The sequence below is a fragment of the Tyto alba genome, unplaced genomic scaffold, assembly GCF_018691265.1.
Source record: "Tyto alba isolate M040663 unplaced genomic scaffold, T.alba_DEE_v4.0 Super-Scaffold_14, whole genome shotgun sequence".
Taxonomy (NCBI): domain Eukaryota; kingdom Metazoa; phylum Chordata; class Aves; order Strigiformes; family Tytonidae; genus Tyto; species Tyto alba.
The window spans coordinates 54,400,543-54,506,247 of record NW_024881276.1 but is presented as its reverse complement, the minus strand read 5'-3'; the positions used below and the strand labels follow the sequence as shown (position 1 = coordinate 54,506,247).

Sequence of the window (105,705 nt, the reverse complement as noted above, 5' to 3'; positions counted from 1 at the left end):
GCGTGTGTCTGGTGAGATGGGAAACGAAGCAGACGCCTGTCTCTGAACGGCTGGGAAGGGCGACGTGGGACGCTCCAGCCGACACCTGTATCTTGGCAGTTGCGTTCATTTTTGTTTGTTTGCGGCCCCGCAGCTTGCGGGTATGTTGCTCAGTGATGCACTCCCCTCCTCCCCCCTTCCCACTTTCTTCACCGGTGAAGTTGTGTCGCCCCATGCTAGCACCAAGTGCATGTTAACGTGCCATTCATGAAGATTTCATTGGTGACATCCATTGTGTCGAGAGTTAGTCTTTGTCTGCACACCTTTCTCACGCCACTGACTGTTCACCGCTTGGGCAGATCTCTCGTGTACTGCTGCTTGCCCCACTTTTGGTCAAAGTATATCCAAGCCCCACCAGCTCTTCTTAGCTCCAGGTGCATCCAGACCGTGCCCCCAAGCCACCTGTCTGAGCAACCCCATTTCGAAAGTCCAAACTCACAGCATGGACAAAGTCACCGTCAATAGCCACATGGTCTCCAGGCGGAGCAGAAGCTGCACATCTGGAAGGAATTTGGGGGAGCAACAGCGAGTCCTGATGATTCAAGGGTGTTTGGGGAAGAGGATCGGGAAGTTGGAGGAGCTACTTTTAGAGTCCTTCACAGCCCAGCCGCCAGGTGATGTTTCAGCTCAAGCTTCGGGCAGTGCTTTATAGCTTCACCCCTCCCTGATGAGGGAATCTGTGGGCACAGGGAAACAGCTCTTCTCCTCCCAACCCCTCTCAGACCTCTGCTTCCTCTCCTCCAAGCACACTGACCCACAGCCCAAATCCTCACTGTGCTTGATGTGATATAGCAACTGACAAACAAGGATGGCTAACCAAGACAGACCTGCAGAGGAGATGATAGCAGGGGTGAGCAGTTCTCTCTCTTTTCTGGTGGTGCACAATCTTACCGCTTCTCTGACTCAAGTACACGAAAATTCTCGAGTTGGGGATGCTGGGAACAAGCTGTCCCATGGAAAGAGCAGAACTTCAGGCAGGGAAGTGATGGAGAAACTGGATGGTGATTTCCAAGATGTGATGCTGGTGGAAAAGGGTAGGGATGAGTGCTGCCCGTTGTTCATGCGCAGAACTCCCAGGTTCACCTGTGAGGAGACTGTGGCCTCTCATCGCTAATCTTAGAGCGGCTTCATTTCCAGTGGGATGCCGAGAAGATTTTTTTTTTTTTAACTGCATGACTCCTGCTGACTAAGAGCTGTGTCACACCATTAAACCTCTTTCTCTTTTCCTTTTTGTAACTTGCTAGAACCATGTTCAGGCAGCTCCTACAGCCCCCCCCCCCCCCCCCAAATTTTGCTTGACAGTTGGCTCCCATTTGGGCAATATGTGGTGTTTGCTTGTTGATTCACTCACCATAACAGGAAAGCAGAAGTCAGCTTGGCTAGGATATGTTGGTATGGTCCTCTGTATCTCTGTGGCTTGGGCGATGTGTGTGAGGCAAGGAGACCAGACAAGGCAGGGCTTGGGAAAGAGGAGCAGCAATCCTAATTAGCCCAGGCAGGTGGCAAGCAAAGGGTCCTTCACTTGGTGCAGGCTCAGGTTAGCCGGCGCCACGACAGCTCAACCTCCCTGCAAGCCTTGTAGAAGTGCCCAGGCAGCCGAGGAGGAAGGGGCAGCGCAAGTCAGGAGGGCACGGCTGCAGCGCGGGCAGGGGGGGACGCGCGCACAGCAGGGCTCCTTGGGCAGCGCGGCTGGGGAAGGGGCAGAGATCACATCCCAGAAGGGCCGTTCCCAGGTAGCGCAGGACCTTCCCTCCCTGCCTGTGCTCCCGGTGCATCAGGCGCTCGCCCCCCGCCCCTGCCCCTCCTTGCCCCGGGGCGTGCAGACCACGCTGCGACGGGGAGCGAGGCGGTGTGACACCGCGGTGGCTCCGGCCGCGCCCCGGGAACAGGCGTGTGGACGTTTCTAGACGTTAACGTATGGGCCGCGGATGGAGACGAGGAGCGAGACCACCTCGGAGCCAGCCAGCGAGGAGAGCGCCTCCCAAGCGGGGCTGTCCTCCTCCGAAGGGATGACGTTTGCTCCCCGTTTCGGCCACGCACGGGCACACGCGCACACCCCCCTCCCCGCCACCTCCACCCACCGCTGCAGTAGCCCCGATGGCTACCACACAGGCGCTCTCCTTTCCCGCGCCCGCCGGCACACCCGCTCCTCCGCTCGCCCCCGGCGACGGCTCCGCCGGCCCGCACGGCCACCCGGTGTGCCCAGGAGAAAGCGCGCGTGTGCGTGCAGGGGCACGCGTGTGTGCCAGGAGAGGGAGGAGGGGGCAAAGAGCAGGCACCTGCCTCCGCGCTGCCGCTGTCACCTCCCCAAAACCTTTCAACTTTCCCAGCTGGAGCCAAGTTTCGTCCTCTAGACCTTGAGAATGAAGGCCAGTCCCTTCTTCTTGCTGCACGGTGGGGTGGTTAGAACTCTCCTCATTAACAGTGTTATATACATATAAATATATATATATATCTATATCTTTATATATATTTTTCCCCAGCACTGTAGACATGAGCTGAACTTCTCTTTAACGAAACGAGAAAACGGCCGTTTTATTTTTTGCCATTGGTTTGTTTTTGGAACTAGCTCTGTGAAAGAAAATTTTAAAAGCGCAAGTATGTGTGTAAAACAACCGATCAAAAAAACCAAAAAAAAAAAACAAAAAAACAAAAAGCAAAAAACAAAACAACCCAACAAATGAATGAACAAAACCCAGTGATGAAAAAAAAAAAGAAAAAAAGGAAGCTTTTTATTTTTTCTTTTCTCAATGTATTTAACTTCTGTTATCTCGTTTCTGTTTCTTTACATGTATGAATGCTCTGCTCTTCTGTGATCTTAAAAAAATACAAAAAAATACAAAAATTAAATAAACGTGAAAAGGAGGTGATGTTTCTTCATTCCCCCTCCCTTCCTTGCAGGCCCTAGCTTGTCTCCTCTCTGATCGTGCCTAGTGATGGCTTCCCAGCCCACCCGCCCAGGGGACACGGGCCGGGCTGCCCCTTCCCCCACCTTCCTCGTTGGGGCGAGGTGGTGCAGGGTGCAAGCAGGGCAGGGACAAGTGACATGGGGCTGAGGGTGCTGGGTCCCCCCTAGCAGACCAGCCCCTCCTGGGGTGCAGCGCCTGGGGGTGAAGGGAGCAGACTGGCAGTAAATACGTGTGAATTGGGGCTGCCACGAGGAGAGGAGGGGCGCAGAGGCTGTCTGCAGCTCGGTGGAGTGGGCGAAACTGCAGTGCCCGACCCTGAAGCCAGTGCTTGCCTTCAGGTCTTGCAAATAATTTTTTTTTTTTTTTTATAAATGAACTAGCATAATTATGTGTGTGCCTGCACGTGTGTGTGCGTGCAGGTACAGGTCAGGATCGGGGTTGCAGTCTCAGGAAGGGAAGAGCAAGGAAGCAGGTGGAAGGGGGTGGGCTGGGGCTGAGTGTCACAGGCAAGCACGGGAGAGGAGCACCAAAAGACAGAGCAGGATGATGGAGATGGAGGAGGAGGCCGGTAGGGAAGAAGGCAGGAGATGCTGGCCAAGAAAATAGAGCGGGACGCAGCACTGGAGAGGCCAGGTTTTATGTCAAGGAGGGAGAGGGGAGACAGGGGAATGGAGCAAGGGAAGCCAGGACAAGGGGGAGACTGGCACGAGTCTTGTATCAAGGGCACAAGCAGGCGTGAAAGGACGAGGTTAGAAGAAAGAGAACAGAAGGGAGGGGGTAGCAGAGAAGCCAGGGCGTGTTTACAGGAAAACACAGCCAAAGGGGCAACGAAACCACGAAGTGGGACCCAAGGAGTCTGGCGAAAGGAGGAAGCAGCACCTGGGATATCTCAGCACGGTAAGTATGAGGGATGGAGAGCCCAGGACACAGACAGCCAGATCACTCCAGTGGCGAGATGTGTCCAGCACCTCAGTGCCACCCCGGGGGTCGCAGCCTTGTGACACCTCCCTTGTCCTGCTGGGAGAACTCATATTTCCTGGCAGGTCCCGGGGACTCAGCCCAATGGGCTACTGCCCAGGGCAGGGGCGGGAGGGGGATCCAGGCCCTGGCTGTGAGGCTGAGAGCTGGGGGGGGGGTTGCAGCCCCGGGGCCGGGGGTGGGGGGGACGGAGCAGCGTGGGCCCACGCCTGGGGAAGGGCAACCCCCACGCCAGCATCTGGCCACACGAGCCCGGGCTCAGCCCGCACGGTGCGAGAGCCTGGCTGCAGCTCTCAGAGCAAGGTGGTCTCGCCCTCGCGCACTGCTGGAGCGTGAAAAGACAGGGCTTCTTATTTCTAGGTCTGCTCTGCCCAGCAACTGTGTGTGATGCCTTTGTTGCCTCTGTTTCACCTTCCATCTTTGCCTCTACTGCCTGTTTACTGTTTGCTGGGGCAGAGACTTGAGACTTACCTATTCCATGAAAAGGTTTATCTGGTTTTGTTTCTGGAACGTAACACACAGGACAACGAAAGCCTGGTTTTCAGTAGAGTATGGACTTGTTTCTTTAACTGCATTAAATTAAATAAAACCTGCTGTCAGAAGCTCAGCACAAACAGCATGCTAAGCAGGAGTACGTCAGTGAGCGTGAGGCGTAAGCAGGACTGTGAACGTGAGTGTGGCTACCACTTAGTACGCCTTTGCTATTCAACAACAAGGAGAAGCAATGGATTACGAACCCTCCTCCACCACTGTCACTCTCTTTCATGGCACTGGGAGAGCCGGGGGATCACGGGATGGCAGGGGGGGCACAGGCAGAGCTGGTGAGGGCTGGAGTATCAGTGTGCTGTATGGATATGAAGGTTGGTACTGAGCTTTATCGGCCAGTCGCTGGGGTGGAAACAAGCCACGCTTCTGGCGCTGTACGTGGATGTCACCAGCGCTACCAGGGCTCCACCTCAGCGTCCGCTCTGAGCACGCCTGGAAAAGCTGCCTGTGCCTTTTCACCTTCACCGCCTTAAAGCAGAGACTGAAAAGAAGGCAAGCAAAACCCTGGCAAGCACAACCTCTCTTTTCATTAACATTTTAAATGGTTATTTTTAATGGTACATTTAACTAACGCTAACTTATCCATAGGAAGAGAATTTGGCTGTTAACACTGGCATCTGCTTAACAAACTGAAGCTTTGCATTTGGTGAGGCGGGAGCTAACACCAATAGTATTACTTGCTAACAGCAGACTCATTATCATTAATTGCCGTGTTTACTACCACAAAGAGCTTTCTGTATCTGTAATAGCAGTTATTAGATGTACCCCATTCTCACTGGAAAAGGTACATAGGAAATTATTAGCAGTGATGCAGGCCTACCTGTAGATGAGGATATAAATTCTTGGCACTTACCATAATTCAAAACTTCCAGAAGAGTAAGAAAAGTGATGAGGTGTTCCAGGGACTGTGTTCTTCATCTTTCCTCACCAGAGAACTATGTTCAAACAGGGCTAAATTGCAATTGGAAATTAGTTTAAGGGTTATGGTGCTCAAAGGCCACAGGAAAATGTGCATCCGTAAAAATATCTTGCAATACAGCCAAGACTGGCTTCTGTTATCCAAAGCAGACTTTGTCAGAACAGGCAAAGATCTGGGTTTAGGGAGATAAACTGTGATGGGTAAAACACCTGATCAGATTTTCCACAGCTTTGCACTGGTTGGCACTATTAAAATTGACAGGACTTGTCACTTGTGCCCATTAGCAGCTGGAATCCCAAAGCAGTGTATTTGTCTTAGAGACACCGTATTTTGATGCTTGGGATGTAAAATAGGGATTTTTTTTTTTTTTCATAAAATTTCTCAAAATGCGACACTTCACGCTGGCTTATAAATCAGGATGCAAATGTCACAACTTATCACAAAATCCAGACCCAAGCATCCCAGAAGCACGGGGGCATCTTTGAGTGGCTGTGATATGGGATACCTATGAGAGCTGGAAATTGCAATAACTTGCTTCCAGAGAGATACTGGTACCTAACACCATGTTACTGGTCTGTTGTCCATGTTACATCTCTGTCCACACATGGAAGGTGTGGTGTCTGTAAAAACTTGGGAGCACGCTGAAGAGTAAGAGCTTTACGCAATGCTTTCTGATGATTAATACTTTCATAGTATATGGTTTGTAGAATATTTACTACTTCCTCTTTGAAAGTACTGTCTTTCCAGTCTAGCTTAAAAATGGTGCAATGACCAGAAAGCTAGAAGAATGAATGTTTGAACCATTTTTCAGAGAGAGGAAGGTGCTAATTGAAATGTAGAATAGAGTGGTCGTACATTCTAGTAACCTTGGTAATAACTCCGATTTTAGCTTTTTAAAAGTATTACAATCAAAATGCAAAACACTGAGCAGGAATAATGGTAGTCTGCCAGATGAGAGCTGCTCCAAAATTGTTACAGTGTTGGAGGGCAGCAAGGCAGCCTTTAGGCTTGGTTTGGAAGTCACACCTCTGCACTGATCTGCTGTTTCCCCTTCCTTGGGTGCTAATATTTTTATCCAGCTCTGTGCCTGGGACTCGAGGGTTGCTCGTGGTGAGAGGCTGCAGTACAAGCAATGGTGGAGTTTGTGGAAGTCATTGGTAGAAGTGGACAGTCCCACCATCTTCTCCCAACTCAACACATGGATCTAGGTTTTTCACCTCCTGGAGCCCAGCCTCTAAGACTGTTTCTTTAGCTTGCAACCCACATTCCAACAGCTGCAGGAATCACTCCAAGGCCCAAGCCCCTTGAGGATGCTGCCCAGACAGAGGGTTGGTGGGGATGCATGAGGCTCTTGACACGAGTGTGGGAATCCTGGAGGGGCTCAGGCCCTCGCAGTGTACCTGGCTTCCAGTCCTGTCTCTGCATTCAGCCCTGTGTGATCACATGTAGCTCTAATAGTTGTGCAGGCTTGTTTCCTGTAGCTACCTGAATTGAGTCGGATTTTAATTTTGCCCTGTTGTTCTGTTGGGTTCCCCTCCCAGCACTGAAGCCATGCACTTTGTCTAGCATTGAAATTTTCATGTGGAATAATGGTCTAATCCCCACTGCAGGCAAATGGCAGAGTCAGGATCGAAAGAGGCATGCTGTTATGAGGGAGGTAATTTTGCTTTCAGGCCGAGGGATATGGCAGCATAGATAGCAAGGATCTTGCAGCAAAGAGCTTGCAGGCGTACTTCTTGCAATTCATCCCTCCCCAGTCCTTGGGCAGGTGAACACACGATGAGTGAGCAAGCTGAAACGGCCATGGGGAGAAGCGCTGACTGAAGCGCAGCTTCCCCCATCCCCTCCCACCCAGCCGTATGCCAACACCAAACTCTCATTCTCTCAGTGTCATGCAGGGGCAGAGGAACCACCCGGGATCCCAGCAGAGAAGCAGGAGGTCCTATTCAGGGCTGATGGAGGGAGCCCTTCCTCCACCTGGCTGTCTGGCAGCCATCACCCTTCCACTGGCATCCAGCAGGCAGCACACAGAGCATTCCTAGGGGTGCCAGAGCCTGCAGCAAGTAGCAGCATAAGCCAGGTCATACAAGGAGGCAGCTGGGTGTAAAGGTGGCACAACCATTCTTACTGGAGGAGCTCTGCCCCGGGGACATATGGCTCATTTAAGTGGCTTCAGCTGGCGCAAGGTGTGGAAAACACAGGCACTGTGCATTCGGTCAGAGCACCCGTGAGCTGATGGCGAGCTTGAGGTAAGACTGAGCATCCTCTCTGCAATGTGGTTTGGGAAGCCTGCTGAAATAAAGGCTGCTGTGCTTGCCTGTGGGTCCATCACCCATTTGCAGAGCAGCCTGAGAACCTCTCTGGTCACGGAGAACCTCTCCCAGATCATCTCACTGGCTGCTGACTTCACTGGTTTCCTTAGCAGAGCCAAGACAACCCCCTTCCCACCACCAGCGCTTGTGTGTTGGTTGTCTGTCTTGAGAAGGAAGGAGTGGGCTCACCACATCTTTTAGTGAGTGCTACTTTACCCAGCCGGAGGTCTTCCTTCCACCACAGAGCCTTGCGTGCCTTCAGCACAGTCTCCTGCCACCGGTCAAAGCTCTTCCCTATGACACAGAAACTAAGATGTCCAGAGATTCATTGCTGAAGGCAGCTGCTAGGGGTAGCCCCAGCCGCCCCTCTGGTACCCCAACGCGGCGTGGGGCCTCTCTTGCTGAGGCTGTTCCCAGCCACGGCACACGCTGGGGATGAGCACAGTGCCGTGCTCTTGGAGCAAGTCGCTCTTGCTGGTAGCGGTGCGGTCGCCCTTCTGCAAGGTTTTCCCCGGGGTGGCGGTTGGCACAGTAGAGCTGCTGACAGGCACCAGGGCAAGCCTCCCACGCTGCAGGATGGGGCTTGCAGCTGACACGGCCCTGGTACCTGTCAGCACAAGCCGTACTGCGTGCTCCGTTAGCGGGACGCAAATGTGCTTCTCACGCCTGAGCCCCGCCAGACCTTTTGCTGCCAAGCGATCTGGCAGCAAGCGGCTGCGGGAGGGATGGGTGTGCAGGCGTGGCCTTGGGCTGCTCTCTCCTCTAGGATGATGCAGGGGGGGGGCATCTCTCTAGGGAGCTGCACCTCTTGGTGTTGCTTGGGGACACAAGGGCTGCGGAGAAGACGTGGGGGGATTTGTGCTGCTGGCTGCGTGCTGCAGAGAAGGATTTACCTCCCCGGGGACCGCAACTGAGCTCTCTTTGTAAGGAGCTGGCAGCCGAGAGCCAGCTCCTGGCTCCAAGTGAACCCTGTATCAGCATGAAGGCAAGGACCACAAGCTCAGAGGGCATTTGCAATGCTGGCCAAAGCCTTCTTGCTCTGCTCTTCTTACCCCTGTTAGCTAACTGAAATGGAAATAAGGAAAGAGACCAAACATCTCTGGGAAGGAGCTGTAACACTTGCAAATACGGCTTTGCAACTGCTCTAAAGCACCTCCTTGGCCTCCTGCCCCAGGCAGCTACCCCAGGCAGCGATGTGTCCTCAGGCAGTGGAGGGATGGGGTATCCTGAGGCAGCCAGATCAGACTAACAGGAGCCAATTGCAACTGAGTGATAGCAGAGTTAACAAACCAAGAGGCACTAAGGACAGTGACTGCAGAAAGGTAAAAAAAAAAAAAGACAATGGAGGCACTTTGTACCTCTAATGATGTCTTCGATGTGGCAAATGAGGGAAAATTAGCACCAGACAGGCAAATGGAAAGTCATTTTGAGAGGCACTGAATGAGACAAAATTTCGGTGAGAAGCTCAGGAGATTAATTCAGTAGCAATGAAACTATCTCCCAAGGAACCCGCACACTCCCTTGCTCGCTGTCTGTACCCTCAGAGCTCTCCCTCCCTGCCCTTTAGTGATCTCCCTTGCTCTTATATAAATACTAGAGCTAAGAAAACATTTGTTCAGAGCAGCAGAGTGAATTTTCTTTGATGCTATCCTCTCTTCCACCTTCTAAAATTTGTATCTGCAACAAGCAGTTTCTGTCTGCAGCAAAGGTGAGCAGGAGTAGGAAGTCATCACTACTCCAGTGGCCAAGAGCTGATGTTGTGCTCAGCTTCACGCAGCAGTCTGAGAAACTGGGATGGCCTGATCACGGTTAGGGTCAGGGTGGTTTTGGCTTGGGGCACAAGGACAGCAGCTGTATAAGATGGTTTTTGCTTGTATACCAGAGGGAATAGTCCCCTTCCTCAGCCGGTTGGGAAATTTCACTTAATGAATTGCTGAACTCTGTCCCTGTCCATCTCCGAAACACTGGCAGTGCCGTTGCGTTCTCCTGCTCTGTCTCTGTGACATGTGGTGGTTTTTTTAGCCTTGTACCCTCTTGCCCGAGGAGACATAAGCTGGCCAAGGGTGAGAAGAGGTGCATATCATGGGAAGGGAGCCCGTGCACCGCTCTGCGCATTCTTCTGCGCCTGGTACTCACTCCAGGTCACCCATGACTGAGGAACAAGGCTTGATAGCCAGGCCTGGGTCTGCATGTTCAGCCATTCAGAGCAATGCAGTAATTCAGGGAGTGGGAAGCCTTCTGCATGGCACTAGGCTGGGACTCTTGATGTGGTAGTGGTTGCTGCCCAATGCTTACAGACAGCAGGGATTCATACCATAGATAGACTAGTACCTGCCTAAAGTCTTTACTGACGCCTGCAGAGCTAACTGTGCCAGACTGGATTCATTGCACTAGCTGTCCTAGGTTTGAGTGAGTGGTGGGATTTTTTGGTAGCAGGGGAGGGGGCTATAGGGGTGGCCCCCTGTGAAAAGCTTCTGGAAGCTCCCTTGGCTCCAAGTCAGACCCACCTCTGGCCAAGGCCGAGCCCATCAGCTGCGCCTCTGCGATAACGTATTTAAGAAGGGACGTGGTGAGGAGGAGTGGGACTGGTGAGGAGGAGTTGCGGCAGCTGCGTGAACACCAAGGTCAGATACCCACGTGGTGAAAATCAGCGTTGATATACTGACACCAACCAGTGTGCTGTGCTGGCTAGAGAGTTCCTCTCCTACGTCTGAGTTATTGTAGGTAGAACCTATCAAACAGGAAAGATTCACCCACGTCACATAGAGATGGGACTCCATGCTTGACAGGTACCGCAGAGGCAAAGGACAGGTAAAATAGGTGGCATCTACTCTGGAACCTTGAAGTCATGCTGTCTCATAATGGCAATCTTCCCCTAGAAATTTAATTCACTGGACAGCCCGTTAACCTGAGCTGCCCTTCATACAGGGCTGTGATTGCCCTGCACGCACCCTGTGCCTGCAGCAGGGCTGCTGACGCTGGGCTCGCTGGTCCCTCTGCTGCTGGCTGCACATTTACTTCTCTCCAGTGCCAGCAAACGACCGTGGGTAAACCCCCCAGAGGCACGGGCGGTGGGACCCTGCCGAGCAGGGCAGAACGGCAGAACCCGGGTCTCACCCAGGAGCTGGAGCATGCTGACAGGTGCCAGGCTGCTCTAATAATTTCCTTGTAATGAGCAAATCATCTAAAATCAAAGCCAGCCTCCGGGCACTTTATGAACAGATAAAAGAAGTGTGTGGCTACATAGAGAAGTGTTCGATGGGTGTTGAGCTCCCTTGTTTTCTATTCTTATTCTCGTTTCTCTGATATTCGAATCTCCTTTCCACCTTTATTGGTGTTAATCTCCTCGCAGGGTTACTGTTTGTCTCTTCCATTTCTGTTTCTAGTGCATGATTTTGTTGAGCAAGCACGAGCCATTTGGCCCACATTGATTATTTATGAAGGGGGGAACCTTTTATCTCAGCTGCTTAGTTACTTAACGGTGGTGTAGAAAGAGGCTGTCCAGAAGTAACTGCACGTCTTGCAGGTGCTGGGAGACAGGGAAGGAGGTGGAGGTGCTGCAGTTTCCGATAGGAAGGGAGTAGGGAAGGGAGACAAATGAGGCTGAACTCACTGTAAAAGGTGATTTATCTGTAACACCACCAGAAAGCAGGAGTAAAATGATACCCTTGGGATTTGATAGCGCTTTGCATTCACCTTGCAGAGGTGATAAGAAAATATCAGTGAGGCCCATTATTATAATTTCTAACAAGAAGGGACGGAATTTTCAGGGAAGAGCGCAGCGAGAACATTGCACCTTTGCTTGTGATGGGCTGGGAGCTCGACCCTCACCGTGCGCAGGCAGATGCTCTGCAGTTGCCTGGGTGCTGGCTGTACAGCCTGACTGTGCGAGCGAGGGCAGAGCTGAAGAGAACAAAGGATTTCTAGTTCAAGCCAGGCTGAGTGGGAGAGGCGTTGCGACCCTCCGGTGAGACTGCATACCGTGATTTCTGCAAAAACAGGCATGTCGCGCACTTGTAATGGGTCACTGGGACCTGGTCAGGTGGAAACAGAAAATTAGTTTCCCTCCCCAGCCCCCCCACCCTTTCCTAGCCCAGCCTTTTGTATTTTCTCTCTTTTCGTTACCTATCTGCTCACATTGCCCTCTACTAGTCCAGACAATGGGAAAAGAAACACAGCTGACCAAGTGTGTTCACAAAGAGCTTTGCAGAGGGACACCCATATGAAATAACTCGCTGTTGAGCTGTGGATACATTCTTGGGATCCAACACACAAATACATGGCTGGCAGACTGGAAAGGTGTTGTCCCTTTCCTATACACACAAGTATGCAGGAAGTCAAATCCATTGCATGGTGAAAACTGCTCTAGAGCAAAACAAATAGATCAACACTAAAGGACAGGAGCTGAACTGTTTTATGAATGGAGATGCTATTAGAGTGCACTGCAAACAGGATAATGGAATATCAACTCAAATTTCACTTTGCTGTTACTACTAAATCAGAATCCTACACAGAGTTTAATATAGTTCTCCTAAAAATTTCTTGTCGCTTCTGCTCTTCCCTTCATCCAGTGACAGCTGAACCTGTCAGATTCCAATCTGTCCCACAGCTTACGAAAAAAATGGTTCATGGAAAAAATATTTTATGGGAACATAAATTTAAATGCTGCTCCAGCATCAGTGCCTTTCAGCCAGAAAATGTTACAGGAGCTGCCTTTGAGATGACCAGCCAGAATACAGTAAGGTCGATGTGAGGAAAGGAGGAGGGCAGTCTGCCTCCTCCTCTTGCTGCATGGCTTCGGGGTGTGCCATGACATCCTCTGGTGGGACGAAAATGGGACAGGGGCAGGGTGTATCTGGGAGGCACCCGCAGTCAGCCAAGGAAGTACACATATGCACCGTGGTTCTGGAGCCTGGTTTAGCAAAGGCCGGACCCCAAGGGTCTCCACCATCATTTAGAGGTATGGCTTTCACCACCACAAGCAGGGCAGCAGGGATCGCTGCCGAGGGAGGCTGATGTCTCCGTGGCGGGGACGTGGCGCCTCTCCCCCAGCATGAGCTACCAGAGCCAGCTGAGAGAGGAGAAGGTACAACTCTGGGGGTCCCTCTCCATGGAGCCAACACTCAGATGCACGCACCGTGAGCAGGTTCTGCTTTTCGACCAGCCACCGAGCCGAGGCTTTCCATGAGGCTTGCTGAACAAAAGGCAAATCTAATTTTCCCCTCTAGCAGTCGCAACAGCAGCAGAAAGCGGGGCTGATCGGTTTTGAGCAGCACAGGGATGCTTTGCTGTGGCTGCCAGGCAGGCTGCACGGCTCTCTGGCTGCCCCATCTCCGAACCCTGCAGCACTACTGGGGTGCTGCCGCCCCCGACTCCCCTCTCCCCCTGCACGGTGCAAGGGGTGCACCCCCCGTCACTGATGCAGTGGTGCTTTGCCTTCCTTATCCCAAGGCCTCCGAAAATCCACATGCCACGTGGCAAAGGCTGCCCAGCTGAGGTGGCCGTCGCTGTACTGCCGGTTCAAGGACAGTGGCACTGAAACCCGGCTGTTAACGAAAGCGTAAGGGGAGGCTGCCTGCCCCGGTTGGCAAGCGGAGGCCCGTGCCCACGTGCAGTGCCAAGGCTCTGTGCACAGCTCAGCTGGCGCACGGCGGTTACTGATGAGCAGCTGAGTGAGATGAAAAGGTGTTTCTCGTTTAAAATTTGATCTGATGAGCTTAATAAAGATGAACTAAAAGAAAGCCCTAGCGTACATGTGCAGACTTTTCTGTGACTACAGCAGGCTTATTCAGAGCTGCAAGGACGGGAAGTGCTATTTGGGGAGAGACAGAGGTAGGCAGCGCGCTGCACGGGTGTGTGCTCTCCCGAGGCATTTCACTTAGCAGAGCATTCACCTACAGCGACAGTCCCAAGAAGCCTTTTCCCTGCTGGGTGTTTTGCTGACAGAGGCATTCCCCAGGGATCATCCCTGGAGACGCTTTTACTCTTAGACGACAGCTGTCTTCATGGCATGTATTTTTAACAAGGCGTAAAGGTATGTTTTATTCCCATCCTCTTCCCCGCAGAATAAATACTTTGGAGCAGAGTAGTTATTGATCTGATCTTCACGAATTCCCGAGAGACGAGCTCGGTTGTGTGCTCTGCCGCAGCCTCTTCCCGCGCCCCTGGGCAAGCGGCAGAGCCCTGCTGCACAACCAGGTATAGCGAAATGTCTTGAGGGTCTAAGTCTTCACAGCCCTCTGTTGTAATAATCATCCTTTGCACGGCGCTCCAGGGCCTGCGAGGATAACATTGTTAGAGTACTGACAGCTCCTGGGTACAGCACGATAGAGATGCTGTGATGCTAAGGCTGGCAGACTTCTGAGGTCCGGAGGCACCACCAGCGATGTGAGACAGCCCTTTAGTCTTGGCATTCCCAACACCAGATTTGAACAGCTAGAGCTGGCCAGTCATTTGGGCACCCGGACGCTGCCGGAGCATCTCCTTTGCTTGTGATGGCAACCAACAGCCAAGTGCCTGTGTGAGCAGTGGCCTGTTCATATGAAGGGTCTAGAATAGCTAATAAATTGGGATGTGGGTTTGGCAAAATGGTTTCTGGTCATTTTAGCATTTTTCTGTACCAAGAGAAGAAAAGTCACACCTCTGGTGTGTAAACCTGGAGGGGTAAACCTGTGTTTGTGAGCTTCCCCCTTGCTTCAGATCAAAATGCTGATTTGATCATATCTCTGTTTCAGGGCACATCTGACACCAGAATTTGTATTTTAAGTGAAGAGAGACTGCTTGCCATCTGACAGCAAGCACAGTAGAGACAGAAAGGCATTCCCTGGTTCTGGGCTCTGTGATCCCCCAAGCTCCACCAGAAAGCAATAAACTAGAGAAGTGTGACCTTAATGGTCTTAAATGCTTCCAGTCTGTGTGATATTGTGATAGGATCATCATGTGGGTTTTGCTAGTTCAATGCCACAGGGTAGTAAATAAAGACAGCTACAGTTGTGTGAATAGTCCAAACCTTGTCAAGCTGACAGAGGCAGATGGTAACTACAGAGGGATGAGGGGGAGTCTGAATCTTTCTTCTGCCTGTGCTTAGCACCTCGGTGAAGTCACCTAAGAAGTTATACAAGGGCTTGTTTGCTGTGGGGCTGATAGAAAGTGCACTGATAGGCACAATCGGGATCTTTGCAGATGCCCACAGCCTCAGTCCATCAGATCCTTCAGAAAAGTTCTGATGAGCCACGAACAGTGCTCTTTCTTACCTCACTTTGCTACTTCAGAGAGTGCCTTCTTTTCTTACCTCTGCAGTGTGTTTTCTGACTGCCTCAGCTAACCCAAGCCATTCTTCATTTCTTTTGCAGGTGCCTACCTGCTGAGCACCTATATGTGTCAGGGTGCAGCCCATGGAAAGCAAAACTTTATAGTTTCATACTTCTCGGTACTTAGATTTTTAGTTTTGTCTTTTCTACAGGGAGAGTTAATTACCAGACTATGGACCTGGCACGCTCAAACCTCTCATCTGGCTTGTTTAAAACTGGGATCCTCCACATCTCTATCCTGTGTGGAGAGAATGCTGCAAAGATGTGCACAAAAATAGCCAAGTCTCACCCCGAGATGCTCTCTGTGCCTGCTCGTGCACTGCTGCTGCTTTCCAACCTTCTCTCTCCCTGTCTGGAAATAAATAAATAACCAGAAAACCCTACAGCTCAGATGTAAGGACTCAAGCTGTTGATTATGAGCAGTGTTTGTCAGCAGAGGACAAACATGCAGACTCATTCATAGAGATGCTGTGTGGCGCTGCCATGGAGGAGTCTGTGGGTGTATGATGAATGCTTAGTAATTAAGCTGATTCTGGACATGTTGATTACCGTTTCAGGGAGATGCGGAACATCCTGCAAAAACTTACATAAACATCTGATTCCCTGGGCACACACGCACACGCGTGCGTGTGTGTGTATGGAAGGGGAAGCAGGCTGACAAGTGTTTTGAGAGTAAGAATAAGTAGGTGCTGTTGCATCAGTGACTTTGTTCTGGGTTTTAATCCAGTAGGGAGCAACCACAGGAATTTGTACACTTATAATCCCGGTTTCTGTCTCTGTCAGCCAGAGTGAGCAACTCATTAGCATGATGAATTTGCTCTTTTGGTTCATCCAAGTACTAAAGCAGAGAGAAGCCAAGTGGACTTGGGATCCCCTTGCTGAGCACCTCTTGCCCTTTTTGCTACGATAGCACTGCCATAGGAACAATCTGTCTTCTCAGGGCACTATCCAGGTCCTACTGTAGCCCACAGAGTCCTTGGTAAAAATTTAGGACTTTAAGTTGCAAACATTAGGAATGTGGCTGCTGCAAAAGAGGTTTGAATCTGGAGCAGCGGGTTGCACCTCTCCCCAGCTCCAAAATCTCAGAGATATTTGGTTCTGGGACTTCGGTGGGGACATATCAATTGGTTAGACTATTAGAGCCCCGGTTTAGTACCTAACAAGTTTAGAAAATGTCAAACTGGAGAGGCAGAAAACAAGAAAATGGAAATGAATATACCTGAGAAGGATTGATTTTATATCCCAGTGGGATGCGCCAGAAGTACAGATGCTCTTGTTTTGTGTAAGGCGGGGATGATGCAGATGATGCTCTGAGGTCCCAATCTTTTGGGACATGTCAGACAGCAGAGTGCAATGGTGCTATTTATTACACCCTTTCACCACACTTGCCATCAGGGTCCTTGCTGTGTCAGGAACTGCAGACAGGGCATCCAAAAACCAGCACACTTCCGCACTGTTTCATTGAAGCTCTGGATATTCCCTGTATCCTAGCATAGCATTAATGCTGAGGCAAGGAGGAAACTAATTGCCTCCAGGCATTTTTCATCAGCCTCTGCAATTCTAACAGAGCTCCTGGCCTTGCAGATTATGAAGACGGGCAGGGAGACAGACGTGGGGTGTATGCCTGTGACAGGGGGCAGCAACTCCAGATAGCGCTCTCTGCTTAATTGGTTTCCTTCCTTTCCCACTGTATTAATCACCTCCGTGTGCATGCTGCCCAGGGCTCATTTTGAGTCTTTTTGTGGGCCTGGTGAGAGACACAGGGAGCAGCCTGGGAGTGGGTCACTTCCCAGTAGCCCCTGGTCAGAGCCACAGGTCTCTTTATCTGTCTCCCTGGCTCCACGGCAGCATGCTTTCCACCCAGTCCCTCTTCGATGCTCTCTAATGGAGGAGGAGGTGAGCATGAAATGGGCTGCTAAAACCTATGAATATTTCAGAGGAAAAAGTCAAGGGACTCCATTAAATCCTCTTCAGTCTCTGCAAATGGAGCTGGGGGGCGGGTGTGCCGGTTAATGAGAAACTCCAGCAGCGTTCAGGCGATGTCAGGAATGCACCCAGCAACTTCCAGGCTGGTGTGACCGCACGATGCTTTCCAAAGCCTCCCTTTTGCACCACCCCCACAGAGCCATCCAGCACTGCTGCCATCCTCTCCTTCTCCAGAGAAGCCCAAACAACTCTGTCACCAGCCGTGTCTTCTGCTGCTGCAGCCTGCCCCTACATACCCGCCCAGTTAGTCACCACCCAGCTCACCCCAGTTGCCTTCAGAGGTACGTCTTCCCACCATCACACTCGTAGGATGCCAGGCTCCCCCCAAGCTGTCCACCAGCCCCTTCGCTGCCTTTTAACCCAGCATCCCCCTATAGCAACCCATCACTTACCACCACGCTGTTAACCAGCGCTCCTCCCAGCTCACCTGCCGTCTTCCCCCAGCCCCTTACCAAGCCCCTGCCCTCATCACAGCCTCCTTGAGAGGGATTTTACCCCCCACCCCCCATCAGCAAACAGCTAGAGCGGCGGCAGCTTTCAGAGCAACAGCCAGACAGAGCCTGACAGCCCCATATGTTTCGGCAGAGACAGTTCCTCCCTCTAATGGGCCCAGAGGAGCGTGGCTTTCAAAGGATTCAGCGTGGAAGTGACAGGCTGGAAAGCCTTATTAATGGGGCTCTCCGCCGGCGTGGGGCTGGGGGGCAGAGAGTGCCAGCAGCCCAGCAGCCCGGCCGCCCCGCCGCGCCGAGGCAGAGCCAGCCCTCCCCAGTCACCCCAGCCCGCTCCGCGGAGGGGGGCCAGCCTTCCTCGCCCTCCCCTCAGACATAAGATGGGGTGGTGACGCCCCCCAGGGTCTTCGGCTTTTTCTGAGGGACTAGTCAGTGTGTGAAGTCTATGCGCCTTGCCTCGCAAGCCCCGACTCCCAGACGTGTCCTGTGGGGTGTCTGGCACCAGGTTTGGCGGTCATGAGTAGAGAGGAGACTGGAGGAGGCAACCCACGTCTGTAGGTTTTCTCTGTCTGCTACTACTGAGAAGCAGTGGGGTCAGGAAGCCACAGTGCCAGCGTTCAGAAACTGCTCACCCCTTTGCCAGGTGCTGGCATTCAACCGGCAGTTGTCTTTCGGTCTTTGAGTGGCCTCTAGAGAAGGTGACCCATCATCACGCACAGGGCTGCTCCTCATGGATTTCTTCTCTGTGGCTTCCAGGAACATTGGTTCTCCACATCCAAAGCCACCAGTGTCTCCCCTGTTAAACACCAGCATCCCTTCAGGCCACCGTTAAATCTGGAAGTTTCTTAGCTTTTGCTGCGTTGTCCCTAAATCACTCAGGTCTGCCTCAAAATTAAAGAGACCCAAGAAGGAAAGCCTCAGGCCCTGGGTGAGCTCAAGGAAAAAACTCTGCCCCACACCACCCACAGTGAAATCCTCCCTGCACTTGAACATGAGCTGCTGCGCAGACAGGAGTTGAAGGAGGCTCATTGAAACTTAAACCACAGACTAACTAAGCAAAGATAAATGGCCAAGGATGGGCACACCCAGTGTAGAGGGGGAAAATTCAACCTTCTCCATTAGAGAGAGACCTCACCAGCGGTTTTCAGTTCACCTCGATTAACCCTTCCTTGTTATCCAACCAGCGATGACCTGCACCACCCTTCCTCTCCCCCACCAGATAATGAGTCTTGGCCCTCCCTTGGTTTAGCATCCACCCATTGCTCCTGAAGCGCTAATTACATTTTACTCATAACTTGTTTAATCACCTACCATAATTAAATTAAGCATGAAGCAGTGCCTTTCTACCTGTACCCAGCTTGTAGTTTGGGTTGTAGGCTGTTGCATTTACAGAGACTGAAGGACTCCAAGCCTGTTTCTGCAGATATGGCAGTCTGTCTCATACAAGCTACCACCTCTCTGCAAACCCTGCCTCTCATCTACAGTCAGGGGTGCTGCGTTGAGAGAAATGGGCTTTTACTTCCTTGCCTTTCATGTTCACTGTTCCATGCCAAGCTAAATGAATATTATTTCCTTTTTAATAAACAAAAGTGGCCCTACACAGAGAAAAAATAATTTCATTTTTAATAAGAAAAAGTGATCTTAGGTACAGAAGTGCATAATTTCCTTTGTCTGGCTTTCTCTGCTCATCTTCAGAGGGCAGTAGCCGCTGTCAGACTGCATGCCAGCTCTGCATACAATGGTAAAACAGGGAAAAGTGTAGCAGATTAGGAGACTATAAAAGTCTATTATAGGGTGCTTCATGCTGCCTGCTGGGTAAAGGATAGCACACTTAGAAATCTGAGCGATAGTATGAGAGACACCGGCCTTTTGCTGGTGCCCTCAGTAAGGCAATGAAGGTGGCAAGTTTGCTGTGAAGCTGTTGGCATTGTCAAAATCCAGGAAAAGCTGACAGTCCTGTTGCGGTTTCACCAAGGAGAGGAGGTTCCCCCCAGCCCAGCGTGGGCTAAACTGGGGGACCACCATGGGAATCGGAAGCCCATCACTCACTGACGTCTCACAGAAGCTAGGGAAGGGCTATCGGTGCGATCCATGAATGCAAGCAGCGATCTGAAGGGAGTTCACTGGGGCAGAGAAACAGTGGGGGGGGGGGGGGGGGGGGGGGCAAATGCCCACAATGAATCACGGGTCATTTTGTACGATTCAGGCGGAAAGTTGCTTTCCAGCTCACAGTGGCATGAGCATGACGCTGGAAATCACGCACAGCGAGCTTTGTGTGCCTGGTTAGAAAGTCTCTGGTGGACATCTACGTTAGGCTGAGTGTTTCAGCTGACACACATGCCGTGGCACAACCATTCAGCCTCCCGCCCCCCATCTGCTGTGTAGAAGATAAAACAGCGCAAGGCAGCCTTGCTACCCCAAGACAACCCTTTACTTGGCGGCAGGTCCTTGGCTGCCCCTTTACACAGGTGTTTTGCCCCACTGAAGCAAAGCCAATCTGCCAGGGTTGAGCCCTGCAGCCTAGCGATGTGGCTAATTGAAGCCACTTGATTTTGAATGCTAAATATTTGTTTGCACACAAGCTGGAGTCCACGCCTTTTTTGGAGAAGCCACGGGGCAACTGATGATTACATGCAAGAATACAGACATCTAATTGTGTCATTTTCATTTGTAAATTGGCACTTTGTCCAGAACCCATGTGAGGTGCTGAGGTCTGCTCTGTTTCCCAGGCAGCTCCTTGGAGCCTCATCAGGAATTTTCCTGGGCCCTTGCTAAGCCAGCTGCTGTGTTTCAGAGATGAGCTGCAAGTGATTTCTAAATAGTGGTTGCAAAGCTTCCTGGGATGAATAGATGTGATAAAAAATGCTTGATTTCAGCTCTGCTCTTGAGCTGCTGACAGATACAGCACAGCATTAAGTCAGCAGCCCAGCACAGCTTGGGCAGCAATTGCTGCTACGTTCATATTTCATTGTACTCGGCACAAAGTTGATACTGGGGGAAATAACTTGGCGGGATGTCTTAGGTGCTGAAATATATATTCCTATCTCAAAAACTTCTGGAGTTTCCCAGTGAACTACTAAAAATTTAAATCCAGTGAGGAATTTGATACCTTTAGATACATTTGTACAAGGTTGCCTGATCCTCTAAAAAAATTTATTCTATTTTGTACTCACTTTTCCTTAAACTTGCCTAGTGCTTTGCTGAACGGTGACCCATGTCACCATTTCTAGACCCAGTCAGATTCCCTTATTTGGAACATCCCAGGCCCAGCATTTTGCCATGGACATTTTGCAGGTATGTGGTGCCAAAGCACAGCTTTTCTGGGTTCAGCCTGGTGTCAGGCCTTTCCTGGGTCGAGAGCATCTGCGGTGATGTCTGTTTCTTATTATATAAATACCTAGTACTTTTGCATGGGGAGACCACATCTTGCATCAGGGCCATATCTTCTACCTCAATAGATATTTAACAACAGGAAAAACAGACCAGGATTTTTACTTCACCCTTTCATTTTAGCATAGTGTTTTACCCAGACAGAGTAAGTAGAAAGTATTTCTTTCCACAGTAAAAGGACTTGACTGTGAAGGTCAAGGGAGAATGGAATGAGATTTTTCACAGAAGTGTTGAAATACTATACAAGGGAGAAATTTCTATTCCAGGAGCAAATAATTGCACACAACTACACATATCTATAAGTGAGAGACTTTATTTGAACCAATTTTTCAAATACAGACATCTGTATTATTCTCACTTCTCGGGAATGTTTTCTGCTCATTTTTGAAGCTTGCAACCTTAGGACAATATTCAGGACATATGTGTACATTAGATCTCTGCAGATGGACACATTCATAATGCACAAGTACAATGAGTGAGAGACTCTTTCCAGATCCTCACACAAGAGCATCGGAAATGGGCCGCTCTAATCGTCAAGTTCTGCTCTTATTAGCTTCCAGACACGTCACAGTTCTTGATACTCTCTAGGCTGTAGCCGCCTTCTTCAGGCCCCAATTTACTACTGTGTTACTTCAGCTGTATGCCAGTGTAACTCCACAAAATAGGGCTTAGGTGATGCACAGGGATGTGTTTCGTTCATTGGGAACAGGCATGAGCAGAAAAACCAAGCTATTGGATGAACGGTTCACCTAGGATTTTCTTTTGTGAGAGTAGTCTAGGTCTCAGGCTGGGATTTTTGATTTTTTTTTGGAAGTGACCAGTGGTTCTGGGTGTGTAATACATGAATCTTGATGTTCAGAGTATACAGGGGACCCGCGGATGGAGCCCCAGTGAGGTGTCTTTCAAGTTGGGCACTCCAGACGTGAGCCACTGGGGTCACTAGCCTGTTCTGCAAATCTCAACCTTCAACTCTTCTTCCAAGTATTGCTCAACAGAGGAATGTAGTAATAAAGCATTGTAGGTAAGAATGCAGGCTCGCACATGACCTGAGATCAACACCCTGAAAAATGGATAGAGGGTAGTGCTTTCAGGACCACCTAAATGACTCATCATCTTCAGTTCCATTTTGGAAAATGACTGGAGAATTTTAGGCCCGGGACCCCGAATTCGCTGCAGAGAGGAGTTTGGACATCCTTCAGCAGCTGGGCCTTAGGAGCTTACGTCTCTCTGAAAGCCAGTGAAATGTGTGCTCTCAAGTGCCCATGTCACTTAGGTTATTCTGAAAACTGTACCCTATATACATATGGGTAGATAAGGGGCAGACTTTCACAGGCACAAGTGGCAGTTAGACATGTAACTCCCATTGATTTTTTTTCCCCCTCGGGGACCTGGAAAATCCCCCCCCGAGGAGTTGAATCCTCCTCTCGCATTATTTTCACACCAGATTAACACCACTGGTTCCAGTGGAGCGACTCCTGAGTTACCCCGGTGTGAGCGAGAGGAGAACCAGTCCTGAGGTGCTCTAAATATCCAGTGAAAGTGCTAATGTGGCAATGCGGAAAAGCAGGGAATCTGAGCACAGGCCTGGAAGAGGACCCCCACCACTACCCCCCGCGCTGCTGAGCTGCAGGTGACCACCAAACGGACTTCTTAGCCAAGAGGGGCCACAGAAACATTCATTCAGACCCTTCCCTCTACCTCTGCAAACCACAGCCGCTCTGTTTCCTTCCTACGACACCTGTGACAAACACCAGACCTTCAGTACAAAAAGCCTCACATGCTAGTTTGCCATTCGGAGGCCACAGAAAAAAAAAAAAAAAAAAAAAAAAAGAACTCCCACGTGGAGTTTGGTGGGAACTGCCTCTTTCTTTTTTCCTTTTCTCCTTTCTTTCTAAACCCCTCTCCCCCAGTCACGGCCATTTCTTTCATTTAGAGTAATACATTCCCCAAGTGATGGTGTTTATGTTGTCACCATAGGTGAGTTCCTTCTAGCGACGGCCTCTCACGAGGCTGCGTTAGGGTTTGGGATTGGAAAACACTAGGTCTGAAGGGATCTCAGCAGGATGCCCTTCTCCTCCCTTTGGAATGTGGCTCACGGTGGAGCTTCTTGGCTGATGCAACTATTGCAAGGGTTGTGGGGCTTTATATGCTATCAATGCAGACTGTGGATGCCACAAGCGTGGCAAAGCAGACCAAATTAATGCGAATGATCTACTGCATTGACAGGGGAGGTTAGGTTGGGATTTTTTATACTTTTCCAAGGTGTAGTCTAGATGAGGCGAAATGTCAAGAGCTGGCCTACAGCTGGTATGAGTGTTCAGTATAGATGTGGATCACCACCATATCTTACTACAGAGGCATGGGAAAAAAAAACCCTTTTGGACACTGAACTTCCACAGCACCGTACGTGAGGTCAGGCACCACATTCCCAGTGTGAATCACTCTGACATGCCCTTCTCTCTCCGTACGTAAAGTAACAACCACAGACACCTCCAGGCAAAGTTATATCCTCTTCAAGGGGAGAGGATTACATATATACTCCCTGGAGAATTGGTGTTGGTTGTTGCATCAGGAGTAGTAGAAAAGCTCCATCTACTCTGCTGGATATTCTTTGCTCCGCTTTACTTCTGGGACCTCCTGCCTCTTGTGCTGCTCTCAGCTCACTTGATATCCCGCTAGAAAAATTGTTCCTCAAATACCCCTGTTCTTTCAGTTTCCGTCCTATGCTACATCATTTATACTATTCCCTTTTAGCCTTTGAAAACCTGGCTGAAGAGGCAACTCAAGGAAATCCAAACGCTTTTCTCTGCTCTCTTCCTGTACCCTGAAGACAGCCCAGCTTCCTATACAAGTCTTGTGTATTACACATTAAACCACCGCCTGCTCAAGGCAGGGTTTGTCTGTGTGCTCTCTCTCACGCTCTCTTTGCCCTGACTCTTTGGCAGGATCAGGACACGGTACAATACGAAAGATAGGGGGGTGCTTGGTTACAGCTAGTAATTTTAAACTGGCACCAAGGGAGAGGAATTAGTATTTAAATTATTTAGGTTTGCAGTTGGTAACCACATACCCCATTCTCTTTGTGGGGGAAAAAAACAAAACGTAAAACCCAACCCTTTGTTCTCTAAGCAACATGGCAAAGTATGTTCTTACAAATGGTGACAAAACACGCGTGATGCCCCAACCATCAGCCAAGGGGGAGGCAACATGCGAAATACAAAGATAAAACATCCCTGGGGAGAGAAAAATGTTTCTGTTTTTTTTGAGGAGGGAGGAAGGCCTATGTCCAGGAAGACATGAGAGGCAGTTTTCTTTTCCTTATAAAGTTAAAAATAGTAATAGTAAAGTGGAGGCAAGATGAAACGTTTGGGGGTCTGAAGTCAGAAGAGTAGGGAGACCACGCAGTCTTTGCACAAACAGGCAAGACAGTCCTTAAGAAAACTCTTGTAAATGGTCATGACAGGAGATGAGGCTAAACAAAAACCGTGCTCTCTCCTTCCTGCCTCCTCCGAAACACCTCTCCCACAAATGCTGAGAGCTGAACCTCAGTTCTCTCGACTCGGCGCTAGAGACACGGGGCGTCTGCAACGTCCGAGCTGGGCTGGGCACCTCGTGTGCTACGAACAGCAAACATACTCTACGCCTCTCCTCCCCTACGCCTCAGCCCCCCCGTGTCCGTCAGAGCGCTCTCCCTCCCCAAACACCATCCACCCCCCTGCCGCTTCCACGGCAGGAACGGGCAGGGTGGTGAGACCTGACATACGGTCCAAGCAATGCCTGATGTCTGCGCTACATTTGCTGAATTGAGGTCAGGCTGGAAGGTGTCTCAGGGTTTACCACCCATCATGACATGGGAATATTAGCATATATATCGTTTATGAAGTATGACACAATACCTATCTGTCAGTCAGCCCATCTTTCTACCTATTTAGTCTGTCTAATCTACTTTATCTAGCTACATTTCACTATCTCTATCAATCATCTATTGCTCCATATTAGCTAATTTCTTCCTGTCTCTCTCTCATCTTTTTCACTCTAATCTTTCTTACTCTAGCTATACTCCCCTCTCTCTCCCTATCATCCATCTATCCACTCAAAAATCTTTTCCCCCCTCCTCTCTCTAATCCCTGTTTTTAAAAATCTCTGTCCAATCTCTCTCCCACTCTCTCTTTCCCTCTCTCTTTTTAAAGCTTCCCACTCTCTCTCTCTCTCTTGTTTCTACACAGCTCCAGGAAGCACATGGAAACAAATCCTGATGCATTTCGATGGCACTTCCAGTGAGCGGTCTACGTTCAAACCAATCATCTCTGAGGAGACACCGTTCATCTTTTCTCCCTATTTCCAACAAAGAGATGGAGGAGAACAAAGGAGTAGGGCAGGGAGGGCCAGCCAGCCCTCTGAAGGCCATGGGGCTGCCACTCCCAAGAATCGGCTACCAAGGGGTGTTGGGGCTGTCAGCAGACCCATCTTTTTGGTGTAACTGCTGTAAGGCCAATTTAACAGTGGCCCTGCAGCATCGTACGACAATCCTGCAGGGCGCACTGGCTGTCATTGCCAACATGGCCAGGAAACCACGCACGAGCTGGTGGAAAAGCACGTGATAGTAATCAGGGCAGTGAAAGCACGTAGTTTAAGTGTTCACTCTTGCAGCTCATAAACAGAGCGGCAGACCCCGGCGGCTGTTCAGGCTGAGGGCCGGGCGTCTGTCAGTCCTCCACCGGGACGGGCTGGGTCTGGCGGGCGTGCGGTTGGCACGCACCAGGGGACACCCCAGCGCCCCGCGGAAAGCAGTTGTGGAGGTTGACGAGGTGGTGCTCTGCCCGCAGCGCCAAGCCTGCACCACGCTCTTAGCTGGCCGCAGGGGAAGGCCATGAATGACAGCAAAAAGCTTTGGCCCTCATGAGAGCGGGGTGAACCATCCCTGGTTTTGCCAGGGAGCAGGCATGAGGTACTTCTCAAAGGGCCGTTGGCTGGCTCTTACACCACCAGACCTCGTCCTGCCCACGTGCCTCTTTATTCAATGCATTGGCCCAATTCGGAACATTTTTGGAGGGCTACACTGTGCTACTCAACAGCTTCTCCAACTCCAGCCGGATGGGGTGAGCATCACCCTGCTGCTGGGGAGAGCTCAGGCCCCAGGACCCTGTCCCCTCACGGCCCTTGGTGCACCCCCCTTGGCAGGGGTTGGACCTTCAGCATGGACCAAAGCTGGTCCCTCTGCTGGCTTATCCCTCCAAGGTCACCATACTTCTCCAAATCAGAGCCTAGAGGTCTTCTGAAGAGCCGTTTATTTTGTTTGTTCCTAAAACTAGCTTTGCTACTTTCATTATGTTAGTCGGTGCTAACACCTCACTCAAAATCCAAGCCTGCTTCCCTTAAAAATCCCCTCAGCAGTGCCAGGGTGAGCGGTTGGTCACTGACCAGTGGCTGAGGAGCACAGTGGGGCCACGCAAGAAGCGGCCCACCAAAGAGCGCAGGCCAGCAGGACGTACGGCAGCATAGAAATGCGACACGGTGGTATTAATGATCATTATTCTCATTTATTATAATTATTGTTCAGTTTGAAAAAGGAGCCTGGAGCCAAGCATTACGCTAATTGGCACATTTTTTTGTTGTTGTTGTTTTAGTTCTGAAAACAAACTGGGGTTTAGTATTATTTTTCATTCTTTTTGTTGTTGGGTTTGGTCTTTTTTTTTTTTTTTTTTTTTCTTTCGTTCATTCCATCACATTGAAAAAGGAAGAAAAGGAATTTTTTTTTTTTTTCCTCTTTTGTTTTAACTCACTCGGTAAGTCTGGACTCCTCGGATGAACGTAACATTGCACACACACACACTTGGAGAAGAGAGAGAGGAGAGAGAGAGAGAGAGAGCGCGCTCGCGGTGGGCAGACAGACACACGCACGCGCCAGGTCAAAGAACTCTGATACAGTGCAAGAATTTTCCCAAAATGATTGGATCATCATTACCAAAAAACTCGCCATAACAACACCAAGAAACAAAGAAATGTTTAAGCCACACTGTTTGACTGGGATTTTTCCTGCTTTTTTTTTTTTTTTTTCTTTAAATGTTTGCCACACAGAGAGAAAAAGGGTTTAAGTGGGAATGGGAGAGGGACGGACAGGCTCACAGATGTGAGCAGGAAGGGGAGAGATTGAGATTGGGGTGGGAAGGAAGGATAGAGGATAGGGGGAGGGAGGGAGGGGCAATGGGGAGTCATTTCTTAATGTTCAGGCATTTTCTTGGTCCGCCTTGCTCTCTTCTTCTTTCACCTCTTCCTGCTGGGCACTTTCAGTAGGTTTGGTTTCTTCTACAGCATCTAGTGGGGAAAGAGATGGTCCAGGGTTAGTCAGCCATGATCTAGAGCATCCTGCATGTGCACACAGCCATCGCACGACGGACTGCCACAGCTTCAGGCTTCTCTCTCCCCAAAGTGACCCAGGTCTCAAAGTCCCTGGCATTTCTGCAGCATGGAAAGAACGTGCCAGAGTTCAGACCAGCAAGAAAGAGTGTAGCTCTCGCAAAACACCTCCAGCCCTGTCAGAAAGCACGTGCAACTGGAAGGAGCTGCCTAGCTCTCTGCTGACATGGTAGACAATCACCATTCATCTCCCCCCACTGATTAGGCTCTTGGCTTATCAGATAGATCGAACACCCTTTTATTGAACCCACTGACTGTACCAACCACTGCTGAATTGTTGAGCCTAATTACTGCTACAGATCTTCCCAGCCAAGAATGGAAGCAGTCGTGAAGAGAAAACTCTACACGCACTTGAAACCTGTGAGATCTAGAGGGAAACATTTTATAACCTGTAACTCGGGCTTCTCTTTTACTGAATAGAGATTTAGAGAAATGTCTCTAGCCTTCAAGAACAGGAGCCTTCATCTGGGAAGCTGTTGCATCTCTCCAGTTTTCTGGGCTCTACTTTCAAAGGCAGAGCTGCCCCAGGGGGACGCAATGAGTGTAACTGGAGGCTGGGGCTGCCTGCCAATGAGACACCTTGTTCTAGCACAGCGTTCACATGAGAAGTTAAAATGAATGCTAGGAGCAATCCCACAATGAACTAGACAGAGGATCAGAACTGAGGGACAAGGCAAATGAAAGGAGTGCTCTTCAAGCTGGGGTAATCTTACTGCTGGTTCATCCAGCCCAAGACTGGGCTCCCTTCATTGCAACAGGATGGAATTAATTGTCTCTGAGTTCCTGCTGATCAGCTCTCATCATCTTTAGAGGTACATGTTCCTGAGACTTTCAGAAACCCCACTAAAGTCTACGCACTGTGTGGATTGCATTTTACAGAAGGTGATGGTTCACCCAGAGCTGCAGGGCTGTAAGGTAGAATAGTGCACAAGGGTCTTAGTGCACTGTAGTGGCTGCTCTGCTTCATCACCATCTCCCCCCATTCCTCACTGACTCCCCCTCCCACACACACATACCCACAGACCATGGAGAGGCCAAGCAAGAGGCATCGCTCCACACTTGGGATAAAGAGCAGGGAAATGAAACAAGTACTGAAGGGCTGGGTGGTGTGGGACAGACCACAAGGTTGGTATGTCACATACCTCAATGCTGGCAGTCAACATACCTCCGTAGCATCACTGTATCTCCGATGGTCATTCAGAGAGGACTGTGGTGTCCTCTGGACAGGTCCTGGCTTCTCTGATGGGCTATCAGATTACATTATACCAGCAAATACAATGGGCCAGGGAATGCTCTCTGGCCCTGAGGCCAGCTGGCACCACACAGATCATGTCCATATGGTGAAACAATCTTACTCTCTAGAACAGGGTGGCTGTGTCTGGGAGCTGTCTGGGGCAAAGCTAGTTGGCGTATTCAGAAATCACATCACGGCCCATGCTGTCAGCTTAATACGGATGTTCACATGGCAGTGTTTAGTTTGTGAGAATTAGTATCCTCACACCCATGTTTAACATCAGTGAGAATGCTAATTGGGATGTGAAACTTTCCTTACTGACATGTTTGTGCATTTTGGCTTGGTCTATTCGATGCCATCAGATGGCAGACTTGTATTTGCTTCCAACACTGGCAGTAGGTGCTGCATTCCTGCTTCCCTCTCCCCCACAGCTCTTTCGCCTAGCTTTTAAATATGTTCCAAAGCACCACTTCCATATGGATCACCTTTAAGTGTAACTTCCTGTCTTGAATCATCTTCATTAAAGGCTCTGCTTCTGGACCTTCAAATACTTTTTGTCTTAGTAAACTCTGACTATGGATTTTCCAAAAGGAGAAACTCCGTGGGAACATCCCTATGGCCTGAGCCCCCACACCTGAAAACCCTCTGTCAACAAAAACATCTGTGGACTTTCTTTCCCTTGATACTGAACAGCTAAACACAATGCTACTCAAGGACTCCTATATACGGTACAGCTACAAACACGAACCAAAGACAAAATAGACTACTGATTAAAGTAGGATGCAAGTATCATTGCAAGGCAAAGCAGGCCAACTTGCCCTAGTTTTGTTAATTTTCCTTAATGACTTGATCACACTCCACTGGGGGAGGGAGGGGACTCCTTTTAATCCTGCTCTTCTCCAAGGCATTCATGGCAGGAAACACACTGAATTATGAAGCCAAGAGTAGAATCCCAATGAACAATCATCTACCCCTAAATTTGAGCCAAAAGACTATTGTTAGCCAGCAGCAAGGCATGCTTTGCTATAAGGCTCTGATAGATCCTAGTAAGGCAGAATTTCTGTTTTTTCTGCACATAAATGCAAGAAGAATGAAAGAACAAAAGAAGACAGGCAATGTGGCTTCAGGAACACAAGCACTGACACTGTGTTTCATTATGTTTAAAACTTTCTGTGTCTTTCTACTGAAAACATGTGCAGATTTTAGCCAGCAGTCCCTACAGCCTCCTCAGGACAGCACAACAGAAGGGCCTATAGTACAGCAAGCACAGGGACAGACACTGGGAGGTCCTGCATACCCGCTGTGATACTGAGCGCCTGGGCCAAGACATACAAACGGCTAAGTTGCACAGATGCCCCTGTTACATCAGCAGCTGAAAGTGGGGTCCAGCTCCTACAGTGGTAGGCTCTTGACAGTGGTCCTAGCAAGATGGGCAGGAAATCTGGTTGCACTCAAAGTGGGGGAGCTGGCAACCTCAGCGACATGGGGTAGCTCACAATGTTTCCCGTGATGTTCTTGCTCTTAGGATAAGCAGGCAGGTTGAAACACAATTTTTTGCCATGTTTTGTTCCCTGTTGGCTCATGACAGTGGCAAATCTAGTTTCCAGGGAGTGCCTGTGGTGCTCAGAGATCCCTGGCTGGCAGAGGAATTGTGTGGGGATGCCTCGTTACCCCTGTTGCTCTTCTCTGGGGAGCAGTTAGTAGTAGGCAGGTGACTCTGCTGAAGCAGCACAGAGACTGCACGGATTTCTGCCATGGCTGAAATAGCTTGGACTGACTCTGAGGTCATGGAGCAGCAGAAAGGATTTAAAGACACTTCACCACATATTCAGGTCAACAGAGGGGAATCATACAAACTAAACGCTGGACACCTGGCAAACTAGAGCAAATTTTCATGACTGTGGATGTCCCACTCATAAACAAGAGGTCTACCTTTTTGAATAGGAATTATCACAGAAAATTCAGCCAGCCACTCTATCTTTTTTTTTTTGCATGGTGTTGAGGCAACAAGGGGAAATACCCTATGCACTGCTACACCCTCCTAAGCTATGTCATTTCCTAACAGATTTAGCAGCCTTTCATTGATCTTTGGGATGAGGGAAAAGAAGAAACCTGGTCTTACTATACAGTAATGAACTTTAGGAAGAAGTAATATCACAAAGGATAAAAAATTCAGCACAAAAAATAAAGTTCAAGCTGTGGCACTGCTAAACCACAGCAGTGAAAAGAAAAGGATTCTCTCTGTGCAATGGGAGCAATGTGGCACAACCCTACTGACATCAGGGCCAGTTAATAACAGTTTCTGATTAACGAGGAGAGGTGAGACAGTTTATCTGTCTCACCCTTCACCAGTTTGATGCAGGCTATTTCTGCAGTATGTTCTCCGGGGTTTTCTCCAGCCTAGTTTTCAGTGTCCCAGCAAAGGAAGGCAAGGTACCCCCGGGGAGATTTGTAGATAGGTATCCTGGGGATTCCATACATCAGAGAGAATATTTCTTGCATTGCTTTTTACCCAATACTAGTCTTGATTTCCCACTTCCTTGAACTCTGGGCTATCACAACTGTTGGTTTGTAGTGGATGGTCATACGGACAGAACTACACAGCCTTGGCATTCTACATTCACTTTGAACTTTGTTGGAATAGGTGTAAAAAGTGACAATAAAAACAGGTGAGAATTCAGGGCATTTGGCCAAAATGTTCTGTCCCCTGCTTGAGGAACAAAAGCATTTTCTCCTGGGTGGCCAAATTTCCACCTGTCCAAAGCTGCCTCCCTTCTGAACATTCCAGCACTGTGAGATGATGTCCTGCAAGATCTGAGTCCCCTGTGTCCACTTGCAAGGGAGAGAACAAGCAGGCAGCAGTGAGATTTTTCTTAAGATGGACCAGGACTGGGGTAGCACCGAGATGCATGTGAAGAGATCATGAAATGGATAAGTTGAAGTGAAAGTGGATGGACATCTCACCTAACTCTAGACATCTACACAGAGATATCTCCAGCTGATCTTCTCACCCTCTGCTCCCTTTCTAATTAATGGAAATAAACATGACATTTCTAGGATTCTATTAACCTGACCTATTTAGATGCCTACTTTAGGACAAGAGGAGTTGCAGTCTGGGAACACCTACATAATTTAGCAAGCCAAGGTGGATACATCCATATTTGTCCTACAGCATTCTATCCACAAAGCAAAAAGAAGGGCCCAAGCTCACAAAAATGAGAACACAACATGTGCATGCGTGGAGGAAGCAGAACAGGAGGGGAGGCTGAGCTGTAACATGAAGCAAAAGAAGCTTGAGGAGGGGCCAAAAATTACATCTGTCCTGAAGGATAAAGCAGGAATGGCTAGATCAAAAAGCTTTTTAAACAAAACAAAACAAAACAAAACAAAACAAAACAAAACAAAACAAAACAAAACAAAACAAAACAAAACAAAACAAAACAAAACAAAACAAAACAAAACAAAACAAAACAAAACAAAACAAAACAAAACAAAAACAAAACAAAACCAACAACAACAACAACAACAAAAAACGCAAGACCAACAACAAAACCCACCTATTTTGTGCTTGCAAACATCACCCTCACAGTTAATGCACATCAGCCATGACTTGCACTGTTCCTGGTTATTCCAGTCCTGTGGCCCTCCCCAGACACAGCTTTGAGATTTTAGTTTGTTTTGCAGCTTTGCCTTTTGTTTCGGTCGTTTGAAATCTATGCTGCAGTCCAAATCATCCTATAGCATTGGGAAATTTTGCCAAAGAGACAGGCATCTGTGAGCTGAGCTGCCACCAATCTCACTTCAATCTAGCACCCCGGATGAGGCAGCCAAATTGAGAAACTTTTTGGGCAGCCTCGGACAAACCTTAAGCTGTGACTGCAGAATTTCTTAAGCGGTAGAGCTGTGTGGTGGGAGAGGCTGCAGTGCGTTTGCTTCGCAGCTGAAGGGCCTGTGTCAGAGGCATGCTTCACACCTACAGCTCCAACTGGTACCTGCTAGGGAACGGCCTTGCCCACAGAAAAGAAACAGTATGGAAGTGAACTACAGATCCTTGCTGAAATAGGGTTTTAGAGAGCTCCTGCCCCTCAGCATTCCATTTATTTCCTGGAAAGGGTGGGAGTCATGTCTGTGAAGACTGGTGGGGAGCAAACACCTTGAACATATGCAGCTCTGGCTGCTGTAAAGCTGAACCAGGCACGCAAGCAGCAGTTTTGCTGGATGGTGGTACTTCCAGCTGCCTTTGCCTCTGTTGTCCTCTAATGGCTGAGCGTGCAGGCTCCTCTCCAAGTCTCTCCGCTGCCCTACATTAGTGAAATTAGGTTGAGTGGATTTCCGGGTAAAACAGTGTCTCTTGGGACCTGCCCAGCTCCCGTCTGACTTGCCAGGATTAATTAAATCAGAGCAGACATCAGCTTATGACCATAGTAGCAGCAACCTCTCTGTTGATCATTTCTTTTGTGGCTGGTGGCTTGGGTTTTGTTTTCCTTTTTGTCTCTGTTCCGCTGCAGATCTTTAAATTACCACAGCCAATGCCAAGAGAAGAGAAATTGCACAAACACTCTGGGATTCTACTACAGATGAAGGGATTTTGCTTTTGCTGCTTTCCCACTGTTTTCATAATTATTGCTGATATTGATTGTGCAGCTAGAACTCTCCCATGCCTTCATACTAAAGTATTGCCCAGATCTACTCAGCTGCTGCTCTTTCTCTAGCATTTGTCGTGCTTGCTCATTCCCCCCTCTGTCCTCTGACAACTACAGCTTGGTCAGAGACGGAACTGAAAATCTGTGCCTCATCTGGTCTCCACTTTGCTCCCAAATATTAATCTGGGTTTTCCTGCCCTGTTATAAACAGACCTCGTCTGCCCCAGAGATGACTCTGTTTAGAGACATTTTTTGGAGGTTAAGGAGCACTGGAAGGCCCTGTTTAAAATCCCTGACCTGAGCCTCTCATAGATTTAATGACATTTGGATCCAGATTTGGATCCAGGCTTCACAGCTTGATTCATCTGTCCCGATCCATCTGTCCTTCTAGCCAGCCAGAAGCCAATTCCAGGCAGACGATGGTAGGTCTGAGACTGCTGAAACGAGATGCACTTCAGGTTCAGAGCTGTTGCTTATACAGTTCTCTTCCTGATCCAAGTTAGCCCATTGCAGTCAGCCCTACGATGCGTCATATGCAGTGCTAAAATCCTACGCCCTCCCCACTCGCTGCTTCTGAAAACTGGCAAACTTATGCTGGCCCAGCAAAAAACTGAAAAATGAAGGAACTGGGTATTTCAGGTGAGTGGCTAACTTGCATGATTTCTCTCAAACCCCCAGTGAACCCCTCACTTGCTACAGACGGACCCAGGGTACCACCTGGTTCCTCTGAGCCCTGGGGGTCCTGGTGGGCACATGCCACCTGGGAGATCTGCATACCCTTGGCAAACCCTGCAACAAGGTGGTGGGGAGGGATGTCCTCACTGCAAGCAGCAGGCAGGAGGTCCATGGAAGTTGCCCAGTAACCACTGGAAAGAAACAGGCAGAGAAGCCTGCTAAGGTTAAAGCAAAAAAGGTGACTACAGCCACAATACATGGTAGTTTGGGCCTCGTATTCCTGGACCACCTCATCTTTCTTTCAGTGTCATGTACGCCAACCTCAGTTGCTCTGGCAGAGAGAAAAAAACCCAGCTTCTGCCAGTCCCATGGCTGATGACTTCAGTCCAAGCGTGGACGACTATCTCTTTTTCTGATCCTGCTAAATCCTCAGTGGACAGCCAGCCCCAGTTCTGTCACCCCAGCTGCCTTTGCGCTTTGTCAGGCTGAAGGACCAGTGGCTTAGGGATTTCCTCTGCCTCTCCTCCCACCCGGTGCCTTTCTTCCCCCAGCCCCACCACGGAAACCCCACCCTGCATCGGCATCCGTGTGCGCAAGTAGATGGAAAGGGAGGGAGTGGTGGGAGAGATGCTCAGGGTGCGCAGCAGTGGGGAGGGGGTGCGAGGGGGAGTCAGGCTCACAGCTCCATTGCAAAGCATCTTTCACAGTGTCTAGACACCAGCTGCCGGGTTGCCATGGAAACTCCCCAACTTTGGCTGACGGGAGGGAGCAGAGAGGTCTCCAGAGAAATGGGAGTGGTGGAGGAAGAGGGTGGAGAGAGAAAAGGGAGGATGTTCCTTGTGAATGTGGGGTGTTAACCCTGTTACAGCTACATATGCAAATATTTTTGCTTCCTGGAGAATGGGAAAGAAGCGTCTCTTCTTTCTTCCACTGCTGTTTCCTTCCCACACACATGGACACAGCCAGGCCTGAAGGCTGAGACAAATGACATGCCTACTGCTGGCTGGTCATTTATTCCTGCTTATTACCACCACTTTTGGCCCAAATTTCCCATGTACAGTACCTATAATTGGGCAATTGCAATCCAGCTAGGGTTGGAAGAAGCCGACCATAGCGGTTAGGTTTTCAGACAACGAGATCTGCTTTAACAATGTCCCTCTCTTGGCCACCACCACTGCTATAAGCAAATGCAGCTCCAGGGAGGACGGAGTGTTCCCACCTGGCAGCAGTGTGATCTGTCACAGTGCTTCTGTGGGGATGCCTTGTTGCACCAGAAAGTGGTGGACAAGCGGGAGGCTGTGCAGTACAGCAGCCAAAGGGGAGGTAAAAGAGCCCTTTGGGGATGAAGGTGCCTCGCAGGCAGATGTTTTCCACTAGTATTGAGTGTCCTCCTGCTAAACAATATCAAAGGTGCTGCCTGCAACAGACTCCTAGCAAGGCTCCATGGTCTTTACAGCCCGGGAGCCTGAAGTGGATAAATTGGATAAAGGGGAAGCGACTTGCACAGGGTCTCCCCAGCCGTCAGCTGGGTCAGAGATGATCTGATTCCCAATCAGCTGCTCAGCTGCCCTGCTGCATCAGAAAGGCTCTCTTCAGGAGAGGTTCCAAGCTATTGGCCTCTCCAGCCCTCCAGAAATGGTGAGCCAGAATCAGAGATACCTCTGCAGACACTCAAACCACAGCTCTTCATTATGCACTGCTTGACTTTCCCGAAAGGTAATGTACTGGTCTTTCTTAGATACAATATCCAGATAGTACCAGATATATAATGTAAAATAGGATATAACTTCCATCTCACGCATTTATGATGAACCCAGGCCTTTGTGAATGTCAAGAGCTATCTCCACTGTGACCTTCCCAAATTGCTACAGGTGGCCAGCAATGTAAGTATTTATCTGGTCTTTGTCACCACAACAACGGCCTAACTCACAGTCATGGAGGTGTATTATCCTTGTGGCATCCCAGTGAAGAAAGCAAAGGTGTTTACCTGCATTTTAGAGTAAGCAAAGTATTAAGAATTGGGTTGTGGTCACACAAAAGCCTGTGGTGTACCCAGGAGGCTGAGTCACCTTGGCTCTTCATTCCAGCATCTCAACCAGCCACGCTGCACACAGCAGCGTTCATAGGCGTGATGCCTTGGTCCTGTGATTTCTGAAATTCCACAAAGTCCTCATTTCAGGCCAAAACTGGAGGTGCGGCAGTCTCAGCAATACCAGCCCTCCCCCCAACCATCACAGGAAGGTAGGTAAAGTGTTCATTACTTCACCTGAGGAAAACCTAAGAAATAACCCACAAGTTCTTCTTTACTCTTCTCCTCCCCTGCCCCTGTTGATTTCACATAGGTCCTGCAGCCTAGACAGGCTACTCTTTTTAATTCCTTAAATACCTTGTCATTAGAACAGTTTGAATATAGAAGGTTTTACTTGCTTCCAGCTGTGGAATATAACAGGTGGCAGTTGCTCTTGGCATACATGTTGGAAAACAGGATGTCCCCATCTCATGCAACAGTATTCTTTTGTGTCACCCATCTTTTCCCCCTTGCTGGGTTAAGTTTCGGAGAACAGTTTAGAAACAGAGGGTACATGAGGGTGACTGAAGAATTAGGTCTTGGTAAGTCATATCCATTTATTCTTTAGTCTCTCTAGGGTGGCTGCCCTTTGAGATCATATGGGAGAAATCAGAGGAAAGATAAGAAGAAATGGAAATATGTGAATACATGGCCAAGTGAGCAAAATGCAGCCCTACTGAAGTGACTGATAGTGATTTCTGTACAGCCACGACATTTCTAGCAAAGTAATTAATTCTGGGAGTGAAGCTTACAACACTTGGGGGATGGAGGTCTGGGTTGGGAGAGGCCTGGCAGATGCACGGAGAATAGCACAGCAAGTGACAGAAGTTTGATAGACAGATCAGATCCTCAGAGGTCTGCCCATCTTACAGCTCCGCTGCTCAGCCTGGCAATTGTGATAGGATCAGTAAGGGGATAAAAATGAACCCAAAACCATGGCAGACTGCTGGCATTCACGCACTGCTGATCCTGAAATAAAGAGGGTTAAGGAGAGGAAGGAAACTTGCAGACTGCTAGAGCCTTTGGGTTCTCCAACCACAGCTCCCGCTTCATCACACAGGACCAGCTGTGATGCTGCTTTCCTCCCCTGCCCCAGCAACGCTGGCCCGGGGAAAAGAGACCAGAGGAGGAAATCTTCCGTAATTGCAGCAAAAAGGTCTAGAAATTCCTTCAGTGTGTCCAGAATTAATGCACCACTCCTCCCCTTGTACTCCTCCCCCTTCAGCTGTCAGTGGCAGGAAAACAAATTGCTGCAGCCCTTACTACAAACCACGCTCCCGCCACCCTTCCCCCAGCCCGAAAGATATGTGCCATTCATAAGCTGCCTGACTGCTGGTCTCCATTATTAAAACCTAGAAGGCTGATAAATTGGGGATTCATGGAGCCTGCAAGCCTCCAACAACCAGATTGCCATGGAAACCAGAGGCAGCCTCCATCTCCAGCAGAAATGATATTGATCTAGCTGAAGGCAGGGAATTACAATCAAGGAGAGGATATAAAATGTCTCTTTTTCTTCCCTTTTCCATCCTCCCATATTGTGTTTATATGAAGGAGAAATTTCATTTAGAGATCATTAGTTTGTTTCTGTCCACCATCATACACCAAGGCTCTGCAAATTGGATGCTAAAATGAATTAAGCGCTTGTTGTCAGGCCTTCCACAGCCATCTTGTTAACTGTCCCCAGCGGTTGCAACACCAACAATACAGCTCTCTGCATCAAAGATATTACTAGTATTTCCCATCTGCACAGCTGGTGTGCACACACACATGGGATCCCAGTGTCTTTTGTGCAGAGTGGGCACTGAACACAGCCGCTGTTCTCCGGGAGGCAGCTCAGGCTTAATGCTGCACCCACTGAAGCTCCCGGGAGCCTTCGCTTTTCATTTCAACAGGAGGAGGTTATCACACACGTTATGACAGCCCGGACATAGGAAGAGGTATTTTGAACTATGAGCACTTGTGGGGGAATGCCCACTTTGAAACAACACAGAGTGGCATTGCTGGTGCAGAGTAACCCTTCCCTCTGCCCAAAACCCTGTGTCTGGGGCTGCTTAATCACAGTCCCCCATGGATGGAAAGATCAGGAGTCACAGCACCCATCCTGCAAAACTGGATGGGCAGCTGGACACTTTCCCCAGCTCATATTGTAAAGGCCAGATCCTCCTCAGTCTGTCGCCTCATCCCTTGAGTGCTCGTGAGAAAGCCCAAGGGTTGGGAGGTGAAAAGCCACAGCTTGACTTAAGGTGGTTGGTCGGACTGCACAGTCGCCTCTTCCACCCCAAGAAGTCTCTGTAACCAGAGGTGGGTGATGCTTGCCCAGTAAGTGCTCAGCCCGTGGGGAAAGGAGGGCGCAGGGCAGCCCTGTGCCTGGCGCTGGCCGTTTTCAGAGAGCCGAGCTGCACAGTGGGAAGGAATGAGGGAGCTGCCTGGAAAACCTTTCACGAGCTCTCTTGTTGCCAGCAGCAGTCTTCCCTTTGAAGGTGGCAGCAGCTAGCATCAGTAATTCTGATTTTAATTTAAATCTGGGAATTTTAAAATTATTAAAAAAAAAAAAAACCAAACAAACAAAAAAAACCCCCACAAACAAATCCAAACTTCTCCCAGTTCAGGAGGGACTTTCCAGCCTCTGAACTTTCTGAGCACTGCACCAAGAGAACCAGTGTGGCTGTCCCACAGTAGCGCTCTCAGTTTAATTGCCTTTTTACAATAACAATTTAATCAAGCTGGTAATGAATTTGGCCTTGACATGAGGGCACCCGGTGGGGCAGCTGCAAATGCTGAGGAGACCTCATAGGGGCACAGCAAGGCAACCCCATGGCCCGTGCACAGCGGTCCATGTCGTGGTGGCACCAAGCCAGGTGGCATCACCTAACACCCCAGAGCAGCAGGTATGTCCACGTTGTCAATGGCAAAGTCAAAAATCCTCCTCAGTATTGTCCACCATGGTGGAAAAAAGTACCGTTAAGGGGTGCTAAGACAGCCCTTTGCTGAGCCAGCCTGCAATGTCAAGGCTTCTCTCCCTTATCAAAGGACATTTCAGCACTGATAACGCTGCAAGCCCAAGGTGGCCCTGACTTGGGTGTGGGGCCAAACAGTAGCTGCTCCTCCACCATCTCACGCGTAGCCAATCTGCTACGAAGCCCAGCTCTGCACAGGCCCACAGAGGCTATGAGTTACCACAGCTCCCGCTTGCAGACTTTCCAAGTTTTTGGCCAAGGTGAAGCAGCCCATACTTTTGGTTTGCATATCACCATGTTGACAACAGCTGTCGTAGAAGAGGGCCTTGTCTGAGGTATGAACCCACCAGGTCTAGGCTGCTCTGAAATTGCTCTGAAATGGCATCGAGGCAGAGGAAGTGGCACTCCACCATTTCATGCTCATGTTGTCTCCCCTGGTCCTCTGGCTGATTTTATTTGCTGTAAAGGTCCTTGGCTCAGGTTCGCAGAGCAATGTCGTGAGATATCCACATGAATGAACACGTCTCTCTTACTCTTCTTCTCCTGCTGGAACTGTTCCACTTCCATAAATCATTAAATATTCATTGAGTCAGAGGAAAACACTGACTGTAGACCAGTGGTGAGGGCACTCACCTGGAATGGGGGAGACCAACTCCACATTCTGGCTCCAGCAAATAATAGATAATTTATACGAAGTGGAACAGCTCCAGCAGGAGGGATCCGAGGAAACCTCGTCCAGCAGCCCAATGGCTTGCTTGCAAATCTCACAGGATTTCAGCTTCAGGGTAAGGCATGGGCCCATCTTGAGGTCTGTCCCATTCAGGGAGTACCTGACCCTCATGTGCTAGCTACTCCAAAAGCAGGCAAAGGTTTCTCTTACTACTTTAATCTACAAATCTCATCATTCCTGGTACCGGTACATTACATTTGTTTTTGACAAATTAAAGGGTTCTTTAATGAAAAAAAGTGTTTCACAGAAAAATTCCAGCCCAGCAGGACTCAGAAGCCCTGCATGGAGGTGGTCTGAACTGCAACTAGGCTTGACTCTTCTGTCTGGTAGAAACACGTGTATGTGTTTTGCTAGGAATGAGTACGAGAAGTAGTTTCATGCTACATCAGTTAGGAACAGATGGAATTTTCTCCCTGTTCCCTGATGTAAAAATCACTGACTCCATCCATCTTTCTCACAGTCATTTGGCTTCAGCCACGAAGAAGGTTTCTAGCTTGAGGCACAAAGAAATGTTTGTTGTTTTTTTTTTTTTTTCTCATTTTGTGTCTCTCTATTGAGTGCAGTGAATAGTGCTAGGCTAGTATCTCTTGAGACCGAAGTCTGCTGTGCATCCAGAGAAGTGGTGCTGCTCAGCATCAATGCTGTGCATTTCTTACCCCTGCCTTCCTGCTGGGCCTCAGGTGTGTTTGGGAGAGGTTCTGTCATGGACAAGAGGTCAAGTTCAGTCCCTGGGCATGGCACTATGTTTGGCCACAGTGATAAGTCTCCTAGTGAAGGCTTGGCAGTAGTGCTGAGACATGTTTGGGCAAAGAGCACCTTTATTCTGAAAGATAAGCTTAAAGGCATGTGCCAGAGCTGTTTACACTGCTGAAGGGTATCTCAAACACCCACCAGTCCCACTGATCTGCAAACCTGCAGCACCCTGAATGTCCATGCTGAAGAGCAGGAGCTGTTCTGTGGGATGGGCGCGGGGCTGAGCAGGTGGGGTGCAGGGTTAGGAGATCTAGGGGACAGTCATGCCTGCCCACTGCTTGGCAATAAAGAAGTTACTTCCTTTCGTTCTGCTTTCATCATCTGGATCCCTGGTGTACCAGTTAAATAACAGACTGTGAATACAGACAAAGGGCCAAACAGAATTGCTGCTCATATAAATTGTAGCAGCCCTACTGAAGATAACCTCACAGCAGCCCTCTGATCATACCCTGTAAATGCTGGGGATTTCCAACCCTTCTGACCACAAGGGAAAGCAGAAAACCAGTATTACAGTATTGGCCTGAGTCCCTCCCAGGGGAAGAAAAATACAGACCGTTTGTACGCAGATCTAAGATTAAAACTACAGACTCCTTCAACTCACACATCCTTCTGAAGTGCAGCAGGGCCGGCTCTAGCCCAGGGCTTGGTCTCCTGTGGCATAACCCTTGTTTCATCACTGATGACTGAAGATTACTCTGAATTTCTTATGACACAGATGCTGAAATCACAGGTGAAATCCTAGTCTTACATAAATTAGTGAGGCTTAGATTTCAGCCCTGTAGCTGTAGCTACAGCTGGTGAGCGTTGTCTCCAAACGGGCTGTAAAAGATGGGTGGAAGGAGGAAGGAAGAAGGGGAACTTGGAGGAGAGATTTTGGGATAGGTAACACAGGGTGTCTAAACAGGAATACATCTCTTTCATTCCTAAGTCCACACCCAGTGAGAGAATGGAGTCCTGTTCACATCTGAAAACTAGGCACTTAGTCCACACAAGCTTGCATTCACACCTCCCTTTTGGAGGCTTGTGTCATTTCCAAATCAATGGGTGCCCAAAGCCTTTAAGAACAGCAAAGGGGTTTTTGAAAGTACTTTCCACCACCCCAACTTTAAATTAATTTTACTTTAGTTCCATCTTCCATCTCTTCAAACTGTTATCCAGTAACGTCTTTGAAACATTTTTCACAGATTCTAAAATGGTTCTGCCAAAGTCAGCAGCACTTGGGGAACGCTTGTGCAGCCTGGTCACAGCTCTCACTCTTGCTCTCCCACCCCTTTCCCTGTACATGCAATGCATTGTCAGCTATGGTTCTGTAGCATTACACCGCTTCAGCACTGCACTGCTTCAGCACTGGGATTTGGATGATCTTCCAAATGTCAGAGAGATTTTCTTCTTCATTAAGCCCTGTAGGTTACAGGTAATGTCCGGTTATCATTACTAGCATTCCCAATTACTGTGTTTTGCTGAAGGAAGATGGAGAGGTCGAATAGTGTCTTCCACCTTCTGCTTTCTTTCATAATGAACAGAGGACTCATTTGCTATTGCCTCAAGGTACAGCTGGAAAGTGTGTGGTCCTTTGAACACTGGATAATTGGCACCTTCTGACCTTTATCTAAGACTTATTTACATGAAGCCTTAAGTCTCACTTTTCCTGTCATTAGGAGAAGAGCATTTTCCTTTACATCTCTGGACACTGTCCAGGTTTCCATAGTTCTTTTCCTGACTACTCTGCATCCCTGCAAAGGGCAGATGTCCAGAATGGGCTCTCGGCTGCCAGGACCTCAGCTGAGATTTTCAGCTCTGCTCCAGTGTCCCATGATGACAGTGATGTAGCTAAGGGCATAGAAAGAAAAAGAAACATTTCCACAGATCACATTCGCATTTGGTGATGATAAAGCCAAGGCTCTTTATATGGTACAGACCATGAGAGCTAAAGGATATGCAAAGGGACCCTTTAGCAGGGAATACAGAACTAGGAAGAAAGTCACAGTCCTAGTAACCTGCAAAACCAGACCAAACTCCCCTTCAGAGAACAGCAGCAGCGCTCTCCATCATTCAGTTTTCCCCCATACATTATTGTTGGCTCCTCTATTTTCTGTCTGAAAGACATTCAACACTAACAGAGAGGAAAGTCAGGGAATGAGGAAGCCCTCCTTTAAGTCAAGTCTGCAGCATGTATGTTGTCTTGAGAAATATATTGTAGCTAGAGACCTGTTCAAAACGAACTTGTGTAAGTTGGTCTTTCACAGATCTACTGGAGGTCTAGAACTGGAGTTGAAACCTGTCCCACAGAGCTGATGCCAGTGGCTCGACTCCTCAGCCTCCTGTCACTGCCCACATTTTCTTTGGTTCTGTTGGCCACTACCCAATCTCAGAGACCATCATATGGATGAATAAAATGCCTGTGCAGTGCCTTTACAAAGATTAGAACCCCCAAGACCACAATGGGCCTGGATGTCATTGCAGTCATCATTGCTCACCAAGTAGCTGTCTTCAAAAAGCAAAGAAGTTGGTGTGCATAAGGACTGGAATGAGGAGCAAAACAGAAAACATACTGCCTTTCTAGAAACACATGTATACAAGTAGAGCCTTTTCCGGACTAATGTGTACAGTGCTTGTTACCCCATCTCATGAAGGACATTTCCAGATTTAAAGGGAGTGCAGAGAAAAGCAACCAAAGTGCTAAAAAGCATAGGAACCATTTAATATAAAAAAACAATTGAGAGCATTGCTTGTGTTTTTTTCAGGAAAGAGATGAACAGCAAGGACTCTGGTACTATGTCCCCTGTCTGCGCTATATGATACTATACACGATAAGTGATGGCATGACGTAGGGATATCAGAAGCTTTTGCTCTATCTATGACATAACATAGCAAGATATTTAAGGCAACGGTGGCCAATTCATTGCTGAACTTTCTTGCCATTGTACAGTTGGCTGGAGTTGTGGAAGCTGTTGACACTTAAGTCAATCAGATATTGTGCATTTATATATATGCCATATAAAGCCACAGTTATAATTAGTATCAAAAGAGATAGTAAATCATGTTTTAACTGTTAAACCAAATCTTAGGCAGCAGAGGACAGAGATAAGTCCTAGTAGCAGAGAGGAGGTTTACCCCAAATCTGCCCATAGCAGTATTTGGTGCTAGCCACTGCAGGAAGTACAGCAAATGGATGTTAGGTCTGACCTGCCTTGGCAATTTCTCTACCAGTTATTTGCATGGACCCTTGGGAGTACAACTTCACCTTGCCAGAGTCCATGGAGTTGCCACAGAGATTGGAAGTGATCGCTCCACTGCCACTGATAATCCACTATTAATACACCTATTACACAGCTCTCGAGGAATGTCTAACTAATCTGATCGTGCTGACCTGGTGAACTTTCTCAATCCTTTTCCTCTGCACATGGCAGTCATCTGTACCACAGAGTCAGTACTGCTACCTTTAAAGTACTGCTCCTTGGAGCTGTAAATCCCAGCTGCTACTCGGCAAGCTTCTATCTATCTGAAAAGTTCAGCCTACTTGATCCTAGTGCAAAGAGATGACACTGGTGGTGGTGCAGAGCACTGCTGGTAGCTACAGCAAACAGCTGCCACTTAAATTTCATTGTCTGTCTGTCTGTTCTGTCTGCTATTTGAGCCCTTCTCAGCAGAAAATCTGGTTATCATTTATGGCAGAAAGCCTTCCTCCCATGTGGGGTTTTCGGAGCGTTTTCTGAAGATGATCTGAGTGCAGCTGTAGTGGGTCACTGTGGAAAACATTGTAATGAGAAGACAGTGATTTGGGGCAAAATCTAGGTAGATTTTAACCATCAGGATTGTCCGTAGAGAGCCATGTGTCAGCATGAGCGACCACTATACAACATGAGTGCATACCATGACAGTAGTATGCACTGCCTTAAACAATACCACCTGTATATATTACTTGTAAGAGCTCCTTCCTATGGAGATGTGTAAGAGCGTAACACTCTCAGTGAAACTTGGTATACCATCTAGAAAGTTCAGTATTGTACAGATTCAAGACTGATAGCTTTGTTGAGTTGGAAGAATACCATAAAGATGTGAAGAAGAGTGAGGCTGGCCACCCCTCCCCATAAACAGGAACGCTGTGCAGTGTGCCACGATCAATGAGGAGGGGCTCAGCCAACACTGCAACAGCTGTGGTCCCCAACATCAGAAGGGATGAAAGATTGCTGTCATCTTTCCAATAATTTCCATTCTTCACAAAATAAACCAGTTAACCAGCCTTGAGTGTCCATACACTTTTCACTGAGGTCCCAAAAGAACTGATACCTCTGGTGCAAAACAGTGGTTAACCTCCTCTCCCCAAGAGGCTTTTTCCAGAGTGAACCCATACTTTGTCATCAGTAAATATGCCTAGTGCCACCTAAGAGTTCATTAAAAGAGGTCAGAGCCTGCTTCACCACTAGCACATTTCCCACCTATACAGGGCAAGCTGCATCTCATAAGAAAATAGCAGACCTGTGGCACACCTGTGACCAGAAACAGTACTTCACTGCAGCAGATGAGGAAATTCTGCACCTGTGGCAGGTAGTGTGTAGCCTTCCTGTTCTCTGGAAAATTGTGACATTCCACTTTCCTCATCTTGCCCATCACAAGGCTATTTGCACCAATGCAAAGCAAGCTGTATAATACACATACAGTGCTTATACCCATGTAGACACAACGCAAAGATCAAAAATTTCAGAGCAACCGAGGACTAGGCACATACTTTTACACCTTTCAGCACGTTTCAGGTAACCTAAATTGCATATATATTCTTACTTTGTTGCTGGAGTAGTACTACAGACAGGAAAAGGCTGGCATGCTTGCTTAGAGTTGTTCCCTCTGGGGCAGTCAAGGGAAGACTACTGTATTTGCATTGCTTTCCTTGTCTTCCAGGTGTAGCAGCAGAGATAAGCTCCCTTGAAACAGGAATGGCAGTGAGAATTTTCTGCCTCATGCCAGCTACCCATGGGCCAAGACTAAAATTTCAGTTATACAACTGCAATCCTCTTGCGTAGCACAGGCTGTACCTTCTAGCTGGTACATAACAATAGACAGTCTCCCTTTCCAAATCTTTATATAGCCAGTGCTCCCTAGGTGTAGCAAGTATTGTCTTTCTATCAATATGCTGATTGAACTGAAAACAAAGAACCGATTCAACTCTAAACCATGAAAAAGGATCCATAGAGACTTGCTCCCTCCGAGGAAATGAAGAGAAGATGGTGCCTCCCAGTGCTCCTTGCTTGCAGGATACAGGGCCCTGGGGGAACTGCTGGCCTGCTTACATGCAAAGCAATTGTCATCTGGCTGATTTTTCATTTCAGCTGTGAAACTGCTCCATTGTAAAGCTATTTCATCAAGCGGGAGAAAGCATTCTTCATTTCCCAACAAAAGAAGATCCATTTGTTTCCTTAGGCACAATTTACTCTTTCACATTTCTCGGCTTTGTTGTATTCTTACCTGACAATCTGAGAGTGCTTTTGATGTGAGAGCTAGCCAAATTTGGAGGTGAGACTTGAAAACCTGGGAAAGTACAAAGAGAATCTAACATTGTGTGAAATTCACCTCCTCTCCTCCCCGTAAGGCACGCAGTAACCCATCTTCTTCTATAGTCTGCTGTGCTGGGTGCTGATCTCACTTCAAAGCTGCGCTAATGTAGACTCTTTCCAGTAACTTTGATGGAGACTCTCTGGATTTAAGCCAATGCAACCTAGATTAGAATAAGTCTCACCTCCTCATCCATATGTAATGTATAAAGTCCCTCCTACCACTTTTGAATTTTGTCCTGTTGAGTAGGTTGGCATCTAAAGAAGCCTCTCTAAGCATAATACCAACACCAAAGAAGCAAAAGTTGGATCATAACAAGAAAGCTTATAAACATAAGTCTTGGAAAGGATGCTCAGATAAGAGAACACTTTCTTGGCATGCAAGTCACCCACAAAAAGATGTGAAGAGAACGAAGAGATTGTTCTTCTTAAATCAGTCCCTCATTGCCGCTGAACAAAGCTCACTGTCTCATTTTATGCCCTACCCAGGTTGGAATCTATCTACTTTTTGATACATTGAGGATTGCTTAGAAACTGCCCTACTGTACAACTCGGAATGCCTGGGGTTCCAAATCAACTAATACTGGATATGGGACAGTTATTTGAAGCCATTTACAACAGACAGGTACAGCATGTGGAACTGAATAACAAGGAGAGCTGGGGGCTGTCAGGAGAATTAGCAATGGTATGAAGAATCACCCAGCCTCTCCCCCACTCCAGAAACATTAAATATTAAGCATTAAAAATCATGCATGTCTCTATCTGGTCAGCTATTCCTTTCCCCTCTTCCTGTCTTTTTTGTCCTGCCCTTAGATAAAGGCAAAAATCTCTTCTGGATATCAATGAAATGCCCTTGCCTTTTTCTTGTGTTTGCACCAGCAAAGATATCCACAGATAACATGACAGCCATTGTAGTAAAATTCAAGGCAGATGAACATCACCGCACAAAAGTAGCATGGTCGTGCCTCCCGGTAGTAGCAGCCAAGCATGTCATGGCAACCAGCCAACCAATGACACTGGCTAGAAGCCAATTTGATTTATTTTTGGCAGTCTGACACCGCATACTACTGTGCCAGTCTTCGATCACAGAAATGATAAGAGATGACCTTTAAAAGCTAAGGGAATGACTTCTGGGAGAAGGGGACCGATGAAGGTGAAAGAGGATCTGTCCCCAGGCTGGAGGAGTACTGCAGTGGCAGATGTTTGGTAGCCCTCCCTCTTTCGTGAATGACCATCACAGACGTGCCAGCAACCACCAGTGCTGTGTTTACTAGGGGATGACTGGGAGAAAGGTTGTGACACGGCAAATGTCCTTAAATCTATGGAAAGAGTAAAAGAGTAAGTACCAAGAAATAAACAGGCTTAAAGAGATGAGATGGAGTAAAAGGATGAAGACAGGAAAAAGAAAACAGGCTTTCTGTCAGGAAATATTTCCCGTCTGTGGGAAGTTTTATACTATGATGATGCTCTTTTGTGGAATATTCTTTAAGGAGAAAGCAGCTTTTTACTATTCTGGACATCGTGCTATAGACTGTACTGCAGAACACAATCCAGGATCCTCAGAGAGATGGACAAGAAGACCTACTTAATCTTTTTTGCATTTCTTTCGTGGATGGCTCTAGGGGCACTTACCCAGCTGTTCTAGTTTGTGATTGGAAGGCTGATACCATACTGGAATAGGAATTGAGGAAAAAAATAATCTATATTCATTAACATTTTAAAGACACTACTGGTCTGACTGTGGTCACACACCTTCCATGTTTGCTTTCTGCAAACATTGGTAAGCTTGAGTATTACTGCATGCATATTGAGTAAGTATAAATAGATGCACATACTGGTCTTGAATACTCAAACAATCACTGAAAACTCATTTTTAAATATATATTTGATTGTAGATTTTCCAAATTACTCTGTTGGCTAGGTATTTACATAAGTAACAGTATCGTGTGCAAATGCATATTAAATTATACATTTAAATAGCCACTTCAAATGATGTGGTCATGAACGGTTGGCCAATTCAAATTATGTTAAAGCCAGCAAAAGCATGGGGAAGATATCTGCAAATCTTTTAGAATACTGCAGAGAAATAAACCATTATTTGATGACTGCTGACTCAAAACAGGTAAAATCAAGCAAATGAAATAGCCTGCTACTATGAATTTCCTAGCCCTATCCATTAGAGCAGATTAATCTGAAACAAAAATAGAATGTTAATTCAAAGCAAAACCACTATGCCTGTTTTGGAATAAGGCATCCCAAGTCTTAAATAACAGTGAATAAGCACTCGTTATCCCGTGTACAGGGGACCCCAAAACACTGATTCACTCTGTCCTATTGCTGGCATCGATGTTTATGCCTTTTCCGAAGTATTAAAACAATGCAAGTACATCATGCAACATAACCAAATCAGATTTCACAAAATGCATAACATTTATTTTGTCACTCATCACACAAAGTAAGAACAATGAGCTGGAGACCTGGACAACAAAAAGCCAACTTGAACAATGGAATTTCAGCGCTTCTCTCTAGAAATATTTAAATGAAAGGAAGTAAAACCATCAACCCTTTGTTGTTGTGTACATTCAGTCAGTTTAGACTCATGCTCTTGAAGGCTGCTGCCCTTGTCCATACCTTAAATCATAAATGTTCTGCATGAGCTCCTCTCCCAGTACTTATCTGTCCTTTTGGATGCCTGCTCTTTCCTATCTGTCCACTTTCTTGAGCAGGAACAGAGTTGCCTAAAGCCAGGTTAGCTGTGAAACTTGGAAGTCTAATTAGAGAGTGGGAATCATAATTTGTGGAAGAGAAGTAGTGGACCAAATGAAATGATGAAGAAACATCAGCAAGTGCAAGACTGGATGCTGAGGCTCTGTAACATTTACATCAGGCTGTTTATGAATATCAAGGTGATATGCCATATTTTTGCCTCAACAAGCTAATAAATACAGAATGTCCTGTACAACTGAATGTCTCATGAATGTGGAGGCCAGTTATGCATGGCACTGCCTCTTGATTGAGTTTCATGTGTTGCCTATCTCTGATGTTACCTTTCTTTTTGTTTATGTTCTCCTCTGACAGCGTAAGGAAGGTAAAGAACAAAAGCAAAAGTATCCTCAGGTCTTTGATGCATTTTCTACCCAGCTCAGTATCACAATTCAGAAACAGCTCTTCTTTATGATTTATAAACACTATGCTTCTGTTAAAAATGCTCACTTTTGCCTCTCAAAACTTTTCACCTCTTCCCAGAGGGAACTAGTTAAGCACAGCTGCACTCAGTCAAGAGCAAAGAATTGAAAACACCTCCTAGAGCAACTGATTGCATTAAACCCTCTGTTCTGTCCTCATTCCACTGAGCTGTCAGGACCTTTAATCTTCCCTTTTTCTACCTGATCCTCCTACCATGTGGGTCTGACCCAGCTGACACATCTAAAAGCTTCATGCAAGTATGGCTGTCATGTGCTACTCCGATACAGAAGTATTTGTGTGAAAGAAACTATAAGCAATGCTGATTACAAGATGTTCCTGACTAGGATGTGGTTGTACCAGGAACCTCATCCATTCACAAGCAGATGGAAGAAAGACCCTTTTGGCTCCTTCTTGAGCATTCCATCAGCAAGGCAAAACGGCCTCCTGCAGTATGAGAGTGCTTTTGTCTTGTGAGACTTTCAGCTCAAGTTGGCAGCCATCAGCTCGGGCTGTTTTATTACCCCCACTGGAGCTGCCAGTGCTAGCGTGACTGGGAAGGTTCATCACCCTCTTTAGCACGTGCAGAGCTTGGGGAGCTCTCTCAGGCTCCTCCAGGCCTCCCAGCTGGCCAACGCTCTCCTGCCACCACGGATAAGAGGGTTGGGTGGCACCTCCACCCAGAGGAACAGGAGCCTCAAGAGGAGGTGCAGTATTTGCAAAAAGCTGCCAGGAAGCAGGGGAGAGGGTGTTAAGCAAGACCACAGAAGTCGTCCCCCCCATCCCTAAAACCCAGCAATGGAATTTCCTTGTTAACACTCAGTCCAACCCCCCGCACCAGCTCCTTCTGGCCAACCTCAGATTCAACCCCCCAAGAGACCAAGGGAGGTATCCATTCCTGGAGAGGCCCATTCCCTAGCAAGGCATTCACTCACCTGTCTTCTCTTCGGTTTGGCTGCTCTCCACTGTCTCCATTTGGGGTTGCACTGTTGCCTTGGCAGTAGCATCCTCTGCGGCAGGGGTGGTGGTGGCAGTGGTGTCAGCAGCAGGCACGTCGGCTTGTTTAGGCTCCTCTTTGTCTTGGGCTTCATCAGCCTTCAAGGACGGCGAGTTATCAGTGGAAGCTTTAGTGGCACTTTCCGTTTCGGCGGCAGCAGCGGGCTTTTCCTCCGAGGAGGCAGCAGGAGTGGCAGCCTGTGGGGCCGGCTGCTCTGAGCCCGTGTCGGCGGCTCCGTCTCCTTTTTTCTCCTCCGCTGGCGCGCTGCTGCCTTTGCTGCCCTCCTCCAGCTGGGCACTGTCAGCGGCGGCCGCTTCTGTGGCAGTGGGAGCCTCGCTCTCTTTGTTCTCGGCCGCTCCGCCAGCAGGGCCTTCCTCCTTCTTGTCGGCGGCATCAGTCTCAGATGCCGGGGCATCTCCCTTCTTCTCCCCCTTGAGCTTTTTCCTTGTTATGTGTCCGCGGAAGCTGGCCTGGATTTTGGTGGCTGCCTTATGAGCTTTATCTTCTGGTTTGATGCCATCTTGCTCGATCTTTTGGTCCCCGTCCTCATTTTTTTCAACCTTTGAAGAAGAACAAGAGAGGAGGGAAGAGGAGAAAACAGGGAAGTAAGTTAAGATTTGCCTAAGCTCTGGTTTTAGTGGGAACGTCCCACCTTTCCCTTCTGCTAACCAGTGGCAAGTTTCAAAGCAGCCTTCCCATTTGGTATGGGTTTGAAGCCAGGTGGCTCTAATTCCGTTTCAGGGCTGGACAGACACAAGCGCGGGTTTGTAAAAGGACATTAAAGCATCTCATCATCTCTGTCAGCAATGCTGAGAGCACCTTGGCTGTGGGGAAAGGCTTGCACCAGCTGGGTTGTCTCTATTCCCATGATTTATTTTCCCATCCATTTTTAAATATACCAATTTCTTCCCCTACTCATTTTCAAAACACTCTCCCGAGAGGGATTTTCACAGTTCTTCCAAATCCACCTTTGCCTTCACGTCTTTGTTTCTTTTTAATGACACCTTGTTTCACAGGTGTGTGACTCTAATGACACCGAGTGTTTTGTCCTTTATAGCTTTTTGGCTCAGGATTACCAACCGAGTATTGCTGCCCGCCCCACCACAGATGCATGCTGTCATGCATACACAGATATTCACAGGATATACTCCGCACGAATGCCCTGCCTCCAAGCACTCCAAGCACTTTGCCTTTGCTCCCCACTCATGGTTTCAGTGAAGGAATAATAGGCAGATAGATATCAGTCTTTCCAATTTCAGCAGATTATTTCTTGGACTGTTGGGGGGAATTTGGCCTTGCAACAAAGAACAGGCATTCCTCATGTTTTTAGACTTAATCCATCCATTAGAGTCTTAAATGGGACCAAAACAGAGCTTGTGCTTCATGCCGGTCTGCTGCAGACAGATAATGCTCAGCTTGTAAACTCCCACTGAATGTACAGGACATACCATGCTTCACCCCAATAATTTAGCAGCCCTTGGGCAAGTAACAGCTCAGCTGCGTATTGATGAAAGGACACTGTTCTATTAATATTCCCATTGGGAAGCATTCAAAAGAACTACTCGGAAGCAGAGCCACTGGCCTCTTTGCTGTCTGCACCTGGTTTCCAACACCGGCTTGGGTCACAAAAGAGGGAAGACGAGCTGGCTGAGAAAGATAGCGAGCGTTTATTCCTGGGTGGGAAGGGGAAACCACTCCTTAGGCCACTGCAACTGAGAGGTGCCATCTGGGGAAAGGCCCAGGTCCAGGAGAGCAGAAAAAGGGGTCACGCTGTAAATGCATTCAGAAAGAATGCAGCAGGAATAAGGGAGAAGAAGCCACCGCAGCACACACGTGTGGCACTGGAAACATCATGCCTGTGAAGAAGGTGAGAGAGGACTGGTCACGCTGGCAGTGATCACTGGGAAACAGACTGGGAGTGATCATTTCCACAGCGTGAGACAGGGTCAGGCACACACGTGAGCAAAGCTGTTCCAGTGACCCAAACGCTTGGGCACTGGCACGTCAGGGGTGGTACCCACTATCTCCCCCTGGGTCCCCAGTGAGCACAGGATCCCCCCACCCTAGCACTGGTGCTCACCTGGGATCATTCCCCTGGTAAACAGGGGTGAGCTTCAGTAGGTATGGTGGCCAAGGAACGAGCAGCCCCAAATCATCAAGGAAAAGAGCTGCTCCACACAGCTGTGCAAGGGTGAGGATGGGACTCTATACAGCAGGATATAAGTTTGGGAGTGACGCTAGGCACCAGGAGGCTTATGTAGGGGGTGAGTGAAAAAGCCTGTGAATGAATATGCAACTGATACTAATACACAGAATTCAGCACAAGGAGTTTTCATGCTCCTGATCATACCCAGGGACAAAACAGTTGTTGTACCTGTCACAGGGGCACAGCTGAGCAGTTCCGTCTACACTTCCCCAAGAACATTGACACGATACAGAAAGCCGGCTTTCATGTTCATTTCAGATTGTCAGACGATGGTTATGTGTAGAAACGATGCAGACGTTAGCATGCTGTAACCATTCATGTATGTCTTTTGCTTGCATAGCTAACTCTGCACTGTGTTATTCAGCATCTGGGGTAAGCTTTTCAGCCTATTTCAGCACAAGGGGATGGAAACAAATTTGGCAGTACCTTTAAACCAGCTTGTTCACAGAACAGCTGTGATCCAGCTAGGGTAGTGCAGAGCTCTGCACAGGCTGATCCATCCTGCTCCTTAGGCAAGTTTTGCAGCTTGCAGTAAGTCCTGTGTTGCTGTGGCAACACAACTACTAATACCTGGACTAGCTGGTTTAAGGAAAGCTTGCGTTTGTGTGCATTACACTGTAGCCACAGCAACGTGAAGATAGGCTAGGTTCTCCTTTATAGCACTGTATAACACTTAGATCCCCTCGCTTTGAATCTCTCTCCCTAAGGACTGTGGCTAATTTCAAACAGCAGCAGGACTGGGAAACTGGAAAGGCAATTTAGACATAACTACAAGACCCTAAAAGTCCAGTCCCATATGCCTGATTCCTGCAACACCACCAGTAAAAGTGACAAAATTGTTAATCCCTGGACAAAGATGAAAACCACTGACTGAAGGGAGATTTCTCTTACCGCCGGCCTTGCTGCTGTCACATCCCACACACCTCCTATGCCAACCAGGACAGCTACTACGAAGTGTTGCCTGCTACGTGCATGCCTCTGACTCCAGAGGAGTTACCCCGTTACAGCCCTGCGAAGGTTCACCTCCTTCCCGCTGGCTCTCCTGCTATTCTGGCAGATGAACTCGCAGAGAGCTGTGATGGTCAGGCAGACCTTTACCTGGCAGAACTTTTTCTCTCCAGGGGGGTCAGACTGAAACCTCTCACCTGCACCTACTGCGTTACAGAGCTAAAAGGCTCCTTTGCTATACCGATGACATCACCGTCCTCTTATCCCAGTTGAGATGACATCAGTTTGAGCCCTTGCCAGATCACAAGGTTTGCAACTGCAAAATGTATTTCCAACAGGGTGCATTCAGCATAATTTCAGATATAAAAGATAAGGAACAGGAGGCTGGGGCAGAGGTGGGGTTTAAGGTCATGGATGAAAGAAATGTACTAATAGTTTGTCTGTGCCAACTGTGGCCCTCAGGAATCCCATTTCTATTCAGTCCTTCCCCACTGAAGCATCTCAGGCATTTGAAATGGCTTATTTTAAGGCTACTGGCCTGCAGCTACTTCTGGGGTAGGACACGGTATCCATACAGTATGTGTGTCATGTTGTATAACAATGGGTTGGGTGAGAAACAGATTGTTCAGAGGGAAACTTCTGTTCACACAAAAAAAGACAAGGGCTCTTCATCTGTGGTTTATGCACACAGCAGATAAACCTTAATTAAGGAAACTTCTCAAAAATAACCTGTATACAGTGAAGCTCCTGGAAAGCAATTTATCTCCCTTGGAAAGCTAAAAGGGTGAGTCAGCCCTGCCAGGATGTATTCAAAAGCTTCTCAGTGGAAAACAAGAAATCTGTCTCTCTTATCTATCTGCCATGCATGTATGACATCTTGGTTGTAGTATTGTGGCTGGAATAAAGTGACTATTATTACTATTGTTTGTATAAAATCTAGAGCTACCAGCCAGGAATCAGGTCTGGTAAGGATAGGTTTCATATATTAGTATTCCATCATACACACCCTTCCTTTACACGTTTATGTGTAAATTCATACTAGTACTTAATATTGACATATTCATGATATTGTAAGTGTGCATGCAATGTATTGTCATTTTATACAGAGCAAATGTCCTCTGTTTCATTTAGTGTGAAACAAATCATAGATCCTTCAATGGCAGAAGGATTTGAAATCACTGAGGCTGGTGGATATACAGCTATATAGATGTGTAAAAGGATGCACAACGTCAAACATGTCAAATTTTTTATTCAGACCATCCCCACATACCCACTGAAGCCAGTGTGCAAAGCTTTGCCCTTATGAAACACACTGTTAAGCTTTTATGTCTCTATCTATACAGCCCACAACATCTTTCCAATCCTAGAGGGATAATCCTCTCACCATCTCCATCTGCTTGTCTGCCACACCTCCAGGTTTCTAGGACATCCCTTCCCAGGCAGACTGTTCCTGTAAGTGAGACCTTCCTTGCTGTCACATAGCTGAGAGAGCAGGAAATAAGAAATTAAGATTTAAGACATAGGTAGGGCAGAGGTTAGTTCTTGGGTACCAGGAATGTAGAAATGGCATGGAGCCACGACCAAAAGGAGATTTCTAATTTCTGGCCACCTTTCCACCTTTCATCTCCAAACCCACAGCTTACAGAGGGGTCAAAATATAGCAAAGAATGAAGAAAGTGTTACTATAACCTCCAGGCCCTTCTAAATGTCCCACATGCTGGTATGTCAGGAAAGGAGAAATAAACTAGATGTTTTCCAGATGTTCCATGTGTTTGCATCCACACACAGGCAAAGAGGAAGAAAGGAGGGGACTGAGTGCTTTGGTCCTTGCTTGCTGTTTGTCCACTTGTCTCTCATGGTGTACCTCATTGCCTTGGAAAAATAATCACATAGTTTTGTATTTTGGATGCTGGGATGGAGAGATCAAGAAAGAACCTACTGCTACACTAAAAGGTCTTTCAATATTATATGGTCTCCTCTGCCTCGCCTCTATAGCTCTCCATTTCCTGGTGTTTCTCTGCCCACCAATATCTAGCATGTGTCAGCCTCCTTAATGTTTAGACTAGGATCAGGCTGCTATACACTCAGTCATTGCCCTGGTATGCTGCCTCTTTCTGTCCTTAGACAGGAGCTCAGTTTTAATGTGACACCATACCCCAGAACCCTTCGATTCACATTGCCATCTCATGGGATTCTGAAACCTGTGTGCCCCGAGTCCAGATTTAGAATTTACACAGCTTTCACCAGAGAGAGAAGGCATCATTACTGGCCAGAGCCTGGACATCCATAGGATCAGTGACAGCTGTCAATAACCCGCTTCACAACCCAAGTGAAATATGATACCCAATTATTATGGGAAAAAAAAAAATCAACAAACAACCGCGTTCTCCATGCAAAGATATAAGGACCCCAAGTCATTCCTTTCTCATGGCACCTGTGCTAAGGTATGTGTGGAAATCTTTCCTTCAGTTAGCTAGGTGAAGTAGTGCTGAGTCAACTAATTGCCTGTGGTATTTGTGGGGTTAAGGTGCATCCCAGCCCATGCTCTAATCTTGACTAGAGCACAATGTATGTTCCTACTCATGTCATTCACGGTCACTTGGGCCCAGACTCACAAAAAAATTTAGGCACCTGACTCCCATTGATTTCACAGGATTGAGTCACCTCAATGCTTTTGTGGGCCTGGCTCTACATGACCCGATTTGTCTCAGAGACGGCATTTAAGGAGCAGAATACATTAAAAAAAAAAAGACCAGCTGTCTCCGCAGAAGGAGTGAAGCATGGACACATGAGAGAAAGAAAAGGCTTTCACGCCTTGTGAAGTGAAGAAGCAATTTAGCACAGAGAACATCTTTTTTTAACCCAGTTAAATGGTGTGAAGACACCTGGCTAGAGGATGGCACTTCTCAGCACAACCTGTCTACAAGGTGAGGAAACAAACAGAGTTCCTTTTTTTCCCAGGATGACTATGGTGATTGTGGGTAAAACACCCTTGAGTAAGAAAAGGTTAATTCATCTCTCTGAAAGCTTATGCAGGATGGTTCCCCAGGGTATAACTAGCAGGCTTGCAGCTCTCCAGTTTCAAATCCTCTAACAATGGAGTCTTCATCATTTCCTCTACAAGACCCTCTTACATGTAGGAAACTTCCCCTCTCTTTTATGGTGCCTGGAATGGAATAAGCTAATGATGGTCAGGTAGATGGATATACATTATTCACTTGCGTAGAGTGACTGAGAGGTAGAAAATAATAAAAGCTAGACCTATTTAGATATTTTCAGTGTGCCTTCTCAAGAAATCCGTTATACTCTCCTCACCTGTTTTGTGACTCTCCCTTCTGTTTGTCAGTCTGTTTCTGCGGAGCTGGTGGTCAACCATGGTGTCACCTACCACCCTGAAGCTCCTCCATGGTTAAATGAAGAAAGGCACTCAGTACTGCCTATGCTTTCTTTGCAGGATGGGTGAAAGAAAGAAGAGATTTGCCCCTTAAGCTGATGCAAAGTGGCCTATATTCAGGATTCATGCTTTCTGGAGCAGAGTGGCTCATGGATGTCACTGGGGAAAAGCAATTGCCTTGGGTCTGATCTGGGCTCTGTGGAGCACTTACGGTGGTTGTGGGGCACAGGATGTGTTCACTCATCTTTCAATTCAAAGCACCCAAAGTCTCAGAGACAGGACTGGGTTGCAGCTTGACAAGGCAGTGCTTTTATAGTTAATGTCAAGGGCATGTGTATATCCTGGGGTACGGCTTAAGTGTGTGAGGGCACTTGAGGGCACAAGGTCTTTGTGGACTGTGTTGAAGGCCTTGGGTGTTTGGCACGATCGGCATCTAGGCTCTTGCTTCAGGTTGGATCCTGGCACATGCTGTGCCGTCAGTTGTGCCTAGTCTCCTTTTTGGAGGGAAATACTTGTGTCACTCCAGAAGGAGCCAGCCAGCAGGCGTTCTGATCAAAGGGCCAAAGCCTGGAAATGAAGCAGGAAGGTATCCAAGCTGACAGTGTAAATCCACTCCCAAAATAGACCATGTTGATTAGAAAAGCTCAAAGAATATGCGATTTCTGCTGCAAATGGGTTTAGACAGAAACACAAGTTTAGAAGTCACTAGACTAAAGAGAAATTTTATCTAGGCTCAAACTATGTGGTTTGTGTGGTCCTGTTCAGGGCAATCTGGGCAAGGATGGTTGCTGCTATGTGAATTATATTAAAATTACACCTTTAGACTCTGAATCCCATGGTCTGCTGACCATGAGCAGGTAATGAAACCCTGAATTTTCAATTTCTCCCTCCCCACCTTTTCTCTCTCCCTCTCTTTTCTTCCTTGCTTGCTTAGTTTTGGACTCCACACAAATTTTCAGGGAATTATTATTAACCTCTGGTGGCTCAGAGTGCCTGTCCCCATGAGGGTTGAACACATTTGCTTCTGCTCTAGCTGCAGCCAAGAGCCAGAGGCTAATTTACAGCTCAGACTTTCTTTCCCGAAATCTGCTGCAGGCAGCTGCTGAGCTTCCCTAGAGCCCAGGGTTGTGCAAGGTCTCTAGGGCCATTTCCACAAGAAGCAGCAGCTTGCATCCTGCAGCTCCTACCCCATTCCCTCCATGGGAACACAGGGCTGCACCCAGCTCTGGTGATGGGAAGTATCCTTACTTCCCCCCAACCCAAGTAAACTGTAGGCAGGGATGCTACAAGCTGATCCACTGCTGGTCTCTGAGGTTACCTGGACCTTTCCTGGTTGCACCAAGAAATTGTGAGGAATTTTGTGCTGGGACCATCAGTCAATGGGCAACTAGACTGAGGCGCTGTCACTAGCTTGGCACCCGCTTGCACTCCTTGCTGGTTTGCCCAGGGTTTTTGCATCCAGCAGAATAACAATGAAAGGCTTAAGCCCCAAGTCCATCTGGTCTCTGAACTTTCTTTTCAACCTGCCTGTTAACATTGAATCTCCTCTGATACCTCCTTCTGGCAGTGACTGTCAACACAGTGAAATCTCTCAATGTAGTGATGAGAGAGAGCTAAGCACCAAGTAGCTCCCTCCCTGCTTGATGGTAAGCTCAGGGCTGTATTTGTTCTATTATTACTATTATTATTATTATTTTAGTTTATGTCAATGGAAATGGGGGCAATTATCTTCTGAGAAAGCATTTGCAAGTTCATTAAAGTCAAACAAACATCCCTAGCAATTAGGAAAAGCAAGGCATGGACTAATTCCCAGTGGCTTGGGAAGATGTCTAGAGGGTGGGATCTGCTATTGCAGCAGCAACCTTCCCCTCCTTGTACAGCCCCAGGCTTTGCCACCGCAGGGTGGGCAGGGAAGGGGAGGTGTGGGGCTGAAACCCAGGGTGGGTAGAAGGGGCACTGCGAGGTGCTGGTCTGGTAAGATGGAAGGCTAGGGGAGGGAGAAGACAGATCTCAAGGCAGAGAAGGAAAGGAAGGAGAGGAGGGGAGGGGAGAGGGAGAGGGAGAGGGAGAGGGAGACGGAGAGGAGACAAAGGAACCAAATGGAGAGGAGAAAAGGAGAGGTGGGGAGAGAGCTTAAATCTGTCCAAAGCCAAGGCACTGAATGGAAGAGAGGCAAATAAACAAGAGACACATTGACACAGATGTGATACAGAGGAAGGGAGAGTTGAAGAGAGAAAAAAATCACTGATCCACATCCAACTGGTGTGACAGCAGGAAATACCAAGAAAAAACAGGCAGCTAAATAGCTGAGCAGGGTCCCCTGGAGCAGATCTGCATGACTGACCGTGCCACAGCTGAAAGAGGTGTTGGCACCCCACCGCACAACCCTTGCTGTCATTCCAGTGAGCACTGGGCTAGCAGTGGTCCCGAGGACCCTTTGTCAGCCTCTCGACAGCAGCCTGCTGGGGAGCTGGCCCTGTCAGTAAGCAGGCTGATTGGGATGTGGGTGAGTTAATGCGTGACAGCTTTGGCCTGAGCCCTTCCTGCTCCATCTCCATCCCAGCCAGAGGAGGGGGGAAGTGAGGTGGAGCAGCTTCTCCAAGGCAGCAGGGAGATAGGAGGGAGGAAATCCAGGTGGGGAATGAAGGTTGTTCAGTACTTCACTTGTAGCTGTGTCATCCTACTTGTAAAATGGAAAGGGTGATGTTTACTCTACCCTTGAAACCTGAAGTTTTGCTGTGGTGCTGCAGGGGAGACAAGGTGCTCTCATGAATATGCTACTCAATTATCAGAGACCATCCCAACAAGGTTTCAATGAGGAAAATGCTTTGGCTGTGCACCAGCTTCTTCTGCCTTCTCACACTGCTCTACAATGAACTTCTGCTGCACAGAGCATCTGGACAGTGATATTTCTACAGGACCTTTCACTCCCCACTGCTTTACACGTAGCACCTGCACAAAGAAGTAAAGGTCCCTCTCACCTCCTGAACTGAAGCTACTGCTGGGGTGAAACCCTATAGCTGCTACCTGTGCCCACAGCCACATGCAGCAGTTCAACTTCAGGGGGGGACAAGGGTGGGTATCCCACCTGAAATGACAGGGTGACCTGAAGAAGGTAGCAACCAGAATTCTTCATCAGGATCTGGCAAGGACAGTGAAGTTAGTACTGCTTTTCTTACTGTTCATTATCCTCCTGGTCAGACCTTTGTCTTTTGTTTTTCTAATATGAAAGAGAGTCCAACGCAGAGCACCACCTTTAGCCAACAGCTTCCCCATTTCCCAAGGAGCAGAGTACAGTCTTTCAAATCACCAGAACTGTCCCCAGCAAAACCCAAGTAACCAGAGTTGCAGGTCTACGTAATTTGATAAACTGGCTCTAAACCAGTTCCGCCTAAGATATCCTCTCTCACAACCTCTTCAGCTTCTGTTCCAGGTAGACCAATCCAACATCCCCACTGCAGAGGTGAACTGTGTGTGTACCAGGATCTTGTATCCCCAAAGAGCAGGAATCCATAGCAAAGGCTTCTGCTTATTGATATAGACTCCACCTCCTCAGTGGGGCAGCTGGCTTTTTCTGAGCTTCTGGTTCTGGTGGGTACAATGGGTCTCAGTGGCACGGCCTCTCCTTACAGCTGGGATTGGCTCTGCTGGCTCAGCTTCTTGCTCCATGGGATTGCCTGACCCCACTAACAGCAGCCCCAGCTCCAGCAGGACAGGTTGTCAGCCTCGCTGATGGAGGCAGAGAATGATGGTGTTGGGTGCTGGCTCTGATCTTCACAGAAGCTCAGCTTATTGTTTTGTGCAGTGGATCTTCATGCTCATCTGCACTTGACTGACCCAGAGGTTGCCCTCATGTGTCCACATGTACTTCTTCCTCTGGCTTGCCCTGGCCATTCTCTCCACCCACCTTTACTTCAGTGGTACCATTGGAACTGATGTTTGCTCCACAGACCTTCTGCAAGGTGGCTGACAGGGCTCTCACAACATCACATGTATGAATTCACCACAAGCAATGGGTAAGACATGGACCTCTCTTATGGATCTGAATTCTTCACAGCAACAGCATGTCTTGGATGCCAGAGACCTTACAGAAAACCTTCTGTGAAACAACTCTTGGCCTACTTTTTTTTTTTTTTTTTCTCATTCCTTTTATATGTTCATAGTATAAGCAGAGAATGAAGGAGAGAGATCCTGTATCTCCTCCTGCCTTAGTTACTAGTTTAGGTGAGAATGGGAAGAGTTAATGCTACTTTAAGATATCAAACATAGGAGACAGGTCACTGGTCCCACTATGAGCTCTTAGATACTACTAACTTACAGCAAAGTCTGAGATGACCTAGACCATCTCTCTCCATTCCTCCTATCCCAAAGTTTGTACAGCTTATTAAAAAACAGTTGCACTGAGATCTTACTGGAAGTTCAATGACAAATGCAATGTTGGATGGTAGAAGTAGAGTGTAATTTCATTGATTTCAATGACATTTTCACTAGGGGTAATTTTTACAAGACCTCTGTGCTCTGCTGCTCCAAACAATTTGTGCGAGAAGACATTGTTATGGTCCAGAAGGACTCTGAACTTAACTGAATTAGTATTTGTAGAGTTGCAAGTGTCTCAAATCCATGGTGTTGTAGCAAGGTAAAGCACTGGGCAATATTTAAGCTGTGCTCTTATCTATCCCCTTCTGTCAGTGCAGGATGAGAACATCCTGAAAGGAGGCGTGTCTGTCAGAACCTGAAAATGTCTCCAGAGCGGACCTGTATGACACAGCTTCTTTCACCCAGGTCCTGAGCTCGACTGACTGAGACCATGCCCAGTTTGTGTAACTTCAGAGCTTTCCGAGGTCTGTAAAACTGATGAATTGGGCCTGTGATTGCAGCTGTCGCTCCCCAGTGGCACGGCGCCGAAGGCAGAGTGTTGTGCCGCACCCCTCTCCCATCCTTCAGGTAGGGTTGTCACCAGAGCACACACATGGCTTTGATTGGAAAGATCCTTTGGGGCCACAGGCAGCTGAACACAAGACCCAGTAGCCTCAGGGCTTAATCACTTATTCTAGAGACTGGCACCGAGCTATGGGAAATGCACATGTGGCTTTGAGCCATTTTGTGTCCTACTTTGCTCCTCGCCTGTGTACAGCCCTATTGAAAACGGGGGAGGGGAAAGGCGAGCCTGCGGTGCACGCTGCGATAGACCCTTTGTGGACACTGTTAAGTTAGTGCTATAAAGACCTCCAGCCAAAAGGAACATGTTGAATAGATGTGCTAGGGAAAAAAAAGCCACAAGTGTTTGGATTCACCACTTACAAGTGCTAGTATATCACAGCCACATTTAAGTAGCCATCCAGAGCTTCTCCTAAGCTTCCTGCTGTAGGAGAGCTGTTCTTTCTTTCCATTTTTTGTTCACTCCCCGGGCTTCCCATCTTTAAGCTGTTATTTAAAAAGGGCTTTGATAAGCTTTAAACACCTTGGTCCTAAAGTCTTCTGGCTTTTTTCCATTCTTCAGTCAGCAAGCACAGCAGTATCCTCAAAGCACTGTGCACTGTAATGCATTTTCCCCAAGCACACAGTTTAGATCACCCGGTACCTGGTGCATCTGTAGCACGACCATACTGTACATCCAGGCACCCCTGGAGCCCTCCCTGTGGAGGGCTTTACTCAGCAGCTCCCCTGGCAGAGAAGTCGAGGCAAAAGGGGCTCCCGGCGAGGGTGAGGGGATGGCTGGGTAGGCAGGGTGCACAAAGCTCCTTCTGCTTCTTTCTGCTCTGCGGCCGATGTGGTATGGAAAGAGAGTTTTCATCCTGAGAAGGACTGGTGAGGTTCTGGAACGGGAACCTTCTTCCCTCAGGATCCCAGGCAAAGCCAGACATGCAGAACGCACTCGGAAGTATGCACCGAAGATCTAACACCAGAAAATGTGCAGCGTTTCCTCTTCTGTTAGTAAGGGCCAGTTCACACTGCACAGCTTTGTCTCACACTGAAGAGCAAATAATTAGAAATCTCCAGGGTCCTCTAGGCCCTCCCTGTGCACTGCAGCAGGGCTGATTTTCTTCATCTTCAACCCACCCTGCAAGAGCCGTCGGTGGTTTTTACCAGTTTTTGGACATTTTCCCCATACATGATTCTCTGAGTTCCTCTGGAAGCTTATTGCTTTGGTGAACTAAAGAGTTCCTCCCAGAGTTTTGGCCAGTCTCCACATCTTGTCCACGTTGAGAATAGCTTGCTTCTGCTTTCTTAGTAACACTCCTTCGTATATCAATAGCTCTCACCTGTCATACCATCCTTCTTTGCCAGATCACTCCTCCTATGCCTCTGAAGCCCTACTCAGAGATCTTACTCTGGTTACTGAATTCACATTTGTTCTACTGAGAAATGACAAAAATGTATCCGCAGCTTTACTGAATAATGAAACACTATACTCACAAAAATAATAATTAGCAATATAGCTAAAAATAAATCAGTGTGTGGATTGGAGTCCCAAAGGCAGTAGGAAAAGCTACAGCCACGAACATAGATGGTTCTGAAAATAACTAAGCTCTTAGTGACAAAAAATAAAAAAGAAATAAAAAGCTTGGGGGAACTTATGAATAACCAGGTATCCTATAGATACACGGCAATCCACACAGATTGTTAAAGAGTCCTGAGTCTGACTGATCCATTTCCTGTCAGCCTCCCTCCAAATGCTATTCAGCACATTTAGGAGTTTGCAGAGTATGTCAAGAAGCTGAATAGCTGGAGCAGGCTAGGACAAGTAAGGTGATGTGAACGGATGTCAAACACGTCTCAGAGGTTCTCCAAGAGTTTCCATCTGGGCTCCTACTGTCATAACAGTGAGCTTCCAGATGAAGGAAGAGGTGCCCACTGTGAGAAGAGCTGAATGCATGAGGATTTATGATGATGACAACCATTATTATTTCTACATTCTTGGGATATATCTCCCTCGTGGTGCCAGGAAAGGAAGCAATGAAGCAAGCAACAGGAGACAAGACAATGGGAGTGTGCTGAACACAAGAAAAAGCACAGGCAGCACACTGATTTACAGAGGAAGAACAACTCAGATACTATAGGAACCAGCTTGCTTTCACCTAGCACCATCTAAAATACAGAGACATTTCTTGGTAGAAAGATGTAATTCCTGCTTCTTCCAGAAGTCACAGGACAAGGCTGGTTCTTGACAGTCCCATTTATTGACCCATTAACAATAACAATACTATGTCCTTCTTAAGACACATCACTGGAGTTAAGCAAATTGTAGGTCTGCTCAAATGAAGCAAAGATTATGGTATGCAAATGTCTACACTGTGTGACCAGGTTATGTCATTAGTTGTACTTTACTTTTCAGATGAACTGGTCCCTCAGCCATTAAAATAGACATAAATCATGCAAATTTCATTATAGTGAATGATTACATATCTAAAATTTTAGCCCAGGAGTGTGCCTTTTTTTTTTTTTTTTTTCCCTTTTCTTTTTTTTCAGTAACCCTTTCTTTTTCCTCCTTCCCAGTCAGAGAGAGGAATTCATACTGTATAATGATCACAAACTGCATGTCACAAACACACACACACACACACATATATAAAAACATAGTGGAGTGAGTAATTTGAAATAAATTCACTGCCTGAAGTCTGTCTGCATAACCAATTCACTAAATCCTGCTGAAATGGAAGCTGAAATGAAGCCTAGGTATATAATATTTTCAAACAGATTAAATTCAACGAGAGTAATTCCAGCAAGAATAAGTTACAAATGCACAATTTTTGTACTCTTTCAAACCAGTCACCAACTCAAGGGTTTGGGACCTGCCTAATCATTAGTAATATCTGAGAGTACTCAGTGTAGAACTGGAGCACCTGCTGGGGCTTTCAGGTAACTAACATTCAGATCTCAGTGCAAAGCAGAGCAAAAAATTTTCCACCTGTATTTTGCTTTGGTTGCAGAAGCAGTTATTTTGAAGCCTGAAAAAAATACAACACATCTCCCAAGATGCCTGCTTTCCAGATTTTACTCTCACAGCACTTTTACAAACATTCATAAATTATTAACATTTTAGTATACATTCCTATGCTTTAGCTCTAGTGGTTCAACATAAATTTGATTGAAAGAACTAAAGGGCCAGGTTTTAAGGAACGAATGGTGGGATCTTGACAAATGCCTACTTGCCTTAATCCTACTGAAATCAGTGTGAATTAGGCACCAAGGCTATTTGAAAATCCTGCTAGGCTTCTGCCTATATAAATCTTATTTGTTAGGACAGCTCTGCAAATTACCTGATACCACCTTACCACTGTTTGGAACTAGGCTTGTAAACATCTGCTGAAAGATTGAGAAGTAAAACAAAGGAGCTTAAAGAAGACTTAAAGCCTTAGTCAGAAATCTGGATATTTGAAGCTTAGGAAACTCAGGGGTATACAGGGATTACTCTAAAATTTCAGTCCTATTTTTTGCTGTTGGAAGTTGGAAAGTTAAAATGCAGGAGGCAGAGGCTTGGCAAACGAGAATAGAGGAACTCAAGGTTTGGGCAGCCAGCAGACAGCTGTCCTACAGCACTACCCTACCTTTGCTGCTAAATTCCTTTGTTATCCTGGCCCATACTTTTTGCTGGGTGACTTCTGGTGGCATGTTCTGCATCTCAGAGTAACTGGCTTCAGACACATTGAGTCTGATTTGGAACAGTGCTGAGCACTCAGAGCTGCAGCTGACAGTAATGGAAGATGTTTTCAGATATGTGCAACTGAAAATAAAAACTACTAATAAAAGTCAGATCCTCTGTTTCTCAAATTCAGCACATAAATTAGGGAGTCCTGCTGACCAAACTCTCTCTTTGTGCTGCAGTTGCTCATCTGTGAAAATGGAGCGTAAATACTCAGCTATCTCACGTGGGTGTTGCACAGATTTCCTAAGTAATGTTAGGGATGTGCTCAGAATCACAAGACAGCTCAGGAGAAAATTAGTATTCCTGATTTCACAGCAGAGTTTGAATAGTATATATTGAGCAAAGCTGTGGGGTCACACGCTGACATATTATGAGAGAACAAAATATTGAATAACTGCTCATTAAGTGAGCACTGTCCATTCTGTGACCTGAATGTGGTAGGAATCCCTGGAAAGAAAAACAGGAAGTGTTCCTGTTATTAGATGTGTACTGAAATACATTAACAAGAGGATACCATGCTGAGGTTGCACAGGCAACTGTATTTCCAACATTGGCTAATCTTTTAATACTTGACTTAGAAGCCTTAATAACTTTCTTCTAACATAGTTTCTCTGTGGTCTTTTTCACATATATGCTAGCTTAGGTTGCAACTGAAGCCTAAATCTACTTCCACTCCTAGTAACGCAGCGTAATTCAAGTTTTACCCAGATTTCACTTTCTAAAATGCAATTAACTAAATCATGGGAGCTCAAACCTCCCAGCCACATGAGCATCTTAAGAAACCCCACAAATCTTCCAATGTCCAGGAGGTGTCAAACCCCTACCCATTACCTTAGGCGAGGTGACAGATTTTTCAACAAGTACCTCCCAGGCACAAAACCGCAATGGCTCCCTTGGGTCCCAGCACCCAGTGTGGGATGGGGTGAGGCTGGGTGCCCAGCTGAGTCCCAGAGTCTGTAGGGAGCTGTTGGCCTCAGAAGCCCCTTGGAGCTACCTCCCACATGGAGACACCAGTAAAAACGTAGTCTTAACATCAGCACTGTGCTGTCAGTAATCTGACATGTCTCCATTGCGGGAGTCATAATTCAATCGCTCAGTATCTGCCTGTGGCTTAAAAGCCACAAGCTGGCCATCCTTGAATTAGGTGAGGCAGGATTATCAGTGGAAAATGAAACGTTTTTCTTAGCAAAAAATAAATTAATAGAAAGTAAGTCTTATCTGGCAATTTAATGAGTGCACAATTACTGCATCAGGGAAAAGCCCCCTAAAGATTTAATCATTTAATATGTACAAAAAGCTACTGAATAGAGAATTACTTTGCTCAAAGGATCAGTTGTATCCTTGCTGCCTAGTTTTCAGCAACTCAATGGCTATCCTGCAACATCAGAGCTGGAATAGCAGGCGTGCTGCAGGGCACAAGCATAGGGCATTGATAAAAGTGGAGCAAAGGCATGACAGAAATCCTGTTCAGCATTCTCCTGTGTTCTGTATAACTGAGTGTTATTTCCCTGCCACTGGCAGCAAACTGACCTCCTGTTTATACCACAGTACTTGAACCTTGTGTTTCTTAAAAACTGTGCCCATCTCCAATTCCGATTAGCTTCTCCAAGCATTTCTGCACTGCGTAGAGTTTTCACAAACAAATTTCCAAACAGCAGAATCACTCAGTATGGTACCCCTCAGAGGTACTCAGCACACTCTGTTGTCTGCTGTGCCTGACAGCAGGAAAAGCTCAGAGACAAGTACCCAAGAGAGAAGTTGAGAAATTACAGGCTGGGGATATCAGCATTGATGATACCATACTGTGTGAAGCTGAGATGCAATGAATCATACGTGAAAGATGGAACTGAATGGGGCTGGATATAAGCAGGCTGATCAACAAGAAGCACATTTTGCTCTCTGCAGGGACAGGTCAGAACCACAGAAGAGAAAGAAAAGAAAGCAAACCCTGCCAGTGGGGCCACTTACCGCACTTTGCGAGGCAGGCAGGCTGAGCTTAGCTCGGTAAGGCCCCTTCAGTTCTGGAGTGGGTGCTTACAAGTTGCAATATTATCTGCTGTGGTCTGTGCTTCTCCTTCTATGGGCAGAAGAAGCGAGTGGAGCCACACAATTGCAGATCCTTCCAACAGAACTATCTCCTGACCTAGTCCAGTGCCTTTGCTGCCTCCCTCTTAATTTCTGTGCTGTGGCAGTGTACGCTTCCGTGAGAAAGCCAGAAGCAGGGTTTTTCCCAGGGGTAGACTGAAACCCCACCTGATTTGGGAGCACAAAATCCCCACCACCTCACAAATGCTAACACGAGACTTGCATTTCCACTACCTTCTTGGCAAACGTGCATCAGGTTTGACCCAGAGAAACAACCACACATTCACTTTGCAACAAGGTCTCCCCCACACCGACAGCCTCCCCACTTCCACTCTTAACTGGCAGAGGGACAGCGTCCTTCCTCCAGACCTGCCAACAGGACCTTCTCTTCTGGCCACCTACACTACCTCCATGAAGTATCTCTCTGGATCACCCTGCCTTGACCATCAAGTCTGCATCAGTCTTGACAGACAGAGGTTTAACTCCAGAGGAGCAGGACGAAGGTCTCTTAAGCTGCCATGGAGAGCAATCTCAGCAGAAGGTCCTCAAAATATAAGACAGGGTATCCTCATAAAGCACAGGCTCCAAGCGATAACCAGCAATTCAATTTGGTGGATTTACACTGTCATGCCATGCTGGCATGTCTCAGGACAGCAGACACAGGCACAGTTCTTCCATGCTTAACAGAGTACCAATGAATTCTTTTTTTTTTTTTTTTTTTTTTTTTTCCCCAGAGACTAGTGAAATTCTGTACTGGGATTTCTGTATTTCCATTTCAGTCTCTGCTAAGAAAAACTCTCCCTTGAGCATGTTAGGCTGCTTTGTGCCCCCCTGGGAGAAGTAAACTTTCTTCTGGAGATAATTCATGGACACATAGGCCTAGAAGGCAACATATCAGTTCATCAGCGATCAGCATATGTAGCAACGGTGAGAAAAATTCCCATTGGTGCCTGGCCAGAAAATTTTGTCCCATCTTATGCATCAGAGATTTGAGGAAGGCAATACAGACATTCATAGGCACAATAACAGCAGCATGTTCAGACTAGGAAGAAACCCCAGGCAGGCTGTCATTAATAAAATTGTATGACCATGTATCACCAAGGTTCTTATCTCTTCTCGGGCTCTGTTAAGCCCAGTTTGAACGCTCTGACCTCTTTCTTAAGCCCATCCTGGTCTGGAGCTTACATTCCCGACAGACCGCTTCTCCTGGTGCAATCACAACCTCTCTACCTGGAGATCCTCCAGGGCAGCAACCAAGAGCCTGGGCTTCATGAAAACAGCACCAAGGTTGGGACATAAGACCTGTGATACCATAGACCTCCTCGCTTCCTCAACTCTCCAACTCAGCCCTTCCTCAGGAGATCCTCCCATGGAGTCCTGCAGGCAGATATACGTCCCACTCCCACAGAGACAAATATAAAGCAACTGGCAAATAAAGCAAACAAACAATTTGCACTACTCAAGCTATTTCTTCCACGTTAGGAGAAGGGAGGGGAAGAAGAGAGGAACAAACCCATGCTTCTTCTGTCATTTCTAGATAAATTCATGTGAGGCACATGAATACTAGTTTAAAAACTATTGTTTGTATATAGATAAAATAGGCAGAATGACTTCAGCAGATAATTCCACTTTCTTCTTGTGCCTCACATACAAAGCGAGTAGTAACAACAGTGTTCCAGGCTTGATTTGTTAAGGATCTAAGCTGACATCTTCCGACACCATTGAAAAGCATAGTACTAGTTTCAATGATAACACATTTGGCCCATTTTTGCCCAATTATTTTGCAACCCATCATTCACAGGAACAAGTGCAAAGTAGAGTGACTCAGATTTTACATAAAAAGCCTATCTTACAAGCATCTTTCTGGGCACATGGTAGAGGCTGAAGCAGAAAATGTAAAATGGAGACTACCTCTGAAACCTCGCTTTGACTCCCTTGTGCATATTCCTTATAATAGTCTTTGTCATATCTTCTTTTTTCTTGCAAGCCTCCCCCACCCCAGCTACTACAAAGGACAGACAGAGCTCACTGAGTGGGTAGTGATTCAGTATTTTCCCGTTATCCTAATTTCAGGCATGGCAAAGTGCCTTATTTGCCACATATCATTCAAACTCATCACTGAATTTAGAAGACTGATTTTGTCAGTGTCTTTTCTGTGGTGCTATTTTGCCATAATATTTTAGTGCTTCACAAGCCTTAATGGATGTTCTCCCAGGGAGGCAGGTGGGGTTGTTATCTCTATTTTACAGACAATGAAATCAGACACAAAGAGGCTAAGGTCAAAATGGCCAGAGCACCCACGACTTTTGGGTCCCTAATTTGCGATGCCTTGGATTAGCATTTCCCCAGCTCTGTGTGTGTTGAGAGCAGAACTCCATACAATACCAGCTCTGCATTTCTGCAAGTCAGACCCCAGGTGTCTCAGACTGTGAACCCAGAAAATGAGAACACACCAATTAGTGGCCACCCACGGAACACCTCATTTATATGGCTTTTTCATATCACATAGGAACTAGTGGCAAAAGGCAGGAAAAAGCCTAATTCTTCAGGGCAGTATTCAATTGCCAAAACATGAGACTATTCTTCTGTTTCTGAACAGCCCCCTGCCCAATTCACTACATAACCTTCATCACTGGCAGTAAATTAAGCAGGAGATCTATAGAAAACACCTTCGTTTATTGCAAAACTCATTCAGTCCCTAAGTATATTCCATTCTGTGCTCTGAATGAGTCAGGGATCCTATTGAAAAAAAAAAAAAAAAAAAAAAACAAACCAGTATTTGATCTTACAATTAAGGACCACATCATTATGCCCATATGTGAGAGAAGACAAATCAAGATGGATAGGCAACCCTTTTAATTAATTCTCCATATTCTATGTGTTTGACTTTGAAAGCTCGATGTATGTTTAACAAAAATGTTTAATCTCTTATTTTAAAAATGTAAATTAAAAAGGAAGAAAATAGGGAATTTCATAATTTGAAGTCATAGCAGCATTCTCTTTCTTCATATTATAAAAGTGCAACTGTTGCTTATTAAATAGTTGTAAAACTCTTTACACTTTCAAAGCTTTATTCCTCTAATCTCAACAGATACAGCCAAATAACAAATTAAAAAACCACAGTGTCTATTTGAAGAGGACCCCTACCAAGAAAATTCTTATCCAAAGTGGGAAAGCTCTGCAAAATCTGATGTAGTTGAAAAGCATGTCTTTGACTATTACAATTTGTCTCATCCCCCAAAAGTTGGGTAATCCTGACTGTAGGCAGGGTGCCTTGTTCCTTGTCTTGTGTTGTGTAAAGGCTTTGGAATAACTGAAGGAAGGATATCTTCCTGAGGGCTGTATGGACTCAGCACGTGACAATGGAAGATACCACAGGTCAGCTTTAGTTCTGTATACTCATGAAGCAGAAAAGCTACTGCTGCATGAGAATATATCCAGTGAAGGTGAATATTATATCTCAGCATGTTTTATTCAGTATTCCCAGCAACTGCTGGGACACACCATAATGGGAGCAGAGGGGATTAAGCACTGAAGGTGAGTGCTAGTAGGGGCACAACACTCCAGTCGGGAATTTCTGAGTGACTGCCATATAAATGCTTTGAGATAATTCATGTCAGGCAGGTAGAAGAAGCCACCAACTGTTAAATCCCTTGTAATAATTCTCTCCTGAGGATAATGAAAAGGGAACCTCAATGTGCAGTTCCAGCAGATGTCCATGTTCAAAAGATGGGTGTTGAAGCTAAGTCTAGGAAGGAGGTGAGATGCCTTGCAGAAACCATAGTCCACTAGAAAATATGGGGAGAACTAGGCACCTCAGCATCACAATACACCAAATAAATATCCTTTGAACCTGCCTATAAGCAAATGCTGAAGACAGAGCAACATGTAAACTGTTTGGGTTTAGGCACCTTGCTCTGGTTACCAGGGAAGCATCTTCAGTTTTGGATTCTAAGCCCTGAGAGAGACAACAACTATAGTCTGTCTCTGACAGCATGCAGTAGATAGGTTTCTATGTGGCATCTCAGTGGAGAGAGTAGCTTCCCTAAATTATGGGAGATGTTGATTCAACTCTCTACCGTACTTGAAAAGATCTCAAGTCTTACCTTCCTCCTACAGAAGACTGTTTAGAGTAAGCCACTCCTAGGTTTTCCTGCTTAAGCTCTTGTGCTTTTTTTCATGGAAGAATTAAATTAGCATGAGGCCAGAGACAGAGAGAGCACAAAAGTAAATATAGCTTTATAGCCTACTGGTTAAGCACTCTTCTGCAAGAGGACAGGCTGGGTCCAGTTCCTGCTTCAGTGAATATTTGATACTAATCATACAAAATAGTGTTGAGAGAGCACAACAGGCCATTTAGTCTATCCTCTGGTCCAGAAGTACCTCCTGTAGCCCTTCAGTGATTACAGCTGCTGTATTTTTCTCAGACAATCTACTCCAGTGCATCACAATCCTCTTGGACTCTTCCTAAAGTCTAGTCTGAATCACTCTGATGGTCCATTAAAGACCATTACTCCTTGTTTTATCCACCCTGGACAGGAAGAACAGATTATTCCCATTTTCTTGCACTTGCCAAACTAGCACCCTGACCCCTCTCAGCCTTATTCTTTTAAGGTTAAACAACCCTAATTATTTCAGTCTTCTTTCCTCACAATTATACTCCCATTGACCTGCAGCAATTCCCACTATGCCAGTCCGGCACACTCTCTCATTGAACCACAATTTCTTAGAGTACAGTACAAGATTAAGGCATGACATTTCAGCTTACATGTGTTCATCATAGCTGAAGGCTTATTAGATGTGTCTTACAGCCTGTACTCCCATTTGCACAACCTGGTAAGATGCTGTTTTCCTTTTTGACAGTAAATGATGTTCTAGACTAACACTGAACTTGTGGTCCTCTAGAGACCTTGTCTCCCCTCCTGAAGGATAGCTACCTGGCCTGCTGGCTCCCATGGACAGCTGGCTGCAATTTATCAATCATTCCCATGGAGAGCACTCTACATTCGCTCTGATGCTGTCCAAACCAGGTCCTTGGTTTGACAAGCCTGTCTTGAATTCCAGTTATTTCCATCAGCCTATACCAGGTTCATGCTACGTGCAGATTTTAAAAAACACTTCCTCTAGACAGTCATCCAGGTTGAAATTAAAATATAAAGTATGATGTATTTAATGAAAATATGAAGCACTTAACAGGCCACAGCTCAAGCTTGTGGCAACCCACTTGATAGTCTTTTGTTTCAACAGGAAATCAGTGAGAATTGTTCACTGAGTAGGATTATCTATACCAGTTCTGCATCCCTGCTGTAATGTTTTCCTTTGGATCATGTTTCTTTGCTTCACTTATAATAAAAGCTTGTGAGATAATGTCAAAATCCTTACAAATGACAAGGTATGACAACTACTTCCCCTGTATCCACAAGGCTTGTTACAGAAGAAAGCTAAATTAGTTTGACATGATCTATTCTTGACAGATCTGTGCTGGCTCCTAATAATCTCCTTTACTTGATTATTTCCACCATTTTTTTTCCCCAGGAATGAAGTTAAACTGAGTAGTCTGTAATTTCTTATCTCCTCCTCATTCTTTTTGAGCCTTCTGACATCTCATCCAGCCCTCATGAGTCTTCAAAGCACTCAAAGATCATGGTTCAGAGATTGCTTCCACCAGCTTTATATAAGCTAGGATGATTTGAAACAACCATCTTAGATCAATAGATCCTGACTTGTTCTGCCCTCTTCCTAGATCCTGAGCTTCCTCCTTTGTGGCTCCTATTAATTGTTTTAGCTATCAACTTGCAGTTGACCATGTTACTGGAGACACACAAAATGGGCCAAAAAAATATTGTGGCCTTATTGACAATGTATGATGTAAAGCTTTAACCAAAGCTCTTCCCTCCCCGCCACGAGTATCATAAACGCTAAAGTAGAGAGTCAGGATGATATTCTTTCACTCTCTTGCTCTGGCTCAATTAATATTTTATTTGTCTGTGCAAAATAGACCAACTTCTCCAGGAAACATTGATTCCAATGTATTCTATAGCCTAACAGTTCATTCTCCTGGGAGGTGGGGGTACAGATCTACTCAGGCAGAGATGGTATATTCGCCATATCTCTGGGTAAATACTTTAATCACAGTGTTTCTGGATAAAAGGAAGGTAGTACATTCCCTTCCTCTTGGATGCATTCTGTGGGGACGTTTGACCCATGTGCTCTGACAAACATCCATTTTGGCTGTGCAGGAAAAGCAACTGGAAGAATACTTGGTTTGTAGATCCCACAGTAGCTTAGCTGTTAAGTAGGTAGTGAGCTGATTATTGCTTAAAAAACTAAAACATGCCCATAAACAGCCTTTAAATGTTTAGGGGACTTTAGGGGTGTAAGTGTAATTATCTTAGGACTCTAGGCACTTCCTTAGAAAAGAAGGAAGCTCTGAAGTTCTACAGCCTACGACAGACACCTCTAAGAAGTCAGCTCAACTTAAAACAGACCCTTATTTCTCAGCTCAGAACAATGGTAAAACACTGTGATACATTTCAGACTCCTCTTGTCAGCCACACCCCAATTAAAAAATAATGAAATTCTACAAGATAAGGCATCATCTTATGGTATCTCTTCCTGAACTGTGGAATCATACGACTCAAAGGAAAAAAACAAAGAACATAAGGAATAATTAAATGAACTTTAAAGGAAGATTTGCTAAAAATTCCTATAAGCCATTAGGGCTCATTTTTCACTAATTCATCAATTCTTTTGTCTTCCACAGAGTCTTGTACACTGACATCATAATGGAAGGTTCTTTTTGCTTCATATCTAGTTTTACCATGCAAGAGGAAGCTTGAGGTATTAATTCACATATTAACTTTGCTAACTATCCTCTAGAAGTTATACAACTTTTCTTTAGTCCGTGGAGGTTTCACTTAGCTTCAGTTGTTCAGTTATTTTGGGGGGAGATCTTTTTTCCTTGCTCCATTCATCCTTTCTTTAGGATTTAATCTTTTCTAGCTGGTATTCTGATTGGAATTTAGGATAAAAGGGAAAAGCCGCTTGCCGAATCTTGTGCTTTGGGTGGGACTGGTAACATCCTTATCATGCTTTTGACTGCAATTTTAACAGTCAACATTAAACATCAGTTTTCTGTTGCAGATGTCTGTCCTCAAAACTCTGTGTAGGGCTTGAAGTTCCTCTGGGTCTTCCACTGGAAATGCAAACAGCAGGAGGGGTTAAAACCACTGTTTTTCATCTTTGATCAAGCAAAGTCTCCATTCTGACAGATTCCACCCAGCCTGTGCAATCCAGGTTTTTGCAAGCTCCCAGCCTGATTACTCCCAACATAACAAGCTCAGGATTAAAATCTTGACCCTAAGAAAGGTGTCCCCCGTTCTGAGGAACACAAGCACCATGTCAGCGCAGCTTTCCAATCTACAGTGAAGTGTCCCTGCTGAGGAAAAACTTTTGGTCCAGCTTCTAAAATCCCCATTGCCTCAGTTCCCCACTATTCCTGTTCCCCGTTGTTCCCATGCTGCCTCCCATCTGCACCACGCTTCTCAGGCACTGTCGAGTACGTGATGCTCTCCTTGCATTTTCTCAACAGGTTATTTCCAGCAGTGGACTTCACTCTTACATGAAACTAAATGGCTGCAAATTTTACTGTCAGCAGATCAGCAAGTGATACTTGTTTCCTTACGTCTACACCTCCAAACCTAGATGTTTTTTCTTAAATTAATTATAAATCCACCACTAAATACCTTATTCTTAAAGCTATGGGCAGACAGAAGATGGAAGGATAGAAGAAAAATGGTCAGTTCAAAACCAATGTGGTTTACATCCTGTTAGTTTCAATTTGAACTAATATAAATGATTATCATCTTGTGCAAGAGCAAAGCACTGTACCATGCTGCCCCAACCTGTCCACCCTTGAGTACTTGATATTGCAGATTTATAAGGTCACTGGACACTATTAATAAAATAAATGGATTAGACTCCATTCAGTAGTCTGATGAACTGGATGTCAGTCTTAACAATTGTAAGAGTAATCGAAATTCTGAATTATTCTCGACATCACCAATTATTAGAAATCATCCCAATTCATAAAAAACCTGAAGTTCCTCAGACAACAGTTTCACTCCTAGCCAATTATGAAAAGACTAGAATAAAACTAGCTTCAAAGCTAGGTTCAGACCCAAACGCACTCCCTGGTACCCCTACATTTTAGGGACATTCAAACCAAGTAAGTAGGATTCTTTTACAGCCTATTAGCTTTACTAATTACCAGCCCTTACAGAAAGGTGTCTCCTACAGAATGTTAAAATATTGCGAGATGTCCCAGCTTTCTATAAATAGACTGTGATTGTGGCTGGAATTAATTCAAGAAACTTCAGAAGTAAGATGAGTAATGAATGGAACTGACATTTATTGATTATAATTTAAAAGAATATAAGTACAAACTGGCTTCCCTTTCGAGGCATCAAAGCCAACCAACCCAGCGGGAGGAAGGCAGGCTCAGGACATCCTCCCTCGGGCCAACAAGACATCTGGAGCAGAGCTTGCCACCCAATAGTGGCATCAGTAGCCAAGGGATGAGCCCAGAAGAAGTATGAACCCTCAGCAAAGCAGGAATGGTGATGCTAGTTTGTACTGCATGCATCGCTCCTATGGCAGCCATACCTCTCCCCAGCTGCCTGCTGGGGGTGGGCAACATTTTACCTATGCTAACAGCAACGTGATAGATGAAGATGCACCACTTTATTGTCTCTGTCTATAGGTGCTCATCGGCAGTAGCTGCGACAGCTGTCCAAGTGGAGAAGAACCGGGGAAGCTGTAAAAGCAACTGGAAGCCCAAAGGAAGAACCCACGTGGTTTTCCTTCCTAACAGCTTCCCTTCTGATACCAGTGCCAGGAAGGGTGAAGGGAATAAGACCCTGGTGGTAGTGGCTGGCGGTGCCAGGAGGAGTCCCCAGGAAGCAAAGCCTAATGGAGGGCTGGTACCCAGCTGGAGGAGAGCAGCCGCAGCAGGAGGACTGCATGGTCAAGGGAGCAGGAGGAAGGCGAGGAGCGGAACAGATGGGGAGGGAAGACAAAATGAATAACAGGTGGAAACAGTACGATCAGTGTAACTCCAAAAGCACAAATTCCTTTTGTTGTATTAAAACCAAATCATTATTTTCGTTACACTATTCCTCCACTCCATATACCAACTGTAGGTTGCTATGGGCTGGATCATTACAACGGCAGGGGAGGAGCTAGCACACTGGCGAGTAGCAGGGAGGAAACTAAGTTGCAGCCCTATTCTCAGCCTCTGGTCCATACTAATAAAGCCTGGGTCTGGGAAGAAAATCAGTAGTTTGTGTTAAAGGAACTCAAGGGGCTAATAAACATCCCAGCACTGCAGGAGTGACTGAGGATGGATAAAGCAATGCTTTGCCTGTCTAAAGCACCTCTCACCTGAGGGCATCTGAATCATTTTTTTTTTTTTTTCCCACACACTGATTATTTAGTTTCCAAATTAAAGAAGCATCTTGCAGAGATGGCCATGACAGGCAGAGAAATTGTGCTTTGATCAAGCCAGAAAGCAGGTTAATAGCACTGCTAGGGAGAGAAACCAGCTCTTCCGAAACCAATTCCTATATACTAACTACTGGCCTGTGGTGCTTGCAACCATGAAAAGCCATGGAGTTTTACACACACACTCAGCAGGTGATAGAGAGAGCTCTAAGGAAATATAAACACCTTCTCCACATGAGGCCATCAGAGCTCTGAGGTTACATGTCACCTCCCGGCGAGCTCAGGAGGATCTTGGAATTATAGATGAAAGTAATGTGGATGGATTCCAGACTTTGACTTTGGGCTTCAGATACTGAAAGGTGTTTCACCCAGATACCTGCTCAGGTATTTCCACAGCCAGGTATTCTGGTATTTCCACCAGCAAGGCATGTGCACCTTCCAGTGGGCCTTTCTGGACAACCGACCTCCTCTTACCAGCCTGGCATTCCCCTGGTTCCTACTGGGCTACAGTGGTTGCCTTACAGCTGGACACACTAGGCCTTCAAAACTCAGATGCAGCCAGGTATGGACTGATGCCAAATCTATTCCTGAGACTTGTTACACTCGCAGCAAACACGAGAATCGCATAGTGACTTCCAAAGGGCATCAACACAGAGAGCCGCCATCAAAAGCTCTCCCATCCTCAGGTGTCTTTAGCTTGGAACTGTCATCAGAGATCGTGTTCATTCTCAAATCCAAATAAAGCCCTCCCTGTGTAGGGAAGAAGCCCAAAGCAACAGAAGAGAAGCAAGTCATTTTTGTGCAGGAGGAGGGGACAACAGGAGAGCTGTACAGAGGGAAGGATGCATGGGCCAGCAGTGCCTGGATTGAGCAAATGGTAGTCAGCAATGTACCACCAGCCTACTGGAAGCATGCAGAGCTCTCAGGTTATACATACTTGCGGCTTTTGCTTCACACTATCTCAGCCAAAAGCAGAGGCAATCTTCACTCTATGCCTGTTGTTTTACCCACTAACCCACCGATCCCTCAGCATATACATGCCCGCTTGGTAAAGACTAAGCAGAGCCCACTTACATCCCATGCCCTCCACATATGGAGCAGATGAGACTCATTGAGAGGAGCACATGCCTCACAGCATGAGGCCAGCAAACCCAAGCAGGTATACATATCCGTGATTCTTATGTCATGCAGGACCATCAGCCTGCTTTCATCTTGCAGTGGGCAAAGGGCCCAGTTCACCTTCCCGCTAGCACAAGAACGCCTTGCAACTTGGCAGCTGCCAGCAGTGGGGAATTATTCCTGTTCTCTGAGAAATGCGGAGAAGGAAATATAATGTCTGTGCAGGGTGGCTACTAGATCTTGGGATGGCACGACAGCTGGCCTGAAATGAGAGCGGACTCGAGGTGAAAGCTCTTTGCACTTTCTCCTTCTAGTCAGTTAAAGCCACATGACTGGAGGAGGGGTCCCTCTCCTCCCTTATCCCCCAACGATGACCACCCTCTCAGCACGGCATGGGCACAGTCTGGAGCTACAGCCCATTTTCTTACCCTGAGGCAGGAGTAGCTCTGAGAACAATCAGACACCCTCAGCACTGGGCCAGGACAAGCCCTCTGACAATACACGTCGGTTCCGTGGGCTGCACACGTGTACCCAGCCTGGCACAAGCAGATACAAGATTCAACGCAGCCCTCCCAGCCGGGACACCTCTATGCACTGGTGGGTACTGCCCGACTGGTTTTTGCTGCAACTCTCATTCAGGAGCAAGTGGCAATCGGTAATTTGGATCAACAGACTGGTTTCTTTCCCACTAAGCATTAGGGCTGCCCTCCCCCTGGAAACTCTGCCTGCAATTAGTTCCCTAGGAGGGGGCTTGTCTGTGCCATTAAGAACAGTTACATTACGTGATCTAGGAGAAATCAATGTCTCTAATAGTCAGCAAAGGCAGCGGAGGAGGACAGGGTGATGGGAGGGGTGTTTCTCTGGGGACACCCTTCTCGGGAGAAATCCCAGGGGTATCGCCCCAGGAAGAGAAATAGTAAGGACCTGGAGTAATTAAACTTCCATGCAGCAATTGTTTACTGTAAGAAGCACAGAAACCGCTCAGTGTCTCTCAGAAAGGCAGAGGCAGTGGCTAGACTCTCCCCAGGTGCAGATGAAGTGCCTCTGCCCTGAAGTCAATGGTCTGTGGTGATTTACACCACGCGGGCAAGTGGAGGGAGGAGGGGTGTGGATGGACACCTTTCCTTTCAGAACCCCTTTTCCTCTCTCCACCTTGGCGTCTAAAGGTAAGACCATGCCTTGCAAGTTTTGAAGCATCTGGATTGTGTGGCATAATTAAGTTATTCTAAATGAGGTCCGAGACATTTTAATATCCTGAGGCAAGAAAGCCTTAACTCTGCATGCATCTTCCTCTCTCTCTTTTTTCTCCATTTCCTCCTTCCTGCACAACTCTCTGCAGTTCCTGGAATGACATGACACCTCACCGACTGGCTGTAATGGCTAGAACAGTTCCCTAATGCTTTCTCCTTCTCCAATTGCATTAAACGGCATCTTTAGAGGTACAGCCCTGTTTATTCATGCTGCTCGTGTGGAAGGGGAAAGAAATGCAGACTGCCTCTTCCCCCCTCCCTCCTTTGATTTGATGGGTGTGGCAGGTTTAAACCTTTGCAGCCGCTGGCTCTCCAGCACTGGGGTGAGGAGGAGAGGACAGAAAGGGAGGGAAGCCGTCGGATATGGCTGGTGATGAATGGGACTCATCTCACCCACAAGTGGGAAACCTGCTTGCGGGTTATTGTTTAATCACTCATGCAATCCAATACTGAGCACATACCCCCATAACGTCCATCTGTTCCAGTATGCGGTGCATGCAACACTTGCATTTCTAGCCACCTATCTAACCACCCAGCTCTGCGTATTCCTGACTGCATCTCTCGCTGGCAGTATAGGTTAAGTTCAATTTTTCAGAAATTGCTTGACCCAGCCTTTCGGTTATGCCACCATTTAGGTGAATATTTTGTGGGCACAGATTCAGAGCTGCGATCAACTGTAGGCAGAAATGACAACACCAAGCTATCTACATCTCTCATGGGCGGGCACAGTCAGTCAGATACTTCACTCTTCACATTGGCATCGCACCCACAAGAAAGAATAATCTGCAAGGTACGAGTGTGTGAACATATTTGCCTTTGAGGGGTGGGAGGACAGACACATACAGGCACACCTAGACACCAATGTGAAGAGATTTCTTCCACGCCCAACACTGTAATTTCAACATTTTGCTCTTTAGCTGCCAGAAAGGCGGGACATCAGGGGCTTCCCCTGAAAAAATAATTTGAGGAGAGCAGTCTTTATTTTGGGAAGGAAACTCCTGCCTGTGCTGAAGAACCCATTCCATCTTCTCTGTGAAAGGTCTGGGTGGGGACAGAGGAAGAGCACAAGCTGAAAACCGAGCTCTTTTTCTTCTCCAAATTAAAGCTTCCTCTGGTGTATCACCAGCTTTGCTGAACAAACTGCTGTATTGCCAGCTTGGCAATTGTTGTGTGTATTCAGGTATAGGAGCAGGAGTTGGGCTCTGAGCCCAGGAACATCCACCGAATATGCACAGGCAGGCACATTCAGGTTGTATGGCTGCATAAGGATCAGAAAGCATGTGCGAATGAGTGCATGTGTGCTTGTGCATATATGTGTAGTACAGATGCGAGCGACTGGAGAGCGGAGATGTGCTGCACATGCACACGCAAAGGGGTGTGTACCATGCAGTGGATTAATGTACAGAGTGGGAAGAGAGGACTATGTGCAATCAAGATACCTGCATGCCATGCATTTCTAAATATGTAAGAATACAAACCGACAGGAATAAACCCACAGAGATGTAAAGAACAGATACATTGGAATATTGTTCGGGAGCTTTAATGCCCAACCTGTGATGGTATGGGCAAAATTATCTCCCCTCCCCCAATAGCTCTCTTCTGACTCCAAAGAAACCCCGAGCTACCTACTTTATTTTAAAATTTGTTGTGCACCTCCGCCCATCGCTCTGTCATTCTGCCTCCCTGTCTGCCTGCCTTCTCCTCTGCTCTTTTCATCCTGTATTTGCCAGCTGAACGTGCTCTGCTGGCTGGCTGCAACGTGTTCTCCCCCTCAGTCATCGCTACCTCCCTCCAGATTTTAGTGAATGTACCGTTAATTGCAAAGCATTCGAAAAACCTGCATGGGGAAAACCAGAGGATGACGCAGGGTCTCATTCCATCCTGTTCACCTGCCCCTCCCCATTATTCTACAAAATTGCTCCTTCGTTTGATAACACACACATCTCTGTTCGGAAACACTTTAACCTGGGTTTTCTTTCAACACTCTGCTGTTCTACAGTAACTGGAGTTACTCACATCAGTGTGTTAGGCTATCGCTCCAGAATACTGCAGTGCTATACTGTAAGAGACATATAAATGTACGCATATATAAAAAAAGTAACCAGTATGGTGCTGTACCTAAGACCGAGTTCCAAAGCTCCTTGTCGCTACCTACATAGCTGTAATTCAGGGAAGTTTCCAAAAATGTCTTACAAAGATATCTGGGGCTGGTTCCTGTCTCAAAGTTCCAACTGCATAAATCCAGCAGCCTCCCGAGGAAGTCCAGGAGGTTCAGCCAAAATAGGCTCTCTTAATCAGAAGCAGGTTTGGGCTTTCACACAAAATAAAAGGGGGAAGGGTGAGGGGGGAATGATCTAAGTAGGTTTTGGGTTTTTTTTTTTCAATTTCATTATCATTTTGGATGTAAAAAATTTGGCACTGAAAACTAGCCACCACTCAAACCTTCTCATCATCCCAGTTCCCTTACAGGAAAATCCAGGTGGTACCATTAGGGAGAATGAACTGGTTTCCAACAGGTTCACACTGTGAGCTTCTCTTATCCCACCCGAGTTCCAAGCTAACAGAGGCGTGGTCCTCTGTCTCCTTACCAGCTGGTGCACAGTTGTCTAACTGGTTGTACTATGAAGGGTATGGCGAAGAGGGTGACTCTCCCCCTCCCCTGGCTAATGCTTTTGTTATTAATTAATTGCATTTTTTCACTACGGTACAGGTTGAAAAAAAAAAAGCTCCAGGTTAATTCCTGCTCAGATTGTTGTAGCATAAAAAAAATAATGCACCTGTGCTCCAAGCCACCTCACAGCACATGCACATAAAGCGTCTCCCATTCATCGGAGCCAGGAGCAATAGAGAGCGTTCTGACCAGCGATCAAGGCTCACTGGGCATCCTTTCTTTTTTGGCATAAGATGAAGAATCGCTTCCTTTATCTCCAAGGTAGAGCCAGATCTCATCACGTTTCCTGCCAGCCGCACCCCCCCCCCCAACCCCCCACCCCCCCCACCCCCAATACATCCACACCCTCAGAACCCACAGACAGAAAACCCTAGGCAATACAACTGCCCACTATTAAAAAATAATAAGAATAGAGGGGAGATTCTGGTAGCTCCCCAAATGTGGATGTAGGCCACCCCCCTTCCCCACATCACCAGCCCTGGAAAGGCAAAACAGTCATGTTGCAGGGTGTGAAAAGAGCCTTCAGTCGCAAGATGCTCAAGAATTGCAAAAGAGATGTCTGCTGAAAGCAGCTGAAATTTCCTCCCCTCTGCCCCAGCCCCTACCCCAGCCCCTCACACACTCAGGCAGACAAGCACCCCACGGACACCCAACAGCCTGGGAGATTTCTTAACGGAAAGAATTATAAAAATCTTCAGCTCTACCTGTTTTGTTCTTCTCATACAGCACAGCATGATCGTATTGTCCCCTTCCTTCCTTCTTCTTCCTTCCTTCTCCTCTCTCCTTTTCCTCTTCTCTCTCTTATCTCTCCCCCCCACCCTCTCCACTCCCTCCCTCCCTCCCTCTCTCTCCCTCTCTCTCGCTCTCTCACACACACATACACGCACACGCACACGCACACACACACCAGGGCAGTTAGCAGCAACTGTAAGGTCCACAGCTATTGCTCACCACACATGCACACGCTGCCTCTGCCTGCCTCCCTCCCTACCCTTCCCAGAATTGTTCACCAGCTCTCCCTGACTCGTCACCTCCCCACCCCACCCCCACCCCAGCAGCCACCCCCCCCCCCCGCCACCCCACCCCACCCCCCCCACCCCCCACCCCCAAGTCCCTTGCCAGCCTCATGAATAATTAAAATCTTCAATCTGGACCCAATTACCCAACGACTTTCCCACTGTACAGAGGCGACAGGGGAGAGGGGACACTGCAGACTGCGGAGGGGGTGGGAGGGGTGGGGTGGGGTGTGTCTGGGAGGCACCGGGCGGGTGGGGAGCCCCCAGCCCCACTCCCACCCGAGCAGCCGAAGCCCCCAGCACCCGGCCCCGGCCAGGAGTGGGATTTATGCGAGAAGAAAGCGTGGGGCGGGGTGGGCACGGAGGGGAGAAGAAGGAGCGGGGGGTATTGCCATGGCAGGCGGTGTATGCCACGCACAGGTGACATACCGTAGGTGGGAGCTGCGAGCTAAATGGGAATCAGAAAATATGGTAAAATGGCTGTTAAAAGTCCCCCTCCCCCTCACCAGCACACTCGCAAACATATATGTATGTGCTGCCTTCTTCATACGTGCAGGCACAGACCCTGCGTGGTGACGTCCTGCAGCACCAAACAGGACAACTTTCTCCCTTGCTCCCTCAGCGCATCCTATAGACCTCCCATAGGCACAGAAAATGATACTCCTGCAACAGTTTTTTGGTTTGTTTTTTTTTTTTTCTTCATTTCAGAATAGCTCCAAAACCTACAGAAACCATCCCTTTCCCTTCCGTATAGATCTCAATTAATTTCGGTGCCTAAGTAATTTCTACGTCTATTGATCTCTGACTGCAAATTGCTGTAAACTATAACGAGGAAGATGTGCATGTTCACACACACAGCCACCCCCCCGCGCACGTGTGGGAACGAAAATGTATGGGTTTGCATGCATAGAAGATCATGGCGATGCGTGAGCCTCAGCGAGCATTAATGCGCACACACACCCCCAAGCACACATCTTGAAAGTTATAACACCGTGTTTTCTCAGAATATATATGAGCAGGATAACTATATCTGTCATTGTGAAAAAATATTCCAGACAACAGTTAAACCAAAGTATGACAATGTTAAACATGTTAAAAATATAAAAAGACTGCTGGATTTTTAGGATTTCATCTACCAAAATTCTAATTTAGCTTATTTTGTTTACTGTGTCTGGGAGGCACAGACAGATGCTGTTGTCTTTTTTAGCACTAATGTCACTATATCAACTTCTCTGCCACACCATGGAGTTACTTCTAATTTATTTTTCATGTAAAACTGCCCGCAAACGAGGAAAAAAAAAAAAATATCCTAGGTTATTATGAAGGCCTTTGCTCTTTAAATATATCTAAATACATTATTAACACAAATATTCACAATGTGTGCATACTTACACAAATAAACGCATACGCGTATAGATAGTTTCTGGAATACCCCTCAGCACCGACTCCTACATAATCATATTCAGTTGCTATGACATCACTGCAGCTCCCAGTACCCCATATTTTTTTAAGGAAAGTAAACAGCATTTCAAAGATAATCTGGCTAGCTATCTACATCTGTATGTAATTTAAGGGAAGTGCCTTTTAGAGTCAAGCAGGTATCAGTGTTAGTCCTGGTTTTACAGTCTAGAAAAGGAAAATAATATTATGATAATGACTTTCAGAGAAGACACTAAACTGGGAAGAGATGCAAACACTAGCTGACATAGAAGTAGACCAAAGGATTAGGTAACCAAAATCAGTTTCAGCTTCAGAAAATGCATGCAGAGAAAAAGAAGGCAAACTGTGCCACCATAAAAGAAGACGGGTAAGAAGTGGAGCAGCAGAAAGCAAAGGGCATCAAATTCGAGGAAGAGGTGTCTGTGACACTGCTGGCAGTACCGTGCCAAGGCACCGAGGAGCAGTGCAGTGGCATTTTGGAATATGCCTATGGGACTTAGGATCCTCTGCCCTGGCCCTAGGAGTTGCTGGGGGCTCACCTCTGCGATGAAGTTAGTGTGTCATGAGCTTGTGGGCACTTGCGAACCCGCACAGCTGCCCCCCCCCCCCCCCCCCCCGTGCTCCTGGGAGATGGGACTCCTCCAGTCAAGCGCGCATGTCCCCATCCGAGAGTGTTGCCCTGGACTCCCTTTGGTGACACTGAAGAGAAATGGGAACTTGAGAGGTGTGATTCAGATCATCCTAAAGCAGGAGCCCAAACTAGGTCAGACAAATCACGCTTCAGAAGTGTTTCAGAAGCTTGTTTTCTTCCCGCTGACAAGGCCTTTTTTAGGGAACCTCCCTGCCGTAGGGAGCCCTGCCGAGGAAATCCTTCCCAGCCCCCGTCTTTCCCAGACACCCACCCGAAGGGAGAGCAGGCTGGCAGCAGAAGGGCTGCGGTGGGGCAGCCAGCTAGAGTCAAACCACCTCGCTGTGCACACCCCGGGGGCAGTTGCTCACCACCTTAGGTAAGAGCCAAAGGCAGAGCCGCCTCTCTTCATGCCCAGCCCCATGGGCACTCTACACTCTAGCTTAATGCAAACCACTTTTGCCAAACAGACAAAACCCGCTTAGTAGGTTCCCCATGCATGTAGAACTAGTGGTGAGTGGCCAGTCCACTGCAGAGTCACTTCTGAGTTTCCTCTGAATTAATCTTCCTACACGAGACCCATAAGCCGAGATCTGAATTTTCAGGGCATGTCAGCTCCTAACACCTTTTTCTTTCAAATCAGGACCCTTTAAGTATATTATAAATTGGACTTTAAATTCTTTAGCCAATTATACAGTTCTGAAAATCATATCTTGGCATCCCTTGCCCTGCCATTTGGCTGTGTTATCACTTCAACCTGTAAGGTAAAATTATCTGGTAATGGAGAAGGAAAAAAGGACAAGTCCACAGCTATGAAAAGGCCAAAGGGAATGAGAGGGAATTAAAGGCACAGACTTCATCCAGGGAGTTAATGAACATCAGAAGCAAAACTCAAGGGAAGAAGAGGAGGTGAATCTCCATTTCTTGAAGTCACCAAGTCAAGATGGGATGCTTTCATCCAAATGACACTTTTGTCTCTGCCCTGCACTGCCAACACTGGCTCATTCAGCACTCCTTCAGAGTTTCTGGATAACACTGCACCGCACCGTGTAGACATGCCCTGAAAGGCCCCTTTGACCTTGGCTTTTGAATCTACATAAATAAAAGGAAGAGCAGTTCCAAAGAATAACATGAATGGGGGGCTATGAAAGGGGGCTGGAAGGAGAGGATGAACAGATTTTAAAAGCTTCATCTGTGAAACTTGACTAAATGATAGATAAGGAGGTGGAAGAGTGTGATATTTTCAAAAGCCACGAGCCTCAAGAAGGGAAAGGAATCATTTGGAGTGATATATAACCCACTCTTTGGTGTATGTTGCATGTTCCTTCGCTGTGAAGGAAGGTATGGTTCATATAAAGTAATTATTAGGATGACTCCTTTAATTCAAAGCCATTAATCCATTTAAAAGGGTTCAGATCATTTCAAAATAACAAGACATATTGGTGGTTGTTACAACATAGGGTGGGTGGACTGAGAAATACAAACCAGTGCTTTTTCCCTGTTCAGTTCTGCTGCAAGGTTTAGCAGTGCTTGAACTTAGCCCAGCAGATCAAGGTCCATACTGGTTCAAGGAAAACGAATCTTCAGTGCAGCTGCTAATTTAAGTTCAACAATAACAGCTTAGGTTCAGTTTTGCTTTGAAGCACCACCTAGTTTCAACCTGCTTCTGGGACTGTAATCAGGCTGATTCCCTGGCCAGAAGAAAGAAGATAGTTTGCCTGTAAGAGCTGTCCCGGTGGTAAGCATGCTAAACTGAAGAGGCGGCTCTTCGAGAGAAGTACTGTGAAAGTCCCGTTACTAGGGATATTTAAAGCTTCAGTAAAAACAGCACTGAAGTGAGCGACTTGCTTTCATTGGGAGATAGACTGGGTTTTCTCTTTATTCATATGTTCCACATATAGTGGTAGCCTCGCCTTTTGTTAGCCAACTTTCATGCTGAAGGGAAAAAAGCCAATTTTATAAAGATTTTTTAGGATCTTCATTTGAATAGGAATTCCTGAAAATCCCACTGTTGGCCCACTTGCATTTTTAGACTCCTCAGTAGCTTTGCAGCTCTGGTCTCATTCGGCCTCACTTTCAGTCATCCATGGCTTAGTGACACAAAATAGTGCAGTGCAACACTACGACCAAACTCCTTTTCTGAATGATTTAGAGTCATGAATCTCTTTGGAGGAGTATCCATTTTTCAGTATAAGGATCACTTATGTTAATTTACCTTGGATTTCCGTTAATCCTGAATTATTAATAATAGCAAAGGAGAGCCTAGTTTATTTCAACCTAAGACTATATGCCACAGGCTGAAATAAGTTGCTTTAATCCCATGATTTTCAAGTCACAATGTCACTTACTCTTGCAAAGAAGGCTTCAGAAAATACCAGTCCAGGAATGCTCTAATTCATTCAGTGCCTTTAATGACTGCTCGGTTGCTCTTCCACCATGACACTGAACACACGTGGCATTATCACCTGTTGCCATCGTGTGAGTCAAAGAGATATGCACAGGTGCTCTGCATTTATTCCCTGTGATTTCCATTTCTCTACCCATGCCTGCACAGCTGGGCTCACTGAACTGAAGACACCTGGCTTTACAATAGGAAACATCATAAGAAATGGCCTCAATAATTTCCCTGTTTTCATCATTCTTAGAAAAAATGTCTTTTCTGTAAATTGTGTGGTGTATACAAACTGGAATATCTGAGTAGGAGCAAGGGTAGAAATACTTTTAACATGCACAAAGAATGGTCTTTACAACCCCCAGGTCAATGCTAATTATTATTGAGCTTCAGAATTATCAAAAATGCGAACACAACAGTTAAATCTCAGCACAGCTTAGTGCTGAAGACCATAACTCTTCAATAAAATGAAATCTCATCTGCTTGTCTGTCAAAAAGAAAAATGCCATCACAGAAAGCAGTCAACCTATCAGCTATTATTCTCAGTGTAGTTATACTCAGCCATGGGGGAATATGATACTTTACAAGCCAAACCAAATATGAGACAGGGTGACCCAGGAAGCCCCTTCTTTCTTCTCCAGGGACCCTTCAATATGTGCTGTTGAGTATACACAGCAGTCCCTTCCTCTGTAGCACAGCCTCAGCAAAACAAACTTTGAATGAGAATCAGTGGCAACCAGGAGCTCAGCATGGGCCAATTTATTCTGCTTCTCCGGCTGGCTCCATCATTTACTCTGTGTCCTACAGTGCCATGACAAGTTGCTGTCGGCATCCAGGCCCACCACCATACAGTGCCATGGTGGGGATGTCTATGCTGCTCCATGCTGTGGGGCGGGATGGGTCTGGGATGGAGGCAAATGCCAAAATGTGAGTCCTCCACACTAACTTCAGGGCATGATTGGAGAAGAGTCGTCCACCACAGTGCTATTTCACTCCCCTCCTGGCTTCTTCAGTGATACATTGCCATTCCCCTAACACTGCAATGCTGAATGTGGGAGCTTCCCAATGATACCAGTACGATGATGTGCTAGTATTGTGGTGTGAGTCAGAATTTCCTGAGCCTTCCGTGGGCCACCTGGCCCTGCTCCACAGCTGCCTGCAACACCTCTCATTCAAGCCAGAGCAGGGATGTTGACCTGGCTGCTCCAGCACTGGGAAGGCGGGTGGGCAGGGACAGGTTCATTCTCCTTCTTTCCGGTCCCCTCAGCTGATCCGACTCTTCCTTCTCTCCAGTAAAACAGCTGAGTTAGCCTGAAGCAGTCTGCACGTGGAAAGATACATGGGGTACCCTGGGCCCAGACATGAAATGGAGGAGAGGAAAAAAAGCTGAAGACGACCTTCTTATGCCCTTCCTTGGCTCTGCAGCGTCAGCTATGGGGTGAAGTTTCCAGGGATGAAAAGCACCCAACAGATCAGATCTGCCCTAACCTTCAGCCTTTCAGGAAAGGGCATTAAGAATTTCTAACCCTCGCCTTACTTCACTCACAGGCATATGATGACCAGGTCATGCACTGGTCAGGATTGCAGCAGCAGACTCCACAAACCACAGAGATGGTTAAAGGACGTAGGAGGAGCATTCGGTTGGAGAAGTGTGAGGTGGTGGAGTGAGCTGACAGAACCCTTTCACTTATCCAGAGCTGTACATGGAGGAGTTAGAACATCAAAGACCTGCGAGGAATTAAATGTGCAGAAAAACTGCAAACATCCACCTGCCTTAAGGCTCCAAAAACCATCTCTCTCCTTGCCTGGGCTTCATTTAGATTAGCCACAAGATATACACTGAGAGGAAAGTCCATATCCCTCAGTCTGTCAGGCAGGCATGGCACATGCAGAGGGTTGTTCCCTTCAAGTGGGATCCTCAACACAAAACGTAGTGCATCCAATTAAAGTGGGAAAGCTCCCCAGTCGAAAATGCAGGGCACAGTTCTTGGGCAGACAACAGGTCTGTAGTTTAGTCTCACCATGGCCAAAATCTTGTTACAGTTCCCTTTCAGTAGAATCCTGTCAGAAGTAGGAAATGGACCCGTAGTGACTTTGATGCAATCCAGTATCAAACCTATGTGAATTGCAGTTAGGGACTCAGATACTCTTACAAGCTAAAATGTGCTCTATTTGGTTCATAAAATCATCAATACTGAAGAATGGAAATTCATAGTTAAGATTCCCATAGCTCTGATTGTCATCACCTCACTCCAGCAGCAACTGAGCTGTGCTTTGATGGGTGTGCGCATTAAAAAAGTGTTATCCTACATTGCCAGAGCCACACCATGCCCAGCCTTCATAATAGTGCCCTGGTACAGCAATTATTATTTCTTTTCCAAGACCCCACTGTTAGCTAAAGGAATTCACCCCGGAGGGCAGGAAACACAGATGGAATTTTATTAAGAGTCCAGGACTGTACAGGCGGGAATCCAAACCTGCTGCCCCGCGCATGGAAATTGCATTGCAGCGAAAGGCCCTGTTTTAGCTCAGCTCCACAGGATACAGAGCTGTGTTTCTGGAGCATGTTTTTTCTGGAGGTTTAGAAGCTGCTCCAAGCATAACAGTGAATTTTTTTACTGTGTGAATCTGTGGGATTAGCTCCTTCCCCGAGTGATTCTGGTGGCAAGGAGAAAAAGAAGCTTTCTGGAGAGGGTCAGCCTACTCTCTCCAGGCGGTTATACAGCCCCGCTCACTACCTGACAGAACTGTATTATACAACACAAGTGGCATATACCATGCATGCCTGGCACGGCGACACGCTAGACAAGCCAGCCCTGTTTCACGCCTGCTGCACCCCTTTCTTTGCCCTACAACCTGCACGCACAATTCACCCAGCTTGTCCGATCCTCCTGGTGTAGTTGCCACCCCCACCCGCTATCCAGCAGATGAGGCACAATCTGACACAAGGAGAGGCCGGAGAGAGTTTCCTGGCCTGAAGAAGGCAGTGGGAAGCAGGAAAGGAGGTGACAAGGAGCGCAAGCCAAGCGCACAGGGAGCTCTATGCCTACTCAGGTTATGGCACAGAAGATGCAGTGCTCAGTGGAGGTGAAAAGGTCTCCTTCAGCTCAAGGGAGAAAGGAGGAAAAAGGCATTCCTTTACTGCCTACATCAGATAAGACAAGTATGCTGATGTTGGTGATCTTCTTCTGTGTGTTCATCTCAGTGGAGTCAAATTAAAATTTATTTTAATATTGTATGCTATAAAACGTGAAGGGTAATTCTTCCTTGTTACCCTAATTTATTCAGCCAGAGAGGAGGAAAAAGAAGTTCATTCTCTGTTTGTTATGAAAGCTAAGCTCAAGTATGAACAATGTTCCATAGTAAATGATGGAGAGTTTGACAATCTTATCTGTATCGTATGATCATATATTGAAAGGTTCTATTGTTAAGAAAAGATACAAGAGAATACAATTTCAGCTGCTTCAGGATCTGTAATTCCAAGCTTCCTCATTTTAGAGTCCTTTTCAAATCTGGGATCTGTGTTCTCTCAGCATAGCTTTTTGCATGCTATTTCCTTGGGTACTTTCTAAAATGAAGATTAGTCTTTGTAATGTTAGAAAAGCAAACTATATATGTCCAGCTTTTCAAAGTTAGTCACAGTACAAAGATAAGACTGGAATGGCCCTTCTGTTCCAGAACAGTCCCAAGTCCTGCCTAAAACTTTAAATGTCATTAATTTCCTTCTTAAGGATAAAAGCCAAAAAAAAAAAAAAAAAAAAAAAAAGATCAGAGTAAAGAAAACAGATTCCTCAGGCAACACCAAGCACAAAGAGGTAACAGCTTGACAGTGTCAGGTAATCTCCATATTACACAGTACACACCAGACCCACCCCCTGCTTAGCTGTTAGCCACCAACATTGAATAGTTACCAAGCCATGGCTTGAGGCACTGTGACACCCTCAAGGTCTTCCAGCATTTCGTGCAACCACTGGGAATTAATAGGCTAAAACTGAGCCCAACAGGGAGAGGAAAGTTGCTGAAACACAGTGCTCATTTAGTATCATTGCTTGGAAGCCAGTGAAGGCTATTAATTCTTAGATCTTTGGTGAATACTGCCTCCTGTGTATGTTTAGTCATCCAGGAAGTCAAAATGGTCTCCCAAGGGATGCTGAGCTACTGTGTCTGACTTAGTTTTGATCATACTGTGCCCGCTGAAAATGGGATTTTGCTGCATCTGTCTTTTTACCACCTCGTCAAACTCCTGCAGGCTCTTATTAGACCTTCTTCACACACAGACCAACCTTGCTGGCCCGAAATTTGTCTTACTATTTCCCAGGACATCTACAGGTCCCTTCTGTGTAAGTACAGAGGTGTCACATCCCAGGAAAATTAGAGGATGATTTTGTACTTTGAAAACTTAAGTCATGCTCAGCATTAGAGTAGAGCTCTATTCCTCTGCACACAAAAAATTTAGGAAGCATTTGTTTTACCCTCATTGATCTGAAAACTGATCTTAAATCTTATCTTACTGTCACTTCCTCCAACTTTCTATTGTACAATACTTTCTGTCTCTCGTGTAGCAGTGAGGTCATCTACATATCAAAGCTGTTTGTGCTGGACATATCATTTCATCTAATCCTCAGAATTTCACAATAGTTTTAACAAAGACATTATTAAAAGGCGTAAGAGATGGTAAATCTTCCTGCCCTCTCCTGCAATGTTATTAAGTGGAACAGAAATTATACTCTGTAGTCACACTGCTTTTTGAACCACAAAAGCACAATTACCCTTGCTTAATAACTTTACTGAAGATTTTAAATTCTTTCATTATACCCAGTGAAATCTTGTGTTTTTGTAAAATCTATTCAAGCATTCTAATCATGATCTCATATTTTGGTGGGTTTTTTTATTTTTTTTTTCTGATTCACTGGTAAATTATTGGTTCTGCTGTGAATTCTGTCTTTCTAAGATCTTTATTCTTTCTTCCTAGGGGTTAAATCTATAGAAGGATCAAAGCTAGGATTCCTCAGACTACCAAAAAGGTGCCTTGTTAAACATTAGTTTACAAGTCCTTTTTCAAATTTGGATGCAGAACCACTTCCTTTCAGTCTTTCAAATTTCTTTGCAACATCCTATTGAACCTCAACCACTTATATTATATTTGACTTTGAGCACATTTCTTTCTCTCCTTCACCACCCAGTCAGGGACTTGATAGGTTCTGTTGCTTTCTTCTGGTCCTGGTGTTCAATTGCTCTTAAGTAAAGTTTGAAGTAAAGCAACACCACCTCCTGAAACAAATGGACATTTTTACAGACTTTAGGAAACAGTCCTTTAACAAGGAGATGTATAAAGCTGAGCAACAGACAACCCTTTCTCAATGTATATACACTTATGCCCTGACAACATTATATATTCTTCTCAGGCTCGGCCTAGAGTTCATATTATTTAAAAGCTATATACATTTGCTGCAGTGTTTAAAAAGCACTCACTCCTTTATTTTATAATTTCAAATAGTTCCATATCTGTTTTTCACTACAGTGAGATCTTTACTGTTCCTAATATGCTTTGGGACCTTGATAAATTTACTTCATTTTCTCAATTACCACATTTCTAAAGAAGAAAAAAAGATCCTCACCCATCTTTCTTTAAGTCCCTTTGAAATACATATTAGTTCATCTTTATTATTAGTCACTGCTGAACATATCCATGGTTAAGGTAATTAACATGACTGTATGTGATGAAAACACTTTTTGAAATGTCTCAAATCTGATCCTTTTGAAGTCACATGAGGCAAAACTCTTTTTCTTATTCTATGACACCATAGCACACAATATCCCCAAATCTACCTCATGTTCTTAAAATTTCCTCTCTACCATATTTTCTGTAAACTCTCCCTAACACAGCCATCTCCTTGAACCTACATGGTCCCCCCATTTGACTCCCGTAGCCCCTAATAACTTTTTCTGACCTAGCTGTAAGGGAAGAAACAGAACTTGACGTGACTTTCAGAACTAAGTGTCTACAGATTAGTCAGACACTGTCTGCCTCAGAAAGTATCAGAGCTGCAAACCATTAGAGGCTGGAAGAGTGTCTGGTGGAAGCATCTTTGCTGTTTCTTTTGTTGATGCTCTCCGTCCCTGGTTTTGGCTCCTGAATAGACTAGATGGACCTTTGGTCTACCCAAGAACAGTCATTATCAAGCTGCCACAGACTGAGTAATGCCTGAGTTTCCCTGACTCTCCCTCGCTAATTTGAATCTTTCCTCTACCCAGAGACAATATTCATGAAACTCCTGGAGATTGAGCTATCTTTGTGGCTACCGCCTCTTTGTCAAGAATGGGTGGGATGAGGTAGTGAGTTGAAGTCTCCTCATGACAGGGACAGACTGACATTCTGAGCCAGCAGAACCACCAGCATATTGGGTAGGTTTCTTTAATAGTGTAGTGCACTTTTCACATAGCTCGCCACAGGTGGGTGTCCAAATCAATGAATACAGCATTTCAGACCCATCAGAAGCTACTCCTACAGCAGCTGGCTGTAAACATATTACTTCTGCAGTTTCTGAACTTCCCAACTGTTGTTGGTCAGCAATATTTAACAGAATGCTGTGGTGTAGGGGTTATTTAGCCAGTGATGTGCGTGATGCCTGTGGTGCCAAAGAACTGCTTTTTGCTGCAGCAGTGTTAGGGCTAACACCACTTTTCTAGGCTTTCCTACTCAGCAGGAAGCAGTCACATAGCCATGCAAGTAAATTACAGGCTTATCATTCCTCATTCAAGCATCAGCACAGTCATTCAGCAGAATCCCCATGTCCCTACAGCAAGACCATAGAAAAATAGTGGCTTGAACTGTACCATGTATTTGTTCTTCACCTTATTTATTGCCCCTGCTCAGTAACTTTGCTGCATGGTTATTCAACAGGTGCCCTTTGAAGTAGGAGTATGTGGCACAGAGATGACTGGAAGACAAGGCAGTAGAAAAGAGCAGCCTAGGAAGCAGTTGTGCAAGGCTTATTATAAAGGGCAACTAACTGATTCATCAGTGTCCTCCCCAGAAAACCATGCCATATAAATGCTATTTTGAAATTAGCCTTGTGGAATAAGAAGGATTAGTTGGCAACAGTGTGCATGCTTGAAGTGTGAAAATGTAATGTCTTCTCTCCCTAAAGGAAGATAGGGTTTTTTTTTCCCCTCCAACTGCATGGTGCATGGTCTCAACTCAATTTATGATGTGTGCCCCAAGGCCATTTTTGAATCCAAATCTAATTTAAGAGAATTAGTGGGATTTTCATTCTCTAGCATTGGACTGGTATTCTGGCTCTCTCACCCAACGTCGGAGGAAGAAGGCAGAAGAATTAATGATATAACCCAGCATAATAGGATACTGCAGTAGGAAGAGATAGGAATCAAGGTTGCCCCCTTTTGTAGGTCTTGCAAGGAAAAACAGCAAATCTGCCAGGCTACAGATTGCTGTGTTAGCATGCAGTGAGGTTGAAAGGGCACATGGCAGAAATGGCTGCCTGGCTGCAGTGCACCTATTGCCAGCCTCATCATTCAGGGTTGTGGAGAGAAGATAAAGGTTTATTTTAGTGCCCTGACAGCTGACAGGAACTTGTCATATTGCAGAAGCTGCTGAATCTCAGTCAGGGGAAGGAGGGGAAGGGAAAAGAAATCAAAAGCAATCACATACTCCGTGTATGCTTGTCTAATCTCCTGGGGTCAAGAGATAGGGTGAGGTGTCTCATGTATTCTGTGTATACAGCACCTAGCACAAAGGGGTGCTAACAAATGCAAGAAGTAGACAGCAGAAGAAGGTGCCAGAAGAACCTGGACTGAACTTTATTTCATGTTGTACCTGCTTTTCAAATGACATGGGGAGATCTATTGATGTTGGGTATCAGGAAAGCTGCTCTGGGATTTCTCTGTAACTACCCAAAATGGAGAAGAACCGGATCTGGCAGGATCTTCCTTGTAGTGTTCCTGATAATTGTAGGGTTCATTCGCACAGCTCCAGAGACAGGAGATGGGGAAGAGGGAGAGAAAGAAGAGGGAAAATTTTGACCTTTGTATAAAATCCGTAACAATTCTTGGGCTGGAAACATAAACGCTGCAATGTTTTTATTAAATTTTTTTTAAGAGAGCAGATATCTTCTTTTAGTGCATCTTGGGAAAAAAAAAAAAAAAAAAAAAGAAAAAAGAAAAAAACCCCATAGAATAGTTTTGCCTAAGTCTTTGAGCTCATCTTACTCTTTATTTAGTTTTTGTCACATGATTTTAGACATGGTCCCTCTACCGAGTCTTCCAACAACAGCTTCCCCGATGTTTACTGTTGATTCTGGGTAATTTGTCACATAATAGGTTTTAAGCTGTGGGCACTGCTGTGTCACTTCCACCCCCAGTAAACATGGAGCCTTTTTCCCCACCAAAGTTAGTAGAAGTGTCTCTTGTATGGTGTTCTGCATCTTATCAAATCACACCTAGTGCTTTCAGTTCCTTGAGGCAGGAGACCTCCTTTAGACAACATTAGATACAATGCTGAGCATACTGCTGGAGCCAGGCAGACGTGTCAGCTCCTTTCATCTGTTAATACAAGTGCAAATAAAAAGAAAAATCTGACCTGGATTCCAGTGGCAGTCAGGAATAAACTCTGGATTCAGATCCAACAAGCAAGGCATTTGAGTCAGATTTATGTGCCTGTCTTGGAACATAATGTCCCTAAAAACAGAACCTGGATTCACTCCTTCTCATTGACATAATGTGTCAATGACACATCTTCTTAATGTGCCTCTGGTGTCTGATTGTTCCTCGTGTTTCCTCTGGCTTCACACAATAAAACACCTTTTGAACAAGCACCTTGCCATCTTGGAAGCTGAATAAACTCAGTCTGTGCCTGAATCGCTGAAGAAGTGTAGGAAAGAAGGCAAAAGCAATCTGCCAGCATGGCTGGAAGAGAAGCTTATCTTCCCTTGGCTGGGTTTACTTTGGTTTCCCTCTCCAGCTTCTTTCCATCAATCGCCGTACTAATGTATCCCCAAGGGTGTTGATCCCAGAACAATATGCTGCAAAGATGATTACAGTCTAAAAAAGAAAGGAAAACCCTGTCACCATGGATGTTATGGGTTTCAGCTTTTCACATTTAATCCTTTAATTGGTCTTTCTGGCAAGAAGAATTTGATACTTGGCTTTATTGCTGCATGGATGAGCCCTATTGCAAATCCCATTGGGATGAAGTTACAGTCAATTGGCAGTAAGAAGATCCTTAGCAACCTCTCAAAAAGCCTACCCAGAGGGTTCCTTGTTGACATCACAGTTTCTGTGTGATGTCATAAAGTCTTCTAGGAAACAAAAAAAGCAGTAGGGCCTCTGGATATTTGATGAGACTGTAGCTAGCACTTACTCTGGTATTGTATGTATCAAGAGATGTGTCAAAGAAGACTTTGGGTCCTGTCTTGCAGCCAGAACATTGATGAATGCAAAATACAGAATACGAAGGTTGAACAGGCTGTATGCACAATCAGAACAAATATTGTAAAGATATTGAGTGTGACGGACAAGAGGGAGAGAGATCATTATACTGAGTCATTCGAGGAGGTCTAGTCTCAGATGTCTCCCAAATTTACATACTATTGCTTTATGAACAGTTCTGTAGGCTACCTGTGTACTGTTGGGCAGACCCAAACAAGGGCTAAGCAATCTGAGCAACAGACTCTTTGGAGGAGACAGTTTTGTTTTATGGGAGTATACAAGTATGTCGGCTTGAACCTCCCAGTTAAACATCTCAATAAAATTTAATCTCCCATGCCCTAGGCCAAGAGTGATAGCAGGTTCTTTGCATTCCAAATGAGCAGCCCTTGAGGTATGAAAGAGAGAAACGACTTCATTTAGAACAAAATGAAACATAGGAGCTCTGATTCACAGTCTTATTCATTAATGACTGGTAACTCTTTCTTCTCTAAAGGGAAAGACTTAAGTCATTGCAATGGGTGCCCCTCCAAGATAGGAGTGTACTTTCTTCTAAATTAAGAAGTTCCTGAATACAAACCTGAAAATTTGGCCCTAAAATCCCTCCTCAAGTCAGTCAATTTGTGCTGATGTAACTAATGAAGCATCTGGATCTTACGACCCATCGTCATGTTGTATGTGCAATGAAAAGAGAGCAGATTAACACCTATGAAGCTAAAAATAAAAGCGTCACCTCCGAGGTTGGGCCTATTGTGCTTATTGCAAAGGGTGCGGTAGGATTGGTAGAGCTGTGCGTCCATCGTGGATGTCACCATGGCACACCCACGCCAACATCTCCACGGAGACACAGCACATTTCTAGCTCCTGCATCACCAACTTGTTGCCAAGGAAACAAGAAGATGCAAAAAAAAAAAAAAAAAAAAAAAAAAAAAAAAGAAGAAAAAAATCTCAATGACATTCAATTTTGAGACAGTCAAGAAACCCCTGAAAGGGATTTTGAAAGTGCCTGAGAAGGAAATGGAAATTGCTCTTCTAATTACAGATTCTCAACCAACTCCTTTTTATTCCCCAGTTATTCTGTCTGCTCACGTCACTGTCTTCCTGCCATTCTCTGTCTACAGAGGTACGAATGCCAGACATCAGTGAAAAGAGAATCGGAAAGAGCTTTCCTGGAGTGAAGGAGAGGAGGGAGGGAGAGCGGGGGAGAAGGTTACTCAGTACAAGCAACAGTGGAGATTCCATAACTCAGAGAAATGTGGTGGACAGAAGTTGCAGAAAGGGAAATGTGTGGAAGAAAGGCAGAGTGGGAGTGTAGCTTTCTGTGAGAAGAGGATATGTGCAGCTGGCAGGTGTGGGTGTACACAAATACATGTGTATTTTTATATATACTGCTGAGAAGGCACATGTGTATATAAAGGTATATCTAAATCCACACTAGTCAAAAACCTGAGATGTACACCCCTCAAAAATCATTAAGTTGACTTAGAAATCAAGCAATTTAATAAGAAAAAGATTTCATTTTGTTTCTTTTGATCCATTATAGCGCTATATTTACAAGCTTTCTCCACAACCAGAAAAGCTACAAAGTTGCATCCCTTTTTAAATGACAGCCAACATTTTCATGCAACCACCTGACTCTAGGCGCTGTGGCTTTGCAGAAAAGCAGCAAATATGAGAATCACAAGTAGATGCTGAGAGTTGGCAAGCCTGGCAGTGCACAGAAACGCAAGAGCACACAAGAGAACCAGGAGATGCACTTGCTACAAAGTGGAGGATTTATTGGGCGTTTCTGTGCAGAGAGACATGTCCACCAGGACAGGTGTTGTGAAAGCAGAGCAGAGCCAGATTCCACCAGCACTGAAACCAGAGTGGTCCAGAACTGGACAAACTAGCTATCTTGGGGAACAAGCACAGAGAAAATTAACTGTTTAGTAAATGTCTGCATATCATGTTGAGCATGGGAGACAGGGAAGGTTTCATCGTACAACAGCACGACATGGCGCAGATGTTTAGTGGCTATCCTGCACGACTAGCTGTATGGCTTGCATTTGCGTTAATGGTGATACAGATGAAAGACCTCCGTCTTCACTTTCTTCTCTTCAGTATTCACAGTCTCACCCTTCTTCACGCCCCGAGCCTGTCATCAAGCTTGCAGCTAGAGGTGAGATGGCTGTAGGCTAAAAAGACAAACTTAGAAGTTAACTATTGCGGAATCACAATGAGGGCCTTATAGAATGGCATTGAGGGATCCCCATTAATACCAAAGGAGTTCATCCAGGCTGAATACCCAAGGAATTAATGATTTATGGCTGTTGCTAGCAAAAAGCTGCCAGCAGTAGTGTTTGGACTCTATCCCAGGTAGAGGAGAACCAGTGCTGGCCAAACATGAATATCACTTTGTGCCCCCTACCACCATCTCCTTGCCCCTTGCACATGCCTTTGCAGGACTGGGAAGTCTCACTTGGAGGCAGATTTTCTTCCCCTTGCTGGAAGCAGGTGTGAAGGAGGATGCCACGTGCTTTTCTCCAAACCTGTGTGGTGACGGTCCTGGCAGTCCGACAGCTTTTCCTAAGGTTGCCATGACATGGAAGTGATGGGCATATGAATCACGGTTGTGGAGAACGCCAGCCTACGTGCAGGTGCTGCGTTCGGATCAGCAAGTCCTGACCATCCAGTTCTCCACTGCTTACTGCATGAGGTAATCTGGAGTATCCAGCCACCTCGGGGACTGGAAGCAGGAGAGGACAGGGAGACCACCTCTCACATGTATGCAGCAATACAAAACTGTAGGAGCACAAGCAGCCCAAATCACCTAAGCGATGAAGCCAAGGTCAGATTAAAACATTTTAAGCAGCAGCCAGTGGCCCACTTCAACTTTGGTCCTACGTACGGTGACAATAGCTAGAGTGACTAAACTGAAGGCCATGGAAAGTGGCTTCTCCTCTGCTTTGCGTATCCCAGCACCACGCTGCCTGGCAGACTCAGCCCTTGTCCATGGAAGAGGAACACGGCGTGGGCACATCTGAAGGTGCCATCGCAACCCAGCAGAGCTGTAAAGACAAGGGATGCCTGGTGCTGAGCGCTAAGTATGGGTATATAGGGATTGGCATTGCTGTCAAGATGCAGGGGAGGTCTGAGTCAGGGAGAAGACAGTAGAAGTCTTTTTTATCTCTTCAGCACATAAAAAGGAGTATCTTAATTCTCCATCATACGGCTGTCATACTTTGGCATATCCAAAATGTTACCTTTCCTCAACACAGAAGAAAAAAGACACCATTCAGGTGACTATTTTCTGAATAAAAAAGGAGTGCTTTTAGCAGGCAGTTTAGATGCACAAATTACTTGTGAAAAAGGATGTAATGCATTCTTTCTAAAAATGCATGTTTATATCACAAATTCCAGCTTCTGAATCACCAGTACATGTTCATGTTTCCTGAAGGGAAAGATATTTTTTTGGTAACTTACTGTTTTGAATGAATTTATCATTAAATACCCAACAAGTGTCATTAAAATTTGCTTTGGGCAAAATACAAGTTCTGATAATTTTTTGTTTTTCTGTTTGCTCCAAGTGCTGTTCATCAGTGAAATGAACACTTATTCCAATTGACTCTTTTCAGGGGGAATTTCATAAGTCATAGTTCTCTCGATATAGCTTTGCCTCTTCAACAAATATTTTAATAGCAATTTTCAAAGGGCTAAGTGTTTTGAGTGAAAAAATAAAAAAAGCTCTACGAAATTCCAGAATTCTGGAAAAATGTTTCTAAAACACTGACAGTGGTTTCTTTTGTAAATAAAATTGAAACAGAGTTTACAGATTATCTAACATACACACAGACACATGCATACATATAAACATACATGCTGTGTTATTTTTATACTTACATTTTCATTTTGTGAAATAGACATATGCTCTTACTTTATCTTTCTCTGAGGACACACAGTATGACCACCTTCTTTTTAACATACACAGTGTAGGCTCTCATTCATATGCATACATACACCTGCATACATACTATAATAGATTGCATCCCTAAAATGCATATTCACCACAATCTCACCCTCTAAACACACACACAAAAATCTTCTCTTTAGAGAAAGCACAGCTACACACACACCTGCACAATGAAATCTTTCTAACACAGAGGCCCTGAAAACACAATTTTATCTCTCTCTAATACATACTGTCATTTCTTTTTCTAACACAATGTAATCTCTCTCTCGCTCACTTTCTCTCATACACACAGACACACAAACAGACACATACAGTGTAATCTTATCTCTCTCAGATTCAACTACAGTATCTACATTATTTTCAAAATTGCATAAACACTTTCTGCCTGACATTTTCATTTGTAGACTCCGTCACTCTCATCTACACAAATGCTTGCAGAGAAGTGAGCACGCAGAGGGAAGTCCTTGATCACGCAAATGCCTGCGTGCTCAGGTAAAGAGGCCCTTTCTGGTATGACTCTGTTTTACAAGGGAGAAGACGTTATAAGCAATGTTTTCACTTTGGATTCAGTATTAGTTATACAGTGCTTCTTGTTATGATATTACACCACCAACAAATAGTAAGAGACTTAAACAGCTTGATAAAAAAATGTCTGCTAGATCATAAAAAGATTATTTCTGTATTGCTATCATTGTCAAACACTTCATTGATATATTCCATGATATGTGCTGCAAGCAAATTACAATATGCAGTTACACCAATATTTCCTGTGACATATTATATGCTGTAGGCCCTGAGATTTCAAAAGAAAAAAAGAAAGATGTATAGAGGAGGTTCCACCTCCACTTAAGCTATTATTTCTACAACAAAAGTCTACGCTTAAATCACTTGTATTAGCAGGATTGTTCTAATGGGAATATTAGATGAATGTCTGCCTCTGCGAGCTTCTTTGCACAATGGAGAGTGGTAACAGTAAGAATTAGAGGATGCAACACAGAGCACTTCTCTTGCACATCACTGATTTGGAGCCAGGGTAGTTAGCTGACAGTTTGGGGGGGGGGGGGGGGGAGTGAGAAAAGTGAGTTTCATAGCCTCACTCTGACTTCCAGTCTCCAAATTACCTTGTAACAGAAACAAATATTGAAATGAAATGCAGTGAAGGACCTGGAGTTGATCAGTGATATTAAACAGTATTTAAAGGGGAATTTTTTGCAGGGTCATGTTGGGCTATAAGGATTTGTACTACATCCATAGAGCAGGCTTTAATGAAAGACTGCAGAGGAAAAAGTCATTTTAAAAAAATCTCAGTAAACCAGCTTCAAAGGTATTGTCTTAGCTCTAACTAAATACCCTTGGCTAAACACAGCTAGGGTAAGTAACAGGCAGAAACTTGCTATAATCACTGGGAAAATGCTACTCTTAGGTCATAAGGGGGATTTTGCCTAAGAATTCTGGCCAAAGCATCGATATGGCTTTAAGAGCATCACCTTGGAGACATGGGAAATACCTTTGTGGAGCCCAAAGTCACAAAAAAAAATGATCCACTGAGGTACTGGAAAATCAAAAGCAGCTGTCCTACTACCAGAAGGGACTAAAAGAAATGTTTTCCTTTTATGGCCTATGATACTGCTCTGATTAACAATAGCTTGCTTTGAGAACACCGCCTGGCTACCTGTATCAGAGCAGGGCCACACAGCGCCCAACAGAAAGACTGCTGAGCCAGGACCAACTGGCATCACAGGCAACTGGAGTGGAGGGATGACAGCAAGAATAGGAGAGACACCAGATCCCATCTTCGGAGTGTGAAAGCCTGGAGGTTGAAGAACTGCTCCCAAAGGGTATGAGGGTGGAAGTGTGGCACCCCTGGCTATGACACCTGTAGATAGCATGTGTGTGTTGTCAGCAGCACTGAAGAGGTCACGGGAAGCTCTCATGCCCAGCAGTATTCTTGCCCTTGTTAGGCTATAATCTCATTGGAAGCCTAAAGTTTCCTGACACTGCCAGCGCAGCCTTCAGCTACCACACAAATACCTGAAGCCAAGCACATGACAAAACTAGACTACTTCTAACCACTTTTGACAAGACAGGAATTGACTCTAATCTACTGCAGGAAGCACATATCGCCACAGACCTTGCAAAATCCATACAGTGAGTGTTAATGTCAGCCTCTTTCTATCCACAGAATTGATAGAGTGGGAGCAGATGCACTGCAAACTTCCCACGCACACCACATACCCTCATGTGCCTCTTCCCCTCTTGCCCCCTGAAACAGATGCCAAGTGTCCACAGTCCCATCTGTAAGGCTGTTCACAGCACCAGCACGCTGTGTTGTTTTAGAGGATAAGAGAGTGTTTCACAAGCAGTGCCCAATCTTACTCTACCCCTGAGGTAGGAAAGCATCCCTAAAGACATTTTCTACAGTGAGAAACCCAGTGCAGTTGTGGGTAGCAACCGCAAGCCTAATACAGCACATGGGCTTCCTGACGCCTTTCCTGAGATACCTGACAGCCACCTGGTCATCTGCTGCATGGAAAATATTCCCTAGAAAACAGACTGGGAGACTAGTTCAGCTTCCCTTGGCAGCTTCAGATTTTTTTCCTTCTCCCTGACATCAAATACCCTGACATTAGGGAACCTGATCATTTTGAATGCTATTTAGATGCCATTCCTGCTTGAGAAAATTTGGTAGGCCTCACACTGCCCTGCTCTATCAAGGCCACTGACCTTAAAACCCTGCTTGCTGGTTGCAAGACAGATTTCTTTCTTAGAATCAGCTTTGATGCACTTCAGCAAGTCTCTGAGGACCTGTAGGGAAATGTCACCTGTGGGTTAGTCAGCTCATTTGGAAAATTGTCTGCTCAGCATCTGCTTGTTGTGGTGTCTTGGCCACTGGTTTGTCACTACGAACAAACCCAGGTTTTTTGTGCCCTGCTGAACAAATGGTTTTCCACAGGTCGCTTGGTTAGCAGTGCCGCTGTCACTGTCATCTCCATCTCAGTCACCTCTTGACCTTGCTGTTGTTCCTCCAAGCCTGAGCAGAGGCCCTGCCGTCAAACTTTCTAGGTAAAGCTCAGTGTGGACTCCTGCAGCTCTTCCATTTTTATGTCTAATGAGAGTGACCCACAGAGGCCACTCCACTGAGGATTCAGGAGAAAGCCACTAATCAAGCTGACAGAACCATGTGACAAACCTTCTTCCTCTCTCTCTCTCCCTCTCTTCCACACTTTCCCTCTTCTTTTCTTACTGTCTAATCAAGCTAGTTATCTTTCTGTCACAATAGTAGTTAAGTAGCTCTTCAGTATTTCAGAAATAGAAACAACCAACATCCTCCTTTCTCTTTTCCTTCCTAGGCTGTAGGAGGAATTGTTCAATTAGTTTTTTAGGTGGCATGATTTGTTTGCTTGTTTATACGCATACATGTGAGTGGGTGGTTTATAGATGTATGTGAAGAGCTCAGTGGGGGAGGGCTAGGCTGAAGAGCCAAGTTATGTATTTATTAATGAGAATGGAGAGATGCATGACCTTCCATAGCTGATGTGGTATCGTCCTCCGCAGCATAGCACAGCCCCTGCCAGCACTCTGTCTCCTGCTTTTAGCTCAGCCCCACCAGCAAATCTGGGCAATCATCATGGAAGGAAGACACTTAGTGGGGGAAAGAAGAGGAAAGAGCAGTAATTATTTTGGACTTGAATACTTCAAGATTGCCTATCCTGGATAAATAAGATAGCCCCTCGTACTGCCTGAACATCTAAACATGAGGAGAATGCTGTAGAGAGAGTCAGGATCTTTTATTAGGCCAAATGCTATAGACGAGGAGGAAAAGATGCACACAATCTTCTCTTTGGATTTGAAGCAGCAGTGGAGTTAAACACTGTGCAGATCTTTGCAGAAACTTTGACATTTTTAGTGCCCTGAGATATGACAGAAGCAATTTCCTGGACAGTGTACTTTTCAAAAAAAATATTTTTACAAAACTTCTCTAAAAAAATTTGTGCCATAACGTACAAATATCCTAAAATATTTCGCTCTCGTCAATGACAGATACTCCACTGGCTCCTAACAACCACATTTACTCGAACAGCTTTCATCCTTTTAACAGCTCTTCCTTTCTCCATCTACCATATGTTTTGTGCAGATCCTGTAAACAGAGAGAGCCGGAGGCAATACCAAGGGTCTCCTGCCATTTTTGAAGCTAACTACTACTCAAGGGATAAAACAGTATCAAATATGATGTCAGGAGTTTCACAGTGAAAGGACATGGCAGAAGAATGTATTTAAGTTGGGAGAAGATATTTCCAGCACTGGATTCACTGGAGGAGTGTTATCTCTATTCAGATTGCATGGCCATTTGGGGACTTCTCATAATGCTGGGATGACTGTTTCCAGATTTTAGAGTAAGGAAAGGACAAAAAAGAGGTATCTTTGTTCACTCCAAGACAGTCTCTAACTTTGTAAAAATGAATACCAGTCTTTCAGCACTGATTTCCAACAGATTTGTCTGTTACATTGCTAGCAGTAGAGTAATAGAGTCATTGCTCTAAAACCCTTCCTCACACGTATGTGTACATGTGATCTGGGACAGAGGGAAGAGGTGAAGGTGAGGTGCTAGGCACTAGAAGAACCTTGCACAGTCCCGCAATACTCATTTTGAAAGAATCTGAAAAAAAAAAAAAAAAAAAGAAAAGAAATGAGAATTGCTAACCCAGCAGGATTCACATTCTAGGTGCCTAAGAGAGAAAAAGACCTCCTCTTCAAAAGCAACAGCTGATGAGGAATTGGTTGATGGTCACATCCAAAAGATAGTGGTGGACAACAAAATGTCCAGATGGAGATCGGTGACAAGTGGTGTCCCTCAGGGGTCTGTATTGGGACCAGTACTGTTTAATATCTTCCTCAGTGACATAGACTGTGGGATTGAGTGCACCCTCAGCAAGTTTGCAGACGTCACCAAGCTGAGTGGTGTGGTTG

At 46.2% G+C, this 105,705-nt stretch overlaps 1 protein-coding gene across 1 annotated transcript; it reads right to left on the bottom strand.

Annotated features, from left to right (window-relative positions):
- Positions 1-21,135: 21,135 nt before the first annotated feature.
- On the bottom strand, positions 21,136-82,676 carry GAP43 (growth associated protein 43). The gene is made up of 3 exons (XM_042788831.1): positions 82,570-82,676; positions 49,983-50,604; positions 21,136-27,153 (listed from the first exon to the last, which is right to left on the bottom strand). The coding sequence occupies exons 1-3, from the start codon at positions 82,597-82,599 to the stop codon at positions 27,065-27,067; spliced, it is 741 nt and encodes a 246-aa protein (XP_042644765.1). The 5' UTR covers positions 82,600-82,676; the 3' UTR covers positions 21,136-27,064.
- Positions 82,677-105,705: the final 23,029 nt, after the last annotated feature.

Bases quoted from the DNA above. Each gene is read 5' to 3' on its own strand.
- GAP43 (XM_042788831.1), bottom strand. From the start codon at position 82,599: ATGCTGTGCTGTATGAGAAGAACAAAACAG. The intron at 50,605-82,569 runs GTAGAGCTGAAG...TCTTCTTCAAAG, and splicing joins GTATGAGAAGAACAAAACAG to GTTGAAAAAAATGAGGACGG. The intron at 27,154-49,982 runs GTGAGTGAATGC...TTTCCCCACTAG, and splicing joins CCAAACCGAAGAGAAGACAG to ATGCTGTAGAAGAAACCAAA.